This window comes from Talpa europaea (assembly GCF_964194135.1).
Source record: "Talpa europaea genome assembly, chromosome: 3".
Lineage (NCBI taxonomy): Eukaryota > Metazoa > Chordata > Mammalia > Eulipotyphla > Talpidae > Talpa > Talpa europaea.
The window spans coordinates 140,935,094-141,079,272 of record NC_140069.1 but is presented as its reverse complement, the minus strand read 5'-3'; the positions used below and the strand labels follow the sequence as shown (position 1 = coordinate 141,079,272).

Sequence of the window (144,179 nt, the reverse complement as noted above, 5' to 3'; positions counted from 1 at the left end):
CAATTCACTGAATCAGTATCATGCTGGTCTTTGTTGTTCTTTTTTCTTTCCACATGTATTTTTTTTTTTTAAGATCATGTTTTTTTTTTTTAAGATTTATTTTTATTTATTTATACAAGCACTGGGTACAGTCAGAAGCGCGGGAGGGTGAGAGAATTCACCAAAGCCAGAGCGGGGAGCAGAGCAGGCAGAAGGACTGAAGTACACTGCTGAGGGGAGCAGCGGGCGGCAGGAGAGGTCTGCGCGCCATGGGGGACCCTCCTCTGGTGGTGGGGGAGCAGCCGGGGATCGAACCGGTGCTGCAGAGGCCGCGGGCAGCCTCGCAACCCAACGCTCATCCGCTGTGCCACCGGGGAGGCCCTCCACATGTATTTTTATTATTCAAAAAGGTTTTTCCCCAGGAAGGTGTTGTATAAGGTCAATGTCTTTATGGTGTTTCAACTTTAATCACCTGGGTCTAAAATGAACTCTTTAAGACTTATGTTCACATGTACAATAAGGTAAAGACTCTCCATCATTGACTTGTTTCTTGATTTCTTGCATTATAATTTGTTCTTGTTTTTGTCTAGGTCTTATATAGCTCTTACTACATGAATTCTTTCTTGGCTAAACATTTGTTTTGCTGCTCAGTACGGGAACCTCTATCATTAGAATGCTATTAATGTTTAAAATATTTGTCTTTTGGTGACTTGTCTTTGTTCTTTTAATTGGCCTATTTGTTTTTTTAATATAAAATCATAGCTACAGAACTATTTGTCTTTTCTTATGTATTTCTGTTTTGTCTTTGTGTTAAATAAAATTGTAATAAAAAGATATTTTTGGATATTTGCTCATTAAATATGAAGTTAATTGTTGGTTTTAAACAAATGTTCTCTATTATAAAGAGAATAGCATCTTCTATTTCTATTCTTTGGGAGCTTTTAGTAGGAATTGTTATCTTTTGATATAATCATATAATTTTAGTCCTTTAAGTCAACTAAAATGATTATATTAATGGCTTTTATGAATTGAAAGCTCCTTAGTAAATTCTACTTTATACACCCTAGTAAACTTTACTTGATGAAGGCATATATTATTTTATTTTTTTAAAAGCATTTGGCAACTTTTATTTTAGACCTATAGGTCTAAACATTCATAAGTAATATTTATTTATGTCTTACATGTGTTTGCAGCAATTTCCCTTTTTTGGTGTAAGCTGAAGGTGTAAATTTTGTTTTAAGTATCATTTTGAGTTTTTATATTGATTTATAATGTTATTTTTACTTTAAAAATTTTTCCAGCCTGTGCGTTTAAAGTGTGCAAGGTGATTGAACACATGTACATACTGTGAAACGATCACCACAATACGGTTAGTTAGCACATCCACCACCTCATATTTATTATTTTTAAAATAATATATTATTGTATCTTTTACCTCTTTATTATTAATTAGGAATATAACATTGTGGAAATTTCAGAGAATATAGAAATCTATTAAGTAGGGAATCATAGTGCTACTGTGTAGAGATAATCGCTGTTAGTGCTTTAGGATTTTTCTTTTCAGTCTTTTTCATGCGCATGTTCTTTTTATTCAAATTTATTTATATATATTTTACATCATTGTTCATTTTTGTACAATATTCACTTTCTCCTCTCAGGCGTAGTCCCCATAACGTTCCTACCACCAATTCACCCATGCGCCATCACCATAGTTCCTTGTGCCCTTCCCTCCCCTGTTTTGATCCCTCTCCTTTCCTCTCCCCTGCAGAATGTCTCTGGTTTATAGTTGCCTGTTAATTTTGGTTTTAAATTTTTTATTATGATTATTTTTCTCCTCATCCCTTATTTGGTTCCCCTATAGCCCACTATAAGTGAAACCATCCGATGTTTTTCCTTTTCCTTCTGGCTAATTTCACTGAGCATAAACCCTTCCAGCTCCATCCATGTTGCTGCAAATGGCATGAGTTCATCTTTTTTCATTGCTGAGTAATATTCCATTATGTATATGGACCACATCTTCTCGATGCAGTCATCAATTTTTTGCATTTGGGTTGTTTCCATATCTTATCTATTGTAAATAGTCACATGCATATCCTTTAATATTAAGGGTATACAGAAATTCTTCAACTTATGATGGTGTTACATCCATCTGCATAAACTTATTATAAGTTGAAAGTATCCTAAGTCACACCATCATTATGTCTTAAGTCAAACTGTCGTTAAGTGGGGAACCATCTGTATCCAAAAATGGTCCACTGTAGTGTCCGCTGTACAGTGCCTTCCTGATCTCCTGGCTGACTGCCAGCTGCCCCTCAGCTCTGCCCTGGTCACAGAAGAGCCTGAAAAAATCCAGATTCACAGTATAGTTTCCACTGAATGAGTGCTGGTTGCTTTCACACTATCATAAAAGTCAAAAAGATCTTTAAGTTGAACCATTGTTAAGTGGGAGATTATGCAAATACAATTTTGTATTATGCTATTTTGGATTGATACTATTTTGCTAGCATTTTCCTACATAATTGAAAGCATCACATTTAGACTTGATGACCTCATTAAATGTTCTGTGTATCGTTTATTTAATCATCGTTCTATTGTTGGGGATTTACTGTTAGCTATGGTTTGGTACATAAATCATCATCTGCATGTCTGCTTATTTTCTTCGACTACATTTCTAGATGTGAATATACTAGACTCCCAAAGTTTATGAAAATTGTCGTCCAGGGTGAGCAGTGCACACTCACCCTGTCCCTGAGCACGGCCCACCTCGGTGTGGCCAACAGCACGTCGTGAGTACATGCTGGTGAAAGGCACAGAATGCATTTTGTTTCCTAAGGGGTTCTTCTGGGCAAATATTTAGAAAAATACAATCGCCCTAATTGCTACCTAGTTATATACGAAAGGCTGTATTTTAACCTATTAGTCAACAACATCCTTAAGTTTTGTATGGTTTCTGAATTATGTGTTATTTTTATTGTAATTTCAAATTTAAAATACAGAAGGTTATAACAGTACCAACAAAATAATTGATCTAGGCAACAAAGCACAGAGATACAACTGTAGATTAAAAGGAATTTCTGAGAAAGCACTAGACTAGCAGTTTAACCTGGTTTATAATAGAGAAACATTTCCTAGAACTGGAAACAATAAACTGAGCCCAAAGTTTAAAAGCATGTCCAGGGTCCTATCATAAACTAGCATTGAAAACTATGAACCCTATGTAAATACTTTGATTTTTGAGCTTTAAAGGTGAAGAGTCCTCTAGGCAATTAAAACAGGGTAGATAACATTTAAAGAATTAATTTGGACATTGGAATCCAAATAAAAGTCCTAAGGACTGAAATCTCTATCTTTGAGATATGCAAAGCAATTATGAGAAATAGTAATACTATAGCTTCATTTATTGCACCTCTACTGTGTGACAAGTACTGTTCTAAGTCCTCTCGCTATGCTAAGGTGTTTAATGATCAGCATAGACAAGAGTCAGATCAATATTACCCTAACACTTGGCTACAGGGCTTCTGCCCTGGGTCTCTTTTAGAAAGCTTTCTGTTATGATTTACACCTGTCAGCCCAGGCAGGCAGACGCTTCCCCACATCTCTTACGCCGTGTCCTCGGCATGAAAGGTGACTGCTTCTGCCTTGCCTCTGCCTGCTGTGCAGCCTGTGGGTTGTACCACTGCCAACATTGGAACCATACTGTTTTGAAGTCTGGAAAGATTTCAGTGGTGGAGTGTGAGGAAAGCAAAACTGAATGAACTTGGTAAGTCCTACCTTTCAGACAGTGTGGATGCTGCAGATTTTTAGAAAAATGAAATTTCTTTTCCTAGTAGTTTCCAGTTTTTGTCTTTCCTCCTTCACTATGTTCTGGCCAGTTGTTCTAGAAGGTATTCACACACTCTGTTGTATTTGCTGCAGGTGTACATGGTGGCTGCTTTGCACGATGAAATAATTCATATTACTTCTCAATAGTAAATAAGTAGCTTTCTGTGTAACCTGGGAGAGGCAAGCTATTGATTCCTGCCATTAGCAATTACTTGCACATTGAATGTGGTAGCGAATATCATTTTCTGTCTTATTTTTTATAAAAGTATGGTGATGGTTCACTGGTGACTTGGTGATGGGAATTTTACAGGCACACCTCAGAGGAGAAATCAAACATTGTACAAAAATGAACGATGGTACAAAAAAAAAATATATATGTACATATATATGGCTGTATATATACATATATAGGCAAGAAAAGTATAAAAATATTGAATGCTTAGTAGTATCCTCGCATGTATTAAGTATTCAATAAATGCTATCAAAGGAAAAATATTGTTAAGAGTTCATTAAAATTTAAAAAAACTAAACGGGGTGTTTCACTTTGGCTCATGGTATAGCAAGTGACAAGAAAAAAATCAGATAACCTACAAAATCATAACTTTTCTGGAGAGGACTGCAGTCAAAAGTCAACCGAGTTAACTGAAATCCAAAAAACGAGAAGTTTCTGCACAAGAGAAGTGACATGAAAATGATTTTACCTTTGACAGAATGATGGGGAAAGACAAGATCCTCATACAAATGGCTGACGCGAAATCAACTAAAATATTAATGGATTATTAGAGGCTAAGAATGAGCTAGCATGTCAATTTGTAATATGTGATAGTGGAGGAAAAAAACAGAAAGCTATGCAAGAATAACCAAAGCAAATAGACAAGGATTATAGGGCGCCTCTCCCAGACACACACTTACCAAAGATGAGCTTCTCTCCATATCAGTAATGTCAACCAATGCAGCAGAAGATAAAAAGAGCTGTAGTAGCAAGTTGGATGGGGGCCTGAGGCTGACACTCTAATGCACTGCTGGAGGGAGAATACTGGATGGTAAGCTGACAAGCTTATCAAAATATTTTAACAAACGAATTCTCATTTCACCAGTTTTTCAAGTGATAACAAAAGACGTGTAGAGGAATATACTTACAAAGTTGTGTGTATTTATTATAAAACTGTAAGAAAAAGGCACACTTACACAGGTCAGTGGGGAGAACTTAAATGAAGGATTCTTTCTAAAGGTGTGGGCAGGTTGGTGGAAACTGACAAGGGTTGGTGGAGTAGTCAGTCTAGCAGTGGTGGGGATACCATACCGCTCTGAGTATGAAGGTACAACAGGAGGGAGCTGGTACGCGAACCTAGGAGGGTAGTCGTAGGAGAGAACCTCCCCCCAACTTCAAGGCCTCCTGCTCAAGCACACAAGTAGTGCTTGAGGCAGGGAGCTGGGGGAAAAAATGCCTGGTCCTGCTCTTTTCCCGTTATTGGAATTCTTGCTGGAGCCTCTCTGTGGCCAAACCCATAGGACACTAGATGGCGCAGTCTTGCAAAGGTCAGCTATCTGAAAGCAAAGGGCATGGTGGAGAGGGGTAGAGGATGGACTGAGGACTGATGAGCATACCAAGCAGTGTTTAATGCAGCTTTGCTTAGAATGGTAAAATATTAAAAGCTGCCTAAGTCACCCTAACAGCTCCTGATTAGTGCATACCCTGGAACACAACGCCACCATTAAAAACTGATGTTTTGGAAATAGGATTTATTAAGGTGAAAGGGTGTTTTTTTTTTTTAAGATTTATTTATTTATTTATACAAGCACGGGGTACAGTCAGAAGCACGGGAGGGTGAGAGAATTCACCAGAGCCAGAGCGGGGAGCAGAACAGGCAGACCGACGAAATACACTGCCGAGGGGAGCAGCGGGCACGGCAGGAGAGGTCTGTCGTGCCATGTGGGACCCTCACCGGCAGCCGGGCATCGAACTGGTGCTGCAGAGGCGGTGGGCAGCTTCGCAGCCCAGCGGTCAACCGCTGCGCCACCAGGGGAGGCCCAGGTGAAAGGGTGTTTTTAATTAAACGAGCTTTTATGTAAAATCTGGTCCTAATTTTCTATTAGTGTTTGTATGTGTGTACATTATAAAATATCCGAAAGAGCAGATAGTCTAATGTTAACTGTGTTTCTTTTGGGATGGTGAAATTATAGATAATTTTAAAATTCATAACGTTCTTCTAATATACTCTGCTTTTTTTAAACACTGTAATAAAAAATTAAAGTTCAATTTAGAAAAATGAGAAATATGGCATGATCCCAAATTTAATTCTATGAGTTCAAAAGGTACTATTCTTAACAGTGACAAGGAAAATTCTCTAAAATTCTATTCAAAGCCAATTTCATTTTTTGAATAAAGTTACAAATTTCTTAAATAAAATTCCAGCAAAGAATTGAGTAGTAATTTCCTTAGATGTCAATTATCGTACCGAGGGGTTTGCCTGATTCTCTAAGCTATTTTCATACAATGCTATGAAGTGGGTATTAACAACTTTAGGTGAAGGAACCATAGCTCAGAAGAATTCTGCCCAACTTACTTGGTTATTAAATGGCAAAATAATAAAGTCAAGTCTGTCTTCATCTAAACCAAGTGATCTCAATCACCAAAACTAAAAACTTGAAGCACAAGAGTGGCAAGTCACAAAGTTACCTCCTTATGTGAACAGTGAACATCAGTAGGTGATTTTATAGACATGGCAAAGCCATTGCATAGTAGTACTTCAGTCTCTCTGAAGCTAGAAGCAGGAAGATACTTCATTAATTTGGTGTCTGTGTCTTTAAAAACAAAAGTCAGTGTCACTCCTGCAGGACTTCCCTGCAGGAGTCTGAGAACCTTTGGAGGGTCTGCTGAGCCATGGACTTTATTATACGGTGATGGGGAGTATTTGAAGCTTCGTTTTTATATTTAGGAAGTGTTTATTTTCATGACAGATGTTTAATTTGCAGATGTGTCTCATTGTTTTATTTACCTGGTCACTATCATCATTATGTAACACTAGTCTGGTGGGAAGGTGAACCTACTATGTGCCAGATACTCTGCTAGGCACGGAGCAAATAGTGGCAAAGAAAACTTGACACTAACATAGAGCTTGCTATGTGCTAAGGCTCTTTTCTGTGTGCTTCATGTATATCAACTGATTTCACTTTGATGCCACCCCATGAATAATTCTCGTATTATTGTTCCATTTCATAGATGAGGGCACTGAGGCACAGGGGCCAATAAACGGTGGGGCTGTGACATTAATCCAGATAGTTTTGCTTCAAATGCTTGTACCATTTACTTTGTGTCCATATCCCTCTCTAAACAAGACGTCATGGTCTCGTTCACTTGGAGATTTTGACTGAGCGGCAAAGCTAGACTCGAAGCCCAGTGCAGAAATAAATGTACAGTTTCGAGTAGTGACTGCTAAGGAAGAGAGCAGCAGAAGGGGTGGGGCAGTTGAGAAGGCTGGGTGAGGAGGCGCCAAAGGAGTCTGGGTGATAGGCGGGGGGGGGGGGGGGGGGGGCAGGGGGTGGATGGGTGAGGAGTGCCTAAGGAGGGCCCTGGCAGTTCCTGGAAAGGTCCCAGTGGCTGGACTTCCCTGCAGGAGTCTGAGAACCTTTAGAGGGTCTGCTGAGCCATGGACTTTATTGGAGGGTGATGGGGAGTATTTGAAGCTTCGTTTTCCTATTTAGGAAGAGTTTATTTTCATAACAGATGTTTAATTTGCAGATGTGTTTCATTGTTTTATTCACCTGGTGATTAGTCTGTATTGCTCCTGGGATTTCCTCTGATATCTGTGATCACAGGTGATGGTGGTTGAATTTGACTCTGACCTGAATTTAAATTTAACTTAAATTTAAATAAATTTAAATAAACTTAAATTCATTAAAATTAAGTAACATTAGGGCCTTCCTGGTGCCGCAGGGGTTAAGTCTTAGCACTATCAAGCTATCAGCAGCCACTGCAGCATGAGTTCAATCCCCAACCAGGGAGCTGACCCACACAGCACAGCAGACTTCTCCTGTCCCGCCCGCTGCTCCCCTCAGCAGTGTATTTCAGTACATCTGCCTGTTCTGCTCCCCACTCTGTCTCTGCTGACTCCTCTCACTGCTCCCTGTACCTCTGACCTGCACCCCAGCTCTCCTATGCATAAATAAATAAAAATAAATCCTGGAAAAAAAAGAATTCAACCTCTTAATCACATGAGCCAAACCCTGAGCACTCATGGCCCTATGTGACTAGTGGCTACTTCACTGGACAGCACAGACCTTAAGAACAGTTCCACCATCACAGTATATTATTCCGGACAGCGCTGGTCTAGAAACTTCTTCACCACTAAGTGGTGACTGAGTCCGCACAGAGCTGTTTGTGGGCAGATAATGTTATCATTCAGCTTTTCAGGATGTTCACCCAGACCTCATAAAATTTGAATTTTCTAAGCGTATTTTATTGTTGGAGATTGTCATTTCCTAAAGGCCAGAGACTGTGTTCTTCCTCTATTTCTGCAAAAAGCCTCAGTTCACAAAATGTAGTAATTGTTTGCTGCTGCCAATTACCGTCACTTGCCGAACTCTGTACAAGGCCAAGGTAATGTCATGTCTGAAATTAACTTTTATATATCTCAAGAAATCTTCAGCTGCTGCTTCATTAAATATAGCAGAGGGCTCTAGTACTTCTTGACATTTTGTGAAGTCTGTGTAGGAATGGGTAAGTGGATGCCGAGACATCTTTTCTGGCCCTGGAACCAAAGAACTGTCGACAGACTCACACCCCCCTTAGATTAATTCACTGAGTTAATTTGATTAATTAATTAGGTGATTGCTAATTGGGATGCAGAGAGGACTGAGAAGAGGGAAGAGACTGGCTTGGGTCTTAGTTCTTATACTTGCTTTTGTTCATCTAATAAGCATTAATTGAGCCTTACAGCCTGCCAAGCACTGCACCAGGCACTAGGGAAAAAGAGATGAAAACAAGAAGGTCTCTGCCCTTGAAGAACTTACAGACATGGAAGATTTCTACTGCAAGGTCACTGCAGTGACAGAAGTATCCCAAGGACTGACGGGAACACCGAGGAAAGGCTCTGAGATCAGGGAGGACTCCCAGGAGTGAGGCTGTCCTGCCCACAACTCCAGGAGGTACAAGAGCAAACACCTCTCCTAGGAAGGTGTCCCTCTTGGGATCTGAGTGAGAGGGAGTTTCCTAGAGAAGCGGGGAAATCAGGACAGATATGTGGTTAGTGTGGCTTTAGCTCTATCCATGTAATTGATCGGAACTCATGACAAGGTGGAAGAAGGAACTGAGCTAGGCTATTATTCTCATTCTGAATCTGAGCCAGAGTTAATGAGTTTCAGAACACAGTCATATGTGAGTTAGAGTTAGACTGCCAGAGGATGAGGTGGATTCTAAAAACAGCTTTCACCAACTGTTGCTGTGTTTCTGCAGATTTTTGGCAGCCTCAGGAGAACTGCCCATGCGGCTTTGGGGCTATGGTGGGGATTGATTCTGGAGAGTACAATCAGAGATTGAACCAGTGGGTTGGAGGCACCTTGTGTATTGGGGGGAGGAGGTTGGACAAAGGCACAGAGAGGCAAAGGCCGGAATGTTCTTATTGGCCATTATTGCTACCAAACTGGGCAAGAGGAATAGACCCCCCCCAGCCCCATCCATTCAAGATCAGGATCCTAATTTTATTTTATTATTTTTTAAAGATCTATTTATTTATTCATGCAATAACTGGGGTACAGGCCAGAGGTGCCGGGGGTGGTGAGAGGATTCTCCAGAGGCAGAGTGGGGAGCAGAACAGGAAGACTGACCAAAGTACACTAATGAGAAGCAGCGGGTGAGTCAGGAGAGGTCTGCTGCACCATGTGGGTTGCTCCCTGCCAGGGGATTGAACCCTTGCTGCAGAGGCCCCACACAGCTTCATAGGTTGCTTTTTTTTTTTTTTAAGATTTCTTTGTTTGTTTATTTGTTTGTTTGTTTATACAAGCACTGGGAACAGTCAGAAGCGCGGGAGGGTGAGAGAATTCACCAGAGCCAGAGCGGGGAGCAGAACAGGCAGAGGGACCGAAGCACACTGCTGAGGGGAGCAGCGGGCGGCAGGAGAGACCATGTGAGACGCCATGTGGGACCCTCCTCCCGTGGCCGGGTTGCAGCTGGGGATCGAACCGGCGCTGCAGAGGCTGTGGGCAGCTTCGCAACCCAGCGCTCAACCACTGCGCCACCGGGGAGGCCCCATAGGTTGCATCTTAACCCAGGGAGGCCGGGGGATCCTAATTTTAAATATTGTATGTGGGGTCACGGGTGCTAGGCAGGAGGTCCTCCATAGGAATTGGGGTAAATTGAGGTAATTATTCCATTTAGATCATGGCATCTAAACTCTTTGCTTACTACAATCTGAGCTGTTTGCTCTTCCCAAATTCCTTCTAATTAGCTTTTTCTCTAATTAGCCAAATCACCTGTGCTCAAATTCATCTCATTTTGACTTTCTTGCTTCTGCTTGTTTCTGCGATGTCCTGTCTCCTCTTCCTTTTCCTTCCTTTAACAAACGTCACCCTTTGTTCCTGCTGTTGAAGACCCAGATCAGCCCCAAGAAGTCTGTGAAAACTTCCGTGAAAACTGACTATAATTCCAGCCGATCTTTTTCTTGTGAGATGTTCAGATGCACAATCCAAATTGTGTCACCCAACACTGAGACTTGGGGAGGGGAGGAGGGAGCATCATTTTGGAAACCGCGAAGCTACCTAGGTCATCGTTTGTCATTTTTCTCTTTTCTTGAAGGAAGGTATTGCCTTTTTCTAAACATTTGTTATTGAAAAGACAAATGCAACCACACTATCAAAGAATGCCCATCATCCCATTATCTTCATACAATTTTTGGGGCACAATTCCTTCCCAGCCATACATATTGCTTTATGTCAGTTTGTAAACCATTTTATATTTAGTGTTCCTCCCTTCATAGTTATTGTAGCAAAAACAGAACATTCCTTCTTGTTTTACTGCTGTAATTGTATCAAGATCGTTTCCTGACACTGGACATTGGGTTGCTGACTGTGTTTTCACAGGAATCACTTCTAAGAATTTACCTCAAACCTCTAAGAATTTGTCAACTCTCTCTATCTTGCATTTATTCTCTCACTGGCTTCAGACATCTTCTGTCTATGGGGATGTTCAGTCTTGTCTATCCTAAAATATATCTAAACCCTCCTGTACAACATTGTCCATCATTACCCAAGCAGCTCATTCTTTTTTTTTTTTTAAGATTTATTTTATTGATTTCTGCATACAAGAACTGGGGTGTAGGCCAAAAATGTGGGGAGTAAGAGGATTTACCAGAGACAGAATGGGGAACAGAAAAGGTAGATCAACTGCTGAGGGGAGCAGCGGGCCAGTAGGGAGAGGTCTGTTGCGCCATGTGGGTTGCTCCCTGGCGGGGGATCGAACTCAGGCCACAGTGGCTGGTGAGAGCTTGGTAATGCTGAGACTTAACCTCTGCGCCCCTTGGGAGTCCCCAACCAGCTCATTCTTTTATCCTCGTTCTTTGCACCCTCCTAATTTCAACAGAAAGCTGCTTTTCTTTTTTTCTTTTAAAGATTTATTTATTTATTTGTTTGTTTTGTTTATTTGTTTATTTATACAAGCACTGGGTACAGTCAGAAGCACGGGAGGGTGAGAGAATTCACCAGAGCCAGAGCGGGGAGCAGAGCAGGCAGAAGGACCGAAGTACACTGCTGAGGGGAGCAGCGGGCGGCAGGAGAGGTCTGTGCACCATGTGGGACCCTCCTCCCGTGGCCGGGGAGCAGCCGGGGATTGAACTGGCGCTGCAGAGGCTGCGGGCAGCTTCGCAACCCAGCGCTCAACCGCTGAGCCACCGGGGAGGCCCAGAAAGCTGTTTTTCAATGACCACACCATGCAGCCCAAAGAGAATTTCTCAGTCCTTGTCATCCCTGACATTGAGCTTTTTCTTCTGAAACGTTCCCCCCAGCACATTCCTGTTCTCCTCAGCTTTCTCTGCCTTTCCCTCAACTCTGCTTCACTTTTCCAAAATGAAGGTTCTTTCTCGAGTGCCTGTCCCCAGCCCTCTTCTTCCTGTTCTCTGCTTCTGAGCATGGTCATTTACTCTCATATCTTTACTAATAACTCGGTGCCAGTGATTTCGCTGTGCTTTCTACTTTCCCCGCCTGAGGTTCACCTCCACCATCTGCTGTGTGCATGTTGCTCTCTGGGGGCCACCCAGCTTCTCATAGCCCACATATTTCACGCCCAGCACGTCTTCTCCTCCATGAACCCCATCTCTCCAGCTGACCCCCCTCATCTAACCCAGTGTGTGGTCTCATAACCTTAGTGTCACCTTTATTCCTTTCTCCCTGTTGCGCCAGCAGCACCACACTGAGAAAGAAGTGAAACGGGAATCGTGGAGCAGGCTGTAGGATGCAGGATGCTGCTTGAAGAGCAAGATCCTGACCTTTTTATTGATAGAACAAAGAGAAAAGTGTCTATCAAACTGGAAATATGATTATATTATTATCATTATTTTAAAGATATATTTATTGGGCCTCCCGGGTGGCGCAGCGGTTGAGCGCCGGGTTGCGAAGCTGCCCGCAGCCTCTGCGGTGCCGGTTCGATCCCCGGCTGCTTCCCGGCCACCGGAGGAGGGTCCCACATGGCGCACAGACCTCTCCTGCCGCCCGCTGCTCCCCTCAGCAGTGTGCTTCGGTCCTTCTGCCTGCTCTGCTCCCCGCTCTGGCTCTGGTGAATTCTCTCACCCTCCCGCTCTTCTGACTGTACCCAGTGCATGTATAAACAAACAAACAAACAAATAAATAAACAAATGAAAATACATGCCTCTTTAAAAAAAAAAAGGATATATTTATTTATGCATAGAAGATCTGGAGTACAGGCCAGAGGTGTGGGGGGTGAGAGGATTTACCAGAGACAGAGTGGGGAGCAGAACAGACAGATTGACTGAAATGCACTGCTGAGGGGAGCAGTGGGTGAGACAGGAGAGGTCTGCTGCACCATGTGGGTTGCTCCCTGGCTGGGGATTTAACTTGTGTTGCAGAGGCTGCTGATAGCTTCATAGGTTGTGTCTTAACCCCTTGCACCACCAGGGAGGCCCTATGATTATGTTATTTAGGGCTTTAGCCGGGGGGTTAGTCTGCTAATCATGTTAATCATAATCCTGACCCCCACCCATGGTTCCAATTGTATTAACAATGTGTTCCTCTGATCAGTCTCTGGGACACAAGGTACATCAGTCAACGGCCCCCGGGGCGTTCCCAGTCATACGTCAATTTTCTAATCTCTATTTCAACCCATAGTTTTTATTTAAAAATTTTTGAATACAAAAGTAGAACATGCTCATGTTAAAAATCCAATATTATTTATTTATCTCAATGAGATATCACCTTATAATTAGATGTACTTACACAGAGAGTTATGAAAGTGAAGTTCCTTTTCATAGATTACTCCTAACCCCTCTCCAAATTCTATTTCTGTTTTTTTTGACATCTTTTTTTTAAAGATTTATTCATTCATTCATTCATTCATTCATTCATTTATACAAGCACTGGGTACAGTCAGAAGCGTGGGAGGGTGAGAGAATTCACCAGAGCCAGAGCAGGGAGCAAAGCAGGCAGAAGGACCGAAGTACACTGCTGAGGGGAGCAGCGGGCGGCAGGGGAGGTCTGCGCGCCATGTGGGACCCTCCTCCGGTGGCGGGGGAGCAGCCGGGGATTGAACCGCCACCTCAGAGGCCATGGGCAGCTTCGCAACCCAGCGCTCAACCGCTGCGCCACCGGGGAGGCCCCAAATTCTATTTCTTTCCCAGCAGTCACTGTGATTTACACTCATACTTTTTTTTTTAAAAAAGTGGATTTAACAAAGTCACCAAGATGGTGACAGTTTATTCTTGACTTTGCTCCCCCTCCCAAGAAGAACAACTAACAACTGTTCAAGAACAAGAACTGCTGAGGGGATTCTAGAACATGCAGGTGAAGTCAAGGCATATGCTTGCCCCCCAGGGGCCAAGACAGACAGCCTTAGAAGGAAGTTAGTCTGTCTCAAGGAAGATTCTAGCACCAGCGGTTGAGCTCAGGGCCTGAGAGAAGAAAGGGGTAGGACTTGCCAGGAGCGAGAATTCTCTGCTATGGTTCTGCGTCAGCCGTTGACCATAAAGACCAACTGACTGCAGTCAACAATCCACCATGTTGCCAGTGAAAGGAGAGAGACCCTCCTCCTTTCTTGCCTCCTGACTAGATGTAATGGGCTGGGAAGAATGTCCGACAAACCCCGACCACAACAATGTCACTACAAGAACAGAACCTGGGCCTGAATTGCTGCGAACAGAAGAGCCCTACTAATACACATCAAGTGGGGATATTTACAAGAAGTAAATCTGTGTTTGGCATAAATGAACAAATTAACATTAAAAAAGTGAATTTATCATCCTAGTCTTCTTCCCCATTAATTGGGTTATGCAATCGGTCTCTTGCTTTCCTTCTTCCCATGTAACATATGGATCTTCATGGAACAGAAAAGAAAGTCCAGAAATAGATCCACATATCCATAGCAATTCATTTTGAGAAAGTGCAAAGTCATTTAAATGGAGGGAGGCTAGTCTTTTCAACAAATGGTGCTATAACAAACAGCTATGTTTTGCCAAAAAAATGAACTTCAACCCTCTTCTCATAAAATATATAAAAGTTGAGTCAAATGGATATTAGAGTTACAGATAACAGTAAAAACAATATGATTCTAGAGGGAACATAAAAATATTTGTGACCTTGGGTTAGGCAAAGCTTTCTTAGTGAGGACAAAAAAAAAGCATTTGCCAAAAAAGTAAAAAAATTAAAACTTGGACTTCATCAAAGTTAAAAGCTTCTGCCATATGAAAGATACTGAGAGTGAGATAAGAGAATGAAAAGACAAGCTATGGACTGGGGAAAACAGTTGCAAAGCACATATCTGAGAAAGCATTTATATCCAGAATATGTAAAGATTCTTACAAATTGGTAATGAAAAGACAGACAACCCAATTATAAAATGAGTCAAAGATTTGAACATACACTTCATTAAAAAAGAGGTATTGATGGTAAATAAGCACTTGGGAAGCATGCTCAACATCATTCGTTATTTGGAAAATGCAGATTAAGACCACAAGGAGATACCATTACACACTTACTAGAATGGTTCAAATGTAGATGACCAACAAAACCAAGCATTAACAGGGACGTGAAACAACGAGAACGCTCATACGTTGTGGCAATGTAAAATATTATATCTGCTTTGGAAGACAGTTTGGTGGTTCCTTATAAAATTAAATATACACCTACCACATGACCTAGCAGTACAATTCCCAGGTATTTATCCAAGAAGTGGAAGCTTAGAGAGTTCATTTTCCCAAATTCTAGCACAAATGGATATAATCAACTTTTTAAAGTTCTATTTGATGGTGAAAAATGTTATGGTCCTGGGCACTTCACGTGCACACTGCGAAGACATTGTCCTAATTTGGTTTCTCTGCTTGCAGTCTTTTCTCTTTTCAAATCATCTTATGTATTATTAATAGAGGAATCCTTCTTTGGCTTAGTTCTAATAATATCTCCCCAAAAAGCCATTAATAATGCCCCATTCCCGGCAAAATTAAGTCTAGATCATTTTGCGAGATATTTAAGTCATCCTTATTCTACCCCAGTTTCCCTTTGCTCTTATACTCTATACTTCTTTAAGTATCTGTCTTACCATTTTTAGTAGCGAGGTTGACGCTTAAGTTTCTAGCTGAATGGTTCTTATTCCTTTCCCTCCAGCTTTAAGGAGATATCGTTGATATATACCATTGGTTAAGGTGTACAATGTGATGATGTGATACATATAGATATATTGTGAAATGCTTGTTACAATAAGATTAGTTATTACCTCCTTCACCTCATATGATTATCCTTTGATGTTGTTATGGAAAGGCATTAAAGCTCTACTCTCTTAGCAACTCTCAAGTACACAATACAGGATTGTTAAGTATGCTAGAACTTATTTATCTTATAACTGAAAGCTTATTTAAGATTTATTTATTTATTTATTTATGCATACAAGAGCTGGGGTACAAGCCAGAGATGTAGGGGGTGGTGAGAGGATTCACCAGAGACAAAGTGGGGAGCAGAACAGGCAGACAGACTGAAATACACTGCTGAGGGGAGCAGCGGGCGAGACAGGCGAGGTCTGCTGCGCCATGTGGGTTTCTCCCTGGCCGGCCGGAGATAGAACTCGTGCTGCAGAGGCTGTGGATTGCTTCATATTGCGGTGCTTAACCCCTTGCGCCACCAGGGAGGCCCTAACTGAAAGTTTTTACAAACTTTGATGGTCACCTCCACATTTCTCCTGCCCCCAAATCCTAGCAACTTCCATTCTACTCTGTGTCTAGGAGTTTGATGTTTCTAGATTCCACAAACAAGTGAGATCATAAAGTAGTTACCTGATTCACTTATTTCATTTAGCATAATGCACTCAATGTTCACCCATGTTGTTTCATATGTCAGGATTTCCTTCTTTTACACGTCTGAATTATATTCCACTCATCCTTCAATGGACACTAATATGTTTCCATGCCTTAGCTATTGTGAATAGTGCTGCAATAGACATGGGAGAACAGCTGTCTCTCTGAACTACAGTTATACCTCACTTAATATTTCACATACACAGTGGTGGTCCCAATAGGGTATACCATATAGCCAAGGTGTGTAGTAGGCTATACAATCTAGGTTTTATACTCTATAACATTTGCACAATGATTAAATTGTCTAATGACACATCTCTCAAAAAGTATCCATATCATTAAGCAACATGCCACCATACGGATTTAATTTCTTGAGGGTGTTTACCCAGAAATGGCATTGCTGAATCATATGGTAGTTCCATTTTTAATTTTTGGAGGAATGTCCATACTTTTTTCTAATCGTTCTTACTCCTGATTGCACATCAGAATTTTGGAGAACCTTCAAAAGACATGATTGCCTGAAGCCTTATGATACTAATTACAATGTGTGTGTTTTTCCACATCACCAAATAATTTTCCAACACCAACTGAGTGTCCTATGCTTCAACTCAATTCTGCACTATCTACTTGGTGAAGGTCACATACAGGTTAAGGGCTCCGTGCTGTAAGACTGTCCTTCCCCACTTCTGATAGTAATCTAAAGTCCAGGTTGGGCCTCCCCGGTGGCGCAGCGGTTGAGCGCTGGGTTGCGAAGCTGCCCGCAGCCTCTGCAGCGCCAGTTCAATCCCCGGCTGCTCCCCGGCCCTGGGCAAGGGTCCCACATGGCACACAGACCTCTCCTGCCGCCCGCTGCTCCCCTCAGCAGTGTACTTCGGTCCTTCTGCCTGCTCTGCTCCCCGCACTGGCTCTGGTGAATTCTCACCCTCCCGCGCCTCTGACTGTACCCAGTGCTTGTATAAATAAATAAATCTTTAAAAAAAAAAACTTAGAAAAAAATAAAGTCCGGGTTATTAACTATGCTTCTGACCAGTCAGAGATTGGAAGCTGCTTGGGGTTGATATAGATTAGCTCAAAGGACTCAGATAAACATTTTATTTCCCAACCACTGGTTGATTATAAAAGGAGGGATATTACGGGGAGAGAGATGTGGAGTTTCCATGTCACCCCCCCAACACCCCTTGTGTTTACCAGCTGAAAGGCTCTCTAAACCCCATCCTTTGAGATTTTTATGATGGCTTTGTCACATAGGTATGATTGATTAAGTCATTAGTTATTTTCTACTGGACTTTTCAGCTCTCTCTCCTCCTAGGAAGTTGGGGTGGGATGGAAAATTCTAACTCTTTTTAAAGATTTATTTATGCATACAAGAGCTGGGGTACAGGCCAGAGGTGTGGAGGGGTGAGAGGATTCACCAGAGAAAGAGTGGGGAACAGAACAGGCAGATTGACCAAAGTACACTGCTGAGGGGAGCAGCAGGTGTGTCAGGAGAGGTCTGCTGTTCCACATGGGTTGCTGCCTGGCTGGCTGGGGTATCGAACTTGTGCTGCAGTGGCTGCAGAAAGCTTCATAGGTTGCTTCTTAACCCCTTGTGCCACCAGGGAGGCCCCCCAAATTCTAACTTTCTAATCACATGGTTGGTTACACCCCCATCTTGAGGTGTGACCCAAAAAGTCACCTTATTAACATAGAAAAGATGCCTTTATCGCTCACCACAGAAAACTCCTAGGGTTTTAGGAATTCTGTGCCAAAAATGGGAAGAGGACCAAATACATATATATATTTTATTATAAATCAAAGTATCACTCACACTTCATTTGCAGAGATTTAATTGATCTGAGGTCTGGCTTGGGTTTTGTTGTTGTTTTGCTTTGTTTTTTTGGAGTCTAGATGACTATGAATTGTGAACCATTGCTCCAGGGGTCCAGCATACCAGCTAGATAGATCACATGCTTTCCTGCCTTGATATCTTAATTTATACCATCCTTTCCACCTGGAACACTTGTCCGGTTCTCTTTACCTGCCAGATTGTCTACCTAAAAATTCAGGATGCAATTGAAAAGGCAAAGCATGTTCATTTGGGATCAAATAATAGTAATTTGGGGTACATAGTTTCAGGTAGAAAACCTAACACCTGTCCCATGGAGGGGCAAAGCCGGTTTTTTATGGGAGGAAAAGAGGAAGAAGAGATAAGCGGTTAAAGAAAAGAGTTGAATAGGTTTTGTCTGACCCTTTTGTTTCTCTATATTCCACATGTGAGCAAAACCACCCAGGATTTTTTTCTTTCCTTCTGGCCTATTTTGCTGAGCATGAGCCCTTCCAATTTGTAGAGTTAATGAATTAATCAGGTGTTTCACACCATGCACCTCTGTGGCCATCACCTGTGGTCTTGATGTGTTCATGGAAGGCGCTTGAAGCATGCTCTCGGGGCACGTGTGCCTGATTGTGGACACCTGTGCCTAGAGGTTAAGAGAAAACAGTGATGTGACTACAGAGGAAGTCGAGCGGCCTGACTGCAGGAAAGAAGAGAGAGAGAGAGTGAGAGAGAGAGAACTGGGAGACTTGGTTGCCTTCAGAACCTCCTGGCCCCCTATGCTGGGGTCCCCCAACCGCTCTGCCTGCCTGTTGCCAATACACAGTTCCATCCATGTTGTTGCAAATGACAAGAGTTTTTTTTTTCCTGTAAATCCAATAAAACACACTGTAGGGTAAGGTACTAGGTTTCAGGCTTTTCTGCCCTCCCGCCATCAGGATAGATGAGGGAACCCTGTGATCCTGAATGCACGCCTGATGTTGGGCACCTGGAGTGGGTACACCTGGGCTGAGAGACTGGACTTTGAAGGGCGGCGTCACGGGGACGCCAGCAGCAGCAGAAGCCGGAACAGAAGCTGAAAGAGAAGCAGAGAAAGAAGCTGAAAGAGAAGCCAAGAGCAGAGAAGCAGAGAGAACGCCGGAGAGCCCAGAAAGAGTAAAGACTTGCTGGGGGCTGGGAGGCCTGCCAGCCTCCCGGCCCCCCAGTGCCTCTGCCTGCCATGTAACTGGTAATCCCAATAAAAGACCTGCAAAAACCACTGAGGACTCTGCCTCCTCCTTTACCCGGTCTGCTGGATCCTAGAAAACCTGCACTGTGTCCGTTCCTGCCCTTACACATACCCTAGAAACCTCACTATAAAACTGAAGCTACCGGTGGGGAAGGAGGAGGGTAGACACCAAAGTTGGGGGGTGGGGGGGGTAATGGACTGTGGTGGAGGACTATGGATACCTTGGTGGTGAATGGAGAGGTGTGACCCTGTATTTCTGAATCATGTGCAATATTCTAACCCAGTGTTACCTCAGTGAGAGAAAAATATATTTTAAAAAAAGAAAAAGTTTTGTAGCATTAACAGGGTTAAGCTGTTCTTGGCTATATATCATGGTTACTGATTTTCTAGAAAGGATGACAGAGTCTATCCTCTGGCTAAAAGTCCACAATGTCATTTCTCAAATAATTGTTTGCTTGAATTGATTTCTTGAACAATTGTTTTTGACTCAATCCAAAGATCCCTGGCCCAGTCCAAAAGTCTTTGACCTAGTTCAAAAAGAGACAGGTGACACCAGTTCTCTGTAATGGCTGTCAGCTCTATTTTTCCCCCCAAAGATTTATTTATGCATACAAGAGCTGGAGTGTAGGCCAGAGGTGTGGGGGGGGGGGTGAGAGGATTCACCAGAGAGAGTGGGGAGCTGAAAAGGTGGATTGACTGAAACACTGCTGAGGGGAGCAGTGGGCAAAACAGGAGAGGTCTGCTGCACCATATGAGTCAGTTCCTTGGCTGGGGCTCGAACTCATGCCGCAGTGGCTATTGATAGCTTGACAGTGCTGAGACTTAACCTCTGCACCACCAGGGAGGCCCTCTCAGCTTTAATTTTAAAACTGCTTCACAAAATTCCACTTTTAACAAATCCTCTTTATCTTTAAAGCCATTAAAGATAAAGGGCTGCTGAGGTGCAACTTGTAAGCAAGTCCACAACGGTATGCTCCTTGACACCCCCTCCCCCCATCAAATCTTTTCCTGACCATTGTAACTTCTCTCTGACCCTTGTCATGTTCTGCTTTGTAATAATATATTTTTAAGCTTATTTTTTTTTCTATAAGATTGTTAGCTCTTTGAAAAAAACTGTAGTGAATTAATCTTGGTCATTATTCAGCACATTTGGGTCACTTACTAGGGGTACAGTAAATATTTTTGAATGTTTATTCCAGCTTCTTCACCATGCACAGTAGCTACCTCTGCCTGGAATCCCTTTCCCAGATATATTCCTGGCTCACTATCACCATATTAGAGAGATCACCCCATCACTCAATTTGACATGGTGACACCTCGTCTCTACACACTCCTTTCCCCTGTTAGTAGTCGCCATAGCTCTGTCTCACCAAGTGCAGCTTCACTTACTTGCTTATTGCCTATCTCCTCTCGCTAGAATGTAAACTCCATAAGGAAAGGCCATTGTCTTAATTTTAATGAATGAACTTTATGGGCATTACCTGATTTTGAATAATCCTAATTGTGAAGGACATTACTTGCTTCCTCTGTCTCCTTTGAACTAGGTCAAAGACTTTTGAACAGGGCCAGAGAGCTTCAGGGTGAATCAAAAGCAATTGTTTAAGAAATCACCAAGCAAACAATTGTTTGAGAAATGATGATTAAGTACTTGTAGCCAGAGGATAGAACTGAAAGTTCCCTTTTCATTCTTTCTAGAGAATCAGTAACCAATGCCGTATGGTCAAGCACAGTGTCTACTTGTTAACACTAATCAAGTCTTTTCTTTAATCACTTACCTCATTTTCTTTTCTGCTCATGAAAAATCCCATTGTCCCTCCTTGGGGCATGCTTTAGGTTTTCAATTTGAATCTGTCTTCTCCAAATTGCAAGTTTTTGATCCCAAATAAACATGTTTTCTTTTTAAAGGTCTCCTGAATTTTTAGGTTATATTCATAGCAATGCACTGCTGGGGCAAGACAGGCACCACCAGATAAGACTGAGGCTTCAGAGCAGGGACAAGCCTTTCGCTCAAGATGAAACCTGGTGAGACAGAGCAGAGCTCAGAACTCAGCCATTCTGACTCCTGCTCCAGGACTCCTGGGCTCAGTCCCACTTCCTCTTAACTACTTGGCCTGTCCATCATTCCTTCCCATTTCTAGCCATGCCCATCCTTAAGACTTGAGATGCCCAGGTCAAAAATACAAATGGAGGCCCATATAGCATCCACTGAAATGTCAGGAAATTACATGCTAAGCAAGCACACTATTAAGCAAAGCCTTTTCCTGCCAAGTATACCCTCCGAGCCACCTGGCTGGGCAGGTCAAAGCAGTGTGCTCAGACTCCTTGGACTCCCGGCAGGACACGGCAGCAAATTTGCCTCATGGTAATGGAGTTCATTCTGCCGTCTCTTCCAGTCCTTAGTTCTTTGCTTCCCTCCTATAAGCTTTATGTGCTCCTCTCACCCTACCTCATGTCAAAACTCCACCACTCCCTGCACGCAGACACCCCTTGGCCACCCTTGGGACCAGACACAGGAGCTGTTGGCCCACCCTTTGGGAGGAAGAGGCCACATAGGTCCTGGAAATAGGCCTGGAGTCGAGCGGCCAGGGTATTCTGTTGTCCTGGGCCCCTGAGCATGAGGGAATTAGGGACAGCATGGGGGAATTAGGGAATTGGTGGGGTATTGCCTTGGCCTCTCAGACTACCTGTCATGTGGGAAGAGGTGCATTTAGGGGAAGCCCAGAGGATCTAAGGCCTTTAAGGGTGAACTGATCCTATTTTCCCCCTTCCCCAAACCAGACTATAAGCCTTTTGAGGACCAAGCCAATTCCCCTCTCCCCCAGAGGTCCTGTGGAAAGCAGGATGTGAGCATGCCTGTGGGGGCAGACAGCCCTAGGTAAATAAACTAACCTCTCTGACTTGTATCTTTAGCTATAAAATGAGAACTGGATGAGGTAATCTCAAAGTAGTTTCTTTTATATTCCCCCATAACACCAGCACTTCACAGTAGGTGCTTACCAGTGCTCATTAGATTTATTTGTTGCATAATTTGGTATGACTTACTTAAGGTCTTGTCTTAATTCTTCTCAAACACAATGCGTAGGTGTGTGTGTCTATACATGTGGGGGCGTGTGTGTGTGTGTGTGTGTGTGTGCATGGCCACACACCTGTACCATTCTGTCTTGGACTTCCAAGTCACACAGCTTACCAGCTGGACTGTCAGAGCCCTGGGAGACCTTTTCTTAAACACTGAGGCCTAATGCCCTAAATCATTACAGAAGTATTATTTAACATTATGCCTTCAGAGCTTCCAGACTGTGGCTCCCTGGGGAATCTGACTTTTCTTAGAGAGTTGGTGACCTTGAATCGTTTCTAATATCTTGAAGTTGCGATTTTTATTTCCAACAGATGCCAGTCCCTTCTCAATGGCTGGGCAAACATTTCATTTTCCTTGAACTAGCTGAGAATTGAGAGGGCACCTCCATCTGCTTACATTCTGGTTCTAGTGTAGGTGAGATTTACTGGAAGCTGGGGTCAAATTGGAAAGGTTGAGCCTCAGGTTCAGAATGGCACATGGATAATGGGATTTACTGGTGCTATGGGGAAGCCTCGCAGAGTGGCACCATCTTTTAAGTCTTATAAATGTGGTTGTCTTGAAAGGTAAAGTATAACTGCATAAAACATAATGTAACACAACAGGACAAAACAAGTTAAGAATTACCCCAAGGCAGCAGTTTGTGGTCAGATGAGGTGTTTACACAATGAGTTGGGTGGATGAAGAAAAACATGCACAAGAGGTCTCAGATCTAGGAAATTGGTGTCCAGGGACCAGACAAATCTAGACAGACAGTGTCTCCTAGAGGTCCTCACCTGGAATTAAGGTGCTGGGGCTAAGATATGCAAAAGCCTCTGTTTATGGGTGGCAGATGGAGGAGATCAATTGCTCAGAGTAGGGACTGTTTATAAAGCGGAGGCACAACAAAGTCCTCAACAAATGAGGAACATCCACAGAAGCTAAGGCCACTGTCCATTCTCCAATAACCTCCCCACCAGGCCAGACTCCTAGATGGACTAGAGCTGCCTGGCTGGGCCTAGCAGGCAAACCGGAGCTCAGAGCCGACACTATCCTCTTGTCAGTGTAGATGATTCACATTGCCCGCTGTCGCCAGTTTCCAGGGCAGCACTACAGCACCAACTCACCCCTTCAGTACCCTGCCTGCCGCCAGCACTCACACCCCATGCAAAGGTCCAAAACTGCAAATCCTTGTTCCAAGACCTTTTAAACTACTGAGGTCGTCGGCGTTGGATGCCGGGCACCCAGCAGCCCTCGGCCAAACGCTAAGTCCCTTCTTCACCTTTTCTACCCCCCACCCCCAAACACCAATCCTTTGCCCTGCTCTCTGTCCCCCTGCCCTAAATTGCCTCAAAGGGGCCTAGACGTGCGGGGTGTCTCCAGCTCCGCTCCAGCTCGGTTCAGCAGGCGCGTCCTGCAGGCCTTCTACCTGCGGGGTCTTGCGGGTCTCCCGGGCCCAGGGCGTCCGGTCATTAATCCACGACCGAACAAGAGGCAGAACCTCTAGGCCGGAGGGAGACCGGGCAGGACAGGCAGCGCGCCCCTCCATGGTCCATCGGGCTGCTGGGCCGGGGCCGGCGCTGTCCTCTGCGACCCCGACGGCTGTCCCCAGGCGCGGGCACCCCGAGCACCTGGGGCTCCCGCACACCTGCCGCCCGCGCGCAGCCCGCAGCAGCGCGAGGCAGGCGCGCGCGGGGCGGCCGGGCTGGGGGCGGCTCTCGCCCTTCCTCGCGGGCCTTGGGTCCTGCGGGCGCCCCGCGGGGCCGGTCGCGCGGGGCCACCGGGGCGGCGCGCCCCGGGGCCAGGCCTCCCGCGGCCCCCGGCGCCCCCGCCCGGGAGGCGGGCCCGGGAGGAGGGCCGGGCCGCGGCCCCGCGCCGCGCCGCCCCGTGGCACCCGCGCCCGCCGCCCGCAGGCAGGCGCCGGCCGGCCGGGAGGTGGTGCTCGCCTCCCCGCGCCCCGGGCCCGCGCGTTGCCGGGCAGCGCCGGCTCCGGGCTCCGAAGGGGGCGGAGCGGCGAGGCCGGCGCGCGGCTGGCGGCCCCGGTCCGCGGTTCCGGCCCCCGCCCGCCCGCCCGCGCTCGCCGGCCTCTGTGCGCGGAGCGCGGCGCCCGGTCCCCGCCGCCTCGCCGCGGCCGCCCCTGCTGGGCCCGAGCGCCGAGCCGCGAGGCCGGCCGGGCCCGCCGGGCTGCCGGGGGCGCGGCGCCGACGCCGAGGCGCGGCCATGGAGGGGGAGCCCCGCGCCGGGGTCGCGCTGGCCCCGGGGCCTCGCGCCCGCCGCGCCCGCCGCCGCCCGGGGCTGCTGCTCCCCGGCCTCTGGCTGCTGCTGCTGGCCGGGCCCGCCGCGTGCGCCCCAGGTAAGCCCCGCCGCGCCCCGCCGCGCCCCGCGCCCCTGCCCGCCTGTGCGGCTGGTATGTGCAGAAGCCTCTCGACGTCCACCCTCTTTATTCTCGCCGCTCCCGGCTCTCCGGGCCGGAGCCGCCTCTCCATTCTGCTGGGCCCAGCAGAGAGAGGCAGGGGGAAAAGAACGCGAAAGCCGGCGGCTTCTGACCCAGCTTGCCGGAGGTCTGGAGGGCCAGCTTCGGTGTCCCCCGCGCCGGAGGCGGGTCTGGCGGCTGCATCTCTCTGAATGCGCTTTTATTTTCCCTGCAAAATGCAGGCACGGGGATGCTGTTTGTGCATGGCTCTGGGAAGGTGGGTAGCAAATGTTTTGGAATACTTTGTTGTCGGGGCGAAGGGGGTGCATCGGCTGCCTGTGCCCGACTCTGGGTGGCCCCGCGTCCCCCGCCGAGGCAGGCAGGCTGGCCGCGGCCCCCAGTGCACTAGGACACAAAGAACAGTCAAAGAAAATCTCTTGGAAAGCGCCCTGGCCGTGCATCTTTCCAGGGAAACAGCGATTGCTGTTACTTCTGCAAAGGCATTAGTACAATGGAGTGTGGAAATATTGTGATCCCTGAGTGTCAGGGCGTGAAAGGAGTAAGGGCTGTTTTTATAATAGATGCAGTTTAGAGACTGTTAGCATGGAATTAGGAGGCATGATGTATGAAGAAGCATGTGGGCGGGTTTTGTTGTTAGGAAATGATTTTAATTCGTGTTGCTTCTCCCAAATGTTTGTTTGTCCACCCTGAGCATTCACACGGGATGGCCTGGAGACCTGGAGACCCGTCTCTGAGCTGACAGGCTGCAGGCGGGTGCAGGGGCCCAGCTTGCCCCTGGACTGCCTGGGGCAGCAAAGCAAAGGTGGCCCTGGCAGTGCATAGGGAACAGAACGCATGGAAGCTGCTTTACATCCTCCGTGCTCCTGGATGGAGCCCCCGCCAGTGGCTTGGGGAGGAAATGGAACCCATTTGAAGTCTCTTGGACTTCTCTGCTGGAATGAGAACGAGTAGCACAGAGGGGCAGGTACTGTAGAAGCACCCGCAGGGGTTCAGGGTTCTCAGAAGGGGACCCTGCCTTTACTAAAGAAGAAACTGATACAGAGAAGTGACTGGCTCAAGGTCACAGGTTAGTAGTCATCACTCTTCCAGACTCCCCACCCCCACCCCCCTTGACTGGCTTACACCAGAGACCTCCGCAGTGATTTCACGTAGTCAGATGGAACGAGCCTCGGGAGAAACCAGCGCCGGGTGCGCCAGGTGGGTCTCTTTTCAGGCAATTTGCAGAGTGCAAAGGACTTGGAGTTAACCTAGCACGTCGGGGCTCAGTCCTGCCCCTGCTTGTGCAGACCAGGAGACCTCTGGCCTTTGGTGAGAGGATGTCATCATGAAGTGCGCTCTTGGCTTTAGTCAACTGAGCAAGCCCATCGGAGGCTTCTGGGGTCATCAGTTGTGGGCGCGGCAAACTCAGGGGCCAAGTGCCCCTGAGTGCCCGGCACTGCCTCTCCTGTGCACGCTCCAGGCATCGCTACCCCCATTTCACAGATGAGGAAATGAAGGCATCTGGAGTTTGTTTAGGTCTGTTTGGCTGCAAACTCTGTGCACTTAACCTCTGCACTCAAAGGCTTCCCCAAGCCTGTGTGGCCATCTGGATAAACGGTAGATGTTATGGAGAATGTAGTTTTTTTTGATGCATTTGCAATAAATAGTGGAGCCGTTGGGACTGTGTGTCCAGAACTTTCTCTTCTTTAGAATCTATTCCTGTTTCTTCACACCCCCCAATCTAAATATTCTACCTGGAGACATGACATAAATTCACTGTCCACTCTAGGCCACAGAAGCAGCATGTCATCCCTTCACTGTTGTGTGTTGGGTGCTTGGTTTGCGCGGCTGCTTCCAGGCTGGGAGTAGGACAGGAACAGAAGGAGCAGAGGACCCCACGCGCCTGGCCTCCGTCCAGCTGGGATTGCAAAGCGGTGCGCCAGCAAGCGGACCCCGCTCCACTGCTCACGGGCACAAAGGGCAGTGAGGACCCGCCAGTCAGGGGTCCGGCCGTCCGACGCCCTCTGAAGGGACCTCCCTGGTCCACTTCTTGGAGGCACTGGGGACCGCTCGTGGTGGAGTGCGCCTTCCTAATGCAGGATGTCTGGGCCGGGCGACTGCTGGTTGGTCCTGGGCAGAGGTTGCATTTCAATCGTCCTGAGCCACCAGGACCCTCTGTCTCCCAGTCCTGATGGTTGTATTTTCACCAGCAGAGCGGGACTGGGGGGCCTCAGCCGAGCCCTGCCAGGCGGTGATTCTTTCCCTAGAGTAAGCTGCTAGTCAGAAAATGGCAGGTGTTAATCCTGGTTTGGATTTGCTGGGTTAGGCACGGAAACCTTCTTGCAGCCTGAAAACCACCTCCTGCGCAGGCTCCTCTTTGTCAACTTTTGTTAAATGGACGGCACCTGCTAGCTGGACCCTTTGTTTCTCTCTTTATTTCAATTTCCATGTTTTACTGATTTCTTGTCTATTTCTACTTCGTTCAGTATTTTGAATGTGCCCCCTTTTTTGGTTTATTTAAACTTTTTTTTTTTTTTTTTGGTGAAGAGGGTGGGATGTTTAAACATTTCTAAGTTGGGTCTTCACTCTTCACTGTTGTGTAAACAACTTGTAATACTTTGGACTTACTCTAAAGTGTGGTACTTTGGGGTGATCCTGCAGCCCTAGTCTATAAAGAAAGAATTGATGTCCCATTTCTTTAGCTTATTCAGGGAGAAAAGGCTTTTTAAAATTATTGAGATTATGAAATTGATAATTTTTTGAAAATTTGGAAGTTACCAAAAGGTACAGAAAAAAAAACATCCATAAGTTCACAACCCAGAGGTAACACTAAATAGTGGTCTCTTTTTTTGGTTAACTTTTAAAAAGTTGAATTACATGCACAGTTGTGTCCACTACTCCTGTTTATTTATTAACTTAAGTATTTCTTGATTCATTAAATGTTTGAAAACAGCCTTCCATCCTAATAGTTTATATAATTATTTTCAGCTATTTTGTTATAAATGTTATGATGAGTAGCTGTGTAGGCAAGTCTATTTATTTTTCTTTTGTGTGTGGGTCTTTTTTTTCTTAGTATGCATTTCTAGAGGGGAAATCAGAATGTAATTAAATTCAAGGCCCATCAGGCTGCATCATTGCATGCTTTGTTCAGAGTGCTGGGTGCCTACTAGGTGCTCAGTGAGTGATGGTGGAAATGAAGCAACTTTTTGAAAGCTGCGAGGCTGATATACACCCTGGCATTTAGGCGGTTGAGTTTCAATTCACCGTCACTAGCATTAATATTATTAAAAAAAAACTTGTTAAATAAATTTGTAATACATTGCTTTAGTTTTAAAGTGTCTTTTCATGTGAATATATTTTTATTTTAATAAATTTGCGTTGTTTATTATTTTTTAAAAGTTATTTTTGCATAGAAGAACTGAGGTACAGGCCAGAGGTATGGGGTGGGGGTGAGAGGATTCACGAGAGAGAGTGGGGAGCAGAACAGGCAGATTGACTGAAATACACTGCTGAGGGGAGCAGCAGGGAGACAGGAGAGGTCTGTCATGCCATGTGGGTCAGCGCCCTGGTAGGGGACTGAACTCAGGCCACAGTTATGATAGCTCTAAGACTTAACCCCTAGGCCAGCAGGGAGGCCCTGACTATATTTGTATTTTATTGAGATAACATTAGCTTCCAACACTGTTTGGATTCTACCAGGACGTTTTCTTGCCATGTCCAACATCAAATGCCCAGTGTTCATCCACTGGGTCAGCTGGCCCCTTCTCCACATTTTCTCCCCCAGGTAACCACCATTCTGTTATCAGAGTCCAAGGGTTTCTGTCTTCTTTATATTCCATAAATAGCATGCCCATAGGATACCATGTGGGGTCTTATGCCTCCTGACTTATTACTTCACCTAATTCCCTCAAAGTCTATCCATATTACTCTCATGGTGAGATTTCATTTGAGTGGAGTAGTTTTATTTATTTTGTATTTGTATTCTATCAGTTTTCTAGACCTTTGTTCATTTATTTGTTCTGGTATGTATCTTTGCATTTTTATTTACTAAGGATAATGGCCATTTTCCCCTCTTGTTTGTTGCATTGCCCTGTCCAATGGATTTTCTTTAAATTTTGTGTAATTTTGATGTTCGAAAGTCTGGTTATTTTTATAAGCAAAGTACCATTTTTCTTTTTCACAGTTTTCCATTTATGCTTATGGCATGTTGAATTTTTTCTCTTAATGTGCTATTTTAGCCATTTTGAGGTGAATACTCCTTCACTTTGTGAGCGGCTTAGTATCCTATAAACAAAGACTTAGAGAAATGTTTCAAAACTTCCTGATGTTCCTTCAACATCACTGGGGGATGTTGGGTGTGAATTTAGATTTCAGGGGCTCACCCTTGACCTACATTAGAAACGATGGTGGTGATACCTGGGAATTTCATTTGTAACAGGTGAATTTTTAGGCATTTAAAACTTTGGAACCATGGCTCCAGATATGATAAACCCAATAACTGAAAGTTAATTGTAATTTGGGGCTACACCATCAAAAATCAGGCCACCATACTTGGGTTTGTTCTATCTGCTTTGGTTGGTTTCCTTTGGGCTGGGAGTTAAAGGATGGAGAGAACTTCATCTTAAACTCTCACTCCTGGCCACGGCCACGTGGGGCCAGCTGCTGTGGCCTGCGTCAGCAAATGCCTCAGTTAATTCTGAAAGCAGAACCCTGGGAGTTGTTGAGTCTCCGGGGACCAGGAAGCCACAGGTTTTCGTCAGTGGCCTGGGTGCTAGAGGCGACTAATTAATGCAATTAAAATCACACTGGGTTGATGTTCCCAGCTAGGAAGATGCTGTTCTAATGGGTCTAAGTTGTTGCCAGGTTGTGACCGCCCACCTTTCACCTCTAGCCCACAGGGCATGACTGTCTGTCCTGTGCTTGGGCAGCAAGGTTTGCTGGAAAGCACACTGAACCCTGAGCCGCGCACCCCAGGGTGCCCTCAGCTGATCGCTTCCTTTGTGAGGGGATAGGTTGCCTTGTCCAGGGATTCCTCCTCTGAGGTCGCCAAGGTGGTCTCTAAGTTCCCTTTCGGCTATTACCTTTCAAGTCCACACGTTCAATGCCTTGGAATGCACTTTGTCCTGTTTCTATTGAGCGTTTGCGAGTGTCCCTGTCTTCCTGTCCCATTGATGGGATTCGAGACCCTTTATTACCTTTAATTCTTTGAAAAATCCTCTTCTCTGCTTCTCCTCCTGTATCCCCACCTGCAGGACACATGTACTTTGCTTTTCTCTTACTTGCTTTCCTTTGTCACTCCTTATTGACAGTGTGTCAGATATGCCGGTGCTCGGACTTATGGCCTCGGTCAGGCCTTGCTTTTCTTCATGAGTGGTGCCCTGACCTGTGGCATCATCACCATCTGGGAGCTGACTCCAAACGCGCAGCCTCTTAGGCTCCTCCCCAGACCTTCTGAGTAGGAATCTCCCTTTTCACAAGCGCCTCAGGTGATTTTGCAAACTCACTCAGGTCTGAGAAGCACTGGCTGGGAGGTTTTAGACTCCTGTTGCAGCCTTCGGGGGGCCAGTGGTGTGGAAATGCTGGGACCTGAGTCATTCCAGACTGCTCCGGAGATAGTCCAGGCCGTCAGAGTCCTGGAGATACACCTGCCTTTGGGCTGAGCTGTGTGGACAGGGTGGAAGAGCCCTATTCCATCTGGCCGGCAAGTTCAGGACAGACGAGTACTCTAGACCTGGCCTGGTCCATAACCCAGTTATTCATCGTGGACTTGTGGCTGATGGTTAAAATAGTGAAACGCTGCCCCATCCGTTGCTCAGTAGCTGCGGTAGTGAGCATGCCCTGCCCCCCCAAGTGTCTCAGGCCTCCCTGCACTCTCTCTGGGCTCTTCTCCTAGAACCCCTATCCTGGCCCTCCCCAAGATCCAGCAGCTGATGGGTCAATGCTCAGCACAGCAGGAATCTCAGGATTCTGCTTTAGAACAGTCAGAGCTCATGCCCCACCTGCTGTGACTGGGTTGAGTAGCACTGGAACCATCCATCCCTCCCAGACCCAACTTTCAAAAACAATTGTTAAGTGGCTGCATCTGATGGTATTTGGCCTCAGAACTGGGATACCTACCGGGGAGGGACGTAGAGTTAGAAGGTGAAGGACAGAGGCCCAGGAAACTAACATTATGGAGCCCTGGGGGAGGTGAGCGTTACCTGGGTGAGTGGTCCCTCAGCTCTGTGCTGCTCCTCTAAGCTGCTTCTCGATGGGTGGGGTGAAGGCCACCTGGTAAGAATCACCTTGTTGCGAGGGAGGGCCTTGTTCAAAATTGGGATTATGGTCAACCTCGACATACTGCAGCTCATAGGCAGGTCACGCCTGAGGATTTGCGGTTTTGAGGGGCCCAGCTGTCTCACCGTCCTCTCGCTCGGCCAGGTTTGAGTTGCTCCCTATAGCCTAGAGGCGGCAGCAGGTGGACGGAGGTTTCAGGGAAATGTTACAGACTTGATCGTGCTTATAGGCTGCAGGGAAGACTGTGAAGATGTGGTGGTTGAAAACAAGAAAGAATAGAAGTCACTGGTAGGTGATTTACTGAGGGAGCATGTGATGGCAGCCTCGCCGTGGCATTGGGAGCAGAGGGAAGGGACTCTGTAGCTGCAGGAAGGGCCAGAGTAGGAATCTATGATCCAAGCAGACCTGGTAAAGCAGAGTCCTGGAGCCCTCGGTGGCCTTTTCAGGCTTTTATTGTCATTTTACCAGATACACAGCAGGCAGGCAGGGGTGCCAGAAGGCCAAGAGGCTTGCCCGCCTCCCTGCCCCCAGAGAATCTTCACTCTTCCTGGGTTCTCCGGCGTTCTCTCGTGGTCTCACTCTCTTTCTTGTGCTGGTTCCATTTTGCTCTTACAAGTCCCATCTCAGCCCAGGTGAACCACAGCCCACTGCAGGTGCCCGCCGTCAGGCATGCATTCAAGACGGCAGGGATCCATCATCAATCCTAATGGTAGGAGAGCAGAAAAGCCTGACAATCATTTACCCTACAGACTGGTGGGAGGTTGGGGTGAAGTCGATGGTCATGGCCGCCAGCGCACAGGCGGTGTGATTCTGCTCCTGAGTGTGGCTGGGGTCAGGTGGGTGAAGAACATGGGAATTAAGGTCTTGGTGATGTGCAATGGTGATGTGAATGTAGACCTGAGGGGCGATGAAGAGAAGCAGCGGGTGACGAGCTGGGTGGGTAGCCAGTGAAGTGGGGAGTGGGCTGGATTGGTGGTGTTGGTGTTTAAGTTGCAGAAATGGATCCACTCTGGTTTTGCCCTTGGGTGGTGACCCACTGTGGGCGTAGCTGTGGGAGTCAGTTGTTGAAGTGGGTGTTGGGAAGACTTGTGGATGAGCAGCTCTTGTGGATGTTGACGTTGCAGGGGTGAGGCAGACAGGACTGTGAGCTGCACAGACTCCTCCCCCAGTTCAGGGAAGTGACGGGGCAGCTGTGCATGAGAGAGGAGGGCCTGTCCCGTGAACTTCTCCCTGCTCTACCATCGCCGCCACCACCTTCCTCGTCACCAACATGCCCTCTGCCTCTTCCCTTTCTCCATCCACTTCATCCTCCACCTTCACCTGGGGGGCCTTTTAGAAGCGAATCTGGCCACCTGCCTTCCTTCTTGCTTGCACATCTGTGGTGGCACTTGTGGTTTTCATTCTGCTCCCAGTCTGTGCCCACAGTCTAGGCTCCCAAGGACAGCTGTGGGGCCTGTGGGAGTTGGCATCTGGGATGTAGGGGCTTTTGAGCAAGTGGACACAAGTGGATGCAGAGTGTCCAGAATGTTGATGCTGAAAGGGATCCACAAGATCACTCCAGCAGGAGAGTGACATGCTGTGACTGGGTGAGTTTCATTCCCCCCTGCGCCCCCATCAGGCCAGCAGTCTGGGGAGTTTGTCAACTCCAGAGGTGCACTGTGTGGTGACTGGCCAGCAGCTGGCAGAGGGCCAACTTCTTTTGGGGTGCTGCGTTTGTGCAAGGGTTGAAGTATGGCAGTAAGCCAGGGGAGTGAAATACAGCAGTAAGTCGGTAAGCCCGACTTACTGTGGGGTCACCCAGCCCACGGACAGGAGGGGCGGCCTGTGCAGGTGAGGAGTAGGGAGGAATAAGTCAGCCTGGGCGGGGCTGGAGGAGACATTGCTGGAAAGGGAGGAGCGGAGTGTCCTGGGTTTGGGCTTCAGGGCAAGAGGGAAGGAAAACAGGGGCCCTGGGAGGTCAGTTCTGGAGACGGAGGCCTGGAGGAGCAGGTGACTATTTGTGGAGGTGGGAGCTGAGATGACCTTTTGGGAGGATGGCTAAGTGCCCGGGGAATGGGTGGCTTGAGAAAATACAACTGGTTCCCAGGGGAAATGGAGAAGAGGTTTGCCAGGAGTGATGGGGTGGGGTTGAAGCTGGGATGCCAGTCTCTGTGGCCAGCTGGGCGGGCGATGGGCTTGCTCCTCCACCTTCCCTGGGTGGCCCAGAGCCTGTGGCAGGTGAGCAGGGACGGAGGCCCTGGACTGTGGATTGGCATGTGTTGGTGGGGGGCAGAGCTTTCAAAACTCTGCCTCCTTGGTGATTGGCAGGTAGCTCACAGCCCCTCGAAGCCCTTGGAAACTCTCCTTGCTTCCTTTGTTCTCCTGTCTCTTGTTTGGGCCTGTGGGAGGAACCCTTCATCACTTGTTTTGGGTGCGAGGATTAACTCTGGAGCCAGACAGCCTGAAGGGCTGTTTTAAAACACTGGGTAAACACTGCTGGGGCCCGCTTTCAAAGGGGGACGCTTCAAACATACAAAACAAACCCTCTTCTGAAGCCAGCTTGAGAGGAGCTTGGGCGAAGCCCAGAAGACAGGTGTGAACTGGTGGGAAGCTGCTAGGCCTTTGCTACTTCAGGTGTGGTCCCCAGATCCCCGGCATACCTAGGAGCTGGTCAGAAAGGCAGCATCGCAAGTCCCGTTGCAAACCTACTGTACCTACCTTTTAAGAACTTCTGGTGATTTGTCTGAGCTCCAAGGTTTGAGAAGCTCTGGCCTAGGCAGTGTCTCGCTGAAGTTGGGTGCCTTGCAAAGATCTTTGGTTGTTAGCTAATTAGGGGGGAGGTTCTACTTGTAAACATCCAGCCCAGATTTCAAGATGATGGAGAGCAGCAGCAGCTCAAGTGTCTGACTGGACATTGGCTCAGAGAGCGGCTCCTGCTCTGTGTCGCTCCTCAGGGCCTGAGTATGTTTGGAAGCCTTTTGGCCAGTCTTTGCTTTCCCTGCATGGGCCTCAGCAGGAGTCGGGGGGTGGGGGGGTGACTACCAAGGATTCCAAAAGCATCTGGAGATGGTTGAAGCAAACAGGTGTCAAAGCTGAGGCAGAGGGCCTCCCTGGTGGCGCATGGGGTTATTTCTCAGTACTATCAAGCTATCGCCAGCCACTGAGGCATGAGTTTGATCCCTGGCCAGGGAGCTACCCACAGGGCACAGCAGACCTCTCCTGTCTCGGCGCTGCTCCCCTCAGCAGTGTATTTCAGTAGACCTGCCTGTTCTGCTCCCCACTCTGTCTCTAGTGAATCCGCTCACCCTCCCACCAACACCTTTGGCCTGTACCCTAGTTCGTGTATGCATGAATAAATAAATAAATCATTAGGAAAAAAAAGCTGAGGCAGAGATGGAAGCGGCCTGTAGTGGCAGTGTTATAGAGCAGCCCCGATATTGAACGGGTTCTTGGCTGTGGGTCCTCACCCGCGCGCTTACAAGGGACTTATGAATACTCCACTACAGGCACACACAAAAGGTTCATAAAAGGTTTATTTACAAGGGAAAAGGAAAGAAGGAAAATGGACAACTCAGGGAGAAAATAGGGAAATAAAGTCTTTAATGCGTCCTACCCGGTCCGCCGACCTGGGAACCCAAAGCCACTCTCAGAGCTGGCCGGACGCTGCGAGCTGGTGGAGAGCCAAAATGGGGGACCCCCCCAATGCCCACGTGTCTGCCTTTATACCAACTTGGCTGCTTAACCCCACCCTCAGGTCCCAGCCACCTTCCCTTGGGTGGTGATGGGATCTGGAGTTCCCAGTGTCATTGGTTTTGGCCTGGGGTGGGGGTGGAGTCCACAAAGCCTGTATGGAAGTAGCTTTAGGACAGCCTTTTCCCCCTCACAGCAAGAAGGCACAGTGCAGGGATCTCCATGATCTGAGCAGAGGGTCCTGGAACCCTTGGTGGCTTTTTCAGGATTTTATTGGGATTTTACCAGGTACATACATGGCAGACCTCCCAGCCCCGGCGAGTCTTCACTCTTTTCTGGGCTCTCTGGCCTTCTCTCGTGGGCTCGTTCTTTCTCTTCTGCTATTCTTTTGTTCTGCTCTCTTGCTTGTTCTCTGCTGGTTCTGTTCTGCCGATGCCACCCTTATAAGCCCAGTCTCAGCCCAGGTGTACCCACCTACGTATGCCCACACCCTACTGCAGGTGCCCGCCATCAGGCATGCATTCAGGACCACAGGGATCCATCATCAATGCCTGATGACAGGAGGGCAGAAAAGCCTGATAATCACCCTGCATGGCCCATGTGCCCATCGGCAAATGAATGGATGAACAGAAGTGGTGTGTACGTACAGTGAGATGCTTATTCCTTCTTACAAGAGGACATTCTGACACAGCCTGCGACGTGGATGAACGTTACACTCATTGAAATAAGCCAGTCACAGAAAGACAGCATGTGAGATTCCACTTCAGTCAGGTGCCTAGAGTCGTCGGAATCAAGGAGACAAAGTAGAGAGTGCTTTGCAGGGGCTGAGGTGGGGGGGTGGGGTGGGGAGTTAGTGATTCATGGGGTCAGAGTTTCATTTTTGCTGGATAAAAAGCTCTGGAGATCAGTTCACAGCAACCCAAATATACTTAATATTGCTTAGATGTATACTGAGAAATAGTTAATATGGTAAATTTTATGGGCTGTTTATCACTGTTATTCAAAAAACGAAATGAACCTGAGTTGGATGCTAGGTGGATAGTAGGAGTGAACATTCCTCAGAGCCGGGAGCCACCGAGTGCCGGGTAGTGCAGGCACTCGCTATTGAGCAGGTGGGCTGAAGCAGGTGACAGGCTTGGATGGGAGGATGCCTGCATACCAGCACAGGCCAGGTCTGGCTGGAGGTTGGGCAGGGAGCAAGTCAGTGACTGGCAGCTAGGATAATGGTCACAACCTCTGCCCTTTTGCTTTGGTACCAACAGGAATCTCCAGGCTTCAGGACTGTGTCACCTCACTTTATCTCTCACCTCACACTCCTCACTTCACCTCACCTCACACCCCTCACTTCACCTTACCCCCTCACTTCACCTCACCCCCCTCATTTCACCTCATCTCACCCCCTCACTTCACCTCACCCCCCTCACTGCACCTCACCCCCCTCACTTCACCTCACCCCCCTCACTTCACCTCACATCCCTCACTTCATACCTCACACCACTTGCCTCACCTCACTTCATCTCATTTCTTACCTCACCTCATCCCCTCAAATCTCACCTCACTTTCCCTCATACCTCACTCACCTTACCTCTTGCCTCACCTCTTCTCTCACTTTACCTCACACCTCACTCTGCACCTTACCGCTCACTTTATTTTACCCTTCAATTCTCACCTCCCTGCTCACCTCACCTCACTTCTTACTTTACCTCTCCTCTCATTTCACACCTTACTTCACTGTCCTTGCATTGCTGTACGATTTTCTCCTGGACAGCAGGAGAGGATCGAGGATAGAGACTATGCTGGGGAGGCGGATTCTAGGAACAGGTTGGAGTTTTCAAGTCGGAACTGGATAAAAGTTGAATAGTCCTATTAAGGGAAAAAATCAGTTTCTTCTTTCTAGTTTTTAGAACTTGTCTTTTAAACATTTTTATGTATTTTCAGGTTTACAATACTTTTATTGGCCTTTTCCTTATTGTAGAAATGATGTGTGTTCACCACAATAATTTGTACTTGCTGTTCCCTCTGCCTAGAACATTCTTATCGCTGGTATTATCTTCATGGTTTACTGCATCCCTTCCTCCAGGTCTCCGCTCAGACCTCATATAATCAGAGGCCTTCCCTAGCCATGTTTAAAAAAAACCAGCAACTTCCTCCATAGTTCTTTGTTCCTGACCCTGCTTTATTTTTCCCCACAGTGCTTATCACCAACTTATATGTCTGTTTATTCTGTCTCCCTCTCCCTCTGCTAGACTGTGAGCTCTGCCAGGCATCTGTGGTTTTTTTTTTCATTTATTTTATTTATGCATTTTGATTTATTTTATTTATGCATACAAGAACTGCAAGAACTGGGATGTAGGCCAGAGGTGCAGTGGTGAGAGTACTCACCAGACAAGGTGGGGAGCAGAACAGGTGGATCTGCTGAAATACACTGCTGAAGGAAGCAGTGGGCGAGACAGGAGAGGTCTGTTGGGCCATGTGGGTCAGCTCCCTGGCTGGGGATCGAACTCAGGCTGCAGTGGCTGGTGATAACTCTGAGACTTTAACCCCTATGCCACCAGGAAGGTGGCATTTGTTTTGTTCACTATTGTCTGTTCACTATTGTTTACTCAGTGAATCTTTCTTGAGTGCCTAGTCTGTGTTAGGCCTTGGGGTACACCAGTGAACAGTTAATCATGTGGTGTGTTGCTGGTGATCAATGCCATGAAGAAGTGGAGCGGACAGCGAGCTTGGGAGTGAGGACTGGTGCTGTGACCTGGTCAGAGAAGCCTCACTGACAGGGTGATTGTGTTGATTTGCTGGCACTGCCAGAAGAGCGCACCGCAAACAGAATGGCTAAGCAACAGCAGTTTATTGTAAAGTTCTGGAGGCTGGAGTCCTGGATCAGGTGTCAGTAGGGCCAGGGTCCCTCTGAAGGTGCCAGGAGAGGGTCTATTCCAGGTCTCTCTCTAGCTTCTGGGAGTTCCTTGACCCATGCAGTGTAACTCCAGTCAGTTCGCATTCTGTGTGTGTGTGTGTGTGTGTGTGTGTGTGTCTGGCATCAGATTTTCCTGTTTTATAAAGATGGTCACATTGGGGCCTCCTTGGTGGCGCAGCGGTTGAGCATTGGGTTGCAAAGCTGCCCGCAGCCTCTGCAGCACCGGTTCGATCCCCGACTGCTCCCCGGCCACCAGAGGAGGGTCCCACATGGCGCGCAGACCTCTCCTGCCGCCCGCTGCTCCCCTCAGCAGTGTACTTTGGTCCTTCTGCCTGCTCTGCTCCCCGCTCTGGCTCTGGTGAATTCTCTCGCCCTCCCGTGCTTCTGAGTGTACCCAGTGCTTGTATAAATAATAAATAAATCTTAAAAAAAAAAAAAAGATGGTCACATTGGATTAGGGCCCACTGTAATGTGACCTCATCTTAACTAATTACATCAGCAGTGATCCTGTTTCTAAATATGGTCATGTCCTATGGTACTGGCCACTCCCCCTTTGTGGTGGGAATTTTATTCAACTTTTTTTTTAATACAAGAACTGGGATGTAGGCCAGAGGTGTGGGGGGGGGTGAGAGGATTCACCAGAGACAGAGTGGGGAGCAGAACAGGCAGACTGACTGAAGACACTGCTGAGGGGAGTAGTGGGCGAGATAGGAGAGGTCTGCTGCACCATGTGGGTAGCCGCTGGCCAGCGGGGATTGAAGCCTCCTCCTGCAGAGGCTGTAGATTGCTTGATAGCGCTGTCTTTAACCCCTGCACCACCAGAGAGGCCCCCTGATTCAACTTTTAACAGTGACCTTTAATCTAGGAGTTTGAAGGAGCCAGGGGTTGAGCCAGGTATTTGAAGGGACAGTGTTCCCAGCAGAGCAAATGGCCAGTGTCATGTGGGAATACTCCCAGGCAGGTTGGGGGAGGCCCATGGTGGAGAGGGTGGGGGCTGAGGCTGTGGGAGGCAGCAAGAGCTAAGGTGTGAGAGGAAGCGGGTGCTGGGTGGAGCCTCAGAAGTTCCCTAAGGACTTTGGCTTTGCTCCAGGCAGGGTGGGAAGCACTTGGAAGCTTTCGAGCAGAGGAGTGGTGCGAGGAGGCTTAAAATGTAAAATGCATTACACATTAAATGAATTCAGATGGTATGAAAAGGTGTAAGTTAGAAAGTGAAAATCATCCCCCAGATCCCACCGCTGAGAGATAACCACTGTGACATTTGGGTGTTTCTGCTTTCAGACTCACCTCCCGCACCCCAAACACACACACCAGCACACACCGGCCAAGTAATGGTTTCATATTCCTCCGTGTTGTTTGCTGACTTGCTTTTTTTTTTTTTTTTTCTCTCCACTTCACACTTTATCATAGAATCTCTACATTGTCAGGGAATAGAGATCCACATCCTGACTTTATTCCATGCTAGGGGGGTTGTATACTTTTTTTTAACCAGTTCTCTGTTGAGGATAATTATATCTTTCAACTTTGGCTGGGATAAGAAACACTGCTGCGAGCATCACTGTACCTTGTATCTTTACACACTTTTCTAGTTATTTCCTTAGGACAAACCCCCAGAAATAGAATTGCTGGACTAGGCAGCATTCGGATATTACATTGGTGCCTGTTGCCAGCTTGCTCTGCCAATGGGTCGAAGCATTTTCCATTCTCTCTAGCAACGAACCACAGTGCCACTTTCGCTCCACCTTCCCAGATGCAGCCTGCTCCACATCTGGATTGGCCTTTGCCCAATTCCTAAGTAAAACGTACCTCCTTTAAAGTTGCCATTCTTTGTTAATTGCCATTTGGGCGAGCCCCGCCCCCCACCCTCGCCTTGTCTCCTTTCTCTGGTTCTCTCCTGCAGAAACCTCAGGACTGACCTAGACATAGGAACAGCACCCAGAAAGACCTAACTCCTGCGTGATGAATGTTGTGCTAGGTGCTGGGGGTCTTGTTTTGTCTACCCGCCTCTGTGAGGTGGGCAGTTATCCCTATTTTACAGAGGTGGAAAAGAAAGGGGTGGGCAGGTGCACCCCCAGCCAGAGTTTCCTTTGCCCTGGGTCCCTGGGAGGGAAGGCTCCATGAGCTCTAGCTCTGAAGTGCCCACACCAGGCCTTCCTTGCTTGGTAGAGTAAGGGTGCCTGGAGAGTGGAGGCCAGGGGCCAGTGTGCTGTGGCCGCTGGCCACCCCCATGTGTCAGGGTCCTGGCTGTGAAGGCATGGCCAAGGCTCAGCATCTAGAAGGCATCACCCAACGCTGGATAAGAGAAGCAGGCTTTTGGCACCTCCAGTATTGAGTGGAAGTGCCATTTTGTTTTACTTTAGCAGATTAAAAAATAAATGTGTAAAATACTTCAGGAAGTTAAAATTCATATTGAGCCCACATGCCATGTTCTCCAGCACAGAGGGTATTTTTGTTAATGCCAGGTAACATTTTCTGACTGCATTTTCTCTCTTATCACATCCTGGATTATATCTTTGTGGTTCTGATAATACTTTCGACTCTCCTGTTTTTCTGTGGTTTGTTTCCGAGCAAGATGTGTGGTTGTAATCCATCCTCTTTGTTAATGAATTAGAGTGTTCCACTGGTTTAAAATCAATTTCCCATTCACTTTGAAATTTTGGTGGGAGGAAGTGAATGCCTTAAAATTAATACCTGTTCAAAACCTAAGCGGTGGGCCTCCCCGGTGGCGCAGCGGTTGAGCGCTGGGTTGCGAAGCTGCCCGCGGCCCCTGCGGCGCCGGTTCCATCCCCGGCTGCTCCCCGGCCACCAGAGGAGGGTCCCACATGGCGCGCAGACCTCTCCTGCCGTCCGCTGCTCCCCTCAGCAGTGTACTTCGGTCCTTCTGCCTGCTCTGCTCCCTGCTCTGGCTCTGGTGAATTCTCTCACCCTCCCGCGCTTCTGACTGTACCCAGTGCTTGTATAAACAAAACAAACAAATAAATAAATAAATAAAACATGCCTCTATAAAAAAAACCCAAAAAAACAAAAGCAAAACCTAAGCAGTGCCCCAAGCTGTATCTATTTCCATTGCTTTATATGCCCCTTATGGGTCTTCATAAAGCACAGTATATTAATGCCTTAAGTTCTTGCCTGGATCTGGTATTAAAAGTTTAATCTTTTAGATAGTTTGCAGAAATCTGAGATGTGCAACTGTTACTTTTTTTTTTTTAACATTTCATAATGACTTTACTCAATAACAACCTTCAAGTTCCCTTTCTCTTCCCATTCAGGATTCAGCTCCCCATGAGAGGGGAAAACATGTATTTGTAGCATATGAATTCTGTTAGTCAGCATAAACTAGTTGTGCCACAGGAAAGAAATACCCAAATCTTGGTGGTTTCCAACTTGTGGCTTCTGATTCCCCCATGCTGAGCTTTCCCTTCATCTCTTTACTATACATTTTTAATTGTGTCTGGTTCTGGAAACCTTGTTTGCCTGGATCCTACATTTTCTTCTCTCATCTGACTTATTGTACTTAACATAATCTCCTCAAGGCAAGTTCACTTGACACGCACGGCAGGATTTTACCTTTTTATGGCTGAGTAGTATTCCATTGTGCATGTATATACCATCTTTATTAAGTTAACTTTTTTTTTTGTTTTGAGTGAAATTTGTTTATACCACTACATAGCATTCATTTTACTCCCATTACAAAGTGTTAATTTTTTAATATAAAATTTTTTTAATTTTATATTCCCCATACAATTGCGACCCCCTTACTTATAGTTATTCTTTTTCCTGGTCCCTTATTTAAGTTTTCTAGATTCCTGCTATGAGTGAGACCATCCGGTATTTTCCTTTTTCTTTCTGGCTTATTTCGCTGAGCATGATCCCTTCCAGCTCCATCCATGTTGCTGCAAATTGCATGAGTTTATCTTTTTTGATTGCTGAGTAATATTCCATGGTGTATATGTACCACATCTTCTTGATCCAGTCATCTATTTTTGGGCATTTGGGTTGTTTCCAAAGCTTAGCTATTATAAACAGTGCTGCTATAAACATAGGTGTGCAGGTGCTCTTTGGAATTGATGTTTCTGTGTCCTTTGGGTAAATATATTAGGTTAACGTTTGTGGTGTAAGCTGAACCTCTACCCAGACCAGAGTTTGTCCATGTCAAGGAACCAGCATTCTTCTGTGTCTTTGCACTCTAGTCGTAAACTTGCCCCGTAGAACGAGGCTAGTACTCTTAGAGTTGAAAATAGGTTGTCCTTGAGACTAGTATTTAAAGAAGGTTCATATCTGATTGAGAGTCAGAGTTCCCTGCTCCATGGCTCTGTGATTGTCACCAGTGAGGTTGACCTCATACCCTTTGGCCCAATGGTTCAGCTTTTAGGAATTTACCAAGTTATAGTTCTGTGATAGTAAAATTTACATAAATTTGTAAGGTGATTTGTTAATGGATCCTCTAATCAAGAAAAAAATAACATTTCTAATGTAATATAAATTTAAGCCTTATTTTGTAACTAAACTTTCAAGGCATATTTCACGCTGAAGTAATTGACAACCAACATCAGGGTTAAAATGATCACAATAATTGTTAGATTTTCTCTACTTATAAAATCTGCATTCTAACTGCAGGCTTTGGGAAATGAATATTAACTCTTTGCCCTCTATAGTTTGGACTTCTCCTCTGTAAGCCTTCATTTCCCTTTTCCCAGAGTGGGGACCCTGTTGGAGTTACCTTTTTATTCTACGATGTCCCACACAGTTTCTCGTACTAGTAGGTGAGTGAGTTCCAGAGTTCCAGGCTTCGACAAGGTCGTTGGTTAAGATTTATCCTTTGACTTTGGTTTTCTGTTTGTGTTCGTCTTCATGGGCCTCTTGGCTCTGTCCTTGTCAGTGATTTTACCAAGTTCATTTGGTCAGAAGGGCAATGTAATATAATGCCTTAGATGGTAAAGTCCCTGGTTGGTTCCATCTTAATTTTTCTTGACCTCCTTATATTAGTGGAACAGTCCCCACTTTCCTGCCTCATTCTCCTGCCTCTCCATTGCTCCCTCTGACCACAGGGTTGTTTTCCACAGGGAACTGTGTTGACGTCTGTGTGTTTGCATGAGATGTTCCTACTGCTAGAATGCTCCTCCCTTAAAACCTCAGCATAGACATCACCTCCTCCAGGAAGCCTTCCAGAAATCCTAGAATGGTTTTGAGGCCACCCATCTGTGTGCTCCCCGTTATAGTCATGAGTCTCTTAATGATAGGGTATGTCCTAAGAAATGTGTTACTATGTGATTTTGTCCTTGTGTGAATGCCAGACAGTGTAATTACACAAACCTGGGTGGTCTAGCCAACTATACCTGTAGGTTATATGGTATCCCTTATTGGGGCCACCATGTGCGGTCCACTGTATAGCACAGACCACTGTGCAGTGAGTGTTTCTAGCTAATTAGACCCTTCTGGAGGGTAGAGATGGCACATTATTCACCATCTAGCACTCAGTAAACATTTGTTATCATTAAATGGATGATTGAAGAAAGGAAAGATCCTATGACTGACGATTCACTGGTTAAATGACTGAGTCAGTTGAACGAACCGTAATGAATAATGACTCAGCAAATTCAGCAGCTGATTCATAAAGCCAGACTTCCTCTTATCTTTCGCTGTTCCTTACTGGCTTCTGCCTCCCCATCCTAACTCAGAACTCCTTCTCACACTCTTTGTTCTTGAAGATTTTATCAGTCTCTTGGCTTTAAGCGTCACCTCCATGTGGTTGAACTTCAAACTTCTCTGTTGGGATAAGAAAGGTTTGTTTTTTTAATTATAAATAATACTCATTTATCTATTCTTTGGAAAATAAAGTATATTTGGAAGACAGATATTTCTATCACCTACTAATATTTCCTGAATTGCTTGCTATGCACCTTTTTAGTCTTTTAAGAAATGTACATACATATACTTGACTTTTTCATAAAATGGGATCAAAGATCCTATATAATTGCACATCTGTGTAAAATTGCATCTTGCAGTATTCATTTTCTGAGCTATTATATCTTCTTTTTGACGACTACATAATATTCCTTTGCAGAGCAGAATTTTTCAGCAATTCTTTAATTGTTTGGCATCTTTCTTGGTACTCATTCTTACCATTGCATACAGTGTTATGGTGAGCCTCTCCGTATACAGGTCTTTGAGCTTGCTTCTAGGATGTATCCTCATAGAAGGAGGATACCTGGATCGAAATGGATAGACTTTGAAAGAAAAAAAAAAACTGTGTGTGTGTAAGCCAGATGGTTTTCACAATAACTTCCAAAATAAGCGCTCTATGATGGGATTTTAGAAATAGATTTATAGTTTATATAGTTCAGCAGTTTTCTTGAAAGGGAGCACCTCACTGGGACTATTGTTTTTCCCAGCCCTGCTGTCTGGTTACACCTGCTTCACCTCTATCATGTGAACAGGTGTTTACCCATCACCGGCTCACTTTAAAGAAACAGAATCCAGCAGTCAGAGTGTTTTGCACTGGGAAACCTGTGAGCAGGCAGTGACTGTTACATCCTGGGGGACAGGGATGGTCTGGGGTGGAAGGAGGGGAGCTAGAAGACCATAGGGCTCCCTTCTGAAGTCCTGTCTGCGTATCCTCCAGAGCCCAGCCCCAGCTGTTTTCCTGTTTGGGTCTCTCCTTGACCTGCCTCTACTACAACTCTAATTCATTGTCTCTATTTTGATTGTTCTTACCTTGGATGACAGTGATTGGTTGGCTGTTGTGGTGAATATATACACACATATAAGATTTACACTTGAACCACTTTTCAGTGTCCAGTTCAATGGCATGAACCGTTGGTGATGAGCCATCATTTAACCAATTGCGCATCCTCTCATCCCAGAATCATCCCAGACTGTGAGCAACCTGGGCTCAGAGGATTCGCTTCTGTGCCGGGTACACAGTAGGAGCCTGAGCTCCTGCAGGTGCTTCAGAGCAGGGCAGAGCGTGTCACTTAGTCTCAGTCCTGGTTGTTCTTTTTGGGGTCTTTCCTGGCAGTCCCATCTGCCTCTCCAGCCTGCTGGCTCCAACACTCCATGGCGTGGCTGTGATAGAATTAAATTGCATGAATGTACGCTGTGTCTCACTACGCTTTTAGCAGTTTCTGTCTATGACATTCATTTGCCCTTATTGGAAGCTAATTATTATTTTTATTAATCTAGGCTTTTGTGCATACATCCTTACACCCTAATTAGATTATTAGCCCCCTGGTAGCCTGAAGCCTTGCACATAGTAATGTTACTGCTGATTCCTGGCAGGATATTTCATTGAAGCTAAGCTGCCATTGAAGGAAAGTGTGGTGGATCATTTAGTTTTTGTACCTCTGAGAAAGAAAAATGATCAACATCACCGCCACTTCAACCACAACACACCATTGGTTGTAAGTGCACATTCAGATCTCTTAGAATGTGCAAAAAAAAATCCTTAGATGAATCATAATAGATATGAAATACCTGTTTGTTTAGCTTCTTTTGTTTCATTGTGCATGTTTATTTGTGTAGTTGTGTTATGTGGAAGATCGATAAGTAAGTTTTAAAATGTTACAGGAAACGGTCTTAAAATTTTATTTCATGAAAATTCTTAATTAAATTCCCATTGATTGCCTATTTGGGAACGAGAGGCGTGTAGCTTTCCCTTTTGAATTCAGTGCTGTCTGCTTTCCTAAGGTGGCTTCACTCTATTTCACTCATTTTTTTCTTTCTCCTATTTTTGTTTTCCACTGTAGATTTTTCAGCTTGCTTGCTGTGTTGTTTTTTTGGGTAGCCATTTCAACTAGAAAGCACCACCACTGACCTTGTTTTAAAGTTTCCTCAAACTTCTAGAATCCTTTTTCAGGATCCAGTGTGATAGGCATGATAAGAGTAAGAACTAGTATTTTTAATGCCAGGTACAGCTTTCAGTGGATGTAAAATACATTTTAAGACTGAGTATGAATGTTTGGCTAAAGTGGCCCATGTCTGTTTATGATATTAGCCTCTGGTTACAGTGTCCAGCGCTGGGATTTCACATCAGCACGTAACACTCTCTACTGCTTAATCATGAGTGACCTTCACTTGATGTGTAGTGTCCTTAATTTATTCCTGGGAACTATGTTTTTCTGACTTCACTAGGTGAGAAGAACAGGGAAAGAAAGCATATTTGCCTTTAAGTGCCCTCGAACCTTAAGGTTCCTTGTTGTTAAGATCCACTCACCTTAGCTTTGCTTTTATGTGTCTAATCGTTTGCACCTAGAACCCTGGCTTCTTCTTTTCCTGGTCATATTATGAATACTGATACTCATAGCTGGCAGTTGTTAGGAAGGTCGCCATGTGGTAGTCCAAGGACTGTGCACATCACAGTCACCAGGGACATTTAGAAATTGCGCCCCACACCCGGTCACATTAAATCAGAAACTCTGAGTGGGACCAGATGTTGGTATTCTGGAAAGCACCCCGGAGACTCTGGTGTGCAGCCTGGGATAGTCCAGTCCATGCCTCATCTCATTTCCTCTGTGTGGTGACCCTGTGAGAAGGTGTTCCTTCCCTCTCAGTACAGACAGAGACCCCAAGGCAGGGCTGACAGACCCAGCGTGATGAGATGCAAATGTGGCTTGGTTCCAGGATAGTGCTTCCAATCTGTAGCAGGCGCTAGAGCTGGGCTGTTTGATTCAAACAAAGCAGTTGCATTCTGCAGTGTTTGGAAAGGTAACTCTTTAACAGTGATTCATGAACACTTTTAAATTCCCTGCTATTGTGTGGACACCTCCGTGGTGTTCTGCGCTCTGGTGATTTGCTCATCATGATATGGAAAGTTCCCATTGAGTCAGGAGTCTTTGCCAAGATTAGCATTTTGTTAACTCAGATTTGATCCTAGATGAATGACTTGCTAAGTTTCTTGGTACTTGTTTCAACCTCCTGGTTATTTTAGATCAATGGTTTGTGGAGAGAGCAGATGTTTTCATCTAACAAGTGTGTTTGCAACTTAAGCCCCTGCACTTGTCCATCTGGGGGCCGCTCACTGAACTCTGCAGCTGGACACACACATTCCTGCGGGCACATGGAGGAAAAAATGCGGGAAGGGATGTCAGCTGTGCATTCCAGGAAATACCCAAGGAAGGAGAGGGAAGGAAAAAGAAATTGTAGCTGGGGCAGCAACAGGCTTAAGGAGAAAGTGTTGTAGGGAGTTGAGAACTCTGGTGTTTGATGGTGAGATCGAAGCTTCCAGGTGTGGGAGAGATGAGGTTGGGGGTGGAGAGAAGATCCCAGGAAGACATGTTTGGGGTTCAGGTTACAGGAAAGGAAGGTGTGTGGGTGGGCTAGGGGAGAGGCCCACCCAGCCTTGGAGATGACTGTGCCATGGAGCTGGGCTGAGGTGATGGTGGGGACCTCATGTGAGATGGTGCTGATAGCTTAGCAAAGTAGGAGAGGTTATCTGATGAGAGTGTGAGGTTTCAGCCCCATGGGGAGTATAGTAGCTGCCTGAGGAAGGCACTCAGGGTTGGGCCACGGCAGGAGGGCTGGTCACCTCCCCCTTCAGGAAGGCAATAGGGGGTGGTGGAGAGCTGCACGGCAAGCGATTAGTCTCTAAATGGCAACTGTCCCCTGAGTCATTCAAATATAATTCACATTCCAGAGCTTTTTAAGAAGTCGCCTCACTACACAAATTAAGGCTCACAAAGCAAATTCTCTTTGCTGGAGAACGAGATAGGCTAGAAAGAAGACTCTATGCAGCCTTTCCTTTTCTGGAGAGTTGGCCCATAAGTGATCAGTTTCTTTTGAGTGAGGGCTGTTTTCAGGATTTTACAAGGTTGACAGAAATGGAGTTTTTTGAAATTTTATATATCTCTACATCTTTCTCGCTGTACATCTCTTGTAACTTCTTCGAGTATAATGTATACACAGAAAGGTGCTTCTGATGTGTGGCTCATGAAATTGTACAAAGTGAGCACAGCTGTGCAACAGTGCAGGCCGGGGAGCAGCCCCTCCGGCCCTTCAGACGCCCCCCTCTATGTGCCCTAGTCGCCCCTGCCCCCACTGTAATCCCTACCCCCGTTTCTAGCCACCGAAAACCTTAAGCCAGCCATCATATCACGCACAAACACAGCACAATAGAGACCCCCAAAGTGTTAGTTTATGTTGCTAGGGGAACTTGTTTTTGCGCAGGTCTTGAAATAAGAGGGCCTCAGCCATCTTCTTGGAAATGTGGCATCAATTAGGATTGTGGTTTGGCACGGTCTGAGACTTCAGGTCTGTTCACCGCTCTTGTGAACTTGCACAAGCTGCCCCCACCCCCTGCGGGAGCCTGGCCAGCTCAGGGAGCCAGGGTGTTGGAGGTAGTTTGGAGATTTGTCCTGGGTCATCTGCCCCTTGGGCTACTCTGTGTTCATCCAGGGAGTGTGAGTGATTGTTTGGGAACTTGCAAATGCATCCTAGCATTCTTCTCTTGAACTTGAGCCTGAAGAAGTTGTTTTGTTGGCCTGCAGATGTATTTATTTATTTATTTATTTATTTTTAAAGGTTTATTTATGCATACAAGAACTGGGGTGTAGGCCAGAGGTACGTGTGTGTGAGAGGATTCACCAGAGACAGAGTGGGGAGCAGAACAGGCAGACTGACTGAAATACACTGCTGAGGGGAGCAGCGGGGAGACAGGAGAGGTCTGCTGCGCCATGTGGGTCAGCTCCCTGGTGGGGGATTGAACTCAGCCTGCAGTGGCTGCGGACAGTTTCATAGTGCTGAGATTTAACCCCTTGCACCACCAGGGAGACCCTGCCAGATGTATTTATTTTTAAAAAATGTTGAAAAAGAATTGCCAACATTTAAAAATCAGGAGACTTCATATTAAAATGCGGATATCTGTCTTTTCTTGGAATAACTGAGTATCCAGCCTCCCCGAACCTGCTCTTCTGAATTGAGGCAGTGTGCAGGGAGTGGGGGGATCATGAGCCCTGGATTTTGCCCAACTGACTCCTGGGCCTCTTCTCTCCCCGCTTCTTTCTATAGGCATTTGTGCTGAAGAGCCCTCGAAACTGCTGCGTGAGGACTTTAAGAAACATTGCAACCTTTTCTCTATCTTTGATTTAGGATTTTCACAGTGTTACCCTTTTCTAGCAAATAAATTGTCTGAATTATGGATCACAAGCTTCCAGCCCGAATCAGCAGGTGTGATATTATTGCTTTTTGTTATTTAAATTTTTAATATTCTAATTATTGACTAGGTCATACCCTCCCACAATTCAGATGTGTTCGTGGAGGGTGTGACCTGGTCCGTCAGGAGATGGTGGGCTGTGAGCAGTGGGGCCAGGGGCGAGCGCCCCACTGGGGGCTGCAGACCCTAGTGCACATCCCAGCAGACCCCAGTGCATGTCCCAGCCTTTGCAAGGTCCATGAATTGACAAACAGCCTTTGTAGGTTCCCTAACCTATCTAGCTTCAGCCGCCTCATCTGCAAAATGGGTTGTTGAAGAAATTCAGTGATAATTATGCTGGAGAGGTGCTTAATTAGCTCAGAACTTGATGTATAATGGACAGTAAATACTAGGTATCATGAGTGTGAATAAATTGATTTTCCCCCATGGTAGCATATTTTATTTACTATTCCATCTGGGAGAAAATTGGTCAATTCAGGGGCCACACATTACACAGAAACTGAACTGGATAAACTGTGAGATGGGTGTGAGGGAGCCAAAGTGTGTGTGTGTTCCTCCCTCCACTTGTGTGAACATGTAGATAAATAGAACCAAGTGAATTGCCCGCTGTGCTTTTCCTACAGTGGGGGAGTCAGGTATGACTTGGGGATTGTTTTCCCCTTCCCATCAGCTTCTCTCTTCAGGTCACCCCAGTAAACAAGCACTGATGCACAGTGCTGCACAGTGTCACCTACGGGAGCATTTATTCCTGTCACTGTCAGAATAAGGAGGCATTACAGATAGTGGGTGGGGTCCGGGATTTGAAAGAACTGGGGAGCCCCTGATGCCCCCATTTAGGACTGCAGTGAGGCCTTTTTTAAAGTTAAAGCTCTGTTTTAGAAAATCGATGGTACGAAAGACTTTTCTTCCTGTCCTGATCGCCAAGCCAAAGAAGGAGCAATTGTATCATGCCAGCCGAGTGGTTTGAAATTCTCAGAGGATGCCCTGTGCTCCTTATTTAAATAGATCAGTAATCAAGAGTCCTTTTCTCTTAGAGGCCACTGATTCCTCTAGAGAAATCAACCAAGGCTTACATACAAGCAGAAAAAAAATTTCTTAAAGAACAAATTACAACCAGTGTTTGAAAGGAGGGAATGAAGAACCTCCTTCAGTGAAAGTGACAATGAATATATTCTTTGGTTTCATATTCTTATATTAAACAAATTGAGGAATGGCAGAAGATGGGAGAGGCAAATAAGAACAGGGACTGGGGAGAGGCTGGCAAAGGCCGGTGAGACTAGGAGAGGGTCTGTGGAAGGTGGGAAGGGAGGGTTGGTAAGCTCAGAGATGGGTGTTCTTTTATATTAAATTTATTTTCTTACATCATTAATTTGGATACAATATTTAATTTCTCCCCTCAGGTGTAGCCCCTGTGCTTTTCCTGTAACCACCCTTGCAATATGCTTCAAATCTATAGTCAGCCTGCAAGTTTTGTCCTTTTCCCTCACCCTTTGTTCAGTGTCTCTATTTTCCAGATATAAGTGAAACTATCTGATAGTTATTTTTCCTTCTGACTTGTTTTGCTGAGCATAATCCCTTCCAGCTCCATCCATGTTGCTGCAAATGGCATGAGTTTATCTTTTTTTGATCACTGAGTAATATTCCAGTGTGCATATACACCACATGTTGATCCGTTCACAAGATGGGGGTTACTTTGCCAGACTTGCTGTTGACACAAACTGTGGATATGTTTAAATATTGCCACTTTAATAAAAAAAAAAAAAACAACCTTTATAACCTTCTAAAAAATTGGTCAGTTTTAAAGGATGATTTTAATATGCCTAAAAAAAAGCACGCTCACCATCTGGTTTTAAAGTGGAGATGGTCGTCAGAACTCAGTCTCTGGGCAGTGTGGCCCATGTGAGCTCGTGCTGTAAATATGAACTGTATTTAAATACAAAGCATTGGTGGATGGAATACAAACATAGAAAACCAAACAGTCCCATCAATTTCAAAGCATTGTGCACCATACAATACCTTTGTGGGCCAGAAGTAACACTCACTGTGGTTAGTGGGGCCAAGGTCAGCTTCTGCCAGGTGGAGGTGGGGCTTGACTTGGAGATGGCAGCTTGACCGAAGCATAGCACATGCTAACAGCTCAGAGCTGGTGCCCAGACAGCAGCTGTCAGCATGTAGTAAGGAGGTCATTAACACCTTCCTCTTGAGAAGCCTGGGGAACTGGCTGGCCGGCCAGAAGGACAGGGATGGTGCCAAGGCACTGGAGTGTTTGTGAAGATGTGAATTCCTGTATCCCATCCCCTACGGAGAGCCCGGGGAAAGACCTGGAAATAAATATATACATATTTATCTATTCTGACATGATTGATCGAACAGAATAATTAGAACAAAATATGAATTCCCTGTTTGCTAATGTTCAACGTCCTCTGTCAGAAACACTGGGTGATCACAGAAAACTGCACCCAACTGAGCCAGTTGTCTAGGAAAACACACACACACACACACACACACACCCCCACACACACCCCTTCCCCCCACCCCCAAGCAAGCACATCTTTCCACCAGTGAAAGAGAAAACCCTCTCTTTGAAGATCATGGTGGGAGACGAGGTCCAAGTTCTAGAAGCAGCTCCTTTCAGGCATCGCTGCAACAACTGTCAGCTGCCAGTCTGGCAAAGCCACAGGCAACAATGAGAAAGCCACAAAGGAGTCTCCAGTAAGCTGTACAGAAGTTACTTGAAGAACAAATCTATACATTGGGTCAAAAATTCAATTTCCACTAAACAGCTATTACAAAAGCACACCTTGTAGGGCCTTCATTTCAAGTTGGAAGATCATGGCCAGGATTAAGGCTTGGAAAGATGGCCTCACAGTCTTGTTTGGCCTCAAAACCAAGCTGAGGACCATGCGCCACCGCCACTCATGGCTGGTGCTAGAACTTTCTGTGGGATTTCAGCTCGTCCTCCTCCTACCGCTTTTCAGTACCTCCCAAGCTGCGGTTCTGTGACACCCACTTCTAAGTCAGGTCTTCTGGAAACCTGTCTTGTGCTTTTAGGTGATTCTGAGGGCAGGTCACTCTGACAAACTGCCCTGGGAGAAAGGAAAGTCGGCCTTGGGGGTAGTAAGAGCTTGTCAGATGAAGTTTGGAATAAGGGAGTGAGATTTGTACTTGGCAGTTTTTGCATTTGAGACCTTGAATTGATGGCATAAAAAAAACCAGTCAAACATATAACCTACACTTGGCATCTCAGCCATTTTCAAGAGTGGTTCGGTGGCCTTAAGTCCCTTCATGACAGGGTGCAGCTGCTTCCACCATCTGGCTCCATTGTCCCCAGTCCTGGCTCCAGGGTCCACTTTCCTGCCTCTGAATCTTCCACGTGAACGGAATCATACAATATGTGGCGCGCGCGTTCGCCCGTGTGTGTCTGGCTGCTTTCATGGGGCGTAATGTTTTCAGGGTGCATCTGTGTGGAAGTGTGATCAGCACCTCGTTCTTTTTTTGCAGCTGAATAACATTGCACCAGCCACACTTTGTTCGTTAGTCGATGGACATTGGGCTGTTTCCACCTGTTGGCCGTTGTCAGCGGTGCTGCAGCGAACATTCCTGTACAAGTTTTTGTTTGAACACCTGTTTCCAATCCTTTGGTTCCATACGGAGGAGTAGAATTACTGGGTCATATGGTTATTCTACATTTAACTTCTTGAGGAACAGCAAAACTGATTTCCACAGCAGATGCACGAGTGGTGTGCGAGGATTCCAGCTAGGGCGGCTCCTCCCCAGGACGCATTTTTTCCTGTTTTTCATAAACTTTTGCTTATAATGGGGTGGGGGTGGATGAAGCATTAACTCATAGTTTTGATTTTCATTTCCCTAATGACAAATGACATTGAGTGCCTTTCTGTGGGCTTGGTGGCCATGATATTGCTTTTGCATCAGAATTTTTTCAGGTGGGTGTTGTTTTCTTGGTGCAAGGTAGTGGTATTTTGTAGCTGCTGGAGATGGCAGCCCAGCATTCTAGAACTCTCCATGCTGCCTTTCTTGTGGGTGAAATGCTGATGATTATGGCAGTTTCCCATTTGGCATTGTGAGAACTGGGGGGCCGTGTCTGCCCAGCATCCAGGAACAGAGTGAACACTCGAAGACGCTTGTTACTGGGTCACAACACACGAGGTCTGTGATCATATCCCTGCTTCTTTCTCGTGGACCGAGCACGCTGCCTTGGCTTCCTCGGTGCTGAGCGTAGATCACGGCGGGGCACGGGTAGCTGCCCATGCACTGTGTGTGCAAAGTTGCCACCCCTGGAGGCATTTTAAAAAGGGGTCTGAGAAAGTCCCTGCAGACAAACCTCTGGACTGGGCTAAACTGCCAACATTGTAAAAAGCCAGTAAGAGAGAGTGTTCTGGGCCTCCCTGGTGGTGCAGCGGGTTGAGCGCCGTGCTGTGAAGCTGTCTGCAGCCTCTGCAGCGTGGGTTCGATTCCTGGCCGGCCAGAGAGAAACCCACATGGTGTGGCAGCCCTCTCCTTCCTCGCCTGCTGTTCCCCTCAGCAGTGTCTTTGGTCTGTCTGCCTCTTCTGCTCCCCGCTCTGTCTCTGGTGAATCCTCTCACCCTCCGCGCCTCTGACCTGTACCACAGTTCTTGAGTTCTTGTATAAATAAATAAAATCTTAAAAAAAAAAGGGAGAGTGTCCTCCTTGAAAGGACTTAAGTCGATTTACCCACTCTTACTTTGTGACCCCTCCACCCGACCATTACTTCAGCCTCCTTTTTCCCCTATACCCCCCCCTAATTTTTACCCCTCATAGGGACTCAGCTTGGGGTCTACTGAACACATGCTCACTGAATTGCACGCAGTTGATCCCAGATAAACTCTGCATGGCCTCTCTGTTGGACGCTTCATTTTTAGGTGAATGTGTGAGGTGAGCTGATTCTAGGGGGTGTTTAGGTGAGGTGAGCTGATTCTAGAGATCTGCGGGTCCCAGGTCCTTGGGGCCTTTGTATTTCTTGCTTGCATTTCCCAGCTTCCGGCCCAACCTCCCCTGTGCCCCTGGGGTAAGCGTGTGCACTCGTGAGCAGCCCCGTGCTTGGAAGGAGTCCAGACCCTTTCGTGGGTGGTTGGCTGCAGAGCTGACCCCAGGAGCTAGGTGGTTTCTCTTAGGGGTTTAGTGTCCAGGGTATTATTTTTACTGTGTTGCCTTTTTCAATATTGCTTTAGTCCCCCTGTTGACAGGCCTGTGTCGAGGCAGTGAGCATTTTTCAAATCGGGAAGCTGTTTTTACTAGCGATAGAATTCTTGTTTGCCATCTAACAGTGAAGATTTTTGAGCATGGCTATTTAAGAACAACAATCTGGCAATCTCCTTGAAATTCTTGGGTGCATTTCAAGGTACCCCTTCCCAGAGAGACAGTGTGGTGGTGTGGAGAGAGCAGGGAGGTTGGGGGGGCCAATGGACCCAGGTTCAAATCCCGGCTACTTTTTTCTCGCTGCAGGCTGTGATCAGGCTACTGCATCTTGGGCGTCCTGGTTCCTCAACCAGTAAGTGAGAGGGTATTGGGGCACAGCACCGGGAACAGGGTCTGGTCATTGCCAATGTGACCTTAAGTCTGTAAATTGACCATTGCCGCTTTTTTTTGGGGGTGGTGTAATGGGCAGGAAGGGACAGTGCAGATTTTCTATGATCTGAGCAGATGGGTGAAGGAGGTCCTGGAGCCCTTGGCAGCTTTTTGCAGGCTTTTATGGGGTTACCATGTACATGGCAGGCAGGGCAACTGGGGGCTGGGAGGCTGGCAGGCCTCCCAGCCCCCAGCAAGTCTTCATTCTTTCTGGGCTTTCCGGCCTTCTCTGGTGGTCTCTGCTTCTCTTTCGCTTTTTCATCTTGTTCTCTCTGCTTCTGCTGGCGTCCCCGTGACACCGCTCTTGTAAGCCCAGTCTTAGCCCAGGTGTCCCCACCTCCATATGCCCACACCCCACTCCAGGTGCCTGCCATCAGGCATGCATTCAGGACTGCGAGGATCCATCATCAATCCTAATGGCAGGAGGGCAGAAAAGCCTGATACTTTTTCACTCACCTTACAGGTGGTAAAATGCATCAAAGTAAAAATTATCCTTTTAATAGTTATTAAGTGCAGAGGCCCATGGCATTCGTTGCAGTGCCTTTGTTTGTTTGTTTGTTTTGGTTTTTACATCTCCTGTTCTTTCCTCCGTGGAGTTTCGGTCCCTCGTCGTCATCCTGCGGGTGACCCCTGATGGCGGGTCTGCCGCCTGCTCCTCCACTCTGCCTGGGCTGGTGAAGTTCCTGGAGCTGCAAGATCCTCACCCCAAGGGGAAATGCAGGTGGCCTCTGAGACTTAGCTGCTCATAGAGCCTTTCCCAGGGTGGTTAAGTGTTTCTGCTGAAGGCATACGCTGGTCTCCATTTTTGGAGGTGGGAGGAGTTGCCTGTCCACACAGGTGTTGTCGTGTTTATCAACACTGCTCTCTGGATGTGGAATAGGGAAGGAAGGGTCAGAGTCTTTTCTGCTCTTTTCTAGAAACTCTAAGGGTTTTGGGAAGAAGTGGAAATTGAAACTGTTTAGCAATCCACGTTTTAAGATTATTTTAGTACTGCATTAATCCCCCTTTTGAAAAGGGACTGAAATAAATGTACAGCTTTGGAAATATTCTGATATTTCTATTTCCTCTCCCCCTCCTACATAATTGTAATATGTAGGGTAAGTGAAAAAGTATCAGGCTTTTCTGCCGTCCTGCCATTAGTATTGATGATGGATCCTTGCTGTCCCGAAGGCATGCCTGATGGCGGACACCTGGAGTAGGGTGTGGGCATGCTAAGTGGGTACACCTGGGCTAAGACTGGGCCTAGAAGGGCGGCATCACGGGGACACCAGCAGAAGCAGAGAGAACCAGAGAGCCCAGTAAGAGTGAAGACTTGCTGGGGGCTGGGAGGCCTGCCAGCCTCTTGGCCCCCCAACACCCCTGCCTACCATGTACCTGGTAAATCCAAATAAAAGCCTGCAAAAGCCACGGAGGGCTCCAGGACTTCTCCTTACCCCATCTGCTCAGATCATAGAGATCCTGTCCTATGTCCTCCTGCCATTACATTATAATATGCAAAAATCTTTATTCCCTATATTTTCGGAATTTCAAATTTCAGAGAGAGATAGACACTTAAATACATGCAGAGTTAGTAGATTTTCTGTAATCTTTCTAAAGAACAGTACAGAAATGACCATCTTTGTATTGAATACCCAATCAGGTGTTCTCAAACATACCCAAATATATGTTGGCAAATAATTGTTATTCTTTCTATAATTATATCTGTGAACATTAGCAATATCTTTAATTAGCACAGGCTTAAAAAATCCAGCCTTCCTAATGAAATCATAGATGTAAGCAGTGATCATTCTGTCTGCTTAATCGTTAGGTGAAAAGTTGCTGGGAGCCTTATGATGATAGAGCAGGCTGTCACCATCTAAAGTCCCTGACAAATTTCACTATCACACAGAGGCCAGTGAGGTCTTCGGCACCTCCTAACGGGGCGCCACAGCAAGTACAGAGGACCACCTTGAAAATATTCTTGCTACCAGTACTGATCCTGAATTTAAAGAAGCCTCTCCATCTTATAACCAATTTCTAGAAACGTTGGCGGTTAAGCGCACATATTAAATGACACCATGAAAATATAGTCAGCCTAATATAGAATATGAGCTGTCTACAGGGACAAATGATGTTTTTCTTTAACAAGTACAATAGGGGGCCTCCCTGGTGGCGCAGCGGTTGAGCGCTGGGTTGTGAAGCTGCCCGCAGCCTCTGCAGAGCCGGTTCGATCCCCGGCTGCTCCTGGCCACCAGAGGAGGGTCCCACATGGCGCGCAGACCTCTCCTGCCGCCCACTGCTCCCCTCAACAGTGTACTTCGTCACTCTGCCTGTTCTGTTCCCTGCTCTGGCTCTGGTGAATTCTCACCCTCCCGCGCTTCTGACTGTACCCAGTGCTTGTATAAATAAACAAATAAATCTTAAAAAAAAAAAAAAAGTACAATAGGGGTGCTTAAAAAAAAAAGAAAAAGGAGCGGGAACTGTGATAGGGTGAAAGAGACTTAGGAGGCATGTTAGCATGTTAACCAAAGCAATGTGTGCACCTGGTTTGGACCCAGATTTGAAAGAAAGCATTTGTACCAAAATATTTTGAGGCCATCAAGGAAAACTAAGTGTGGAATGGATACTTAGATGATATTAGGAACGAATTTTAATTTTGTTGGTTGTGATAATAATTGTGGCCATAAGTTTTTAGAAATCCCTCTCAGAGACACCGAAGTGTTGGTGAGTGAAGTGGGGACTGGAGTCTGGGAATTTGTTTTGCTTTCACTGAAACAAAAAAAGCTGTGGAGAGATTAAGTGAGCATGGGAGAAAGTGAGTGTCGAAGGGGCGGTGGGTCCTCGTCTTTCAGCTTCGGTGTGTGTCTGCAGAAATGTGTGTGTGTGTGTGTGTGTGTGTGTGTGTGTTTATTTATGCGTGTCATAAGAAAAAGCTAAAAATGCTGAAACGGCTTTATTGCTGGCCTGTGACCGTTTCAGCAGAAACAGAAAACTCTCAGCTCCGGTAGAACCTCAGTTTTGGAAAATCCCCTTTTGACTTATCTACATACTCAGTTTGATGAGTTTCTTGGCAAATTAGTATTTACATTAACTTCATGTGATGTCTCATCCTGGAGGCCCAAGGAACCCCCAAATAAATCAAGAGAAGTCATAATTATAGATACTCGCAGAGATAACGCTTTGGATAATTGCTAATCAGCAGGCTCTTCATGGCAATAAACAGGCAGAAAAGGGGGTTTGGGAAAGATTGTCAGTGAATGGAAATGAATTAAGTAAGGATGAGAATAACTTCTGCGCGTACCGCGCGGAACAGCAGAAGTCTGTGTAAGCAGCACCGTCTTTGAAATGATTGCCGGCCGGGCCCCTCAGACTGGAAGAATACGGGTTCCCACCAGCCCTGAAGCCAGCGCAACCCTCTGCAGTGGGGAAATCAAGCTCTATGCTTTCTCTTCCTTGATGGGGCCCTTTGACCTCAGTTACCGACTTTCTGCAGAGAATCACCAAATCCGGAGCACAGTTTGACCCCTGTGGCATCGGCTGCCTGCCTTGCTCACCTGGCTCTCCCGGCCTCCTCTGGGGCCAGGCGTCCCTCCCACCGGCTCCATCTCTCGCACCTCCCCTCTGCCTGGAGTAGGTTCCACTCTCTTGGCTCCTCAGCTTTCATGCCTCGACTCATGACCTCATAGGCCCCCGTCCTTTTGTCTGTCCTCTGGGTCACAGCGCCTTGCCCGTTTGCTCCATCATCCTCTCAGATCCTGTCTCCTCCTCTTCCCTGTCGTGGCTGGCACTACCTAGCCTGCACCTGGCGTGCATGATCAGGAGGTGGATCTTGCGTTTATGAGCGACCGGTGGAAGGGATGAATGGACGCGTTAGGATTGGGCACACGTGGGAGCCTGACTGATGAAGCTTGCGGTCTTTCCTTTCAAGCAGCCCAGTCACCTTGGGGAGGCGGAGGAGCAAGTCAAAAGTTACAGCTTATGAGAAAAGCGCCCACAGGGCTCTGGGGAAGGTGGCAAGGGGAACCCTGGGGTGTGATGGGAGTTAGGCAGGGATAGGTGTCCCCAGGAGAGGGACCAACCCTCGCAGCCGCATGGGGATGAGAGACCTCCGGAGCTGAGGACTGGGGGTTTCTGAAGGCTCTTCGGAACCACTGGAGGATGTCAGGGCAGGGGTGATGTGGTAAGATCATTTCTTCTGTTCGATGCACCTCAGGTATGTAGAAACGGAGGCATCAGCTCTGCAGGACAGAAACACGCAGGTGGTGGAGGCTGCAGGGTTCAGACTGGGTTATGGCTGGTGGGGAGAGACCACAGCCCCAACCGATTTCTGTGACCAGAACAAGCTTGTGCTCAGGGCAGGGCAGTAACTGCCCTAGGGCTTGGGGTGCACCGAGAGGGGGGCTCACGCATCTCTAGTGATGCTGTGCACCAGTCAAGAATTATCCTAGAGGTGTTCACCTCCTGCTGAGACCCCCCACCTTTGCACCTGGAGGCTTGGACACCCCACAGGAAGCGCTGCCAAAGCAGTTCTCCTGGCCATTTGAAGAATGCTCTAGACTCTCCTGGCTTGTGAACCAAATTGAGAGTGAGCAGGGAAACAGGGTCGGTGTTGGGGCTCCTGTGCAAGGGTGCCCCCAGTGCCCATCCCTTCACAGAGGCTTTGCCAGCCGAGTTCTGAGCTAGGCCCCAAACTAGGTGATGGGGATGAGGATAAAGGGGCTTGTGAGATCGAGAACCCAGCTTGAGGGTGCACTATTAATTGGCACGAGAGGGAGCATCAGGGGCCTATTTGATACCCAGGCGGGATGGTCTGAAGTAGCCAATGGAATCTTAGATCCAGTATCACCTTGGACTTGGCCTTCGCGCTGCATCCGTCCCCTCAGCTGCTGAGTTTATTGTCTCTTCTCCCTCTGAGGATTGCTCTTCCTTGCAGCTTCTCTTCCACTCACCCTGGCTCCCCCCCGCCCCCTGCCCCCTTTACGTGCACCCACCTGGCTCCTCTCTGCACCCTGCCAGCTCGACTTTTCTGCAGCATCACTTCGATAAAAAGGCCCCGGTGCTCAAAATACCCAGGGGCTCCCCACTGTCCACCGATACCCTCACACCCCTCGGCCGGCTTTCCTGGTATTCTCCCCAGGAGTATGCAGCCACCACCATTTCAGACACATCCACATTATCTAGATGTGGGTCCTTTGTCCAGGTAGCTGCTTCCTGCCAGGATAGCCCCCCTCTTTAAAGCCTCCTGTTCCCTTGATATAAAAGCTTAATTTAGAGCTGAGTTCAGAATTGAGTCTGCAGCATAAGCTCGACTGTTGGTTGATGTCAGACCCACCCAGGGAGGCCGCGATCACTCCCGGTCACTTTGTGACTGGTTGTGTGGAGCCAGTGTTGGCGGCTTGTTGGGGGGAAAGTGTCTGCTCATGCTCAGTCACAGGACTCAGCCCTCCAGCCCTGCCTGTAATCAGAGACAGGAGATTATCTTGAAGCTGATGGTGTCCTTTTCCCTGTTGTTACGGGGCTGTGTTTTGAATTAAATTATTTTAGAAACAGATGGCTGACTGAGAAATTTTTTGCCTTTGTTCTTAGTGAATCGAGTATTTAGTTGAGTTTGTTTTGGTTACTTAAAGTGCTGACAGCCTGGCTTCCCAGGTTGGTAAACGTGAGGACTGAATTTTAGTCAGGAAAGAGTAAAACAGTGAAACAGGACACCTTCCAGTAAATACTCTGTGCCATGCTCTGAATTAAACCTACATGTAATGTCCGTATCTCCTCAAATGAGAAAATTATGCAGACACACAGTGTCTCTCAACCTGCAGTGACATTTTAACTATAATAGTATGGATTTTCAAAAAAGTTGTGGTTGCATTATTTCCGTATTGTTGATAGCGACGGTTTTCTGAAGCTACTCGTTAGCTCTCTTCGTGTTTCAGTGCAGTCACTAATTGTTATGTGTCCCCATCTCTAGAGGAGGAAATAGAAGGTGTGACTAATTAGATGGGATTTCTCCAGGGGAACTGAGCAAGTTGATGACAGAGGAGGAACAACTCTGCTCTCTGTGGAATGTTCTAGAGCTTTTGGTCATTGTCTCCCTTTCTGAGTGGGATGGTATTACATCAGGTGGGTTTTTCCAGCGAAAACTGAAGCCTCCCATTACTGACCCAGTGGCCATTTGTCACTGGGGGATTACCTTTATCCCTTTCAAAGGAATCCCTTCATTTGGGGGGTCAGAGGGCTGCAGGGGTGACGAGACATGTGGTATGTGACTTCACCTGGACCAGGTGGACACTCCAGGCAGGACTTCCAATGTTGAGGGGGTGCCGGTGAGGTAGAGGAGTAGAGGTGCCCTTGGCAGTGGTGTGGGTGGTGGTCCTGGCTTGGGGTCAGAGGCGGACACTCCCTGCAGCTGGACCCTGGTGGCCTTTTCTACCACCCAACCTCATGTGGCTTTTGACTGCTCAGCCTAAGCCACCTTGTCCATTCCCCAGACCCCTCCTGCTCTTGCAGCCGAGTCTCACTGCCAGCCAGAGAACCCTAACTGAGTGAGCCCCGCGGCATACGCCTGGGCTCGGATTTCAGTTCATACATGGAAGGCAGCCCCCGGACACCTGTTTTTTAGGTAGTAATTTTCAGGAACCCTTTATCTTATTAGCAAAAGAGGGAATTGAGACCCAGGAATGTGCAGTGAGTTACTCAAGATCAGCAGTTAATTAACTCGGGGCAGAGCAGGACGAGATCCGAGGCCGCTGGCTCCCGTTTCTAGTAATCTCTGCTCCATCACAGGGCCTCTTGTTTGAGTCAGGAATGAAAGACATTGTCTTAGTCGCTTGGGCTTCCATCTCTGAATACCACGGAGGCACGACTTAAACAGCATAAACAGATTTTTTCGTGGCTCTGGAGTTTAATATTCTTAACTTCTCACCAGCAAATCTGTCCCACCTTCCCCCAACCCCAGTCTCTCCTCCAGTGGGGACCAAAGGCCCTGGCCCTGTGGGTTCCACTTCCTCCTTTTTCAGCCACCCGGCCTCACCACTTATCCTTTGCATCTCCCATCTCTTCCTTTCTTCCAGATTTTTCCATCAGCATTGCACTGGTCTTGTGCTTTTCGAAGAAAGGTCCCTTTTCCCATGGTGTTGGTTGAAAAACAGATCGTGAAACAGCAGTAACAACAACAACAACGCACACATCATACCACATACACACCATATACACACTGCACACCATATATACACACCACACACACACACCCCAGTTCCTGAGCCCAGCCTATTGAATGAGAACCTGAGTCATTTTAGCTTTCATTTGGAAAGAACTTTATTTTTTTTAACAGATGTGAGATTTATTTATTTATTTATTTATTTATACAAGCGCTGGGTACAGTCAGAAGAGCGGGAGGGTGAGAGAATTCACCAGAGCCAGAGCAGGGAGCAGAGCAGGCAGAAGGACCGAAGTACACTGCTGAGGGGAGCAGCGGGCGGCAGGAGAGGTCTGCGCGCCATGTGGGACCCTCCTCCGGTGGCCGGGGAGCAGCCGGGGATCGAACCGGCACTGCAGAGGCTGCGGGCAGCTTCGCAACCCAGCGCTCAACCGCTGCGCCACCGGGGAGGCCCTGGAAAGAACTTTAAACATACAGTAAAGTCTTTTTTACTCAGCTTCCCCAGTATTAACACCGCATCTAATCATCTAGAGTTATCAAAACTGAGCAGGTAATACAGATGTTGCAGGATTTCATTCATTTTCCCATTTCTTCTGTTCTGGACTCATCCAGAATCCCACATGGAGTCTGACGGTCCCATCTCCTCCTCCTGCTCCTTTTCTAGTCTGCGATGGTTCTTCTGTCCTCCCTTGTTTTTTATGACCTGGAGGTCTTTGAAGAATCAGGGCTTTTATAGAATGTCCCTGGGTTTGTCTGGTGTTTTGATTAGATTGACATCTTGCTTTTTTAGAAACCTGCATCATTTTTTTTCTAATGTGGTAATGTTGGTTTATGACATTGTATAGGTCTCAGGGGTGCAGCCTTATAACCCACAGCTGTGTCTACCACTACTTTATGTTTGCCCAAAAGTCTCGGCACCATCCACCACCACACAGTTGTCCACTTTAACCTGATTTACTTCCCCTTTGTCACCCGCCCCTCCTGCTCTCTTATTTTCTTTCTTTTTTTTTTTTTTTAAAAGCTTTATTTATTTTTATTTTATTTATTTATTTATTTATACAAGCACTGGGTACAGTCAGAAGCGCAGGAGGGTGAGAGGATTCACCAGAGCCAGAGCAGGGAGCAGAGCAGGCAGAAGGACTGAAGCACACTGCTGAGGGGAGCAGCGGGTAGCAGGAGAGGTCTGCGCGTCATGTGGGACTCTCCTGCAGTGGCCAGGGAGCAGCTGGGGATAGAACCGGCGCTACAGAGGCTGCGGGCAGCTTTGCAACCCAGCGCTCAACCGCTGCGCCACCAGGGGAGGCCCTCTCTTATTTTCTTATAGCTTAAGAGTTTGTTTTTGTTTTGTTTTGCGCCTTCATTTGCTTTGTTTCTCTCCACACATGGTGTTTATCTTTCTCTGCCTGACTTATTTCAATGCCCTCTAGTCCATATGTGTTGTTATAACTGGCAGGATTTCATCTTTTTAAAAAAATAACCGGTGGTATTCCATTGTGTGTCTATACCATGTCTTCTTTATCTGTTCACCTGTCTTAGGTTGTTTTCCACTCTTGGCTATTAAGAATAATGCTGCACATTCAAAAAAGATAAACACATGCAATTTGCAGCAACATGGATGGCGCTGGAAGGGATCATGCTCAGCGAAATAAGCCAAAAAGAAAAAGAAAAATACCGGATGGTCTCACTCATAGCAGGAATCTAGAAAACTTAAATAAGGGACCAGGAAAATGAATATAAGAAAGTGAAAATCAAAATCAACAAAAAACTATGAACCAGAGACACTTTTAGGGGGGCGGGGGCGGGAGGGGAGGGACTGGGGTCAGAATGGGGGGGCTGCAATTGTATGGGGAATATAACAATAAAATTTATATATAAAAAAAAGAATAATGCTGCAGTGAACATAGGAAGACATTTATCTCTTTGAATTACTCTTCTTGTGTTCTTTGACTAAATTCCCAAAAGTTGTATAGCCGGATCACAGTATTTCTAGTTTTAACTTTTTTCTGTAATGGCTGCACCAATTTATAGTCCCACCAACAGAATTCCCTTTTTGTTGTGTTCCTGCCAGAACTTGTTTCTTAAATTTCTTTCAGTCATGTCTTAGAGTTTTCAGTGCAGATTTTTTCACCTCCTTTGTTAGATTTGTTCCTAGTTATCTTATTCTTTTTGGTTCGTTTTACATGGGTTTGTTTTCTTAATTTCTCTTTCTGAATGTTCAGTGTTTGTATATAGACATGCAAGCCAATTTTGTATATTGATTTTGTAGCCTGTAACTTTACTGTGTTTATTTTTTATTTCATAATAGTGTTTTTTTTTTTTAACATGGAGTCTTTCGGTTTTCCCATGTACAAAATCATATCTTCTGCAAATAGTGACAGTTTTACTTCTTCCTCTCCTTATTTGAATGCTTTTTATTTCCTCTTCTTGTCTAACTGGACTTTTAATACTATGTTGAATAGTATGAGAACCTGCATCTTTAATTAGATCCTAGGTGATTCTTACTTATTATCTGAGTACCCTCCAGTTGCCATCCAATCCTTTCCGGGTTCTACCCTGCTAAGCCTCTCCAAAAAGGTGTCTGCACATAAGACTTATTCCTCTCCTGTTACTCCGCAGCCCCTGGCAACCTGGTCTCTGCCACTGTAAGGCCAGAGCAAGCTGTCACGTGCGGGAGGTGCGTCTCAGCGTCTGGGTTAGTCCCCGAATGTGCTCCTGGCTCCTCTTTCCCGGCCCTCACGTTCCTGCTTCCCCTGCCTCTTGGGCTCCTCCTTCTTACTTTTGCAGGTTTATCTCTAGGCTCATCTCGCTATTTGCAAACTTGACATATCCACATGGATTTCTCTAAAATCAATCTCAGATGAATGCTCTCGGACTTTTACATGTGACTCACCTGCAGATCTTGTTAAGAGCAGTTTCTGACTCTGGGGTCTTCTGGACCTAAGATGCTGCATTTCTGAAACACTCTCAGTGAAGCTGATAGTCTGCAGGCCACACTCTGAGTAGCCACCTTCCCAGAATGCCCCTCTCATCCGAGCCTCCATCATCTCCAGTCTCACGTGCCGTCACCACCTCCGTGGCCTATTCTGTACTCAGCAGTGGGAGGGATTATTTGCCAAACCATTATTTTGATCATGTTGCCCTCATGCTTTTTAATTGGCACCCCATTGATTGATATTTTAATTGGCACCCCATCAATCAGTGGCACCCCATTGATTGATAACATGTTTTATCACCCTCAACTTGTGACTTTGGAGCCTTGAGTGTTCCTATTTTTTTCTTACGGCAGTGTTATGGTTTTATAAACACACTTCAGTGTGCCCAGAACCGTCTGTGGGTTTTCTTCATGGTACAGCCTGGCCTTGAGAGGGGCTCTGGGCCCAGCTGGACTGCTCTTTCCACAAGGACTTGGTGGTTCTTGGAGGAGACATGGTGCCATCTCCGCATAGCAGGATTTGCAGCATGTGGGCAGCACCCCTAGCGCCATGATGCTGTAAACCAGGAGCCCCCGGGAGGCGCCCGTGGCTCATGCTTTGTTGTCTTCTTGCTCCTGTGGCCAGTGCTGGGCATTGGCACTGACTCTTGAACCTTCTCACATCCTGTTACAGTGGCTTTGGGTTTCCCCCGGTCATGCTTAATTTTGACACACAGTCTGGTTGGTGCATGATGAACTTCTTGGTTCTCTCTTCGCCAGTCTTGGTCTGAGGGTAGCCCCGATGCTGAGATGGCTGCCTCGGCAGCTGAGGAAGAGCACCTATGTGTTATGAGACCCCCTCCAAGTCCTGTCCTGGAGCCCCTTACCTTTCCTTCCCTTCCTTTCCAGACCCTCTGGCTTTACTCTTCTTACGTGGGCTGCATTACCAGTGCTGCCTCCAGCACCCTCAGTGCTGGGCCACATGCTGATCTCCTGTCCTCTGCCCAGACAGCCCTGCAGTGAGCTGACCTGCAAACTTACTTTCTGCCAAGATGAAACAGAGTACTTAGGCTGGAGGGTGAATGGCCCTTCCTGGAGCTGCATGTGCAGCTGACACTTCTGTCACTCCCTCTACCCTCTGAAGGGTGTGCATTGAGTTCCATGCTGATTCATGCACCTCATCTCATTGCAGACCAGTAATGAAAAGTGCACACACTGGTGTGGCATTGGTCCATGTACATGCCCATGTGTGCTTATACACCCGCACATGCACACACACACACACACAAAACACCTGTGTGTGTGTGCTCATGCATTCATATGCCTTATACCGGCAGGTGCATTTAGCTTTAAATGAGAAAGGTAAAACCTTAAAACTTTTAGAAGACAATATAGAAGAATATTTTGCCCTATTAAAAAAATTTTTTTAGAAGTGGGATACAGGCCAGAGTCTCAGGGGGTGAGAAGATTCACTAGAGAGAGCAGGGAGCAGAACAGGCAGACGTACCAAAATACACTGCTGAGGGGAGCAGCGGGCGAGACAGGAGAGGTCTGCCACACCATGTGGGTTGCTCCCAGCCAGCTGGGGATTGAACTCTCACCGCAAGGATTGTGGACATCTTCACAGCACTGTGCTCACCCCCCTGCACCACCAGGGAGGCCCTCATTTTGCCTTTTAATGTAGGGAAGGACTTCTTAAATCTTCCATCTTAAGCACACACACACACACACTTTAATCTCAATAACAGAAAAGATTGGTAAATTTGACTATATTAAAAATCAGGACTTCTGTTCATGAAAAGACCACAAAAAAGAGAATCAAACAAGCCACAAACTGGGAGAAGTTATACGTGACATAGGTATAACTGACATAGGTATAACTGGCATAGTTATACCTGACAAATTCATATCCAGAATTTATTAAGCGTGCTTTTAACTTAAAAGGCTTCCCAGGGCAAAATGGGCAGAAGAGCTGAGAGGAGAGTAGAAGAAGCTACCTGCCCGAAAAGGGTTTCAGTTCATTATAATCAGGGAAACACAAGTTTAAACCAGACGTTTTACACCAGACAGATGAATAAAAGTGGGAGGTCTAGGGGTAGTAAGATTTATAGCAGTTGAAGGTGGGGCCATACATCGCCTCAACTAGCTTGAAAGATTATTTGGCATTATTTACTAAGAATACCCTCTGACCTGGCAATTCTATCCTCACACACCCATGCAAACATTCATGACACATAACACCTGTCACACATGCACACTCATGCCCGTGGGTTTGCATGCACACATGCAACTTACACATCACACTTCAACACATGCACACACATACTTTATATATATATATAAATAAATAAAAATATTTATGTATGCACATGCACCAGGAGCTAAGTAAGAAAGTTCATATCAGAAATGTTTTTAATAATGACAATTGACGGCAGGCAGTGGGCACTACAGTCCTTCCCAGGACAACCCAAGAACCGCCAGCTTAAAAGTTGCTAAAGATTTGCCAGATGACTGCTTTTGTTCTTAAACACTTAGAAATTCTAGGGGGCTCTTGTTTCATGGTAGACAATATCCCCAAAGAGTTTAGATGACTCATCTTGCTTTGAAAATGCCACAATTTAGCAAAAGCAAAAATAAAGGTTCTCTTTGGATTAAAGCTCTTTGGAGATGTTTGAGCTGCTGTCCCCTGGGTTTCTCAGGCCAGAGAGGTTCTGTTTGCCCTGCACCCCAGCCCCCCAGGCTGTGAGGTGTCCCCAGTGGATCTCAAGGAAGCAGGTCTTTGCTTGGGTTTCAGTAACAAATTCAACATGTGCTTTCAACTCAATTGCAACTTAACATAACTTAGCATGTTTTGAAATTTTTTTGCTAGACTGATTTGACTAAACTTGGTATGCTGTGAAGAGCATTCAACCCCTGGGAAGCCGGAGTCTGCCTTTCTAGGCTGGCTCTTCCCAGTGTGCTATTTTGAGCAAGACAGCTTGCACTCTTTGAGCCTCATTTACAAAGTAAGGGAATTGGCCAGGACCTTAAAGGAGCCATTCAGCTTGAAAAATACATCAGTCTATGATCAATTACTGTATTTAGGGAAGATTTCCAGATAGAAAAATATGACTTAAAAATGCAAAACCCAGCAAATTATCTGGTTTATTAAGATCAACAAATTCCTAGAGATAGCTAAGCATCTCCCTCTTGAATTTTTAAGTTTTTATGTATTTTCAAGAGATTTTTTTTGGGGGTATTTTTTTAAAATCTTTTTTTTTTTAAGATTTATTTATTTATTTATGCAAGCACTGGGTACAGTCAGAAGCGCGGGAGGGTGAGAGAATTCACCAGAGCCAGAGCAGGGAGCAGAACAGGCAGATTGACTGAAATACACTGCTGAGGGGAGCAGCCGGTGCGGCAGGAGAGGTCTGTGCGCCATGTGGGACCCTCGCCACTGGCAGGGGATTGAACCGGTGCCGCAGAGGCTGTGGGCAGCTTCACAGCCCAGCGCTCAACCGCTGCGCCTCCAGGGAAGGCCCTTTTTTGGGTATTTTTTAAAATTGAGATAATGCTGGTTTATAACACTGCATATGAATCAGAGGCACGGGTTCACGTCTCTTCAGATGGATGTTACCAATCACCACCAAAACACCCATAGTCCACCATAGTCCATCGTGCCCCCTCCCCACTTTCGTTCCATCCCCTGCCCTCTCCCTCTGGGAGTCTCAATTTTATAATCAGAATTTTAGGATTTGTTTTCATTTGTTTTTGTCTGTTCCTTTGTTTTGTTTCTTTATATTCCACATATGAGTAAAATCAGCTGGTATTTGCCTTTCTCCTTCTGACTTATTTCACTTAGCCTCATCCCCTCCATTTCATCCATGCTGTCACAAATGGCAAGGGTTCATCTTTTTTATAGCTGCATAGTATTCCATTGCACTTGTGTGCATGTGTGTGTGTATACATACACATATATCACATCTCTTTAATTCACTCATCTGAAAAGACTTAATTTTTTAAAAGGAAGTTCTAGATTCACAGCAAAATTGAGTGGAAGATATGCTCCAGTTATCCCCTGCCTTCCCACATGCACAGCCTCCCTCATTATCAGCATCCTCCACCAGCATCATATTTACTGCAATCATGAACCTATACCCAGTGGTCACCCAAACACTTAATCTACCTTAGGGTTCACTCTGGGGGTTGTGCATTCTTCAGGTTTGGCTGGGGGTGAGTTTTTAACCTCTGTGAATCAGTGTGGCAGTGGGCAGTTCCTGCTCTGTCATATACAGCAGGGCCAGAACCCAGCCCCAGGAACTGGTACAAGGCAGGTGCCAAGAAGCAGGCATCGTGTTGGCTGCGCGGGCGAAAGTGCCTGAACACTGGCTGCTCAGACCTGTACCACTTGGCTCCCAGGTGGGAGCTCAGCTCCTCCTTCCAGCTCTGCAGGTCACACCCGAGTTGCACCAGGATCCCTGTACCAGGTGTACACAAAGTCTGAGAAGCTCTGGTGTCCTTGCAGCCCCCTATTTTTCCCGTCATCTTTACTCCTTTGTGAACAAACGCTTTAGAGCTTGGAAATTGATCTCTAGGGCTTGAAATTAGAGTCCCTGCAGCCTTTTGTGCTGGGGAGAGACTCACTTGGGTTTTCTAACCTCTTCCTGAATTAACTTCAGAAGTAATTCCCTGGGCATTGTTACTGCTGTCTCTTCAGAGCTGGATTTTCTCCTCTGGGGCTTGATATAAAGGGAAAAAAACCAACATGAAAACAAACATTTCAACTTGGCACGCCTCACATTTCTTAACAGGAAGTTTCTGTTCCTCTGTTTTACTGGTCAGGAGAAGGTTTTGTACTTTCGACCACTTTGTCTTCCCGGTTCCCTGTCCTTTGAAGGCAGAGTCCATTGCATTCTCATTTGTATCAGATACCTTGATAATGGCAGTAGCACGTAAAATAGCCTCTAAACGTTGCTTTTCTTTTCTGCTTTATCTCTTGCAGTCTTCTGGAGTACAGTTGAGTTTCTGATTCATTTTGAAGGGGCTCTTCACTCCCTGTTCAGATCTTCTATTTAAAAATAAATTACAGCAGTGTTTTAAAACAGATACCTAAGTTGATTTATCCTTAGGAAAACTGTCAAATCTGTATGCTATGTAATTGAACAGAATATTGATTTCATTAGTTCTTAAATTTATCTCTCTATAGCCTTTTCTGTAGAACCAAACAGCTGCTACTTTATTGTAGCTGTAATAAGGATCCTGTTGACTTTTACTCAAGCTTGGAATGTGACAGGTCAGTAATAAAAGAACACAGATGAAAAATCCTAGAGCCAGATTCTATAGGGGACAACAAATGCCTAGTATGGCTATGAAACAACTTAATATCACTAAGGAATGGTTTCCTTCTTTTATTGTTGACTCATTTTTAAAAATCCTATTACATAGAGAGGAGTATGACCCTTTAAAGTGAGCTGCTTTGTCTAGTGTTAGTTTGTCTTTCAAATGCTAAAGAAACCACTAGAAATATTTTATCTCTATAAATATGTAACTGAATGTCACTTACAAGTGTCAGTATGTACACACAGATCTATTCAAAGAATTTTGCCTTACTTTTGATTTCCTTACCACTGCTCCCGCCCCCACCCAAGCGTCTGTACAATTGTGATAAATGATTTTAAATCTGTATTTTGTCCTTTGTCGCCTCACAACTTATGTAGTATTGTTCATTAATAGCATCGGTATACTGGTTTAGATTTAGCCATAGCTTAATCATTTATTTATTCTCAATTCCTAATCTTTTGTTTAGAGAGGCTTCTCCTGTGAAGATCTTCTAATTGTATAACTTTTTATTTATCCAAAAAAGTATTTTATGTTTCTTTTTTAAAAGATTTATTTATTTATGGATATAAGAACTGGGGTGCAGGCCAGAGATGTGGAGGAGATGAGAGGATTCACCAGAGGCAGAGTGGGGAGCAGAACAGGCAGATCTACTGAAATACACTGCTGAGGGGAGCAGCTGGGAGACAGGAGAGGTCTGCTGCGCCATGTGGGTCAGCTCTCTGGTGGGGGATCGAACTCAGGCCACAGCAGTGATAGTTTTGAGACTTAACCCCTAGGCCATCAGGGAGGCCCTGCAGGTGTGGGTTTTTAAAATAAATAATTTTGCTGGGGATTTCTTGGTCTTCCTAAATTGAAGGACATACATCTTTTTCTAAGTTTGGAAGATTTTTAGCACTCTCTTTGAATATTGTCACTACTCTATTCCCTCTGTTGCTTTCAAACTTCGAACAAATGTATGTGAACTGTCTCATTCCAGCTTCCATGTCTCTCACCTTCTTATAGTTTTCATCCTTTGGTTTCTCTCTGTTTCATTCTGAATAATTTCCAGTCTGTCCCCCAGTTCACAAAGTCTCTCTTCAGCTGTGTCTAAATTGTTCTAATTATGTATTGTTCATTGTATATTGAGTTTTAAAATTTTAATTGTTAAATTTTTTAATTTCTTTTTTAAAAAGATTTATTTATGCTTACCAGAGCTGGGGTACAGGCCAGAGATGTGGGGGTGAGAGAATTCACCAGAGACAGAGTGGGGAGCAGAACAGGTGGATTGACCGAAGTTCACTGCTGAGGGAAGCAACAGGCGAGACAGGAGAGGTCTGCTGCACCATGTGGGTTGCTCCCTGGCCAGGAATCGAACTCGTGCTGCAGAGGCTGTGGATTGCGTCATAGTGCAGTGCTTAACCCCTTATGTCACCAGGGAGGCCCCAAATTTTTTAATTTCTAAAAGGCTCCTTTTTAAGTTTTTCTGGCCATTTTTCATAATCTCTTTCTCCTTACTCAGGTCCCTCATTATTGTTTTAAATGAGTTAAATATACTTTACAACATATGACCCCTAATTCCAGTTTCTGAAGTCTTTCTAGGTTGGATACTATTTATGTGGCTTTCTTTTCACCCTTTTTTCTTGGGATTTCTATTGATTTTTTGCCCCCCACAGTACCTTATTTCCTTTTGTTTTATCATTTTTAGATTTGCACTCATATTTGTTGGAACTCTAGTTGCAGGGACACTTAGATGCCTGACTTGACTGTGTTTTTTGGGTGATGATTTATATTGGCCTCTGATAGGCTGTGGGGACCTGTTCCAGTTTAAATTATGTTCTCATAGCTTTTAGGGACATACAAGTAGTGTAGCTTCCAAACTTGGGTAGATTTTTTTGTAAAATACCTGTACTGAGTCAAAGCTGAGACAGACACTTTTTCTTGCTGTTCTCTCTGTTTGGCTCTTTTTCTTCCTAATTCACTTTTTCTGTGAGTTTAAGACACTTTGAGTCTCTAGTTTTTGGAGATGGTCTTCAATTTGCTTCTTTGCATATTGAGATCCAAAACTCATCCCTCACCCACTGTGGCCAAAGCATCAGGCCACCTGGTCCAGAGTCCCTGCAGGCTGCCTGGTGACTTCAGTACCTGCCAGCCTCCCCTGCCAGCCTCCCTGCCAGCTCTTGCTTTGTTCCTACACTCAGCACACGTCCCTTATTGTCATGCAGCTTATCCAGTCATTTAAAAGGATGTTTTTGAACTTTCATTAAACATTCTTAAGTGTTACAAAGTGGGATCTCAAGTCAGCTGTATTGCCTCGAAATAGAATAGAAATGACTCACTTAAAAAAAAACAACAACAGAATGAATTGAAGATTATCCCTATCCTACTTCACATGTGTTCACATAGGCTGTTTGGAGAAGACAGGAGAGAACTGTCATGGGCAGTGATGATTGCTGGGTGTCCAGCCGGTGCTGCCGTGGGTGGTACCCAAGGCCCGGGCCTTCGTGTGTCCTCTGTATCCTGTTACAGATGGAGACACCTGACCCACTTAACTGGTAATGACAGTGGATGAGGAATGTGGACATTTGATCATTTGATAGGGTGATAGGATGCTTTCGGCACATGCCAGAACTTGGTCCTCAGATACTGTTCATTCATTCAACAGATGTTCATTGAGCACTGACATGTCATTCGCTGGTCCATCAGAGCCTGTCCTCAGGAACTCACACTGTAGTGAGTAGATGATCCATTTTACTAGCACAATAACATGACAGGTAGAAGCCTAAGTGGAGGCACTAACCAACTTAGAGTATTGAGGAGTGTGGTAATTACCTACCTGCCTCTGCAGGACCAATAGCAGCCACCCAGGTGGAAAGCCAGGAAGGGCATCCTCGGCAGAGGGAGAAGAATGTGCAAAGTCATGGAGCAGACAGACTTTGGATTAGGGACCATCAAAATCTAGACTGAAATCTGGAGGTGTGAGAGGGGAGCAGGGAGTGCTGGTAGCCAAACCTGGAGGCAGGACCCAGAGGCGGTGTCTGGAGAACCCTGGGGAGCCTCTCCTAGCTGGGTAGTAAGCAATGGGGTCAGACTTGTCGTGCTCATGCTTCTTGAGAGCCAGCTGTTCTGGAAGAGACAGACCTCAGGAGTGCAGGCAGGCTTATGTTCAGACTCCAGCCTCTCCTCTGCCTTGGTTGTCTTGGATTTGATTTTCTTCTCTGAACCTCTCTTTCTATGTGATAAATGAGAGTGAATAGGTCTAGACAGGCCTTCTCCACTTCCAATGTTCTGTGGTGTTGCTAGGAAGAGAAGAAACGTATAACCACACACACACCCTTAAGTGACGATGGTGCTCACATTTATGAATATCGTGATATTAGATATTGTTGTTTATGTTAATCATCCTGTGTTTGTTCTAGCAATTTCTGCCTGCCAACTAGCTGTTTGTCTTCTATTGATGGACAGTCACAGTGAATGGATCTTTTTCAAAGAGTATATTTTAATATTTCAAACAAAACATAGCAATGTGAATTCCATCGCCTGGTCACTAACCCAGCTCTTATTGTCTTTGCAGATGAGCTGTCTGTGGAGCAGCACACCCCGTCCTTGTCCTCCGTGGAGCTCATGCCCCAGAACAGTGCTGAGCTCGGCTCTGCACATGTGGCCTTAACAGCACCCACACCCGGGTCCCCGCTCAGTAGCCCTCCCCACGCCATGTCATCTCCATCCACCACTACTTTTGATACAAACTTTTTTAATCAAGGAAAACTGATCCCAAGTACAGCTGACCCAGGCACCTTCGAGACGGATCACGCGTCTCTGATGAGCAACGAGGTGTTCATTGATGACGACGAAATGGATAACTTTTTGCCAGAAACCCACTGGACCACTTCCCGGGGCGGTTCTCCGGTAAGGTCTATCACAGTCAGTGCTCCTGGGCGACCCAGAGACACGTTTGACTCTGGACCGACTCCATCATTACCCATCACGTCTTTGCAAGATAAAGAAGTGACATCGGTCTGGCAGATCTCAACGCAACAAGCAGCAACGTATGCTGAGCCTCCCAGTCACCCCAACACCTTTCAGTCATCTCTTCTCATCTCCGATGGCATGATTCTGACTCCGAGTCGGAATTTGGTGCTTTATCCTACTCTCACTTATGGGCAGTTATCGAGCAGGACTCTGCTGGAGGTCATGGCTTCCGCGCCAGAGGCTATAGAAACCTCCCCTTTTCACCCCAGGGCTTCAGTGCCTCAGCCTTCAGGGGATGGCATGACCCCACAGCCGTCAGGGGAGGCCTCACAGCCTCCAGGGGACGTCCTGGCCTTGACGATAGGCAGGTACCCTGATGTGACCCCCACTTTGAGTCACAGTCTACAGGAAACCGTCTCTTGGAGCACGTACCCTGCTGCCGCTGGAGCTCAGCCAGCCCCGACTTTAAACAGCGGCTTCCACACACACTCGGCTTCGTTTCCAACTCCTCTTGTGGCTATAAATTCTTCTACACCATCAGCGGATGTTTCCTCTCTCCCCCTTCTTCCCAGCAGCTCCAGTGACACATGGGAATCGCCCCCTGTGTCCTTGGCCGCAGGCCCTGTGGGTGACCCTGACACCCGGGGCCCGATGTCTTCACCCAGACCCTTCACGTGGTGCGTGTCCTGCACGCTGGCATCCCCACGTTACGGCCCGTCAGCCAGCCTCCTGGAGAAGGAAGTGGGGTCGGGGGACGGTGCAGAGACTCCGGCCATGACCCTGCTGGAGGCCAGCAGCAGCATCTCTCCTCCGAGCAGCCTGGAGGCAGACTTCTCAGAATTCGAGGAGGAGCCTCAAGTGTTTAACACCCTGTTTCCCTCAAGGCCTGTTGTTCCACTTTCTTCTCGACCTGCAGAATTTGCAGAAACCAGCGTTGGTGTTTCGGCCCAGGTGGGCATGGATGGGGCTCTGACCACACAGGTGTATCCTGCCCAGGGCCTCCCGTCCACACCAGTGATGCCCGAGGCCCCGTCTGTTGTCTCCTCCTCTGTCATGCTGTCCAGTGGGACAGCGGTGTTGTCCTCAGCTGTCACCAGTGCTCCCCTTGACATGTCTTTCCTCAGCACGACAAACAAAATCATTCCATCGCTGGCTCTCATTCCCTCCAGCCTTTCCCCACTGTATAGTTTGGGTCCTTCAGGAGAGTCCTCACTGTTCTCTGACCCAGACCCCACCAGTTTTTCCAGACATGAAACTGGAAGTGTCTGGGATTTTGCATCCAGCTTTTTCTCAACCCCTCTGCTGGAACCCAGCAGCTCCGGGCCTCCCCCCTCAGTACCAGCTTCTCCCTCTCTAGTGTCAAGAGACGGGGCAACCTTTGTTTCTCAGGCTTTTCCTACCTTGGTTGAGACGTTTACATTGTCTGACTCTATCACTCCACAGTCGCCTCAGCTCTCTGTTCCTAACTCCACAAACCTGGAATTTTCTCTGCTCTGGCCAAGCTCAGGCATCCTTTCCACGACATTTGGTTTTCTCCCCAGTTACTCTGAGTTCTCACTACTCTCAAGCATCCCTCCTGAGTCTCTGCCGTTCTCAGAAGCATCCACACTTTTGCCGACAGAGTCTGGAGCTCATCTTACCTCAGCTTTCACTGAAACTACCTCCTCTTTTGAGTTTTCACTCACGCCCCAGGAACCTGCCGTCTCCACACTGGTGCCCCCCAGCTCCGAGCCCCTCCTGACCAGCTCGACGGCGGGAAACCACCTAACGTCACTTTGGGCTGCTTTCCCCACGACCACGCTTTCAACTCAGTCTTCTCTCTTTTCGACTTGGACACCTTCCGACGACAACATCAGCGCCCTGGACGGTCACGCGTCCACCTCACCCGCCTTCTCTAGAGCCGCCTCCTCCCCTGCGCCACTGGCCACCCCTGTGTCCCCGCCGCCAGCATCCTCCTTCATATCCGAGGTGAGCCCCACGGCAGTCCCCACGGAGCCGGAGCCGGTGTTGGCGGGCCCGTCTCTCACGCCCACGCGTTTCCCGATGAACGCCTCTGCGGAACCCAGCTCAGGGGACACCGGCACTGCACCTGATTCTGCCATCCGCACCACCTTGAGCGGCCCAGCGGCGAGCCAGGCTCCCCCCGAGGACAGCTCAGCTTCCCCACCTCCGTCCCTTCCTCCCGAGACCACCTCCATGCCAGAAGCAACAGAAGACACCCCAGCGCTGCTCGCCACCAAGCCGCCCTACCTGTGCGACATCACGGTCCCCGACGCCTATCTCATCACCACCGGTAAGGCCCAGCCCAGGCCGCCCCCCATGGGCATGGTCTTGCCGAGGTGCTGCTGTAAAATGCAGCCACTGCATCATGGCTAAGGGTGCAGGCTTTGGACCCAGACACGAGTCCTCACTTTGGCTTGGGGATCCGTTAATTGGAGATCCTTCCTTTCCAAGCACCACAGTCATGTTGGGGTGATAATGGCACCTGCTCCATGGGGTTATTGTGAATATTTAATTGCTTTAGTGCATGTAAAATGCTGAGTACAGTGACTGCCACAGAAGGAGCACCCAGAAAACATTACAAATTGGTAATAGCAATAATAATAAAGATTTGTTTCTCTATTTTTTTTATATCCCCCAAAGCCAGATTTATTATAAAAAAGGAAGGGAGGAAAGGACATGAGCGGGCAGAAGGAGCTGCTCCTCAAAGGGACGGGTTTGTGAAAAGAAATACCTGATAGTCACAGGCGGGCGGGAGAGCTGCTAAGAATAAAGATTTAACCAAGCCTTAGAAGTACCTGTCTTGGTACTGTGGGGACCTGTCTTGGGCACTTGTGACCCGGCAGGTGCATAGGTGACAAGGGCAGGTCCCCTTCAGGTGTTCGGTTCCAGTAGTTAGTTGAGCAGATGTGTGGAAGGGTGACCATTGCAGTTTCTTACTGATTTACCCTTTTGCTTAAAAGCAGGGCTGCTTTGCTCTTTCACATTCCTGTAAATGCCCCTTGGAGCCTGAGGAAAGACACAGGGAGTGGCTGGTTCGCTCCTGAGTTCAGTCTCAAGCCTTGACCCTCTCCTGGTCTGCAGCCTGACTTGTCCACGAGCAGCAGCTGCGTCATGGGAAGCCTGGTGCGGGGGCAGCGTGTCCCCACAGGCCAATGGCTAGTACCCGCCAGGTCAGGCTCTCCAGCTCGGTCTTCATGAAGTCCGTGACCTCTTAGGACAGACTGACACACACGATAGTATTGGTGAGCGGCCTGGTTCTGTGAGTGGGCTCAGGGCGATCGGGTCAGGAATGAAGGAGGGAGAGATGGCAGAGGGGTAGAAGCGAAATGGAGTGGAGAAGGATGGAGCAGTGAAGAAGGGAGTGGAAGGGTGAAGAAGACCTTTCTTCTCCATGCCAGGGAGGGGGCCATGGATACCCTGCCATGAATCCTTGAGGGGGTGTGTGGTTGGAAACAGGGGAGCTGTTGGTCTCTTGACTCCCTCTTTCAGATGACCCGGAGTGGGCTTGGAAGGATGGGAGGTTGGAGGTTCACATTAAGGCCAAGAGGAAGACTGTCCTCTGGAGCAGAGGGGTGTGCCTGCAGGGGGAGGGTGTGATTGCAGGTGGAGAGGTCACACGGCCAAGGACACTCAGCTCGACTGGTCATTAGACTAGGCCAAGAGGTTGGGTCACAGTGGTGGACTCTGGCCAGTGGGGTTAGGGTAGGCCAGTGGGGGAGAGAAAAGACCTTGTCACAGAGTGACCTGATGATTTTCTTCCTTCCTAAGAATTTCTGCAACAGAGCGGTCAGTTGTGAGCAACTTATTCTTTGTCTCGGTCTCTATGACACGTGATGTGTATAGCTATGCTGTTGTGCCTTTCATAACTTTTGGGGAAGCATTTAGTAACCATTTTGGAAGTATCTCTAAGGATGTCAGGTGTGATATGGCATGGACTGACTTAGTAACAGATGTTTAATGAATTTGGTGTCCCTTATTAGGGACCCATCTGTTTTTAATAGCTGGATGGGGGGGCGTAAAATCCACCCACTGTAGACGTGCACTTCAGTTTCAGCAACTGTGTGGAGCGGTGCCTGCGTCTCCTGCCAGGGTAGGTGTATTTGTAAGGGGAGGAGAATGCCAGCTTTTGTTCTCAGTGATCTCTGACCCAGAGAAATGCCACCTCATCTAGAATCCTCATTCAAATTTGACCTTGATTTCTTTGGTAGTAATTACCTGTCAGAGTCAGAGAGACAGACTTGGTTGAGGTGGCTCCTTGTCCTCAAAGGTGCTTTTTGTGGAGCTCGGTAATAAAAGTAAGACTAAGCCCTGTGCGTCCGGGAAGCGTTGGCCCTCATGTACCCAGAGAGGGTGACGCTGCTGCCCCCATCACCTGCCTGCCCCCGGCCTCACTTCTTTTGGCTCCAGGGAAACTGGATATTTGTGAAAACTGTAAGACACTTATTTGCTGACCTCCCACCTTACCTGAAAACTCTTTTATTCATACCCCAGGTTGCGGTTTTAGACGCACGTGATTAGAGAAGGTGGAGGCTGGGGGGCTGGGCTGTGGGGGCCATTTAGAGGGATATTTAAACAGTTTGCCCTGATCCTTTCGCCATAGTTACCCGAAGTCCCCCTAGTTTTCCTCTTTTTTTTTTTTTAAAGATTTATTTATTTATTTATATAAGCACTGGGTACAGTCAGAAGCGCGGGAGGGTGAGAGGATTCACCAGAGCCAGAGCGGGGAGCAGAACAGGCAGACTGATGAAGTACACTGCTGAGGGGAGCAGCAGGCGGCAGGAGAGGTCTGTGCACCATGTGGGACCCTCGCTGGCAGCCGGGGATCTAACCAGCGCTGCAGAGGCTGCGGATAGCATTGCAGGCCAGCGCTCAACTGCTGCGCCACCAGGGAGGCCCAACCCCCAGTTTCCTCTTTAGGGCACCCTCTGTCTGATTGTCTGTCTCTCCTTTCCCTATGAAAACGTCCTTCTCTGCTTTTGTCTTTCCCTTCCTCCCCACCCCCACCTTTCCACTCGTTTTTTTTTTTTGTTTGTCTTTCCCTTTGAAGCCCTGGCTGGTCCACGCTGAGCCCTAGCTCTGAATTTGTCCATCTTACCAAAGAAATTCTCCTCCCCCCTTTTGAGATCAAAGTCACTGATCAACAGGAAAAGCAAGCAAATGTAAATTAAACTTTTTTTTTTTAAAGAATGAAAGATGCAGTTTTAAAATTAGGGCAGGAAATGGAAAACTGAATAGTAATAAATGAATTTTGAGTCCACATTATAAGCAGTTAGTGGGATAGGAAAGAAAAGATAATGGGGGAAAAGAGGAGCAGGATATGCTTAGGAAATACTGAGAAATAGGATTGCTTCTTAGTATGGTTTTAAATAGAATTTTTTAAAATGTGGAAGGAAAGTTTGAACACAGCTAGACTTTGTTATAAGAAATTTTATTTCCTACATAAAATGTTAATACATGGCAATCATGAAAATCCTTTTCCCCCACCATTAGGGGCACAAACCCTTCACTTGCTGTATTGAAATGTTGGGGGTAGGAAACCCCTATGTCATTTTTAAGATGTCGTCTATTTTTGTTGAGTATTATCTTAAGGCCTTTTACTGCTGGGATTTTTTTTGAGGCTGTTGTTTTACACGAGGGGCATAGCCAAGAGAAATGCTGGTATTTGCCAGATGAGAATGAGAGCTCCAGGCTGTCTGGCCCCTGAGTGGGCCATGACCATGGATTCCTGGTCTCACCTTCCCAAGTGAAGTCAAGGGTTTTCTTAGCACATTGAGCTGATGCTCTGCGCAGTTCACCTGCACCTCCTCTCTTCTTTCCTAGTTGAGGCCTTATTTTAAAAAATGATTTCTGGATCCATTACCACACTTCGGTTCAGCCATCTCCTCCCTGAGGCCCTGAAGTGTGATGCCCACATTATTCATAACAACACTAACCTGCCCTCGGTGGCTGCCTTTGATTCACAGTGCTGGCCAGAAGAGCTGTGCAGGAGTACATCATCACATCCATCAAAGAGGTGTTGAGGATTCACTTCAACCGAGCAGTGGAGCTCCAGGTGAGACCGGGGGCTGCAAGTGGGATGTGGGAGCCTGGGTCGAATACAGGTTGTGACGCAGGGGAACCTTCTCTTTCCTGTGCCCTCCCTCCTGGCGACCACTCCAGTGTCACAGCCTCCCTGAAACCAGCCCAGGCCAAGGGACTCCATCGGAGGGGAGTGTTGGCAGAGTTGCAACAAAGGGGCTCTAAGACCAGGGTTTGGGGTGATGACCCTGGCATCTTTGCTTCCCTGGATTTACATGAAAGAACTTGGATGAGAGCCTCAATTAGATTTTGGAGTGACTGTTTTTGTATATTCAGTGAGATAGAGATAGATTCCAACTGGTTTAGCCTGGACCCTGAGCTAGTGCCTCTTCTCCCCTGGGAGCTCAGAAAGCCACACTGCAGACCTGCACCATCCCAAATGGAGCCACAGGGCACATGTGGCCGCTGAGCAGGGATAGTGGGGCTTGGGACACAAGATGTGCTGCAAGAACAAAATACGTATCAGATCTCGAAGACTTTGAAAAAAAAAAAGAATAAAAAGCATCTCCTTTGTAATTTTTTGCATTGCTCCCTGTTGAAATGCTATTTCAGGTTTATTGGGCTAAGTAAAATATATTTAAAATTAATTTCACCTGTTTCTTTTATTGGCACTGTGGCTACTAGAGTTATAAAAATTGTATGTCTGGCTCTTCTATTTCCTCTGGACAGCCCTGCTCAGTAAAATAAGTAAGATAAATACAACACAGAATCTTGCGATCTGCATAGCTCATCATTCAGCTCAGATGATTGACTGCTCTCCTTTCTGCCCTGGGTTTTGTAATTTTGTGCTTAGGAAGGTTGGCTGCTGTCAGAAGGGATAACTAAAATTTTATTGTGAAGTGTGATCCCTTTCTTTATAGTTTACCTTAATTACTTAATTCTATTTCTACTCAATAGAGCATCCTGAAGTTTGAATTAAGATAATCTCGAATTTTGATCATTATTGTCTCCTGTATCTTATTTTTATAGGTTTATGAGCTATTTGCTGACTTCACATTTCTGGTCACATCTGGTCCTTTTGTTTACACGGCAATATCAGTCATAAACGTCCTTGTCAATAGCAAACTGGTTCGAGACCAAACTCCTTTGATCTTGGCTGTGAAACCTTCTTTCCTTGTGCCAGAGTCTCGGTTCCAAGTTCAAACCGGTGAGAAAGCAGTCTTGTTGATTTGACTTGTCAATAGAGTTTCACTTAATTTTTAAAAAAATTTGGAGGGGATTATTTTTTAAATTTATAGTTAAATATTCAAGAAACTTTGTAATTATACAAAATTTCCAGCATATATAAAAGTATACAGAGTAGTTTATTAATGTCCCCCCATGCACCTGTGTGGCCCCCATAATTTCCTCGCTAGCCTTGTTACACCTGTATCCCCATCTCTGTCCCCTTTCTCTCACATTCTTTTGATATGACATCAAATCATCTCATTCATAAAAGTTTAAGTCCATGCATCTAACCGATGAGGAAGATTTCACATGCTCATACATGTACCTGCCTGCAAACCTACACATACCAACAAATTTATTCACAATATTTCTATCACCCTCCCTAAAATTAACAGCAGTTCCTTAATAGCCTACTAAACTTTTTATTATAGACATTTTCAAACATTAACAGTATCTGGATAACATTTAGTCTACACATGCCTATCACTAAAGCCTTAAAAACTATCAAAAATTTCCCAATATTGTTTCATTTATTTCTCCACCATTTTTCCCCTGTGAAAGTAAGAGTATTTTAAGACAACACCAGATACCACGTCATCGCGCTTATATGTACTAAGAATTTATCTCTAACGAATTTAGCTGTATTTGCAAATATCTCAGTTGTCTCTTCTGATGCTTAAGATATTGTCTTCTGTAGTTTTCCATTTGAAAATGATACGAGTCATTTGAACTTGCATGTATCCATTGGAGTGGAGTTGACTTTCTACATTTCCTTGAGAGGATGCACATAAATAGTTGTAATACTTAGTCTCATGCTGTGGATGAATCCATCAATTCAGACGCTGTTTTCCCCCACTCCTTCGTACTAAAGAAACTCCCGGCTCACACTGTGGCTGCTGTCCTTTCAGTGCTGCAGTTTGTGCCTCAGACCGTGGACACGGGCTTCTGCAACTTCACCCAGCGCATCGAGAAGGGCCTGATGATCGCCCTGTCTGCAGTGAGGAAGCACCAGCAGGGCACGTATAACCTCACGGTGCAGGTGAGCCCAGCAGGAGAGCCCCGCCAGATGCTTTATCCTTCAAAGGGGGATTGCTTCATAATCCTCCATTCACTGTGCATTGAACTCTCACTAATCCCCTCGCTTGGAGAGGGTTGGGTTCCCAGGGAGCAGGCTGCGCCCTCCCAGACGGTGTCTGCGTGGGGTGACTAGGCTCAGCGTATTTGAAGATTGCAGAGGAGCAGGAGAATCCGGGAGCTCAGATCCAGTGGCATGAGAAGGGGTGACCCTATACAGGAAATTCGGTCACGTCCTACAACGCTCAGTGCCAGCTTCCATGTACGGTGGGGAGGGCGCCTAAATACACTGAGATGCAGCACTTCCCTGGAAAAGCAGGCCGGCTATGAGGAATGGGCTTTTCATATGTGCTGTGTGGCAACTGCTCATGTTTAGCTATTTCTTTGGTGTTGTCTTCTTCATAATCTTTGTTCTCTCTTCCTGGAATTCATTTTAAATAGATTTTGGTGCTCCTGGACTCACTTTCCATTTTTCTGATTTTGTCTTCTCTTTTCCATCTTTTATTTTTATTCCCATTATTAGAGATTTTCTAGGGATTGTCCTCCAAGTCCTTAATTTCGTCTTCAGCTGTGTCCATGATGCTATTTAATCCTCTGTTGAACTTTCTCTTAGCCATCCTTTCCCCCCTTGTCTTCTGCTCCTTTCTTGTAGCGGCCTTTCCGGCAGGGGTGCAGGGTCACCTCACACTATGGTGCCTTGAGAGTCTCCTAGTGTTACAGGGCAGGGAGAAGGGAAGCCCAAACCCCACAAACCTGCCTATTCTATATAGGGTTCTGCCATCCGCCGCGTTAACACAAAACATGAGACTTTAATGGGAAGGAACTTTAATACAATTAAGAAACAATACAGGAAAGGCAAAGAATCTAGTTTCTAAATGAGGCACCCAAAGTTACCCGTCCCCTAGTAGGTAAAAGTCCATCCATATGGGATCGGCCCAGAGCAAGGCCCCAAAGCCTGCCACAAGTCTAAAGCATCTTCCAGTGGGGACCCACAGAAAAGGGTCAGAAACAACCAGACAAGCCCGGAAGGAAAAGAGCAAAATCAAAATCAAGATAAAAGCTGCCATTGTCACCTCCCGACGGGTCTCACCCACATCTGTGTCACCCTGTCCATGACCAAAAGACAAGCGCAGCTTCTTCACATGTCTCTAGGCCCCATGCGCCTTCTCCAGGTCTCCTTCTGGCTCCATCCCCTGCTTCCTTCCTTCCTCAGTCTCCTCTGCAGCCTCTTCTCTCCCTGCTCAGCTCCACCCTCCCTTGGGTGGGGCAGGGAACCTGGAACCTCCCCCTTTCCTGGGGACCCCCCTGTTACACGAGGACACTAACTAGAATATTTTAAAGTTATGTCTGTTTTCTCTGCAGCCGCTGTTCTGTGTGTCCATCTAAGATCTTTGGTCAAATCTTATCAGTTTGCCAGAAATGTCTAGAGTTGCTTGTTGTAAGGAAGGTAGAAGCCAGTTGTTAATTTTCATAGCTCCTTTGGCTTCACCTCCACCTGTGGACTTGGCATCTCTGTCCCTGTCTCCTGATGGGAGTGCTCCCGGGATTTTGGTGCTCCTGGACTCACTTTCCATTTTTCTGATTTTGTCTTCTCTTTTCCATCTTTTATTTTTATTCCCATTATTAGAGATTTTCTAGGGATTGTCCTCCAAGTCCTTAATTTCGTCTTCAGCTGTGTCCATGATGCTTGCTTGTGGCCTCTCCCAGGGCAGTTTGTGGTCCAAGGCAGGCAGACTGGCCCGTGCTGTGTAAGAAAAGGACAGGAGCGCAAAGCACTTCTGAGTAATGGTCACGGCGGCTCTGCCACTTTTTCCTTCCCTTTCTGTCTCTGTCTTGTGTGCGTGGGGGGCACTGGCGCTACCTCAGTCTCTACCCACCTTCTCGTTTGGGGGCCAGACCCACCGTAGGGCTTTCGGTCCTTCCAGGCAAGAGCTCATTTTCCCCTGGGAGCAGCTCTGCGGGGCGAGGACGTGGCTGCTGCTGTCTTGGCTGGGGTGCGGCAGTTCAAAAGGGGAGGAGGAGCAGGAGTTGACTCAGCTTGTTGGCCCTTTAGTCCTCGGGTTGTGCACCGAGCAGGTCTCCCCGGACCCCTTGGGGGAGGCTGCTCTCAGCTGGTATGTGCTTGGGGTCTCAGCTCTGGCTTCTATCACTGTGACCCCATCCTTTCTCCATCTTCCAGAAGTTTGACACAATCTCTGGTTTTCTTCCAGTCTCAGTGCTGTTGTGGATTTATCCCCCTTTGTTCGGTTTATTGTTAGTTCAGTGGGATTTAGGGTGGGCGGGACTATAAATATGTGTGCTCAGTTCATTACTTAATGTAAAAAACATTTTCAGTAAACATTTTAAAATAATGCAGAAGGGAGCCAATTTGTAAAGCCAGTTACTCTTCTTTTTAAAGCTTTACCTCCTCAGAGAAAGAGCGAGAGCGAGAGAGAGAGAGAGAGAGAGAGAGAGAGAGAGAGAGAGAGAGAGAGAAATTGTGGGAGAAGTCACAGTTAAGCTTTTACCAGAATACTGTGGAAGCTCACTCTGCCCTCTACTCCTTTCAGATCCTGAATGTCACCGTGGGTTCTCCCCGGATGGCCCCTCGGCGCGGCCCAGTCAGCATCGTCTTCGCCGTTCGGGGCTCGCAGGGGCTCCTGAGCGGGTGGGAGGTGAGCGAGAGGCTCAGGAACCTGAGTGTGGTGGAGTTCAGTTTCTACCTGGGGTACCCGGTGCTGCAGATCGCCGAACGTGAGTACCGTTTCTGCAGGTGCCGGGGTGACTGCGGGTGCTTTTGTGGGTGGACCTCTTTATCCAGAGGAAACATTTGGCTGCCATCCAGAATATGAAGCAGATAAGGTTGGAACCTCTCAGACTCAAACCAGAGCGGGACCCCCAGCGTCCTCAGTCACCCAGGGTTCGTGGTGTTACTACTCTCTTTCCAGAGAACAGCAGTTCTGGAAAAGGTAAACCCAGAGTGGTGGAGACCAGATGTTGGTTGCCAGGGGTGATGGACGTGAGGAATGCTGGATTACAAAGGACGCAGAAAGGGGATGATGGGATTGTTCTGTGTCTTTCTGGCGGTTACATGACTGTGCATTTCTCAAAACCCACAAATCTGTACACCCCAAAGAGTAAATGTTACTGTGCGTATACTTGAAAATGAAAAAAGAAGAAGAAATGAAAGCAAACAAAATCTTTCTTTCTGGCTGAAGCAGTTAGATCCACAGTGCCCGTGGGGGTGGGGGAAACATTTACTTCATACAACAGTAGATTCCAGAGTCCGAGTTACATAAAAATAATAGCAAAATCAAAAACCTTATTTTTTCTCAAAATGGAACAGCCAGATAACCTGATGATTGTTCATATATTTTAGTGTAACATTCATGAAATGAAGAAGAATGACTTGTGAAATACGGAGGTAGACAGGGATGAAATTGTTAGTAACATAGAGCAGCCCTCCTTGTGCACTGCGCAGGTGTGCATGAATAGTAAGTGTGCCAGGTGCCAGGTGTGACAGGCTCTCCCAGGTGAGCCAGCTCGGAGGGTCACCTCCCTCGTCAGTGCTGGGAAGCCCTGGGCTCGGAGAACACCATGTGAAAACTCATTGTTCTGGAACAATGGCATTTCAAGGGGAGCTTGTGGGCGAGTTCTCTGAAACAGTATCCCACAGATGTGGTTTCAACAGGCCATTATCATACATTAATTCAGCAAAACATTTACAGACAAATAAAAGTATAGGAGGGAAAAGTTTTAATCGGCACAATAGAGAAACTACCGTAGGGAATAACGGAAAGAGGTATTTAAAATACTAAACTTCAAAGCTTCCTTCTTTTACCTTTTGTTTAATAATTTATCTAGAATGAGTCAATGAGGCGGGTGCAAGGTAAATCCCTCTACCTGTGAACAGTTTAAAGACCAAACGTCCTTGTAGGAAGATAGTGAGACATTTTATAGCCGTAGGCGAGAAGCCCGCCTGACTAGTGATCGCGGGTTCTCCAGCTGTGCCTTGCTGTCCCCCCTCTTTCTCCTTGAGACTGCAGTCCCCGCCTTCACACCCACATGGCCTTCTGTCCTTCCATCCCTCTAGAATTAAATAGCATAGGGAAGAGAGGGTGGAGACTGGCCCAGCCCTCCCAGAACACCTGCCTTCCTGACTGTTGAAAACGTGTTTTTTGCTGATTTTTCTGCTCCCCCAACTCTTTCCTTTCCCAGCCTTCCAGTACCCACAGCTCAACTTGTCTCAGCTGCTGAAGTCCTCTTGGGTGAGGACAGGTATGTTGAACTTACGTAACGTTCTGGGAGCTGTGGGAAGGCGTGGGCTGTGTGGGGTACTGAGTATGATGCCGCCCTTTCCTGTTTCTGTCCTAAATTGAGGACAGAATGTACTTTAAATTCTTGGCAAAGAATGAATGAGAAAGAGATTCAGTTTTGGCTGAGGGCATGTGTCCCCGCTGAGTTACGGCACAGAAAGGACCGGCTTTCTTTAAAATTCATACATCAAGTCTGGGACAGGGCCGAAGAGGAGCTGACAGTGTTCTGACCCAGAACAGGGACGGGTTTTGAAGCAAGGATCTTTTTTCCCCTAAGGTCTTATTTGTTTGCTTTTAATAAGGATAAACAAGGTTGCTCCATATGCAAATAAGGAGCTTTCGTTAAAGTCCTGCAGGCCTGGGTCAGACACTTACAGCTTTCCAACTCGGGGCCCTGAAGAGTGTGTACTCAGGGCCCCGGGGAGGAAGCGGTTGGGGAGGAAGCCTGCAGCCTCTGGCCATCACCCCACACCCTGCAGGCTCTTTTGGCTTTCCCTACGGCACCTCATGTAAAGGACACCCTCTTTGCAGTGACCCCATTTCTAGATGATTTTCACAGGGGCCAGAGACTTGCTCCTGTTCTAGCTCAGAGGACTTTGGCCCCGGGCCTGCCAATGAGCACACACTTTCCCCTCCTCCACCTGCGGACACACCGGCTGACCCAAGAGATAATCTCATTTACAAGCCCTCATTTACAAGCTCCGGCACCCACCCTGCCAGTCAGCTTGTGAGTCTAAGTCTTCTGTCAGGATGGGGGGTGAACTTGAACCCTTGCTAGACATTTTGAAATAAGTGCGGGTGTGTGGTGCTGTTGGCGCCAAAGACCCTGCACTATGAGTTCCTGGGACTTCTGGTCACTGGTCTGTGGGACACTGAGAGCATGGACTTGTCCCTGGGACCCATGCCCTGCACTTCCCGGACTCTCCCGTACCCCAGTTACGTTCACTTTTCCCCCTTTGAATGCCTCCTGTCTAGGGACTGGTATAGTGTAATAATCCTGTGTTAATTCCTCTCTCCCTCCTTCTCCACCCCCTTTCTCTGTCTCTAACACACATACCCACACCCCTCTTTCTCTCTCCTGTCACTGGTCTTGGCACCTGCATGTTCCATCTTCCTCCAGTCCTCCTGGGTGTGGTGGAGAAGCAGCTCCAGAATGAAGTGTTTCAAGCTGAGATGGAGCGCAAGCTGGCCCAGCTGCTCAGCGAGGCGTCCACGCGAAGACGCATGTGGCGGAGGGCCACGGTGGCCGCGGGCAACAGTGTGGTGCAGGTACCGCGGGCGGCCAAGGAGGGGTGGCGGGAGAACCAGCCAAAGAAGAGGCCCTGTTTTCATGCAGATGGCAAATGCCACGAGGACTTTCTGACCTGGCTGATTCTATAGTAGGGAACCCCTGAATGTGGCAACATTTCAGCTCACTGGAGTCTAGACAGACATCTCTGAGGCCTTGCTGAGGGGTCGGTACAGCAGCGGGCCTCAGGGTGAGCACAGTGACGACCTGTCACTCGGCTGCCATGGGGTTACCTTCTCTCTCACAGGAGGTTTTTCATGATCAGATATGTAGTCAGTTTCAGGGAATGCTGAGTATCATGGATCGTATCGTAGGGATCAATTATTCAGTGGCAAGAAATCTAAGAGATCATAAAGAGGAAAGTTTTCTGCCTGCTGCTCTAGCAGTCTCCTCCTCCCCCTCCCCCCAGCCTTGGCCTTGCCTTGTTACCCCAGGTTTTCCGCATTTTGTAAAAATGGCAGCAGGGTTGCAAATGGCAGATACATCTGAATTGAAAAATGACCTGTTTTGAAGAGCATATACTCACAGAGTTGCAAGTGGGGGCTGTGATATATTTCCATCTCAATGTGAATTATTCTTGTGGATTTTTTTCTTGACCAACTGCTGACTTGTAGAGGTAGGGAATGGGGTATTTAGAGTGAAGGCATTTTGGAGACAGGAAACCAGGGTGAAACCCTGACTGCAGGGGTGGGGAATGGAGGGTTTGGAGGCTTTAGAGAGAAAGCCCACAGCTGACCCTGGGGAGGGAGAGGTGGCAGTCTTGCTGAAGCTGGCATCCGCTTCCTTGAGGTCCTTGACCAAACTTTCCCCCTGAACTTTGCTGTGTCTCCCCCAAGAAAGGTGGCTGTTGGGTTACTAAAATAGTTCCTTTGCCAGGTGCAGCAGAATATAGAGAAATATGAAAAAATGAATCAAAAATTGAAAGTAACATTAAATGAAGATAAAACACAGAATGAAAATGATTTCTAAAACCTTCACCTTATTCAGCAGCCCTGGCTTCATAGAACTTGAGGTCTGGGTGGAGGTGAGTCATGCAGATAAAGAGACACACAGCAGTGTGCACGTTCCGTGAGGCAGGAATGTGGGATTTATGAAAGGGGCATAAGCCACCCCAGGCCATCGTCCACGGGATGGGTAGCTGTGACCCCAGACCCTGCTTCTCTCCACTGTCTGGCTCCCAAACAGAGATGCAGACAAGACATATACAGCAGGATAGTAAAAGTGGGAAAATGTGGAAGTAACCTAAATATCCTACCAATGGGACATGGGCAAATAAATCAATTCTGGTGAGTCTTTGTATGCTGAAATATTATGCAGCTCTTCTCTTTTTAGAATTAGTGAGTGATAAAAAGGCTCAAGGGAAGAGAGGCTACAAAGGAAGGCATGCAAAGCCACCTTGATATTTATATAAAACTCAGAAAAATGTAATGGAAGGAAAGACACCAACATTTGTGCAATGGTTTTCCTTTTTTGGTTGATGGACTGTCAAATGATTTTTCATTTTACGCTTTATGCAGTTGTGTGTGTTTCTCAAAATTTCTTCAGTGAGCATGTGCTTTCCAGAGTGAGCATGTGATTTTCATCAGAAAATAAATAAAAAAATGAAATTGGAGATCTTGCCCAAAATGATTACTCCATCCTTCATACCAGGGGGGATGGGTTCCAGGTATGAATCTGATAAGAAGTTGTCTGGAACGGATGCGGGTATTAGAGTTTTCTGATGATTTCTTTCAGGTTGGACAGGGTTGTAGAAGGGGATTACTAGATATTTTGGGCATATGGCTTCTGCAAGAAGTTTCTAAAACTTAACAGAACTTTTCAATAGAAGCAATAGGAACTTGAGTAGAGAGGGCAGGGGGTATCATCAACTTGCGTTTCACTCTCCCTTGGATGAGATTCATTTTAAAGGTTGAGCAAAGACTAATCCCTCTAGCACATTTGTGGGGGAGGGGTGGGTGTTTAGGGAACAGAAGTGGTCTGGTTTAGGATTGCAAGCAAAGGACAGGACAGCGGTGGAGAGGTTCAGGGAACAGATTCTCCAGGGATGAGAGTGTGGATCTGTATTAACAATTTGTGTGCACGGTCTGGAAGAAGGCGTTCACAGTGAAATCATGAAGTTGCTGGTTTGCCAAAAGTTTCCTGCAGTGAAGTAGGAGGTCCAGCGGTCGTGTCCCGAGTGCAGGGCAGTATTACACAGCTGGCCACGTGGTGGAAAAGCAGCTGCTGCATTTTGCCAGTAGTTAATGCAGAGACCGAAAAATTACATTGTGCGTGTAAAATTGAGGATTCTGCATCATCGATCATTTCCCCAGAGCAGCAGTCTGGCGTTTTGCTGGTGTCTGAAAGGGGCAGTAAAATTGTATATATATTATTAAGAGACAGAACAACAAAATAGAAAACTGTATTTATGCAAAACTGTGATCTATCAAGGGTACTAAATTCTGAAGTACTAATTAAAGAAGGATACCATTAACACCAGAGTGATACATTTCAGGACAAATCAAAGTGCTGTCTCACCCAGCAGACTGAATTTATGATTTTTCTCCAGCCTGATTGAGAGATACTGACATACAGCATTGTGTAAGTTTAAAGTGTACAATGTGATCATTTGACTTATATGTGGTAACATAATTCCTGCAACAAGGATAGTAAAAAGTCATCATTCATATAGCTCCCTTTCCATGTGCGCTGAGAACTTTTAAGATCTACTCTCTTAGCAATTTCCCAGGATATAATATTATTGTTTATTATAGTCACCATGTGCTAATTTAGATCCCCAGAACTTAAAACTGGAAGTTTGCTCCTTTTGACCCACTTCACCCATTTCACCACCACTTGCCCCTGGCAACCACCAATCTACACTCAGTTTCTATGAGTTTGACTTTTTAAAATTCTACATATAAGTGACATCAGCCAGTATTTGTCTTTCTCTCTCTCATTATTTCACTTAGTATAATACTTTCAGGATTCATCCATTTTGTTGCAAATGACAGGATTTCCTTTTTTATGGCTAATATTCCCTTTGTGTGTGTGTGTGTGTGTGTGTGTGTGTGTGAGTGTGAGAGAGAGAGAGAGAGAGAGAGAGAGAGAGATTTTCTTCATCCATTCATGCACAAATGGACATCTAGGTTGGTTATGTAAGTAATGTGCAGTGAACACAGGAGTGCAGATGTCTCTTCAAGATAATATCATTTCCTTTGGATCTATACCCAGACGTGGGATTGCTGGATCATATGGCAGTTCTATTTTTAGCCTTTGAGGCCCCTCCATACTGTTTTTCATAGTGACTGCACCAATTTACAGTCCCCCAACAAGGGTTACCTTTTCTGCACATCCTCACTGATGCTTGTTATCTCTTGTCTCATAATATCTCCTGGTGCTTTTGATTTACATTTCCCTTATTATTAGTTGTATTAGCATATTTCTATGTACTTGTTCGCCATTTGTGTGTTTTTTGTGGAGAGAAATCATTAATTTTTTTGGCTGAGTCATGAGTTTCCTACTTTTTTTGGATATTAGATATATCATTAGAGCTATGATTTGCATTTTCTCCTATTCCGTAGGTTATTTTAATTTTGTCAATTATTTCTTTTGCTATGCCAAAGCTTTTCAGTTTGGTATCATTTTTTGGTGTAGTCTTTAGCATTTTCTGTGTATAAGATCACACCATCTGCAAATGGAGACAATTTTACTTCTTTTTTTCTGATTTGGATTCCATTTATCCGTCTGTCTGTCCATTTATTTATTGCCTGATTACCCTGGCTAGGTTTTTTGGTACTGTGTTGCATAGAAGTGGTAAGTATGAGAACCCTTGTCTTACTCATGCTCCTAGTGGAAAAGCTTTCAACCTTTCACCATTGAGTATGATGACAACTGTGGGTCATCATATATAGCCTTTATTATGTTAACACATGTTTATTCTATACTCAGTTTGTTGAGAATAAATGTTGGATTTGATCATGTGCTTTTTCTACATCTGTTAAGATAATTGTATGATTTTTATCTTTCAGTTATTGTGATGTATCACACTTATTCATTTGTACATGTTGAACCATATGCATTCTCAAGACAAATCTCAGTTGAGAATCATAGTGTATGATCCTTTTAATGTGCAGTTAAATTTGGTTGGGTAATATTTTGTTAGGAAATTTTGCATTTATATTCATCAGAGTTATTGGCCTTTATAACTTAATTTTCAGTAAGTTCCATGTCTGGCTTTGGTATCAAGGTATTGCTGGTCTCTTAAAAAGAGTTTGAGTGTATTTCTTCCTCTTCAACTTTTGGGAACATTTTGAGAATTAGTCGTTAAATGTTGGTGGAATTTATCAGTGAAACCATCTGCTTGTGGCCTTTCCATATTTGGCAGTTTTTTTTATTACTGATTCAGTTTTGCTATTGATCTGCTCATATTTTCTGTTATTTCATGATTCTTTCTTGGTAGGTTGTATGTTTTTAGGAGTTTTCCATCTCTTGGTTTTCCAATTTATTGGTGTATAATTGTTCATAGTAGTTGCCGATGATACTTTGTATTTCTGTGATATCTCTTGTTATTTCTATTGCTTATGATTTTTATTTGTGTTCTCCCTCTTTATCTTAGTCTATTTTTTTAAAATTTATTTTATATAAGCGCTGGGGTACAGGCCAGAGGAGCGGGAGGGTTAGTCTAGCTAAAGTTTTGTCATTTTCATTTCTTTTCAAAAGACCAACTTTTAGTTTTGTTAATCTCTTCTGTTGTTTTCCTATTCATTTTTTTGTTTTTGTGGGACCCTCGCCGGCAGCCGGGGAACGAACCAGTGCTGCAGAGGCTGTGGGCAGCCTCTCAGCCCAGCGCTCAACCGCTGCGCCACCAGGGGAGGCCCTGTTTTCCTATTCTTTATGTAATTTATTTCTGCTTTTATTATTTCCTTCCTTCTGTTGACTTTGGGCTTAATTTGATCTTCTTTTCTCTAGTTGTTTGAGCTGTAAAGTTAGGTGGTTCATTTGAGATTTCTTTTTTCTCGATGTATGCCTTTATAGCTATAAACTTTGCTCTTACCACTGCATTTGCTGTATCCCGTAAGTTTTGGTATGTTGTTTCTTCATTTTTATTTGTTTCAAGATTAAAGAAGTTCTCTTTAGATTTCTTCTTTGGTTCATTGGTTGCTCAGCAGTGTGTTCATTTTCGGGCATTTGTGAATTTTCCAGCTTTCTTCCTACTATTGATTCTAGTTTCACACCTTTGTGCTTAAAAAAATACTTGATGTAATTTCTGTTGCCTCAAATTTATTGAGCTTTGTTTTGTTGTCCAACTTATGGATTATCCTAGAAAATGTTTCATGTGGGCTTGAGAAGACTATTCTGATGCTGTTGGGTGGAATGTTTTTTTTTTTTTAATTTTAATATATATATATTTTTAAAAAAGCATGTATTATTTATTTGTTTGTTTGTTTGTTTGTTTATACAAGCACTGGGTATAGTCAGAAGTGCGGGAGGGTGAGAGAATTCACCAGAGCGGGGAGCAGAGCAGGCGGAAGGACCGAAGCACACTGCTTAGGGGAGCAGTGGGCGGCAGGAGAGGTCTGCATGCCATGTGGGACCCTCCTCCAGTGACCGGGGAGCAGCCAGGGATTGAACTGGTGCCGTAGTGGCCGTAGGCAGCTTCGCAACCCAGCGCTCAACCGCTGCGCCACCTGGGAGGCCCTGGGTGGAATGTTTTTAAATGTCGGTTATGTCCATATGGTTTAGAGTGTTATTCTGATCTGCTGTTTCTATGTTGATTCTCTGATTTACCCATTGATGAGAGCTGGCTATTTAGGAATTTATGAGATTGATTATTCTGAGAGTAGTGATTCTCAGTGGGGCTGATTTTGTCCTCCTGCCCCCTGCTTTCAGGGTTCATTTGGTAATGTCAGGAGACAGTTTTGGTTGTCACAGCTGGTGAGAGGGGAGGGCATGGTTGTTGCACTGGCCTCTAAACAATATAGGGCAAGGTCGCTGCTAAACACCCTATAGTACTTGGGACAGCCCCTACGTCAAATAATTATCTGGACCAAAATGATAGTAGTGCCAAGCTTGAGAAATTGTGCCTTGAATAACAGGGAGAAAATTCTAATAGATTCAAGAAGGGCTTAGATAGAAGCAGTAGTACTTTCAGAGAACCAGGAATGTACCTAACACTATAGTCGATGATGGGAGGACAACAGTTCTCTCCCATGGCATGTGGGTAGCAATTCTAGACAGACCAGACTCGGCCGTCCTATGTTCTGTGTACACTGCTTGCCCCTTTGTCTCAGAAAAGACTTGGAGCAACAGGAAGTCCATTTGTTATTTCACATAGAGGCACTTGCATTTTTACTGTCCTCCTGTCCATCAAGAGCATCGTAGGGATTCTGGAACCTGGAATGGTATGTGCAGCTTAATATGAGGGCTGGAGTAAATCCTGGCTAGCACAGTCAGGACTGAGTGTTTAGAAACCTGAGCTTCTAAATGCTAATGGTTTCTGTTATCTTTCAGGTGGTAAATGTGTCCAGGCTGGAGGGAGATGATAATCCTGTGCAGCTCATTTACTTTGTGGAGGATCAAGATGGAGAAAGACTCAGTGCAGTCAAGTCTTCAGATCTGATTAACAGGATCGATATCCAGAGAGCAGCCATTATCTTGGGTTACCGCATTCAAGGCACTGTTGCCCAACGTAAGTGTGTGAGACGGGGCCTCCCATGGCTGGCTGTGCTGTGCTGGGTTGACAGCGAACTCAGAATTTAAAACATTATGTTTTAAGCCCTTGTTTGGAAGTGTCACTTATATAAGATCTCAATGGTTAAAATTCATTTGCCAACAGTTTTTTTCAGTTGCTTGGAGCTGGAGTCCTTGCTGCTGGTTTTTCTTGCTGCATTTTGTGTTCCTAATGTTACAGGGAGTTACGGTAGCTGAACTTTAATATTTCTCCCCCACTCTTGTCCTATTTCTCTTTTGAAAGAAACATTTTGTCCTAGGTAAAATAACACGCGTTCTCTGTGTGTATTCCAGAACCTTACGTGTCCTATTTTGACCGTTGGTGGGGACGGTGAGTCACGCAGGAAGCTGGGAGGTGCCCTCTGCATTTGCTGGCTTCCTTCTGAGTCTTTGAACACAAAGACACCCTTGATCCTTACCCTTTTCTGTCCTGCTTTTCTCCCAACCTCTCCTTATGCCACTCCACAGTTTAGAAAGAGGCGTTTTGATATTTCTTTATTTTTATTGGAAGATTCTTGGCTCCTGACCCCCTGGCAGTGGTCACCCTTGGTGCCTTTTTCTCCAAGTCACGGATTTGGGGGTATTTAAAATGAAGAAAAGGGAGAAACCCAGAAGGGTGTATTTCTGTCCATCTACCTTCGGGAATGAGACTATTTCTGTAATCTAGATGTGTTTTCCTTTATGATTCTGGAAGCCGACCTCAATGGTAGAGGGAAAGCAACTGTTTGGAAGTGCTCAGCATCAGAGAACATTGAGAATGCTTTAAAGAGGACATGGAGGGCATCAAGGCAGTTTGTAAGAATGAAATGACCCAAGGGCTCATGGAGGGAGGATTGGACCAAGAAAATGTGGTCTGTACCACATGGAAAACCACTCAGCTGTCAGGAAAGAGCATTTACAGCTAATTGGAAGAAGCTCGAGGGAATGATCTAGAGTAAAGCAGAGCAAAAGATAAAGACAAATATGGGCTGTTTCCATATATGGGGTAAAACAGGCAATCACAGTGATGCATTGATGAAGCAAAATAATTACAAGTGGTGGACATTCATCAACCAAGTGAGGTTTCTGAGGTTAAAGCGTGGGCGGGGGTGAGGGAGAGAGAGTCGGAGGGGATATAAGGGATGGAGGTGGGGAGAAAACAGACAGACAGACAAACAAGTAGCGTACCAGAGTGACAGTTTTGAAATTATCCTTGGACGTGGAAAATTCTTGGTGAAATCTACACTTGTCCCTGGACCCTAGCCAGGAGGAAGGCTAACGCCTCCGCCCACCACTGCCCTTCGTGGATGATGGTGGGGGACATAAGCAAAGCGCTGAGTGGTTTGTGTGTGTTTAAGACAAGGTTGTGTTCACGTGTTCCTTTTCAAAGGGGTGAGGAGCTGAAACTCGAAAGCTTTCAGTGCTTCGTCGACGGCGTTTCACGAGCCGGGCTGTGCCCTCCAGCTGGGCACGTCTCTGTCTTTTTTTTTTTTTTTAAAGATTTATTTATTTATTTATACAAGCATTGGGTACAGTCAGAAGTGCAAGAGGGTGAGAGAATTCACCAGAGCCAGAGCGGGGAACAGAACAGGCAGACTGACGAAATACACTGCTGAGGGGAGCAGCAGGTGTGGTGGGAGAGGTCTGCGCGCCATGTGGGACCCTGGCTGGTGGCTGGGGATCGAACCGGCACTGCAGAGGCTGCGGGCAGCCTCACAGCCCAGCGCTCAACTGCTGCGCCACCAGGGGAGGCCCATGGGCCGGTCTCTTTTGAAGGAAGATGAATGGCAGTAGGGTCTGGCCGCCTCACAAGACCCTGTCTGCTTTTCCTGCCTCTCTCTCCTCAGTTTCATACTAAAACCCACCATGGCCACAGTCCTGGGATTTCAGGATTGGTAGGAGGAGGAAGTGGGAGCCAACACCAGGGCCGCCCCAGGCATTGTGCACCCCGGTGTTGGCCCCATGTGGATCCATCTGTGCTTCTCACAGGGTCTACTGGGTCAGGACAAAGAGGAGTATCTTGCTCCAGCTCCTCATTTGGACTCTGTCACCCTTCTCAGTGGTTTTCATGCAGAGTGAACTATATCCAATTCAAAAATACAGATTTTTAGCACTTGGTCTCTTTTTCCATGTTCCACGCAGCCTCTGTAATTTGTTACCACCACGTGTCAATTTCCCACCATCTTTCCACAGAGCTTTTGCTTCAGAGGGCTTGCTCTCTGCCTTTGTCACCCCCTCAGGAGCTGAACCCCCAACTTAAACTGGCACCCAAATCTCCTCTGCTGTTCCATCTTTGAAGAGAAACATTTCTATCTCTGTAGCACGTGTTAACCATTATAAGATGTGAAAAGAGCATAAAACTTGGTCCCTGTCCATGAAGACTGAGACATATTTGAAAAGACAAGACTCAGCGTCAGCGACGGATGAGCCAGGCAGTGTGCTGATGCAAGATGATGGTTGTGTGTGGTGAAATGCACTGGAAAAGGATAGTCAGGAACGCCGGATAGTCAGGAACAGCGGGACATACCAGGGAGCACTGGTGATGGCTGCGCGGTTGTGATGAAGAGGCCCTCGGAGTTGCTCCGAGTTGCCTCGGAGTTGCTGACATAAACACTCTGGGTGGAGCCTTGTCCATTATCTGTTGCTTCAATAAACCATCAGAGGACAGCGACTTCGAGTCCAAATTAGGATCCTTCCCCAGCTGGGTGGCGAGGCTGGGTGCCAAGGGGGGTTGGTGTCTGGGGCCTGAGTGCCAGGAGGACCCGCAAGAGCAGAGCTTTGGGAGGAGGCGAGTCCTGTGAGTGGGTGTGGAATGAAGACCTGGGCCCTGTGGGCTGGGAGGTGGGATTAGGGGAGGGAGCTGGTGAAGAAAATGGAGAAGGACAGAGTAATTGGAGCATAATCATCCTAGGCCCTAAAAGATGGGGGGCTGAGGTGGGGAGAAGGGGTGGCAGGAGGGTGGGGAGTTGCAGATTCAGAGTCATATCGATTCATTGTCATTTAAAAATGGATGCCCGGTACCTTCGATAAAGCAGTTTCCATGAAAAGCCCTGTTTCAAGGGTTGGGGGGACACAAGGGAGGAGATTAAGGCAGTGCTCGTAGACTGCTTAGTAGGATTTCTGATTCGGGTGGGGAAGCATTCCTGCGTGAGAATGAAGGGGGAGCCTGGAGTTCACCTGGCCTCGCTGTCAAATTGGTTCCATTCGTCTGGCTGCATCATGTGTCCTCAGTGCCTCCTGGGGCTGACTTTCTGTGGGGTGTGCTGGGACTTCGCTCCTGTCCCCAGGAGATGTAGCCTCTCACCAGTTGTCTTGAGCTGAACTGACAAGGACTTTGCAGGTTTCACGTGCACAAAGGCACGTTCGCTCCACAGAAGGGCTGTCTGGACAGGAGGAAGAATGACGGAGCCTTCTCTTCTTCATCTGCAGCCGTGGATAGGGTGAAGAGGCCGTCCCCCGAGTCCCAGAGCAGCAACCTGTGGGTCATAGTCGGCGTGGTCATCCCGGTGCTGGTGGTGCTGGTCATCGTGGTCATCCTCTACTGGAAGCTCTGCCGCACGGACAAGCTGGACTTTCAGCCTGACACCGTGGCCAACATCCAGCAGCGCCAGAAGGTAAGGGTGTGCCCTGCCCCCCGACACGCGGCATCTGGGCTGGGAGTGGGGGGGAGATGTGCAGACTTGGTGCCAAACGACTGGGAGGTCCCGTTTAGGACACCTTGTGTCCTCTGTGGCACGTCCCTTCTCCTCCAGGCTTGCTGCCTGAGAATTCAGACCTATTCAAACCCCCGATATTTGCAGAGATTAGGAGCTGTGGGAGGTTTTTTTCAGGTCTGCGTCTCTTCCTTGCACACACGCCTCCTCTTCATGGCTCCTGTGTGTTCCATCCACCTCCTGCAAGCCTGGCTACCCACCCTGACTGAACTCCTTTGTCAGTAAAATATGGTAGAACATGCCTTACACATTCTGACTTAAAATGTATAACGAGGTATTTATTGGCTAATCTTTCAAGGAGGGGGGATGGGGTGTGTGTGTGTGTGTGTGTGTGTGTGTGTGTGTGTGTGTGTTGGAACAGTTCTGTTCTGGGAGGAATTGTCTGTGGTCTTTGCTGGAGTAAGCATCACCCATAAGGCACCAGCTGCAGTTTCCAGTTTGGGTTTCTGTAGAGAAGTGCAGCCTGAGTGCAAAACTCTAGATTGTTTTTCCAAACCCTCCCCAGGTATTGGGTGTAAGTGAATTTAGAGCTATTTTGACAGCAGTTTCTTTTCTTTTCTTTTTTTTTAAAGCAACTCCTTTGACATGTCTTTCCAAAGCATTCATCTAGTTTTTACACTGACAGCCATTCTCTTCTTGGGCTTAGGTGCCAGCAGTTTCTGTAGTATTTAATTGTCACATACAAGTTTTAGAGCAAGAAATTGGCTCTCGGTCGTACCTAGCTCACCTGGGAAGGTGGACATGTGCCCGAGTCCCAGAGGGTCCCTCCTGCAGCTGCGGCATGGGCCCAGCGTGCAGACCAGCCAGCCCCAAGGGAATGGGCGGGGGTAACCACTGTGAGGTGTATTAACATGTGCCCTCACTGGAATTCTCGGATTTCGAGCACTAAATCCACGTTAAAAGTGAAGTAAGAAAAAGCAAGCAAGCAGCAAAAGAATAAGAAAGAAAAAGGCTTGTTCTATGAATCTTTTACTTTTCTTCTGATTTGATATAAAAACTGTGCATTGCACTTCGGGAAAGTGCCCGGAAGTCTTTACCAGCTAAATGAAGAAATACATGCTTAAAATTTATTTGCCTTTAGTAAAAGTCAGTAAAGAGTATTTTTCTCATTCTTAACTACGAAATGCAGACCCCTGATTACACTGTCAGCTTGTGGTGAGGAAGTCTATCAGAAGCTTTTACCCCCTAATATTGTATTTATCACCTGTCTGATTTATTATTTACATAGCCTGCTAAGCTTGTTTTGTTGTTAGACAAGTGAATAACATGGGGAAAACCTGGAAAAAAGGACTCGACACGCTAAATGATTCATAGCGTGCATTTAGTGGAATTAAGATCAACAGCAGGTTTGGCAACGCTATTGTCCTGGACTAAGGAGTGTTGTTACGGGGAGATTAACCTGCAGAGAGGGTTCCGTGTGTCAGCCTTTTATGCCTCGGAGTTGCTGACATAAACACTCCGGGTGGAGACTTGTCCATTATCTGTTGCTTCAATAAACCATCAGAGGACAGCGACTTCGAGTCCAAAGTAGGATCACCCCCCAGCTTTCTCCTCCACTTTCACTTCCGAAGTATTTCCACGTCCCAGATGTGGCTATAAATCAAGCAGACAGTTTCACATGGACCTGCCAGCCTTTGGCGTTTGCTTTCCTGCCAGCGCCCTGAGATCTGTGTGCAGCCTGGACAACATATTTACGGGAAAAAGGGCTTCTGCGCGGAAGCTTCCCTGAGAGCAGCTAGTGTCTCCAATGCTGTTGGCAGGACAAACCCGGCAACGTCGCCACAGGAGGGGCTTGGTTTTGGGGGCACCAGAGCCCATCCCGGAGATCTGGTGGCCCACACAATGGCAGTAAGAAAATGAGGAGCTCCATTTACTTTAACAACCAGCAGCTCCGCTTGCCCGCGTGTCATGGGGGGTGAGCTGGCAGCGTGGGGGCTCCCGCCTGCGTCTGGGCCGCTGGGAAGTCCCTGCCTCGCGTGACTGCAGGGGTCCTCATTCCCCTGCTGTGCTCCGGGCGTCTGGCTCTATGCTGCTCACCCGCCCCACGCCGCTCCTCTCCGAAATCCTCTAGCAAATCCCAGAGCTGGAACATCTGGAAGCAATAAATCTGCTGACCTAAAATCCACACCCCCTTCTCCTTGTAATGAGCAGGAAACCTCTCCAGATTGTCTGGGAGGAGATTAGTTTGGAAACAGGATAAGAGGGAGAGGCTGTCCTGTCGTATTTTGAGGCTGGGTCCTTTATGATTTCTACGAATCAAGGAGCAACCCACCTAACCCGTGTCTTTCGCTTGTCTGTATTCTCTTTGCCCTGGAGCCCGAAGTCACTTGTTTCTGTTCCCCCAGAACTCTGGGTTGGGCCTGCCTCACCCTGTGGAGGTTCTATTTAAAGATCTGGACGGCTCTGCTAGATGCTGCTGGTGCCGCAGAAACTTGTCCTTCTGACGGGGACAGTTGCTGCCCTGTCATTGGTGCAGGACCCTGGCTCCTGGCCACTGGCACTGTGGGCACCATGGAGCGGCCCTAGCACCGTGTGTGCATCCAGTAGATACCGGGCATTGGCTCTGGGCCAGGCCCCTCACACACACAGACTACTGCCAGGGCACACGGCAGGGACACACGGCAGGGCACATGGCAGGGACCAGGACAAGCAGTGCCAGAGCCGACCCAGCATTGGGAGTCTGTAGGGTGCTGCGGGAGCACAGAGGAGTGGCTGCTGCCCTTGCGTAGGTGCTGGGCTGCTTCTGCCTTCCTGGAGCAGGTGATGCTGAAGCTCTGAGGTGGAGCAGGGGAGCCAGAGAAGGGGCTCAGGTGGAGGGAATGCCCGTAACTCAGGATGAGAATGGACCAGACGTAGAGAAGGACACCCCAAAATGGAGGGCACGGTGGTGGGCACAGCCAGGTGCAGGGGGCTATGGGACACATTAGGGGCTGAAGAGGTGCTGAGGGCACTGGGGAGCCCCTGAGGCTGTCTCAGTAGGGCAGCGGCCTGCGCAGCGTCTGGCCTGGGACTGTCCTTTGGGAGGCCACGCGGACAATGGATTGAGAAAAGCTGCCAAACTCAGCTCATCAGCTGCCCTGGCTCTTTGGTTCCCTGCAAGGGTGCCTTGAAGTCTTACTGGTGGGCAGTTCAGTCTCCGCAGGGCCGGGTCTCACGGTGGCCTGGGACAGGAGATCAGCGTGCTGCGCTCTCAAACTCCCAAGCCCCAGAGCTCCAGGGCTTGAGGGAGACAGACGGCTTGTTGGCCTACACTCTGGAAGGACGTTATGGGGTGGTGCTGGGTCTCAGGGAGCACCCCCCAAATAGCCACACTGGGGCTCCCCTCTTGAGAGCAGATGTGTATTTGTTCAGACACTTGTAGGATTGGCGTTGTGGTTTCCCTTGTCATGTTACTGCTCCTTCCTGGGGGCTCAGCCTGACGGGTGCTGGGGCCTTCGCTCTGCCCGTTCCATCTGGGCCACGTTTTATTCATGGCTGAGTGCGTTCGTCTCTCTGGCTGCCTGGCTGACCTCCCTGATTTGTGGGCAGTGCGTCCCAGTGCGGCACCGACAGTAGAGACTGCCCCTCTGTGACAAATTAAGGGAAGAAGGAACAAAAGAACTCTCTTCCCTCAGAAATAACTGGGTCCCAAGATGGACGGGGAAGGCACTCGCTGGTCATGGTCCTCCTTCATGAGCTACTGATTCACACTACACCACACGGGGGCTGAAGGAGCTGGGGGTGCGATACAACCAGACCTTTTTGTTTCCCTTAAAGAAATGGGGAAACTAGAAAAAGTTCCAGAAAGTGGAGCTGAAACAAAAGGAGCTGATTCCATAAGTGGCAGAGGCTGTGTTTCCTCTAATTTTTTCCTTGTGTGTGGAGGGCTTTTGTTTGGGGCATAAGCACAGATTGGTTGCCAGACTTCTATTGTCATGGAAGTTGGTGACTCACCAGCTTGGAGAAGTACAAGGATTTAATGGATATATTTAGAGACCAGTGGAATCACAATCAGCCTGCAGGACGTCAAGGCTATTGTGATGGGTATTTCATCCAAGACAGGCACCCTTTTCTCAGTTCCCCAGAAAATCCAGCAAGTTTGGTGTTTCGGTTGGCTTTTGGATAGTCTCTACAGGTCCACCATGTGTCACACCCTTTGCTGAATTACACAGCCTGGTATCTCAATTCACGCCTCTGGCTGCATCTGCTGGGTGCGAAGGCTGAGCCCACGGCTTAACTGCTGGTTCTTTGTCCACGCACAGCGCTGCCATCGGTCTTGTCTGTGTGAAGCATCTCGACCTTCCATATGTGTCTCTCTTATGAGCCCTGAGGGGTGGCCAGGAAGGTATTTGGTTCCTGCATGTGGGGGTCCAGGGGCTGCACATGGAGGCCATGCTGTTGGCGGTTCTCTCTCCTTCACTCTGGAGACCTTTGCTAAGCACAATGGCTCCTCCTTCCATTTTTTTTTAAGATTTATTTATTTATGCATACAAGAACTGGGGTACAGGTCAGAGGTGCAGAGGGTGAGAGGATTCACCAGAGACAGAGTGGGGAACAGAACAGGCAGATTGAGGGGAGCAGCTGAGGGGAGCAGGGGGGAGACAGGAGAGGTCTCTCAGCATGTGGGTAGCTCCCTGGCCAGGGATCCAACTCATGCTGCCGTGGCTGGGGACAGCTTCACAGTGCTCTGCTTAACCCCTTGCACCACCAGGGAAGCCCTCTTCTTCCATTTAGAAAAAGAAAACATCACTTGCAAAAGCCATTGTTCCCCAGTCATTTAGACACATTTGCTTTCTTCTTGAAACAGACCCAAAAAGATTTTACCAAGGTTTATTCAGCAAGGGTGATGGTGATGATTCTGCGACAGTTGTTATATCTGTTACTCTTTTACTTAGAGGAACCTTGATTATGGAGCTAGAATAAGGTGGTGCTGGGGTAGAAGCAGCCCCATAAAACTGGAATTTGCTCACTGTAGGATTTTTATCTTCAGCTGTGAACAGTTCATATCAATTCTGATCTCCTCAGTCATCTCACAGAAGGCTTGCTAGATGGGCACTTGGAGTTGTTTTGTGGCTGGATTCATAAATTTCATACTGTGGTGAAAAGAGCATTTACAATCATGTGTTTTGTAAGTTAGGGTAGCATTTCGGCCTCAGAGCGAGGGCTCGTCCTAAAATCACATGGAGGGAGTTATTCAAGTTCCGCCATCCCCTCTTGTCTGATTTCCCCTCTACCCATTCACTCCTAGGTGCTTTGCTCCTAAGAGTGCAGTGGAATCTTGGTGGAAATTTACAAGAAAACAGGGAAAGGTGTCAGACTAGTAAGTATGTGGTTTACAAAAGGCGTGTTGATGATTGCCGTTGAGTATGTTACTTACAGTAGAATCCAAACAGGGTCTTGCTTAATCTAAATCTCGTAAGTCCCGAGGGGTAATGAATAAACCAGCAGAGAAGAGCAATAAAAGACAGGGAGTGAGGGTCTCAAATTTGGGGAAACTGAACGTAAACTTAGTGGTTTCACATCATCTTTGGAAAGAAGTCAACGAAACCAGTCTACAAGTCAGAATACAGTGCATGTTCAAGAAAGTGTAAAGCACTAATTTAGCTCATCGAGATGTTCCTTTGAAGTTGGAATGTCGACCTTTCAGAAGTAAACATGCGGCCCATCACGCCTTGGTCCTTGGCCTTCCAACCCCACCTGAGATGGGGGAGTGGGGAGCTGGTCAGCCCTGGATCGTCTCTGAGATGGGGCAACACGCACTAAGCATGCATTTGCTGGCACACGGTGTTTAAAGACCACGGATACCCCGATTTTTGGATGGATCAGGCAGAGCCTGACACCAGGTGAGATGAGACTGTGCCCCTGATGCCTTTTCCTTGTTCTCATGTTTCTTCCCGGGGAGGGATGCTTGCTTCGGTGTTTGAGAGACTGTTGAGGTGAAGTTGTTAAACAAAAACATCCCTTACCTGCTGCCCTCTCTGAAGGGCATATGAATGCAGGTCCTAATCCGGACTAAACTCTGCCAATCCTTAGCCACCTTCTTCCCTTAAAGAAACATAAAGCCTTATGAGTAGGTGATTGGATCATCATGAGAGATGCGCCTTTTGTCTTTTTATTGCTTTTTATTGCTGTCCCAGACAGCTCTACCCCTCAGGACAGAGCCCACGGGAAGGTGCTGCGTGGTTAGACTGGAGAAGGACACGCACGAAAAGTGAGGTAGGAAGGAGAGTGTGCATGATGTTCCGACCACAGGTCATTCTCAGGAAGCCCTCTTTATGTAAGAGCATCCACAGAACTTGTCCATTGTCCAGGTACCAGTTAGATGAGAGTGTCTATAGAGGTTGTCCAGATATCACTTTAGGGGAGGGCGGCTAAGATCAGAGGTTGTCCACCTGGAATTCAGTTCCCTTAGAAGGACTGCAGGCCCCCAGGAAAGTGCACACTCCAGGGGTTCTGGGAGCCAGTTTAAGATGACTGTGTTACTCCACAGTCCAATGCGTGAGAAAATAAATCTCCTGGGTGACTGGGTGACTGTGGGGGGGTGGGTGAGAGGTGGAATCAAGCATAGCGGCAGGTTTGGATTCATTGTCTGCTGAACAATGTTCCTGAGCCGAGGGGCGTGGAAGCTCACAAACTGCCCTTTGGTAGAGTTGCTTGCTTTTGTAACATGATATCATTCATTTAGAAAATATGGGCAAGTCAGTCTTTGCCTTTTGTTTCCAGGCAACACCTTTGTAAACTCTGCTTACAGTAAGTTTTGTCCCCCTCTGCCGGCGCAAATCATTATTGCAGATTGCTTTCCAGTTCCCCATGGATCCTAGATTTTTAGGGCTTAAAAAAAAAAAAAATGTGAGGGCCTCCCCAGTAGTGCAGCGGGTTGAGCGCAGCGCTGTGAAGCTGTCCACAGCCTCTGCAGTTTTTTTGGTCCATCTGCCTGTTCTGCTCCCTGTTCTGTCTCTGATGAATCCTCTCACCCTCCTGCGCCTCTGGCCTGTACCCTAGCTCTTGTATAAATAAAATAAATCTTTAAAAAAAATCTGAGCCATTGGTGTTGTCATTCATTTGTGCATAAAACCAGCTCAAGTATGACTGAAATTTTCCATGCTTAGTACAGTATCTATAATGACTCCTTGGGTTGCTTGGTTCTTGGCCCATAGGACTGTCTCTAGCCTGAGGGGCCCTTGAGACAACCGTGTCCTGCAGTATCCGCCTGTCCTCCACCAGCTGGACCCTGGCTCTTCCAGTGTGGTCGGGAATGGCGCTCCCCTTTGTGTTCACATTCCTGTGTGGCGAAGCACCTTTCCTGGCTTAGCACAGGCTAGGAAGCTGGACCCTGGGGGTGCAGGCTTATAGGGTCTTGGTTGTGGTTCCCCGGGTAGGATCCCCACATCCCGTGTGAGAGGTGGACCCCCTCCTGCAGCTTTGTGCCCATTGTGTCTGGGGCTACTTCTTTCTAGAAACTCTTTATCCCCTGGATTTCCATCGCACTGACCTTTGCAATTCCTTCAGTTTCTTTGAATCTCCTTCTGTTTCCTGCCTTTTGTCCTGTTCCCCCTCTTAGCCCCAGCTAGATGTTCTCCCACATTTTATCCCTAAAGGGCATTTTCATCTTAAAAATCTCAACTCCTCTACATGTCACCTGCTATACAGTCTTCAAAGTCGCGTCTGCAGCCCGAAAGGCCCCTCTGCCCCAGACCGTTGTCTTCTGTCTCAAGCTACTTTCCTTTGGGGCTTTTCCTGCCCTCTCAGACTGGCATGTCCAAGCGTCACCTGGCTGTCCAGGTGAACGTACCGGTCAGTGCATATGGCAGCCAAGCCCAGCCCAGAGTGATTGGAAGCACGTGTTTATGCTTCATGGGATCGTTACCCATATCTCCAGAGGAGATTATTTTCTGCTTTTCTTCAGAAACTGGAGGGGAGTGTGAGAGGGGAACAGGCGGGGATGTTCATGCAGACACTTCTATCACTGCCCAGTTCCAAGGAGAACAAATGTGTTTTCCACACTGGTCTCAAGCAGGGAAACGTGCCACACAGGAGCGAGTCCTGCTTCTCATGCTTCATACTTGGGGTCTAATATTGATGAAAACCCACACGTGTGCACAAGAAGGCAGTGGACTGACCCGGTGGCATATTACTTGGACTTGAGTGTTCCTAGGTTCTTGTTTGGGAAAGGACTTGAAATATAACTAGAAGAGCACAAAAATTATTAATTTATTTTCTTTTATATATTTTTTTACATCATCATTTTTATACAGTGTTTGCCTTATCATCTCAGGTATGGTCCTCATTTCCATGAGGAATTCCCATCCCCAATTCATCCATGTACCATCACCAGAGCACAAAATCACTTTAAAAAAAAAAAAAGAAAGAATCTCTCTCCTGGGCCATGCTTTCTGGGATTGCATAGCAATTGCTGTGGTTATGTTACCATGACAACGGAGCGGGTATCACCTTGTGACGTCTTGGGTGCTGTGGTCCTTGCACTTTTCCTCAGTCTTAATGATTCTCAAGTATCTCTGTTTTCTGCACACTCTGGGATAAGCAGCATCTTGCACCCAGGCACCCCTTGGGAGATGCTGGTTGGGTTGGGTGGAATTGCAAGCCCAGTGCTGTCAGAAGTCAGTGCTCACCAGCGCTCCCAGCTGCTCTTCACAGTACTGGGATTTCCGCTCAGCTGTGTCACCTGCGTGTGCGTCTGTTCTAGTTGCAGATCCCCAGCGTGAAGGGCTTCGACTTTGCTAAGCAGCATCTGGGTCAGCACAATAAAGACGACATACTGATCATGCACGAGCCGGCGCCACTGCCGGGGCCCGTGAAGGACCACACCACACCCTCGGAGAACGGGGATGTGCCGAGCCCCAAGGCGAAGATCGTGGCGAAGACCATCCGTCACCGAGGAAGGTTCTTACTGGGCTTTCTCTGTTGTCCTGTACCCCGAGCATGCTGTTGTTTTCAGGGTGTCAGTGTCCAGTGCTGGAGGGGCTGTGGGTGTGCTGCCCTGTCTGCAGCCTGGGAGACTGACAATGGCTTCCCCAAAGTCAAGGAGGTCGTGGGCTGCTGGCCACTTGGTAGGCCAAAGTGGGCCTGATGCTTTCTTTACCAAAAGGGTTCAAGGTCATGCACCTCTGTGATGTGGGGATGGCTCCCGGGACTTGCTTTGGGGTTGACCAGCTTGATGTATATTTTCTGAGGTCAGCATGCCAGGCCCCCGGAGATGTATCACAAATAGGATGTGGGGGTGTGTGGTCTGTGGCATGCACTGGGCCAGCACGGGCTCTGACCTTGTCATCGTGTCTGGGGGACCATGTCACGCGCTGCTTTCTCTGCTGGGTTTTCCTCCCATAGTCTTCCTTGTTAGCATGTTGGCATGAGGCTCCTCACGGCCGCCTCCCTCCCCAGCAACCCATCCCACTTTATTTCATTTGTCCTGTCAAATAGAGCATGCGGATAACTTGTCATCAGATGGCCTGGGAGTCCCGAGTTGCCCTTGGGTCCCCAGAGCAGGGCCATGAAGGCCAAGTGCAGAAGCAGCTTTGACTAAATGGACTCTAGGTCATGACGTTCCATCACAGGGTTGCTCTTGAACCCTCAAATGATCAGCCTTCCTTTGAGCTTGGAGTTTCAAATTCTGATTTTCTGCTCAGAGGGAAAAGTGTATGATCACATTTGAAACGATGTTATAATTTCTGACTTATCAGAAAACCTACTCCATGGGGTTCTGACCTAGTTTTAAGAATTTGATGCTATTAGAACATGATCTTTACAAAAGAAAATGAGTGATGGAGAGAGATGCAGGCGAAGATGAAATCAGATCATTAAATTTAGCTCATAGGCTGGTACAGTCTTGCAAACTATTTTTTTTCCCTGTGGTCTCATCCTAAGCATTCAGTCACGACATCTCAGTGGTTTGCAGGGCCGGCGGGTATTTGAGCATCTCTCAGGCACCAGAAAGTCTTGGCATCTCACACTGTGGTTGAAGCCAGGAAACACTAAGAACAGGAGAGCTATCTGGTTACAGATTTTCACTGGCGTGGTCCAACCTTTGCCTTCTCGTCTAGAATCAAATCTCAGAGGGGCCATTGTGGGGTAGGCCATTGTGAGTGTAGGCCTCTGGCAAAGCTCTGGACTCATGTAGGCTGATTGCAGAGCTTCCCTGGCTTCCTGGGGATTCTTTTGGCCCTTGAACCCTGAACCTGGCCTGAACTCAGGCCCTCAGATCCCCCCTCACCCAGATCCCGGATCCCACCCTTGCCCAGATCCCTGCTGCTGGCCGGGGGAGTCAGGGACTGTCCTCCAGTTCAGCCCTTCGTTTCTTTGCACTTGGAGAGAGGCGGCCCACGGTCCATTTCCTAAACAGGCTGTGTGGTCTGCGGCTGCGAGCTGTCCATGTGACCCTGGAGCATGCCGGGCCTCGAGATGATGTTTTGGGTTGTCCATTTCTACCGGGGTTGCCGGAAGCCTGGCTTCTACCACTGAATTAACGTGATTCTTTTCTCTCCCTTTCTTTCAACTTCCTAATGGCTGTTTTCTTGTGTGTGTGTCTGCAGAGTTTCTCCCTCAGATGCTGACTCGACAGTGAGTGAAGAGTCCAGCGAGAGGGAAGCTGCAGACAAGACCCCGGGAGTGGTGGCCGACGGGAAGCCCCACCGCGCCCCGCAGAGCGGTCTGTGACACCCCTCATTCCCTACCTTACCTTAGTCACTGTGCTCCCCACGGGAGGGCTCTCGGGGCTGCAAAGTGGACATTAAACAAAAGCCCAGTGAGGAGATGTTCGTCCCGTGTGGGGAGATCTCAGCGCACTGCTTGGTTGCCCTGGTCTGGGGTCTGCTTGCAGATGGAGAACAGGGCTGGGGGTTCAGGATCTACTGAGGTCTGCTTTGAGGCTAATAGCCACATACTGTGCTTGCTTAGAGAGCCAACCATTTCCTCCTTGAGGGGCAGGAGGAATCGAACGAAAACCACAGTCCCCAAAACTGCCCCAAGGACCCAGTGACCTTCTTGGGAACCAACCATTCAGTGGCCCAGCTGCCACGATCAGGCAGCTGTTTTTCAGGTGGTTTGGCATGTTTGCCCTTGGGGAGTCTGACGTGGTAGCCTCATGCGCCCCGAACCCCAGTCTGGACCCCAGCCTGCAAGCAGACACCAGACAGAGCAGGGCCAACTGAGCAGCGTGCTGAGCCTCCGAAACCATCTTCACTCCTGCTGGAGAGTGTGTGGCTGGGAAATGCGTGCCCAGTAGTAGAAGGAAGCCCATGTCTCATGAGAGTGGGGAGCAGTTTTTGGTACAGTTTTTGGTTTTGGTTTAGTAGTTTCTGTTAAGTGGATGTGCTGGTACAGCTGTTGTATTTGTGGGAGTTTTGTTTACATTTCAGGATTTTGTCTCAATAGTGCAAAGAAAATTGGCAGGCCTCAGGGTGTTTTTAATGCTAGCTTTTATTTCTCTGTAGAAAATGCAGGTGAGAGTAGTTGCAGAACAGATTCTGGGCGGAAGCGGGGGGCTTCTGTCTATGCCACATGCAGGTTTGCAGTCCCTAGAGCTATGGGCGCCACTGGGACCAAACTAGCTGAATTTTTAAGATTCCTTCCAGCTCCTTCCAGTTGTTGCTCTTATGATGATAAAGAAATACCCCCTTAGAATAAGGGAAGGGCTTTCTCTTTGGGTCCAGTTTTAGAGAATCCTTTTCCCCCCAATTTTATAAATTCCTACCTGTCAGTTATCACCATGTTACCGATGTGCTGTTTCTGATAGACAGGATTAAATTTTAATTCCTATCCCAGGGAAGAAATAGTTGAGACAAGCAAAAAGATGAGTCAACTCTGGATTTTCTGTTAATTGCTTGTCTTAGAAAATCTGGCTTTTCCGTTTAGCATTTAACTCGTATTAATATGACAGCATAATAACAAGTGTATGCTAAGTGGGTCACAAAAGTCAAATATCGCTCTCAACATATATCCCAAATCTCAGGGGCTAGCACTTCAGTGTGGGGGCTGGAAGGTCATGGGACCAGCTGTTCCTGGGAATATTAGAAGCTCAGCTGCTGCTGTTATGACTGGATGAGACATCAGTCCTAAGTTTCATATTTTAGAAGGATATTTTTCTCACTACAAATGTCAATTCCCTTTGAAAACTTTACTTCTTTAAGCTTTGATGCAGCCATAAAGGCATTTTTATGGCTTGCACAGAACTTCGTTAATACACTATTAAAAAAAAAATTGGGTTTTTCATCATAGCTTGAAAAATAAAATCCTTCTTCTGTTGCAAGTGATGATGAAATGCAGAGCAGGGAGGTGGGAGGTGGCCTGAGAGCCACACTGGCTTCCCCCTGGCACCCTGGGACTCCACCATGGGTGGCATGGCATGGCCACTGGGGGTCTCTCGGCCAGGACACAACATCTGGCAATGTCAGAACCTGGCAGTGGAGGCTGAGAAAAGAAGTTGGTTTTGGTTTTGGTCATCTTGAGGTTGCACTTTCCTTCTGACTGACACTTTGGGGAAGGTGGCTAGGCACTGGGGACCTTCCATGTCCCCACCTACCCCTGGGGTTCACATATTCTTGCTGCTGCTCCCATAGCTTGGGGATGAGGTGAGTCAGGCTGTTCGTGTGCTGCTGTTGTCTCTGGCATGACTGCAGTTTCCTCTCCCTCCTCTATCACTGCCAAGGAGCAGGGACCTCGACATGAATCCTCTTGCTCTCTGCTCGCAGATGTGCAAGGGTAGGGTTTTTAAGGGTGGAGTCAGATTTGCGTTCCTTACAGATTTGAGTTCCACATCTTCCACCTTCTAGAATGTGCCATGGGAACTCCACTGGCATCTACCTTTGCACGTGCTAACCAGGTTGCCGAGCACACAGTTTGATTACTTCTACTTTAAAAGTAGTACTCATTAGAGAAAATCCTCATGATACAAAATACAAGAAATTGAAGAAAATCACCAAGTATATCAAGATTCAGTCTCCGCTAGGATTTTTAAGTACTTCATGTCCATCTTTTTTCTACACATTTATTTTTTTTTCTTTTTCACTGTTAAGATTACTTTTGGGGGAAAAAAATCACAGTGATAAAAGATACACATCATAAAATTTACCTTTTTAGCCATTTTTAAGTGTAGGCTTCATCTCTTTTTAAAATGCAAACTGATTCCCTGTGGGCAAGTTTTTTCTTCTCATGCTTCTTCAACTTAATTTTCTTCTTCCATCAGAACTGAAAGCTGAGTGTTCGCTGTTAATCAGTATGTAGTTTTATGTCCCCAGTCTCCTTATTTGCTTGCTAAATGGCATAATTGCCTTGCTAGCCAAATGCAAGTCACTCCAAAATGACAGCAGACGTTCCGAGCCGCTATAACTTTTTCCAAAAGTTTCGTCAGTTGCTTGTTGACTGACAGACTTCAGGCTCAGCTCAATGTCCTTTGCCTTTTCTTCCTGAAAACTTCGAAACACCTTTAGACAAAACAGGGCAGATTTTGGACAAAGTGCCACAACTTTCACATCTTTTCCAGGGATGATTGATGTCACATGGGCTCTCTACCTTGCCTGAATTTCAGGTGTCCTGCTTTATGCTTCAACTTCTGGGATATTTGTAATTTTTAAAAAAGATTTATTTATTTATGCATACAAGAGCTGGGTACAGGCCAGAGGTTTGGGAGGGGGGGTGAGAGGATTCACCAGTGACAGAGTGGGAAACATAACAGGCAGATCGACCAAAGTACACTGCTGAGGGGAGCAGCGGGCGAGTCAGGAGAGGTCTGCTGCGCCATGTGTGTTGCTCCCTAGCTGGCCGGGGATCAAACCCGCTCTGCAGAGGACAGCTTCACAGGTCAGGTTGTGCTCTAACCCCCTGCACCACCAGGGAGGCCCATATTTGTAATATATTTTTTTAAAAGATTTATTTATTTATACAAGCACTGGGTACAGTCAGAAGTGCAGGAGGGTGAGAGAATTCACCAGAGCCAGAGCAGGGAACAGAACAGGCAGACTGACGAAACACACTGCTGAGGGGAGCAGCGGACGGCAGGAGAGGTCTGTGCACCATGTGGGACCCTTGCCGGTGGCTGGGGATCGAACTGGCACTGCAGAGGCTGCAGGCAGCTTCGCAGCCCAGCGCTCAACCGCTGCGCCACCAGGGGAGGCCCCATATTTATAATTTTTAACAAGGCCAAGGGAGGTAGTATTTACTGCAGCCAGTTTAAATAGTGAAGACTCAAATACTCAGCCACAGAGTTGGGGTGTGTTTTTGGATAGGAGCCCATCTGTGGATTCTGGAAGGGATAATCCATGTTAGTGGGTGTTGGCCCTTCTCTGGGGTGACGTTACTTGTCCTCCTGTCCCTCCATTCCAGGGCCACCTGCCCCCAGTTCAGGCACAGAGCAGCACTCGTCCGCCTCCATCTTTGAGCACGTGGACCGAATCTCCCGCTCCTCCGAGGCCAGCCGGCGGGTTCCCAGCAAGATCCAGCTCATCGCCATGCAGCCCATCCCAGCCCCTCCTCTCCAGCATCCTGTGCTGGCCGACCGAGTGGCAGAAACCAACAAAATTAACAAAGAGGTATTTTTTCTTTTTAATTACAAAGCACATTCTTTAAAAAAAACCTCACATTTTGATTTGGTCAGTGCTGAAACGTGCATGAAAGTGACAGTGTCCGGGGAGGCTAAGTACTGGCACGTGGTCTTCATTTTCCCATGGCACTCAGGTTTCCTAGGTCACATACTGTGCAAAGGCCCTGTCAGGGGCTTTGGCAGAGGTGCAGAAAAGAGTCCCGAGCCTGCCGTCATCGGCACGTCCTGCTCTGACCCTTGGCTTGTGTTTGGGAACTTGGATTTTGGAAGGATTCCCAGCACTCCCAAAACAGAGCAGCCCGCTGTGCCCCAACTGTTTGGCGACATAATTTATGCAGCAAACTGCTCTCCTTCTGGGAGTCTGGAGTTTTGGCACATGATGGCCAGAGGGGTCTGTGTGGCCAGCCCCCAGTAAAAAGCCTGGGCGCTGAGGCTCCATTTGGCCTCCCCAAGAGTACATATCTAACCCAAGTTGTCACAGCTCATTGTTGGAAGAGTAATCAAGTCCTGCGTGGCTCGTGGGAGAGGCTCTGGTCCAGTTTTGGTTTGAAGCTTGGTCCAGATTTTCTCCAGAATCCACCACGTGCTCCATTTTCCTTTGCTTTGTGCCCTTTGCTGTGACAAGGGAGACTAAATGCTGTCTTGTGAGCTCTCTCAGTGACTCATTGAACCTGGGGTGGTCTGGGCACCACTGTAGACTTTGGGGTACGTGATAGATCTGCTCTGGCCTAGGAGATGTGGGTAATTCCTAGTAAAATCCTTTTCCTGGCCAGCTGGAAGAGTGAGTTAGATCTGCTTCCTCCTGAGAATCTGAAGCCGGTTTCTGCCCTCCCCACAGCCTTGCTCACAGCTCTGCCCACACTCACACCCGCTTTCCCCACCCCTTCTATCTTCAAATCCAGTCTGCTCTTCTAGACCTAGTTCACACACAGCTGTGAGATGTCTGCATACCTGTGGGTGCTCCTCTTTGGGGAGGAAGGCCTCTTGTCTGGGAACTTGTTTTGGTAACTCCCGATGTTTATCAGTAAATGGGCATTTTACCAGCACAATGCAAATGTCTTCACTGAATCCAGCTTAATTTAAAGTTCTCTAAAATAGCAATATTATTGGGTTGGAAAACATGTATTCCTTCCCCAGAGAGATTAAAAAAAAAATTTCATTTGGGGCCTCCCTGGTGGCACAGCAGTTAAGCGCTGGGCTGCAAAGCTGCCCGCAGCCTCTGCAGCGCCAGTTCAATCCCTGGCCTCTGGCGAGGGTCCCGCATGGTGCGCAGACCTCTCCTGCTGTGCCCGCTTCTCCCCTCAGCAGGGTATTTCATCAGTCTGCCTGTTCTGTTCCCTGCTCTGGTTCTGGTGAATTCTCTCACCCTCCCGCTCTTCTGACTGTACCCAGCGCTTGTATAAATAAATAAATAAATAAATCTTTAAAAACAAAACAAAATCCTTAAAAAAATTTTTTCATTTGGGTGTTATATTTTTGCTCTCCCATATGTGCACATGTTCCACTTACTCTCACTAATCCACCCATGTCCTTGCTCTCTCTGCTTCCCTCCCTTAGCCCCAACCATTAAATTCTTTTGCTGAGTTCAAGATTTATTCCTGTTGTATTTTGGCTGTGTATGTTTTTGTTTACATTCCAGAGATGAGTGGACCCATCGGTTATCTATATTTCACTTTATGACTTATTTCATTAACATAATCAGCTCAAGTTCCATCCAGTTTCTCCCAAAAGCTATTACTTCATCTTTTTCACAGGTATATAATATTCCACAGAAGCTAGAGTCCACAATTTCCTTACCCATTCCTCTGTTGAAGGGCACTTAGGTTGATCCGAGGGGCATATGATAGCCAGTTGTCAGTGTCCTTAAAAGTTTCCCAAGTTGTCCCTGGCGGAGCTCCCCACCGTCACACCTCTTGTTTGGAGCTACAGTCTGCAGGTGGGTGTGCCTGCCTCTGTCACACCCTCTGTGGCCTGGTGGGAGCCGAGGGCAGCCGTCCAAGGGCAGGGGCTGTGGCAGGACGGTCTCCCCCAAATAGCTTATGCACCGAGGTCCCAGAAACTTTCCAGCTCCGGCCTTGGCCTCATTTCCTCGTCCCTCAACTGACAGATTCAGACGGCTCTGCGGCACAAGTCGGAGATCGAGCACCATCGCAACAAGATCCGACTCCGCGCCAAGCGCCGCGGCCACTACGAGTTCCCGGTGGTGGACGACCTGTCGTCGGGGGACACGCGCGAGCGCCACCGCGTCTACCGCCGGGCGCAGATGCAGATCGACAAGATCCTGGACCCCACGGCCAGCGTGCCGTCCGTCTTCATTGAGCCCAGGAAGAGGTGTTGGGGCTGAGCCGGCCCTGGGGCGGGCAGGGGGGGGCCTCTCCAGGTGGAGTCCCTGACCGGGTCCAGAGGTGTGTTCTGGACCAGCCAGTGGCCGGTACTGGGTCGGCTTTGGGGCTGCTGGGGTCACCTGTGTTTGCAAGGGCTGCGTCCCTCGCCCCACCCTCTCTCGCCGTGGCCCCAGAATAGGGCCCCTGGGGTTATTTAACCTGCCCCCTGGAATTCAGCCTTCCTGGCTCCTCGCCCTGCTGCCTCCGTGCGCTCTCACCCGCCATGGAGTCCCTGGGCTTGCTCACCCCGGGCGGTGACCTCGCCCCTTCCTGCGTGTCAGATTAGCCAGCTAATGTCATGCTTGTTCACTGCCGCCTGTGAGTCCTGTTCATGCTGCTTGGTCGCGGTGTCTCTGGCCAGCAGCCCTCAGTTTTCCCTCCGTGTGCACAGGTGGCCGGTGACTCCCCGGAGCGCACCAAGTATCGCTGTTGCGCCCCCGTGGCGGGGTGGTCACTGCGGTGGCCGGCGCGTCCTGGGCGCGCGGAGCGGCCTTGGTGTTGCGCAGATAAGCCAGTGTCAGGAAGGCACGTTTCCTTTGGGGATAATCTCTTTTTTTTTCCTGGCAGCTCACGGATAAAACGTTCTCCAAAGCCGCGCCGCAAGCACCAGGTCAACGGCTGCCCGGGCGATGCTGAGAAGGACAGACTCATCACCACTGACAGCGATGGCACCTACAAGAGGCCCCCCGGCGTCCACAACTCTGCCTACATTGGCTGTCCGGTGCGTGCTGACCACGGTGCCTCTAGGGTCGGTCTTAGGTGGTTCTTAGAGAGTGAAGGAGCAGGCTGGGTGCCTTCTGGCTAGGCAGCGAGGCAGGGCCTGGGGCCTTGGAGGGGAGACCCAGGCTGCCCCTTGGAGGGGAGACCCAGGCCATCCCTTGGAGGGGAGACCCAGTCATTGGAACCAGGGGCCGCTGGGTGAGCCCTCTGGAGACAGTCTGTGCCTCTCCTTTCTCTGCGCAAGCCCTGTCCTGCCAGGCCCTATCATGGGCTCTTCTTGAAATTCTTTGGAACACAGAGAAATGTCCAGAAGTTTTTTTCTTCTCCCCTCATCAGAGAGTTGTTTGGGTTTCTTGGTGATAGGAGGGATATTAGGGATTTGCCCCTCCCTTCTGCTCCTGAGCACTAAGAAGATGCTACATTTACTGATATATTTGTTTTCTACTCTAATGGGAAAAAGAGCTTACTGGAAATCAAGAAATAGGGAACAAAACTTTTTTTTTTTTCTAACTGAAAGAGCCACAGAGTTGCTTGAAATGTTGAAGGCAGGCATTGATAGACACACACAGGCTCCATTGAGTAGGGAAGAAAGGGCCAGTCTCCCCGAGGGGCTGTGAGAAATGCCGACACAAAGACACCCCGAGACAGAGAGAGGAGCCTCCTCCACAGCACATGCCCGCGGCCTATGCTGGACACAGCCTGTCTTGCTGCAGGAGGCCCTTCCTGCTGCTGGACACACACTCACAGAGCAGTCCTTGTTCAGGAGAGATGGGCCGAGGCCCTGCCATGGCAGAGGAGTGTGATGACATGATATGACTTCAGCCTGGACATACACGGCCGACCGTCTCTTGTTTCAGTTTTGTGTTTTGTCCCCTAAGTTCACAGGCAACTGACACTGGAAGTCGCTAAGCACACACCCTCCACCTGCTGGGCTGACTGGGGCTGAAGATAATTGCATCCTGGGATGCTTAGGAACCAGCCTTTTCCTTGGGCACTTACTGGTTCTAGTGTGCTAAAGACTGGTGGCACCTCATCACCTGCTCCTGAGGACTGGGGTGATCCTGGAGTGCTGGGGGGCTGCAGAGAGCCTGCTCTGTGCCTCCAGACAGAATCAGAGATTTCCTGAGTGGAGGAGCCTTGAGCAGTTCCCACAGCAGAGGGCGCTCTGGTGCTACTTTTGCTGGGCTCTTGTGGGTGCCTGTGTGGCTTTTGGCTGGATCTGAGCAGCGCTGCCCAGGGCAGTCACCTGGAGCTTTTGTTGTTGTCTCACACAGGGACTTCTAGACCCCGTTGCGTGAACCTGAGGAACAGAGGAAGGGGGAACATCCTTTTCCTCCCTAATTGTCTCCAGCCTGGGCTCATGCTCTCGAAGGAATCTGCAGGAGAGCCCTTCCCGCCCCCCTCCCTGCTCTCTCTTTCAGTACTTTGCCTTCCATCATCATTGCTGGCCCGTCTTGTGCAGGGAAAGCCATCTTTCCCTGCCTCTCTCCGTCATTTTCCTAATCAGGCCTCTCTCATGCGGGCATAGGCCACCCTCCTCCTTGCTTTTTTCCTATAGCCCGTAGGATTCTAAGCACTAAGCGTGCCCTGGGGAGGTGACGGCAGCTCCTGGGGACTTCCTCCCGCTGTATGGAAGATTCTAGACTTGTGGCTTCTTTATGAGGCCACACCGCTCACTTTCTCGCAGTAGAAGCCAGATGCCAGAGGCCCCATGGGAGCACCAGGGGAGCATTGCCTCTGGAATGACCCCCTCCCTGGCCTTGGGATGCTTTTCCAGACACGCTCTTGCTTGACATGCACGTGACGTCGGCGGGGCACTGCTGAGTGCAGTCTTCCTTACCTCCTCCTCGGGCGGCCAGGCACTGGAGAGGGGCCTGTGTGTTTGCTAAACTCCATTCCCGATGAAGGGTGCACGGGGTCCTTCCAGTTCTGGGTCGTAAATCAGAGACGCCTTTGGGAGCCCAGGTCCTTACTGAGAATCCCTCTGGACGCGTGTCTGTCAGCACAGCATGACCAGCATGCGCACACTTTGGAAGCAGATGGACAGGGCCCAGCGTGAGGCTGGGGAGCAGGAACTCTGGTGAGGGGGAGAGCGCCTCCCACCCTCCATCTCTGGGCAGCCTCTCTCCGCTGGCTATTTGTGTGGGGCCAGAGCTTTGGTTTCTGCCAAGAGAATCCAGAAACCTGAATTTCGATATGACATTGTCAGATTAAAAAATAACTTTTTAAAGACTGTGTGGACCAAAAAAAATGGTTGATGGGCTGGTTGCTGTTTATATGTAGTAGCCTGTAGACTTGTGTGGTGACATGTGTAATGTGTAGTAGCACATACACCATGCAAAAGCATGTATAGAGTGTAGTCTGTGTGCATAGCATGTAGTACCACATTGGTGCCTTGTAGCACATACCACACACAATATCACACGTAACATGTCTTGTGCATGTAGCCTGTAGTAACACATGTGGGATTTAGTGCTATGTGTGGTATGCCATAGCAGCATGCAATAACATGTAGTTACACTGTGATATGTAAGCAGCATGTATGGAAGCTTGTGCCACATGTAATGGCAGTGTAGTATGTATCAACAGGTGTGGTGTGTCTTAGCATGTGTGGCATATAGCGGCACACATGCTGCAAACTAGCACCGTGGCATGTAGTAGGACATGTAGCATGTAGTATGTAGCAGCACAACTATGTAGCAACAGGGCAGCATGTAATTGCATGCACTGTGTAGTGGCATGCGTGGTTGTAGGAGCACATGTAGTGTGCAGTAACATGTGCAGAGTGTAGTTGCATGTGGCATGTAGTAGCCTATATGCCATGTCGCTTCACATGTGGCACATAGTCATTGCTTGTGTGTGGCATGTACTAGCTTGTGTAGTCCCAGTGCAGCATGTGGTAGTATATAGGGTATAGGGCCTTCTCTCTTGCTGTTCAGCGTCCATAGGCTGCTGTAGTTCTGGGTCTCCATGTCTATGGAAAGTGGAGAGGTGTTTTATTATATAAATTTTGAGGGCTGTTTTTGTTGCTGCTTAGGGCTTTCGATAAGAAATGCATATTTCCAGGTACTGAAATGCAGGTTAGGGAGTTGATGACTGAGTTTTGCCATATAAATGATTATGGAATATTTTCCTTCTTCCTTTGTCTGGACTCAAGCATTTCCCCCCATGAAATACAAAGCTCGTTCTCACCATCAACCTTTTCCTCAGTGTCTGTGAAAATTGTTAAATTCCATTTATGCCCTCAAGTTTTGCTTCTGGGTCACTGTAGAAACTTGTGTCTGACTCTCCTTTCCTCGCTTGTCCCCCTGCAGTCCGACCCTGACCTCCCGGCCGATGCGCAGACGCCATCCTCGGCAGAGCTGGGGCGATACCCGGGCCTGCCCTTCCCGGCCCCCCAGTACATCCCGCCCCAGCCGTCCATTGAGGAGGCGCGCCAGACCATGCACTCCCTCCTGGATGACGCGTTTGCCCTGGTGGCCCCCAGCAGCCAACCCTCCAGCACCCCGGCTGCAGGCCCCGGGGGCCTGGCCGGGCTGCCCGCCAGCAGCACCCCATCCCGGGAAGAGAGGCGAGCCACCCAGTGGGGGTCCTTCTACAGCCCAGCACAGACGGCCAACAACGCCTGCAGCGTAAGTACAGGCCTTCTAGAATTCTCTCGTGGGTAAGGTGTAGGAATGTTCTTGCCAGGTGGCCTCGCTTTCACAATGGCTGTGATGCTTTGGTTGTGTCTGACAAGAACTAAAGCTTGGTAGTGGGTCTTGGTTTTCATTCTCTTCCCCTGAGCTCATTCTCAGAGTTGGAAGAATCCTTTCCTGCAGCTCTGTTGGTTGAGGGGTGTGGAGGTGGTTTGGGGAAGTGCCTCGGTTCCTCACGATGTCATGACATGGAGGGGGCGTAACTCAGCAGATTCTCATTCTCATCGTGTCTCCATCAAAGGTGCAGCCTAGAATGTACCCAAGTCGTCCAGCCTCTCTGGGCCCTCCTGGGACTGCGTGGGGCCCGGGGCTCTGGGGGTGGGGGCAGCTATGCCCCAAGCGGGCAAGGATGGCCGTTTTCATGTAGTAGGTTTCCATCTTGACATTTCCGCATTGCATTTACCTTTTATGATCCTCGTTTTTTAATGTTCAGTCCTTTCAATTGTGTCTTTTCTCAAGATAAGGAGAAGGAAAACTCAGGGAAGTCATTAAATATTGTTTTATGCCAATGTTAGATGAAATGATTGCACTTAAAAGACGGCTTGGAGAGAAGTGAATAGGTCACAGTTTAAATTTCTTTTTCAAGGAGGGTTTGTATTGAGTTCCTCTGATTTTTTTTTAACCCATATTAAGTGTGGTGAAATCAGGTGATAATAAACATTTGTTCATATGACTTTTCTCTCTGAAGTTGATTTGAATTTTCAAAGTGTGAGCTTAGTAATAGATTATATATTCATGCAGTAGAATAGTACTCCCCTGATGTGTATTCTTTTTTTTTTAATATTTATTTATTTATGCATATAAGAGCTGGGGTACAGGCCAGAGATGGGGGTGTGTGACAGAACTCACCAGAGACAGAAGTGGGGAACAGAACAGGCAGACTGATGAAATATACTGCTGAGGGGAGCAGCGGGCGAGACAGGAGAGGTCTGCTGCGCCAATGGGTTTCTCCCTGGCCGGCTGGGATGGAACTCGTGCTGCAGAGTCTGCAGATTGCTTCATAGTGCGGTGCTTAACCCTTGGCACCACCAGGGAGGCCCCCTAATGTGTATTCTTAACAATGAGATTCATTTTGGCTGACTGATATCTGGCTGGAAGTAAAAGCGGTAAGACATGAGGCAGGTGCGGGAAGGCAAGAAGCCGATAGATGTGGAGCCTAGACCTCCTCTTGAAGGCAAAATCTAGACACTGAAAGATGCTGAGCCGACTTGAGATGTAACTAGATGTGCCTTTTTTCAAGCTTGCTCTCCTGTTAGGATTGTCACTGTGCAAGACCAGAGACAGGGAGACAGTTAGGAAGTTATTGTCATAATCTTGGGGCGAGGTATTGGTGGGCCCAACTGGTGAATGCAGTGAATGGAGATGAGAAAAGGAATCAGCATGGCTTTGGGGTGTTCGTTGTTGATGAATTGAACTAATACAGAAGGTTTGATGACACGGAAAGGAGTCCAGAGTACAGATGGAGGAATAATTCTTAGAAATAAGGGGATATATTTCTTCCAATATAATAGGAAGGAACAGATGGCTGCAGATACAGCCAGGGTTGTAGTTGAGAACCAGTCAGCAACTGTATTTGTTGAGAATTTGGGAAGAAGTGTGACCAAGCAAGAGGGTTGAGGGAGAGTCGATATTTGAAATACTTACGGAGAATGAAAGAAAACAGATTAGGACACAGGAATAATTACCGTGCAGCACCGAGACCCTTGTTAAGACTGACTATCATAGAATTAAAGTGGCACAATTAAAGTTCTGTAGTTATACATCAGCGCTCAGATACTCAGGTATAGGCAAGGAGAAAACAGGCAGTTGGATTGATCCAGGACTGGGGCTTTACCAGGCAAATGTAATGAAAGAGCTAATGGGCAGGAGACCTGCAGGTTAGAGGATGCAGTTGAAATAGTCATGGACAGAGGAAGTCTAGGAAGCTGGGGTGAGTTAAGCAGACCTTCTTGATTCTGCTCTCCATCTACTGCATTATGCTGCTTGCATTCACTGTCCCCACTCACCTAGATTATTCTTTTTTTTTTTTTTTTGCCTTTGTACATCTATATTTTGTACTCTTTCTTTTTTCTAATTTAAATTTTATTCTTATATTCTCCATACAATTACAACCCCTTTATTTTTACCCCAAGCCCTCCTTTTCCCACCCCCACCCCCCAACCCCCGTAGAGTGTCTCTGGTTCATAGTTATTTGTTGATTTTGATATTTTCTTTCTTATAGTTATTCTTTTTCCTGGTCCCTTATTTAAGTTTTCTAGATTCCTGCTATGAGGGAGACCATCTGGTATTTTTCTTTTTCTTTCTGGCTTATTTCGCTGAGCATGATCCCTTCCAGCGCCATCCATGTTGCTGCAAATTGCATGTGTTTATCTTTTTTGAATGCTGAGTAATATTCCACGGTGTATATGTACCATTAGATTATTCTTAAGAACTTCCTAGTTACCTCCCTGCCTCTGTCTTGAATGTAGGGTGTCAGGGCCTGATGTTGAACAGGCCCAGGAGCTGGGAGGCTACACAGTAAGTAGAGCATCCTGTGTGTAATAGGATTTTGAATGAAGAGGATGACCTACCCGTAGCCTCTCAACTTTGTCTTGAGTTTCCCAAAGGGAGAGTTCTCACCTCACTTTCTGACCTGACCTTGTTCACTCTGGCATCCATTTGCTACTTCTCTCTGCTCCTTGAATTGTTCTGTGGAGAAATCTGTGGCCATCTCATCTTCCTCCTGCCTGAGGGCATGTGCTCTGCTAGCAAGCAGAAATAACTCCTGGTACCCAACCTGTTTTTCTGGATCATCTTCCCTTCCTGAATCATAAATGTCCATTTTTAATTTCAGATTCAGCGCTTTCATTTCTTTTGAGGAAAGTTTCATGTTATCTCTGAAATAGCTTTCTTACACTGTTCTCTTTATTGGAGTTGAAGATTCCAATTATTTTTATGTAAGCTCCTCTTTGTTTTCTGTATCTATTGCTTTACCTCTAATTGCCTTAGCTACTCTGTTCTTTTTATCTGCCTTGATTCATTATAATTCTTGTGAGTCTTCTCTCTGTGACAGTGATTTAATTTTCAATCATATCTGTTTCTTTCCCTGCTAGTTGATTTCTTAGAATCATAATGGCATTGTTTTGGTCCTCAAATTAATTTCACAGTTCTGTGATCTCCCACTTAAGTTCATTCTAAGATTGTTTTGCCATCTTATCTTTGAACTTAAAAAAAATTGCTTTTCTTACTAAATAGGAGCCACATCATACTGGGAGAATATTTTGTTCCTTCTTGGCCACCACTTTTCTTAGAATATAGTATGATTCTATCTCTTTCTTGTTTGGTTTCTGCTAACAAATTTTAGTAGTAATTTTTGACAGATTTTAATTATTTGCACATGGGTGCTGGAAATAAACAATTTCTTGATGATGACTTTAATCCATCATTTTAATCAAGAACTCAAACCATCATGAGATTTTTATAAATACTGTTTTCAGTGACTTTTGCATTCTGGACTTTTGATGTATTTAGATGAGAACAGTAGCAGTGCAAATAGTTTAATCTAGTGGAAAATCAGCATCATTGACTGTATCGATACATATTCAATATATTTTTTTAAAGATTTATTTATTTATGCATGCAAGAACTGGGGTGTAGTCCAGAGGTGCAGGGGGTGAGAGGATTCAACAGAAAGAGTGGGGAGCAGAACAGGTGGATCTACTGAAATACACTGTGAAGGGGAGCAGTGGGTGACATAGGAGAGGTCTGCTGTGCCATGTGGGTCACCTCCCTGGCCGACCAGGGATTGAACTCATGCTGCAGTGGCTGACGATAGCTTGATAGCGCTGTGTCTTTAATCCCTGTGCCACCAGGGAGGCCCCATATTCAATGTATTTCTTGGCATCTTTATATATTGGTTGTACAGTTATTGTTTGTGGCCAGGAAGAACCTGATCACCCTTTATTTGCCTCTTCTGACTACAGTAAAAACCACTGGAATGTAGATTCCAACATGCCTGCAGTTACTCATGAACCTTTGTTTACCAACTGATGGCATTTTGCTTCCCTCTACCCCCTTTTTTTTTTTTTAGCATGGGTAAGACTGTCGTTTATGCACTGATGATCCAGGCCATTTGATGGATGGTATTTCTGCCTCCCTGAGTAAAGATGACCACTCTGGAGTAGTCCCCCAAATGGCAAGTGAGGATACCTGAACCAAGACATTTTATAAGCAGACCTATGTGTGGTTGCCTTAGAACCCTCCCAGACTCCACCAACCATTTGACTTGTCCTGTTGGCCTGTTTTATAAATAGAAAGAAGAATGCATTAAAATGGGTTTTTTTATTGACTTAGCTGGTTGAAATTGTAAAATTCTATTTTATTATGCAAGCTTTATTATAGGTATGACTCATTTAAAGTTAATGCCACCCATTCTTTCTGCAGCTTTTAAAAAACCTTTTCACTGGAGCATGAGATGTTTAGAAAGTAATAGCTTTTCTCTGATTGCAATAGAATTGAAATGCCCAGCCTGCAATATTAAAACAGATAGAGTAGACAGCTATCTTTACTGTTTTCCTTTAAGTTGATCACTTATTAGACCTCCTGAAATCTGAGAGGTAAATTGTTCAGCCTTGATCTTTTTTTATTTGCAGGCATATGTTTAAAAGCTCCACACTTGCCATGAAATACAGGGATTGCTATGGTGGGTCTTGCCCATCTTGCTATGAAGAATCTCTATCCATCTCATATTTCCTTTTAATTATTTGGGGAAAGAACTGAAACTTCCTTTGCTTCTATTCCTCCCTTCTTCCATAATCCCCTTTGGCTTATTTTGCCTTAGAGGGTCAGAAGGTGAAGTAATTTGAACTTGGTGTCATGTCTAATCCCTCCTGACCTCAGTGGGAATGGAGATCACTGGATCCTTCTTGGCATAAGGAAAAAGACCCAGGAACACTGAATGCCTTGGACTATCTGTTTGATCCTGATCCTCTCCTTCCCCCTCATAAAGTAGAGATTTATTTGAGGGGAAAGTCTAGTGTGGGCACCTTGGGCAGCTCAGTGAAGTGGTTGAAAGCATGGACTTTGAAGTTAAATTTAGGAGGAAATTAACTTCTTTGTGAGTTACTTTCTTCTCCAAAACAGAATTGAAATACCAAACACTGTGTAAATGTTACCATGTGTCCAAGTTGGTGATCATACAGTGCTTACCACCAAATACTAACTTAGTAAATTGCATCTTAAAAGATGGAAAGCTAGAGCAAGTCCAGAAGCAAGGCTGACTCAAGAACAGGCCGTTGTGCTCCTGAGCCTGGACAGCGGTTGGCTCAGGCTGCTGGAGTTGGATGGCAGCACCCAGTCACTCTTCTAACATATCTGATCCCAGCGTAATGATGCACAGTTGTTGGAAAGAAATGTTGGACTAGCAGTTAGGGTTAAGGATACGTTAGGGTTAAGGATATGTTGGTTTCAAGAGGCGTGCAACACAGATAAGGTTTCTTTAAGTCTGGGGCCAGATTGTTCTAGTCAGTGAGCACCTGGTTAGCTCAGATTTACTCGAGCTGAAAGAGTTGATTGAAAGGTGCAGGGAGGGCCTCCCTGGTGGCACAAGGGGTTAAGTCTCAGCTCTATGAAGCCATCAGCAGCCACTGCAGCATGAGTTTGATCCCTGGCCGGGGAGCTGACCCACATGGTGCAGCAGACCTCTCCTGTCTGGCCTGCTGCTCCCCTCAGCAGTGTATTTCATTAGATCTGCCTGTTCTGCTCCCTACCCTGTCTCTGGTGAATCCTCTCCCCTCCCTTGCACATCTGGCTTACACCCCAGCTTTTATATGCATAATTAAATAAAATAAATCTTTAGGAAAAAAAGAAAGGTGCAAGGACACTTTATGGAACATCAGCGCAGACAGTGTGGCTGGGTCTCCTTGGGACCATAAAGTTATCAGAAACTGAAGGTGCTCACTTCATCTTTAAGTCTCCCTCTCACTTCTGGTTCTCCTTGTATTCTTTCTCCTTCTACCATATTCTGTAACAACTTACAGCATCGGCTAGTTTAGGTTGACTGCATTGAGTTGCTGCCCTGCTGGCCCTCGAGGTCCCTGTGATGAGCCACTTGTGCTGAATGTGCTGCCAAGGTTGCCTTTTTAGCAGAAGAAACAGATTTGTAGAGAAGGAGCCAGCAGGAAGGAGTAGGCCTAGAAAACTTGCCTGTCATTCATACTTTTACAGAAAAAACATCTGGACATTAGTTGTGTATTTTTAAAAGTCTGGTAGTCCAGTTCCCTGAGCTGAGCCTTCTGGCATTATTTGATGGCAGAGTGCCCCAACAGCATGCTCACTTTTTATGAGAAAATAATTCTTCTGAAAATGGATCCTGCAAACCAAATTTATAAGCTTGCTGTTGTCACTTTATAATAAGTATTGAATGTTAATCTTCAACTTCTTTTGAATTCCTTCCAGAGATATGAAGACTATGGGATGACTCCCCCATCAGGCCCTTTGCCAAGGTAAGGCACACAACTCTTAAAGAAACTGAAATAATTATTAAAATTCCTCCTGCAAAGAAAACTCCAGAGCCAGGTGACTTCAACAGTAAATTTTACCAAACACTGAAGGAAGCAAAGGTGTTAATGTTGTAAGAATTCTTTTTTTGTTGTTTCTTTTTTTTTTTAGTCTTTTTTTTTAAAGATTTATTTATTTATACAAGAACTGGGATACAGTCAGAGGCGCGGGAGGGTGAGAGAATTCACCAGAGACAGAGTGGGGAGCAGAACAGGCAGAGAGATCGAAGACAGTGCTGAGGGGAGCAGCGGGCGAGGCAGAAGAGGTCTGCTGTGCCATGTGGGTTTCTCCCTGCCCAGCTGGGAATCGAACCCATGCTGCAGAGGCTGCGGACAGCCTCACAGTGCGACACTCAACCCCCTGTGCCACTGGGGAGGCCCGATGTTATAAGAATTCTTATAAAGAATATGAAAAGTGACCCCCTCCCTCTGCACCTCCCCCCATACTTACTATCTTAGGAGACCAGTATAGCCTTGATACCAAGGCAAGAAAAGAAAGAAAAATTGAAAAGTAAACATGAGCCTATATACCAAAAGGTATGACACACAACCAAATTGGATTTATTCCAATTTTAAGTGTTTACATTTAAACATTTAAAAATCAATCACTGTTATGGCTTTGGGGAGAATAAAATATACAGCATTTAATAAAATTCAACATTCATTCATCGTAAAAAATCTTAGCAAAGAAGAGAAGCAAACTTCACTCATCTGACATAAAAAGGTCTTTTGGCAAATATTACTTGTTGGTGAAATGTTAACAGTTTTCCTTCTGAGAATAGGAGCAAGACAAAGCAGCTTGCATTACTTCTATTCAGCGATGCCCTGGAGGTCTTAGCCAATGTAATAGGCGAGAAAAAGAAACAGAAAGATTAAGGGATTCAGTGTAAGAAATAATACTGTTATTATTTGCAAATGATATAATTTTGTAGTAGCAAAACTAAAATTAAATTGAAGCAAACCCTGTAGAATTGGACTGCTGGAGGGGGGTGTGCGAGGGGTGGGGAGAAAGCAGGGAGAGGGCACAGTGGCCTTGGGTAAAGGATCTGGGTGCTTTGATGGTGGGGGTGGTGTGGCACCATACATCTGAGGTGTGACTCTGTTTCCCTAAATCCTATGCTGTGTGCTGTGTTCTAAACCAGTGTTACCTCAATTTAAAAGCACACCAAAAACCAGCTTTCTATATTAAAAAAAAAGCCTCTATACATGTTTAATATATATAATTGGTGAGTTTGGGCATTTGCATATGCCTGTGCTACCATAACCATAAGTAAGGTAATGAACATATCCATCACCTCCGAAAACAAAACAAAAAGAAAATCCAAACATGTCAACACATAAATTGTTAGAATTAAGGGAATTTATCAAGATTGCTAAAATACAAGGTAGCTGAATACAAGGTCACTTTTCAAAAATCTGTTTTGTTTCTGTTTATGAGCAATAGACAGATTTAAAAGTCAAAGATGTTACTTAAAATACATTGGAAACAAAATCAGAATGAACCTAACTCAAGATATTTAAAGGGTCTTTGAAAACAGCCAATATTGGGGTCCCACTCTAGAGATCTGTTTTCATTGGTGGGGTGCAGCATGGACATTGGGGTCTTTAGAAACTCCCCAGTACTGCTAATGTGTAGCTGAGGTTGAGAACCATCACGTTAGTCAGGCTAAAGACGAACAGGCCCTGAACTTGAACTGCACCTGTTCTGTCTGTAACTGGATTATTTCTTCAGTCACCCGACAGATCTGCTCAGTATCAGCCACGTTGCAGGCACCGTCCTTAGTGCCGGGGACCTCCAGTGAGCAATCAAGGAAGTCCCTGCCGCCAGGGAGCTCGTGTTCCAGCAGCGGAGATGGATAATAATCCAGGAGATATAGAAACCTTATTTTCCTGCAGGGCTGAGGGTGGGCATAATGAAGCACCAGAGCGGGGGAGTCAGCCTGATGATTGAGTGTGCTTTGCCTTCAGACCAGGTTTTGGCCCCGGTTTGCTGCAGTCTTCGGAGCTGGTGCCCCCCGAGTCCCAGCAGCCACAGGCACCTGCCGAGACCCCGTTCACTGCCCGAGGGATCTACTCTGAGGAGATGCCACCGGTGGCCCGGCCTCGGCCCGTCGGGGGCACCACAGGTACCTGTGGCAGTTTAGCTTGCTTCGTGGCTACATTCTGGCAGGGCACGTTTTAGACTTGCCAGGTGTCAGCATCTCAGTCTCCAGCCTCTTTCACTGCGAGAGCTGTTTTCCTGTGGCCCCTGGTGGAGATGGCAGTAGGGCAGGTGGGAAAGGAGACAGCGGCTGAGATCCCAGGACTCTTGTCCGACCATTTGCTCCTGCATCAGTGTCTCAGGAGCAAAGCCTTCGTATGGAATTCACAGGACACCGCTTCCAGGGGCAAGGTTTCTCAGTTCTTACTGTAAACTGAAAGGATCTGTTTCTGAGCCCTTAGTAGGTCTTCAAAAGAAGTGTTTTTTAAAAGGCAGCTTTCTAGCTTGTAATAAGTGACTCTGAAAATTGCTGGATGGTGACCAGGGGTGATTTTTGTTGTGTATGGTCCTTTCTGGAGGGGCACAATCACTATTTTCTTCTGTGCTTCACCTCCCTCTTTTTTTTGCTTTCTACCTTTCGTGATACCATCTTTTTAAATTTTCTTGTCATTTTTTCATGACTCTCTGCCTGAGCCCAGCTGTGTCCTCACGTGGGCAGAGTCACCAGTGGAGGACCTGGGGCAGTCAGTGGTCATGTGGAAGTGTTCTGCTCCTTTCCACCCTTCTTGGGGAGGCCATCCCAGGCCCTTATTACAAAGAACAATCTTATTTCGCTCATGGGTAACTATTGCTGCTCTTTATCTTGAAAATTCAGAAATGAAAGGTCACATTTCTGAAGTGGGTTTCTAATTCACTGTTAGACTTTTTTTTTTTTTAAAGATTTATTTTATTTATTTATACAAGAACTGGGGTACAGGCCAGATGCGCGGGAGGGTGAGAGAATTCACCAGAGACAGAGCTGGGAACAGAACAAGCAGACTGACGAAATACACTGCTGAGGGGAGCTGCGGGCAAGACTGGAGAGGTCTGTTGCACCATGTGGGACCCTCGCAGGCCGGCCGGGATTGAACTGGCACTAAAGAGGCTGCGGACAGCTTCACAGCGCTGCGCTCAACCGCCTGTGCCACCTGGGGAGGCCCTCACTGTTAGGCTTTTAAGTCTTTGGCATGACTTTTCTCTTTTAGCATTTTGCTGTTCCCTTTTAGCATTCTGATGTTCCCTTAATTACCTGTTGGAATGCAAATAAAATTAGCCTCCGGTTTCTTCAGCTGTACAGTGGGGATATTAGTACTTAGCTCCTATGGTTGTTTTGATGATTAAAGTAGATAACAAATGTAAACTGCCCTCTATAGTGCCTGCCTGAGCGCCCACTAATACTAGCGGCCATCGTCCTGTGACTTGCAGTGGAGTGGAGGTTGCTGCACTTTTGGAAAGAAATTGGAATTATGACCTATCACTTCATTATAATAATTTTAGTAATTAAAATATTTGATTACTATTTAATACCATTATAATTATGACTTCATAATTTCACTTCTGGGAATGTAGGCTCTCCCCCTCAGGAAATCTAAAATATTAGGGAGAAATTACATGTGTTTTTGTGTATTATTCTCCATAACAACCAGTGGTGCGCTCCCTAAATGAGGACATCAGTGAGTAGTAAATCGTGCAGCTATTGAAAATGAAGAGCTCTGAAAGAACCAGAAAAAGGAATTTCAAGTTTCCTGATTGCCTCCTATGTGTCTGGTACTTGACCCATTTTCTCTATTTTAAGTCTTGGAGTTGACACTGCAAGGTAGATTTTGAAGCCCCCATTTCAGAGGCTAATGACGAGGCTCAGGGGACACGCAGCCAGGGCCTAGGTTCCAGCTGCTCAGTGGCTGGGCTGGAAAACAAACCAGGCTCAGAGGCGGTCCCCACACAAATCAGGGATAACTGGGCTGTGTGGTTAAGTGAACAACATGGGATTCAAAATCTTATCTGAATTACAGTTTCAATAGCCCTCCAGTTTCTATGCTTTTCTCTGCTGCAGTCCCTTGTGTCTTTAGAGGTGATGGCGATCACTGTGTTGGCTTTTGTCCTGGGCAGCCTTGCTTGGACAGTGCCCCCAGGCCAGCAGCACCGCCCATCGCTGGAATACTTCATGCCCTTAGGACCCTTCAGGAACTGAGTGGTGCCCGAGCAAGTGCTTTGCTCCGCTGAGGCCTGGATGGTTTTTCTGACTTAGTGTTTAGTTCTCACTATTTATCTACATAAAGCCTCGGTCAGTTTCTTTTTACAAAAATGTGTTTGGTTCGGGAAGTTGGTAAGGAGAGAACTAGAGTAGGCGTGGACGAGAAGAGGAGAGGGTGGCCTCCCTTCCCTCTGTGAAATCTCTGCCCCTGGGTGGGACCAAGCCGAGCTTCGAGCTTCGCAGGCGAATCTGATGACCCTGGGAGCAGGTGGAGTGAAGTATTTAATGTCATGTTCTCCTCCCTCTTAATCTGCAGTCTAAATGGGATACATCCGCATGCCAGCAGTTGACAGGGGAGAAAAACATGTTGTTGAAAGCCTGGCCTGCATAGCCACATGAGGCTACTGCATGTATAAGTATAGGAGCATGTCTGAGCGCCAAGGGTATATGTCACTGATGAGGCTAGGTGAGTGGCTTTAAGATCTTAATTTGTGATGTGACTTAATTGCAGAAACAATGTGAGTATAACGACAATACACTTTAAGTCTGAATTCAAATAATCTTGCACTCTGCTAAGAAAGCAGATAGTGCTTTCAGCTCCGTGTGAATCTCAAAGCCAGGAGCAAAAAGGAGGCAGTTTTTTGTTTCTTTATCATTTCAAAACCTTTTGCCTCCTGTCTTCTGAATTATAAGAATAAACTTAGTCGTAACCTCTATAGAAATGACTGGAAGGACCTCTGTTTGGACTCTTCTCGTCTTTATTGTCTAGCCGGGGAGATACAAACATCCAAATCAGCCTCTGTATTAAAGGAGGTAAAACACCCTGACCCAAGAAGCTCCCGCCTGTTTTTGTAGGAAAGGTCTTTCTGTGTGGAGAGAACTGGTGTCGTGTTTGAAAAGTACCTGTTTCTTTTCTTTTTTTAAAAAATATTTATGCATACAAGACCTGGGGTACAGGCCAGAGGTGCAGGGGGTGAGAGGATTCACCAGAGACAGAGTGGGGAACAGAACAGGTGGATCCACTGAAATACACTGCTGAGGGGAGCAGGGGGAGGACAGGAGAGGTCTGCTGTGCCATGTGGGTAGCTCCCTGGCCGGCCGGGGATCAAACTTGTGTTGCAATAGCTGTGGATAGCTTCATAGTGCTGCAACTTAACCCCTTTCACCACCAGGGAGACCACCCAAAATGCCTGTTTCTTAGTGTGGTGGTCATTGTCAAAGGTACCTCCTGGCAACCCTGCCATCTTCTAAGGGCTGACCAGGCCATCTCACTGTGCCCCCCAGGGTCCCAGATCCAGCACCTGACGCAGGTGGGCATTGCCAGCCGAATCGGAGCTCAGCCAGTAGAGATCCCAGCAAGCCGAGGCGGCCAGTACGGCGGGCCAGGCTGGCCTTCCTACGGGGAGGAGGAGGCGGGCCGGAGAGAAGCCGTGAGTATCCTGCGCGTGGCCGTCACTGGACACTCTGGGGTGATGGCTGCGTTGAGCTGTTTCGGCCTGGGGGTCCCTTTTTAACACCCCCATCAGTCAAAGTTCTGACTCCCCTGGCTGTTGCCCCCTGGAGTGTGTGTGTGTGCTCTCCTGCATGAGGAGAGTGCTGGCCTCAGCTTCTGCATGGTGTTTGCTCTCCAGAGGTAGGTTTCAGGCTTGAAGTAGTAAATTTATAAAAATAACCTTTAAAAAAAATTAAAGCAGTATCATTACAGGAAATTGGGACAGACACCTAAATAAAAGTCACTTTTACATTTGTTATTTTGTAATTTTTTTTTTTTTAGCTGTAAAAGGCACCTAACAGAAAATTCACCTTTACCATCTTTCAGGGCACAACCAACTGTTTTTGGCTGCACTTGGTGCCATGACACGCTCACCACCATCCACCGCTGCAGTTCATTTAGAAAATGAAACTCGGGATATTCCATGCTAGGCTCCCCTCCCTCTCCCCCAGCCCCAGGCCACCTTCCCTCTGCTTTCAGTCTCTGTGACTTTGACTTTTATGTAAGGAATTTGAATGTGGAGGTGACAATGATCTGGACTCCATCTCTGGTGTCAGCGCCTATAAGTATTCGTGATCTCAGCAACCTGCTTGCTCAGCGTAGTGGCAGGGCAGGGACAGAGCAGGTTTTCTATGATCGGAGCAGACGGGTAAAGGAGAGTCCTGGAGCCCTCGGTGGCTTTCTCAGGCTTTTATTGAACTTTTGCACATAGTGCAGCAACTAGGTACACGGCAGGCAGGGGTGCCAGGGGGCCATGAGGCCGGCAGGCCTTCAAGCCCTCGGCAAGTCCTCACTCTGGGCTTCTCTGGCCTTCTTTCTCCTGCCTCTCTTCTGCCTCTGCGTCTCTTGGCCAATATCTCAGTTCTGAGCCATGGCCCACAGAAGTAAACACACAGCAGTGTAACACCTGCAGGTGCCCTATGAGGCAGGGCAATCCTAATGGTGGAGGGCAGAAAAGCCTGAAAACCATCTACCTCACATTCAGTGTTTGTGCCACGTGGGGCTCTGTCCCTACCATTTTCTCGGTGACCACTGCACACTGTTGCTCTTGTAAACACACGGCCTGGGGCATTTCAGAGTTTTCTTTTGGATGCTTCTCATCTCCTGTTCCTTCCTTGGAGCAGAGATGTGAGCGCAGGTCACTTCTGCTTTCCTTTGTTTCCCCCCCAGGAATTTTACATCCATGGGGGGCAAACAAATGAACTTGAAATCACAAACCAAAACGATACTCTCCGTTGGTTGCGCTGCCACATTCACTGCACGTGTATGCCTTTCCAGCAGAAACACTGAATTCTTCCCTGACTGGATGCTTTTATTCACTGAAAGGAAATTCACTTTAGAATATATTTTTCCCTAAAAGGTACTTGTTTGAACTTAAGATTTCAGAATCCCTTCCAGTTCACTGACATTTTCTTTTCTTGCCTGCACTGTGCCCAACTTAATTAATATCATGAGGAGTTTGGTTTTTCCCATCAAGTCCAGTGTTCCTTTCAGAGCGCCTCCAGGGGCTCTAGCCCGAGTGGTGACCTGCAGAAATATTCTAGGGTTAAACGTCCTTAGAGTAAATGAAATCAAGTTTAGTGCTTGTATCTATGTTTATATGCAAAGAGATTTTTCCATGGAAATAATATGAAAAAAGTCACTGGAAAGTATTATGATCCATGTCAAATGCATGCCAGATGAAGCTGTCCTATGCAGCTAGCAGCAAAATTATATGTTTTAATACAGATAACGTTTATTTAAAGAGCACTTGATGGAAACACAGATAAAATGGAAAATGCCTCTGTGCCCCTGCCTGCTCCTCTGCGCCCCTGCCTGCTCCTCTGCCCAGTGTGCTCACCTGCACGGCCTCCCTGGCGCCATCCCTGCCCAGAGCAGCTGTTTTGTCTCTGCCGCTCTCTTCCAGCTCCCAGCTCTCTTCCTGTCACCTTCCTGCCCACCCCAACCCTCAGCCTCCCTCCCTCCCAGCTCTCCAAGCCCCTTCCTGGCTCCTGGGCCTCTCATTTCTGCACAGGGCGATGCGGGCCTTTGCGATGGGATCAAATGCCGCCTCCTTCTTTCTCAAGGCCTCTACATTGCACTCACATCCCTCAGGCGCTCCACAACTCCTCCTCTCCGGCAGGGTTTTACAAGCCCCCCCTGGGGCTGGCTTGTGGGGTGGGGAGAGGTGAGAGGTCCCCCTGGCCTCACCCACGGCCCACCTGAATTTGATCCCCCTCCCCAACCTGGGATGCACCATGACATCTGCCGTCTTTTTCAGACGCACGTGCTGGGACAGCAAGAGTATTCCTCGTCGCCGCTGTTCCAGGTGCCAAGGACTTCAGGCCGGGAGCCCTCCGCGCCCCCGGGGAACCTCGCGCCCAGGGGCCTGCAGGCCTCGGCGCGCGCCTACCCCAGCAGCTCCACGGAGGACCTCCAGCCCGGCCACTCCTCGGCGTCGCTCATCAAAGCCATCCGCGAGGAGCTGCTCCGGCTCTCCCAGAAACAGACCCCGGTGCAGAACTTCCACAGCTGATGGGCCGGGCGCGCGGAATCGCCAAGTATCCGCTTCCCGTGGAAGCAAGACGAGGGGCGCGCAGGGCCCAGGGCCGGGGGCCGGGAGCACCTCCGCGCGGGCGGCGGGAGGGAGCACGGCGGCCGCCGAGCAGGCCCGAGGCGCGATGCTTTTGATAAGTGGGCAGTTTTGTTCGGTTGAGTCAAAATTTACATCCTTTTGACCAAAAGCCAGCAGCACATCCTGCAAGACAAACCACACATCTACGCGAAGGAATGGACTGAGAGCAGGTTCCCTTTGAAAAACAAAAGGTGAAAATATGTAGATGGTGGAGGGATGCCCGGGCCGGATGCCCGGGCCCAGCGGTCCCTGGAGCATGAGAGTCAGACTGGTTTGTACGATGAGCCCGCTGCTTGGTTTTCTGAGAAAAGAGATGTGAAGACATTTTATTAGTGGCTTGATTGATTTCCTTCTTTTCCTCCCTAGGAACTTATTTTAATAGTGATATTAACAACAGTACTAAGATGGTTTGGGGATTTAAAAGCTACTGGTGAGAAACCAAAACGTAGATTGTAGAACCTGATGGTTGCAAACGAAGCCATCCTCTGCATTTTCCTTCTACTCCTGGTGCTACACCTTTATGTCTGTGAAATGCGACTTTGGCTTTTTCAGTGGAAGAATGTGTTGAAGGTTTCATTTTGTTTTAGAAAGAAAAAAAAAAAAACACCTCCCAAATGGGGGAGGCAACAGCTTAATATTTACTTGGTCATTCAAAATACATATGGACGTTTAGATTTCCTTTCTTAAGTGTATTTGCCATTTCTTAATGGAGCACGTGCAACGGAGAGCATCCCGTTCCAGCATGTCATCATGAAGGCCAGTTCCATCCCACGAGGCTTCCAAGAGGCCCTGTCTCATCCTGGCACTTCGCTGGTGAGCGGCTCATCAATGATGTTTGGATGAGAAATCTCACATAAGCAAAAATCCCAAAAAGTCCTGGGACCACCAAATTGTCGTTCACGCATTCCTAGTCATTTCAGTCCCGGACACACCCTGCTGCATTTGAGACCTGCAAATGAGGCTGCGTTCAGCTCAGCCTTTCTGCAACGAATCAAGAAAAGTGAAGGAGAACTGTTAAGACCACGAGTGAACAGAGGATTGCTCTTAATTTCTGATTTTTCTCGTGCACGACTCTGCTGAGCGACTGTTCAATCCATCTTAGGTACTTTGGGTCTCACGGAGGGTGTCAGCTCAACTGAGGTTTTCTCCTGAAGTCAACACTAATCCACTTCCCAATTAAAGTGAAGTTTTGTAACAAGGGCCGCTTTCTCCTGGTACCTGGGTGAAGCACAGAACAGTTAGCAAACAGGTTTCTGCTCTGAATCCTTTTTCACAAAGGTAAATGGCAGATAAGTGGGTAGGATTTGGGGCTCTGACCAATCAAAATCTGAGTCATGTTCTACAGCCCCTGAAACAGCTAAGCCAGGCTTCCAAAGCGTTGGGTTCCAGAACTGTGGTTCTTCACCTCCGCAGTGGAACCTTTTAAACAGATGTAGAGTCTAACAATACGGGGAGGCTGGTCCTGGGAAGTTAAGCGTAGCCGTTTGCACCTGTTCACCTCTCTCCTCCTGTTCACACGGTCTGCACAGACTTCCAAGAACATGGCCCCTTCTGGGTTTCATTTCTTACCTCTCTGTCTTGGTTCAAAACCAGACTTGCTCCAAAGTAGAGGATTTTCTTTGCTTATCTCTCAAAAATACCAGATTTCCTGAACATGTTAGTAAGGATTTCAGATATCCAAGCAGAATTTTATTATGGCACCTAACAGTGAATTCAAGTCATGTGCCAGCAGATGGAATAAATGCACACCCATACTCTCCTGCTCTGTTCACCATTGTGTTTGCACAACTAGTGCTAATAATGGTGACTTCTTTGTACTTTGCAGAAAGGGGTGTCTGTTTTAAAAGGGGTTGACTGCAGTAGGGACGTTGGTTGATGCCTGTCAAATTAGCATAAGAGGATTGTACCCATTTGGTTACCCTTAGAGCCAACATACCTTTCAAACAGGTGTCAAAACCAAAGAGGACATAGAATATATAGCCAGTGGGGTTGGGGTGGTGTGAGCAACCCAGGGGTTCCCCAGCATGCTGGCATGGGTCATAAAGCACAGACTGTGCGCTTGTCTCCTCTGAACACGTCCCAGCCTTTGTGGCTGTCCCCAGACTCAGCACAGGCTCGCTATGGGGGCAGGGGCTGGTGGGGGGGTGGAGGCCACCACACCCAGGAGGGTATCAGATAATGCAACTCAAGTGATTTACTTTATTTTTTTTTAAGATTTATTTATTTATACATACAAGAACTGGGGTATAGGCCAGAGGTGTGGGGGTGAGAGGATTCACCAGAGACAGAGTGGGGAACAGAACAGGCAGATTGACTGAAATACACTGCTGAGGGGAGCAGCGGAGAGACAGGGGAGGTCTGCTGTGCCATGTGGGTAGCTCCCTGGCTGGCCTGGGATCGAACTCGTGCTGCAGTGGCTGCGGGTAGCTTCATAGGTTGTGTCTTAACCCCTTTCGCCACCAGGGGGTCCCCTCAAGTGATTTACTTTAAAATCCCTCCTGTGTGGCTTTGGAGTTCATCAGTGAACACGCATTTGGAGCTGATTGTTTGGGAAAATGATTGCATTCAGAGTTTATTTTGTCATTCTCTCGCTGTGTCCCTGAGCCTCATTCTCCCCATCAGCCAAGGAACAGGCCTCCCCTGCCCACCTCCCAGCATATCTCATTGTGAGAATCACATGAGGCCGTGTGTGCAAACATTCCTGGAGGAGGGAGCACAAAACCCTGTGGGATATAACATGCCCTGTAGGATTGACTGGAACAGACCTTCTGAATGACTGTGATTTCTGTGAATGAGCTCACGGAGGAAACCAGAGTAGGACCAGAGGCTCCTTTGCTTTAAATTCACTTCTCCATTCACTTGCAAACAGCATTTATTAAGCGTCTTGCTGCTCCTGCTTGTCTGCTGTTCCTGGCACCGAGTAAGTCAGCAGCCCTGAGCTCTTAGGATCTAAGTCAGAGAACACAGATGGCTGTTAACAGACAGAAGACGGAGAGCAGCAGACTGGTTACAAATTCTCGAGAGTACACAGTTGCTCAGAAGAATGGCAGTTGCACATTTGGAAACTGTGGGATCTGGGAGTGATGGCAGCTTCAGAACAACTTTTAATCAAGACAGAGGGGAATAGCCCAGGAAAGTGATGAGATCTTGCTCCGAGGGGGCCTGGGGAAGGATGTAGAAGGACAGTAAAAGTATCCCTGGAAATGGACTTGATCTTGGTCTGCTACGATGTCGAACCAAATCCCTAAATCTACTGTGTCGGGAGTTCTAATGACCCCAGCGGAGAGCATGGTGCAGTGAGCTTGCTTGGGCAGTGGATGCAGCGGGAAGATAGCGAGGTCTCTGGAGGTCTGTGAAGAGGAGAACCAGCCGGGAGAGGGAGTGGAGACCAAGAACCACTGGGGGACCCTGAGAAGTAGGAAAACGATGCAAGTTCTGTCCGGGCTTGTTGCTCTGGGCAGATTTCAGCAACCAGTCATTAAATCCTTTGTGGAGCGGAGCGGGTTATAAATAAAGACATTCAACTTCTTTATGGCTGCCTACACCTGTTTTGCCACATTTCACTTAATTTAAGATTGTGTTTTGGTTTGGGGGGCACATGGCTTTTCAGGGCACGGCGCCAGTGACGCAGAGCAAGGCTGCAGGTTGCCTGAGGCTTGGGTGGAAATGAGAGGTTGTGGGTGCTGTGATCCTGCGTCTGAGACCCCGTGCAGGGTCAGCGCTCTCACCACAGCTCTCACCACTCCTCAGAGCCCCAGCGGGCAGAGCCGACACTCGGATGCCCACTGCGTTTGCAGTGATTCACGAGTTCATCATGAAACAAGCTTTCTCTCTCCCTTTCATACTAGATTCTTGGACACGAATGAATTTGTCAGTTGGAAGGAGAAGTGGTTACAGTTCTGGGGGCAGGGGTTAAGGGCAAGCTCCAGTCTTAACTCCCGCACTAACTTTAGCTCCATTGGGTTTTAGCCATTTCATTTCTACCTCCACAGCAAGTCTCCAAAGCCAGTCTCCAGAGCCTGCTTATCCACATTTGTCCCAGGCAAGAGTGCGAAGAAGTCTACTTCCATACCTGCAGATAGGACATTTGAACACAGAACCCATTTTTTTATGGGATGGCCACCTGGACTGCATGTTTACGTTTACCCCAGTTTGTTAGCAGGTAACCACCAAACAGGTGAGAGGGTGTCTATGAGCAACGGCTGTAATATCCTCATAAAATGTACTCGGTTGCATGTGACCTAGTGGACAAGGAGTGTGCACATTGCAGGTTTTAAAAAAATACTCATGGAGGTGAATTTTCATGGTTTGAACAGGGACTCTTTTCTCCACGTCTCCAAGAAGACTTGAAAACTGAAACTTCTCGGTACAATCCTAATTCCATGCTTGTGTGTGTAAAAGTGCACCTGATATTTCATCTTAAGAACATGCAGGAGCATTGAAATTTAGGAAAAGAATATTAAATGCCTACTAAACGTGTAGCAAAGTTAGGAAGCAGCGAGCAAGTGAGAGGAGGAGCAATGTCTTTGTCCACATCAGTTTCCCACAGAGTGGATGATTATGCAGGCTCCTTGCTTTTCCTTTTTTCCTCCAAGTTTTTCTGTGCTGGGGCCACTTCACATGTAAAGAGTGCAAAGGTATATGGGACAGAGATAGAAGTTTTACGTGATCTGGGTCTCGCTGTCCTTGATGCCACAACCTTTCCAGACATCTTGGAGCTTGTGGTTGGTCCCTTTTCATGCCCACCAGCTTTCAAGCACTCATGACTGACCTCCCTAAGTGGAAGTTAGGAACAGTACCAGGTCAGAGTCAAGCCAGACACCCTGTACTGTTCCTCCTGCAGATGTGGGGACAGAAGGAGGCTCCACCCATGTACTCAACTGCTCTGAGCTTGTTTCAGAGGGCTTGTTTCAGAAAAGGGGAGTAGAAATTCTTCTCAACTTTGCCCTCCACCATTTAGAGATGGAGACCAGGTTAGCATTGCCCTTGCAGGAAAGGTAGCTGCTCTGGGACGCCCACCTGGTTCCTGCTTTGTCAAGACCCATGTTCTTCTTGCATCTCATTCCTAGATGATGAGTGTTAATGTACGAAAATATGCAGAGTATGTTGAGGCCACTCGATGCCTCAATACTGCAACTTGAACTTGACAATCATGGTTTGCTGGTCTCAAACAGGCACTTAAAGTTCAGAATGGGTATATGATTTAGGAAGTGAATCTTCCCTTCTCTTTGTCAGTTACGTTTCTACCCTTCAATTAGCTGCACTGTTTTCTAATGTGCTGTAGAGTTTTTGAAATAATTTATGCAAGTGTTTGGTTTCCATGTTTACAATTTATACAGCTTTCCTAGCATTTTAAATGGAAATGTCAATAAATGCTATGAATTGGTGTCAAATGATATTTTTCTGTTCATTTCCTTTGCAATATGACTATCATTTGTAAAATGTGAAAGTAGAGCAAAGAGATGATCTCTTTATTTTCCAATTTTGGTGTCCCGGAGAACACCGAATGCTGTCCATTTCCAGGGAGCTGAGTTGAGTGTAGTCTGTTCAGTGTGTGGATTTTGCAGAATTGTTTTTGCTCACACTGGCCAGCGCCACTCTGGCACTCAGGTGTTCTGCTTTACTGCCACCCATTCATCAAGTTGATGTTCCCACTAAGAGCAGATTAATTTTGGAATGAAAAGATTAGGACGCTAAAGTCTAGGAAGATAAAACGAGAAGACCAAAGGCTATACAATCTTGGAAGCTAATAGGATAATCCTTGAATTGTTTACAAAGCCCAAGAAAATAGGAACCCAGTGAAACTGAGAAAAGCAAAAGGAACTACCAAGGGCAGTGGAATCTAACTACAAAATGAAATGTGGAACCTGGATAACATCCTGGAGCAACAGAGACAGTAACAGAAAAGGTTGTCAGTGGAAAAACTGGTGAAATCCCAATAAAGTCTCCAGTGTGGTTAACAGGAATGTGCCAAGGTCAATTTATTGATTTTGCTAACTTTACTGTGGTTATTAAGACTTTATATTGAAGGGAAACTATGTAACTATGTTATTTTAGTATCTTTTCTTCTCAATATAAAATTACTAAAAAATTCAAAACCAAGATAAAGCCCATTGGTCTCATGCAGAGGCTGATATGACCCTGGCATCACAGCCCATACTTGCCACGCTTCTCCGGACAGCCAGTTCCTGCTGCTTAGCTGAAACCACAGTTGACAAGTGTAAGTATTGGCACAAAATAAGCATTCGTGAAAGAGAATTCATAGGCTCAACCAAAAAGGAGAGTTTGAATCTAAAAATGACAGAAAGTAGTCCACTATGAAAGTGACAAAAGTATTTTTCAAATGTTTGGAGCGATTGAAAAAAGCTAGTGAACAATAGATCATGATATTATGACTGTTGAAGCATATTTGACAAACCAGAAATCATCCTTGAAAGAAAAAGAATTTCAAACCATACTTATGCCCACAATGGTCGGATGCTCCCATATTTCAGATATAGATGAGGAAACTTTATTATGTCTTAATAAATATGGTTTTATATTTTGAAAAATGGACCCTTACAGCTCATTTCTTTCAGAGATTGATGTGCTATGCTAGCTGGAAGAACAGGGAGTTACTAGGAGCAGCTCAGGCTTAGAAAAAACCCACACTGGGCTCTGGCCCAGTGCCTGAACACAGAGTTGGCATGAACGTGAACTTAAAACATAATTGGCATTTCTTGTCCCTTTTCTCCTCTTCCAGGTTGCACCTGCCAAGCACAACTTAGGACAGTAAAAAGGAAGCAAGAAACAATAACAAAAAGAGAAACACTTTGGTCCGGTGCCCGAATGAGAGATTACACTGATGGAATGTGTTATTGTCAAACCACACACTATTTATCTAGTAACTTTCTTCCTCTAAAGATCCTGCACTTTCCTCACCACACCTGCTGGGGAGTGAGAGGGGGTGGTGTGCCTTTGATTTCTCTGGTGTTGAGGACTTGAAAAACTGCAGCCGCAAGAATAGGTAACCACATCTGTGTAGTCCAACTATTGTGCTTCTGCCACAGATAACATTACAGAAGCTGAAACAAGTGTTTGGAAAACCCTTGGTGGAGTCGTAGACCCACTGGGTCACGTAGTTACATCTGTATCTTGAAAATATACATGAGTGGAGAACTTGATGACTTCTTTCAGCATTTTAAAATTCTGAGGTTGCTTTAAAGGAGACAATACATTTTGTTTTTTTTTTTAAACGACGTGGTTTAGGAGCTAAAATGGGGTCACTGCATTTCAGTACAAATGAATAGTGCTTCCTTCTCCCCTCTCCCCCCAACAATAGTTCAATAGGGTGAGCAGCAGGGATGCTCTGTTTTTTTTTTAAAGATTTATTTATGCATACAAGAACTGGGGTGTTGGCCAGAGGTATGGGGGTTATGATAGGATTCACCAGAGACAGAGTGGGGAACAGAACAGGCAGATCAACTGAAACACTGTGAAGGGGAGCAGCGGGTGAGGCAGGAGAGGTCTGCTGCGCCATGTGGGTAGCTCCCTGGCCGGGCATTGAACTTGTGCTGCAGTGGCTGTGGATAGCTTCATAGGTTGTATCTTAACTCCTTGCACCACCAGGGGGTCCGGGAAGCTCTATTTTTAGCAGAATCCAGAAATTGCTGCCCGGATCTGATGTGCAAGGACCAGGATGTGTTCAGATCACTGGTTTACATTTTCTGGCTACCAATAAATTTGATGAGCAAATTAGGAGGAGAGTTTTTTAGAAGACATTCGTTCTTTTCCAGGACAGAGGGGTGAAGGGAGTGTGTTCGTGGTGCCTCCCTTAGGCTATATAAATATAAATATATATATATGTAAATATAAAAATGGACTTCAACACTCTAAGCTAATAGGCCACTAGAGTATAATTTTCAATCTTTAGTAGGGGAGATATAGTATAGTAATTGTTATCTAGTCGACAGTGTAAGACTTACTAAAGTTATGTTGGAAAGTAAAATAAAAATCAACATAATGCAGTAAGCTGGCCATTAGCCCTCACCTTTCTTAGTCAAAATGCAGATTAGTGACTCAGCATCTCCATCAGAGATGCTGAGTCACAATTTTAGGAAATTTTGATCTTTTTAAAAAATAAATCTCAGGCAGCTTCATCTGGTTTGGTGAGCGGGACACTCAGGTTGACCTACTGCCCCTTGACCTTCCCCTGGACGTGATCAGATCGCCTGGCACACCGGGGCAGAGGTGGGATGTGTGAGATGTGATCGGAAAGAAGGCTCTGGAAATGTGCCTGGGAATCTTTACCCGCAGTTTTCTACTCTACCTGAGAAAATGGTACCGTCACCCTGAGAGGGTCCCCCCACTTTGTGCCTGAGTCTGCACCCCTATGGGGTGCCAAGTTGGCCTCCTATTATTTCATGGGATTTTGCAGGGGCTGCCCAGCCCATGTAGCTGAGGTAGAGGACTTTGGGGCCAGGTAGGCCTGATCCAGCTTCATGCAGTTTCCACCACTTGTCTTTCATCACAACGTGACCTGGAGTCCCCGGCACACCTGCCATTGAGGGCCCTGGGGAAGGGTCTGTCTCCATGGCTTTTCCTTAACTGGGTAATGAAGCACATGTATTGATTCTCTGGGATGCATTTCCTGCCTAGGGGTGCCCCCTTCTCCCCACCCATTGACCACACAGTGTGGTCACCAATTATGTTGGTCTATGATTTTCTTGCGATGTTTTTATCTGGTTTGGTTGAAAGGGAATGTCATCATAAAATGTAGTGGGAGGCATCCCTGCTTGTATTTTTAAAAGCAGTTTGATGCGAGTGGGTATTAGTTCTTTGAGGGTTTGATAAAATTCATTTGTAAGACGGTTGGGTTCTAAGTTTTATTGATCTTTTGTTATCTTTTTTACTTCTATTTCATTTATTTCCACTCTTATTTTTATGTTCTTTCCTTCTACTAACTTTGGGTCCTAATTGTTTCTTTTTTTCCAGATTGCTTTAGGTGTAATATTAAGTTGTTTATTTGGGATTTTTCTTGCTTCTTAATGTGGGGCTGTATTGCAGTATCTTCCCTCTTAATATTGCTCTTGCTGCATCCCATAAATTTTGATAGCATATAATCCTCTTTTTCATGAGTCTCGAGGTATTTTTTTATTTCTGCTTTAATTTCCTCCTTAATCCAATAACTGTTACACAGCACTTGCTTAGTCTCCATGTATTTAGATTTTTCCAGTTTTTTTTTTAATAGTTGATTTCTATCTTTATGGGGATTTTATTTTACCTACCTATTTACCTAGGAATATGCTATATAGATAATTTTCTTTCCTATTTTTTTTCTTTAGCATTGTCTTAAACATTTTCTCATGTCTTTAAAGTCTCTTATCTATCATTTTGTATCTTTAAAGGCTTATATTTCCAAATTACTGTGTAATTTTTTATTTATCTTTTAGATTCCATGTAGCTGAGTTAATTTCTGTACTAAAAATATTTTTTTTCCTTTAGCAGCTTGATTACACTTATTTCTTTGTAAACTTTCATGGTTGGCATTCCCTGTTCTTTAAAGGACCTGCTTATTCTGTCACCATTCTTGTCTACATGTGCGGTGTATGATTAGTTCTGGAGTTGGAAGCCTGAGATAAGGGAGCCAGTGAGGTCATGTGAGCACCATCGTGAGGGCCACTTTCTTCTCGTTGCATCCTACATGGTAGAAGAGGTTATATATATATATTTATGCTAATATTTCTCTCTATGGATTGGCCATAATTCAATGATAGCCCAGATGTTAAAGATCCGATTGTTATTCTTTTACTATTTATTTACACATACAAGAACTGGGGTACAGGCCAGAGGTGCGGGGGTGGGGGCGTAAGAGGATTCACCAGAGACAGAGTTGGGAATGGAACAAGCAGATCTACTGAGATACACTGCTGAGGGGAGCAGCAGGTGAGTCAGGAGAGGTCTGCTATGCCATGTGGGTCA

At 46.8% G+C, this 144,179-nt stretch overlaps 1 protein-coding gene across 1 annotated transcript; it reads left to right on the top strand.

The window, feature by feature from the left end:
• Nucleotides 1–24,587: 24,587 nt before the first annotated feature.
• KIAA1549 lies at nt 24,588–134,120 on the top strand (the record flags this gene model as incomplete). The annotated part of the gene is made up of 20 exons (XM_084229722.1): nt 24,588–24,747; nt 73,326–76,016; nt 79,690–79,778; nt 80,774–80,951; nt 81,880–82,010; nt 84,595–84,778; nt 86,243–86,302; nt 87,461–87,609; nt 94,121–94,298; nt 97,748–97,932; nt 106,715–106,911; nt 108,558–108,673; nt 112,345–112,550; nt 114,669–114,892; nt 115,513–115,666; nt 118,980–119,297; nt 125,799–125,845; nt 127,868–128,025; nt 131,398–131,543; nt 133,866–134,120. The coding sequence occupies exons 1-20, from the start codon at nt 24,615–24,617 to the stop codon at nt 134,118–134,120; spliced, it is 5,799 nt and encodes a 1,932-aa protein (XP_084085848.1). The 5' UTR covers nt 24,588–24,614.
• Nucleotides 134,121–144,179: the final 10,059 nt, after the last annotated feature.